Genomic DNA, 144179 nt, shown 5'->3' on the forward strand with positions numbered 1-144179 from the left:
CTTTATTTACAGCTACAGACAGGCCTTTACACTGGAGGAGAGACCATCCCAGGAGCACAATAAAGTACTACACATCACAGAAAAGTCACACAGTTCAAAAATAATATGGCCCAATGCTTTCATCCCTCTTCACCTCTACTGTTTTGCAGGCTCAGCCTTTGGTACCTTCTTCCTGTTTTTTTTTTTTTTTACTCTGGTCAGCTTGACTGCACTACATACCTGACCCAGAAGGATGCAAGGAGGATTCTAGAAGTAACATGGTGGCTGTGACTCCCCATGTAGGCAGTTTAAAATTTCCTGCTCCCAGGGCTGACTCGTTCTTTGGAACGTTGAAGAGGACCCACACATTTGGAATTATCTTTCTCCATAAATGAGGTTCCTGATGCCTTTTGGCCACCATGCACTGGGAATACATATACAGTACTCGGAGCATATACATACGAAGAGGTCATTGTATGAGGTCTGTCCAAAAAGAAACCAAAATTTTCAAGTAGCACATCAACTAGCCGGTGTAGTGCGATCACAATGGGAGCCCTATATACAGTATGGTCCCAGGTTACGTCAGAGTTCCATTCCTGAGACGTAGTGTAAGTCGATTTTGTGTGTAACTCGAGTTTCTGACTGTACATCGTACATTTATACCTTTCATCAACTCATAGGTTACGTCAATGCATAGGTGGACTTTTCAACCATACATCGTATACGTGACAACAGGTAAGTACAGTATATGAAACGCAAACTTTTGAACTTATGATTTCTCTGAATAAAAAATGTGTTGTACTCATGGTCCGCCATGTCACCCCCCAAGAGCCTCTCATGCGTTACAGTCGTGGTGGTACCAGCATGTGTTGCCGGTGTCGTGGAAACAGTGGTGGCAAATGAACTAGGCTGCCGCTTCCTCACTCTTCCATCGTCTTCACACTTGAGCACACTGCTAATACACATTTCATTCCTTGACACTAATGTACCCATGCAATTTTATTACTCTATCATACAATAAACATTACTGTAGGTTTCTGTAGATTATTACGTAACATGATGGTCTTTCATTTCTTGGAATCATTATTGTCACTAAGAAGCTTTCCCTTAGGCATCACTGAACAGGGATTGCGAAAAACATGTTAATCACGGTAACAGTGTATCAGACCGTAGTAGCGGTGAGACTGAGACCAATTGGTGGCAGTCAAGCATGAGGCAGGAAAATACTACAGACATCTTGTGGCAGACCGCAACACTTTAAAACCAGCACTTTTTGTTTTTCTCTTCATCATCTTATTTTATTAATAAAATTTCCTTGTAGCAGACTGTCGTAATCTCAAGACTGACATAAGTCGAGAGTGACGTAGCCCAGGGCCTTACTGTACTGACGGCTTTGAGGTTTAGTCTAACACCAGCTGCATCATGCCATGTCACTAGTTACTGAGGTACACACACTTGAGTGAATGTGTGTTTTGTGCACCTGGTGAACTTTTCTTCACCTCTTCGATCGTCTGGAACTGACGACCTTTCAGGGTGAATTCAACTTTGGATGGGGGGGGGGGGGGAGGAGGAGGAGGAGGAGGAGTCCACACGGGTCAAATTCCAGAGAATAAGGTCACTGGGGGATGATAGTCATCTTCTGCTTCACCAAAAAGTCACAGGGATAAGAAGTGACGCATGAGCAGGTGCACTCCCATGGTGCAGCATGTAGGTTTTGTTTTATCCACAAATTAGGCCTCTTCCTTCACACTGTCTCTCTCAAATGCTTCAGGGCATCCAAGTAAAACTTTATTGACCGTATGATCACATGGAACAAACTCGTGATGAATGATGCCCTTCCAATAAATAAACACAATTACCATCACCTTCACATTTGAGCAATTCTGACATGTCTCTTTTGGTTGCGGCGATGATGTTCCAACCCACTGTGATGACTGCCTTTTTGTTTTGACATCAAAGCTGTACACCCATGTTTCATCACCTGTTATGATATTTTTCAGAAAGCTATCAGCATTCGAACAAACAGCTCCTGAATGACTGTGCCACAGTTCTCTTTATGCTAATTTGTCAGCAGAAACGGCACAAATTTTGAGGCAACACAAAGCATCTTCAGTGTTTTGGTTAAAATTGTGTGGCAAAAACTTTTACAGATGCCTACTTCTTCAGAAACTTCACAGACAGTCAGGTGACAATTTTCATGGATCACAGCACAGACTTTCTCAATGTGATTGTTGTCTTGATGTGGAAAGCTGTCCATATTTTGGGATCATCTTCAGTGGATGTTCTTCCCAATCTGAACTGCTGAAACCAATTGTGACACTGCCTACAGCTCAAACAACCTTCCTCATAAACCTGTTGCAACATATGAAAAGCCTCTAAAGGTTTATCCTAATTTGAAACAGAAGTTCATGCATACACACTCCCCTTCAAGATCCTTCATTGTTCAACCTGCAACAAATCATCATGTGCACTAAACACACATTCAATAAAGCACGTGTACCTTGCTGACTAAGTGATGTGGTATGATGCAACTTGTGTTTAAAACTACACAGCATTCCTGCCACGATCACACTACACCGACTAGCTGGTGTGCTTTTTAAAAAGTCTGTTTCTTTTTGGACAGACTTAGTATATGTGAAAGGAACAGTCAAGCATGAGAAAATGAAAACAGTATGCATAAGTGCATTAATGGAATCAAAATGTAACACAGGAAGACTGAAATTGCTTGCATGTAAATGATAAAGATTTGCTGGAGCAAAACAAGAGGTATTTGCAGGTGGCAAAGTGACATGGATCCAAATAAATGCAAACTAACATCGTCTAAAACAAATGTATATGAGAGTATACTTTAGTATGCAGCATAAGATAGGAAAAACTGGATGAATAGCAAAGTACATACGAAAGACAAGGTGCTTGTGGAAGCTGACAGATTTAATGGCTCTCAGCATTATCAGGTCAAAGTGACAAAATGGAGTTTGAGGGTAAAGAGAACACTTTGGGGAAGAAAAGTGACTGGAGAACAAGCATGTGTTTTGCAGGGTAGAAAGGTCAACCTGGAGGTGAAGAGAAGGTGTCCAAGACTGTCATACTGTGAGGATAAGGGCACTGTTAAGAGTGGTTTGGAAGAAAAGTGGAAATGTACACCGGGGAGAAAGGTGAAAGAGGTGTGACTTGGTGAGTGAGAAAAATAAATGAAGACAAAGTCACCAGGAGTTGAGGGATCCCTTAAACGATGCTTCTCCTCAAAATTATAGCTAAAATTAAAGAAAGAGACATGATAATTGAAGGACTTTATTTACCACAAACAATACAAGGTAATGAAAACTATTACAAAGAATGCACTCTAGGCATGTTTCACAAAAATGTTAGTTCAATTCACTAAGAAACTCAACTGAGTTTCTGCATTTAGTGAACCCTTATGTTTTATGTTAAAAGATGGTAATCAGACCTTCTGATATCCCTTCATACTACTGTGTTTGGAATAAGAGGAATACAGGGCTGATAAAACTATGATAAGTGGAAACAAAAAGGAGAACAAACACTGGATGTGTGAAGATAAGGTAGACAGGGAAGATGCAATGAAACCGGGAATGCAGATGTATTAGTTGAAGTGAATGAACATGAGGAAAGATGAGAGAAGGCAATTAACTCTCATGACTAGGGCAATTCCAATAACTATTCTATTCCAGATGAAGTTTAATGAAGAGGTGCTAGAGAACCTCTTTGGCTGATGAGATTATGGTAACATTTTTTACAAGGTCAGCTCCACTGGCTATCTTTTATGTGACAGGAGGTGGGTGGTTACCATTATCTCAGGGAGGTCCCACCATGGGAGTGGTAATGAGCCAAAAGCCTGGTAGCTGGCCATGGACAACACTCCCAGATGGGGAACTTGGCCACATTTAGAGAGTCAAGTCCATTCTGATGTGATGACCATCATCCACTCACTAGTTGAAGTGCTGCCTACTTCTTCCTTCACCTTATCATTCTGTGTCTGCCTTTCTCTCTTTTTATTTCTCCCTTACCTTCCTACCACTTTTTATTATTCTTCCTTTCACATACAGGTGGCTCTACGCTGAGTGACAAGCCTAATGGTTTCCTGTAATCCCCAAAACCATTAACAATGCTGGGTGGTAACCACGTAACCAGATAACATGGTGAATTGGAGCCAGCTATGGTGCCCCTGTTAAATAGGTGGAATGATGCAAGTCTGTCGTCCACCCAGGAACCAAACCTTCACACTTTTAACCTATGCCTCGCTATCACAAGGTGCTGTCAACCACTAGGATACGAGTACATCAGCTCACTGCACGGGATGGCCCGGCAAGGGCACCTGCTTGCCAGTGGTTCATGGGTCTGCCAGGTCAGAAAGACTGAGATTGATCAATTGCACCAACAACAACAACACATACATTTCTCCTCTATACACCCACAACCAATCTCTGGGGTGAAGGAAAAATTAAAGTGTCACAAAAATCTCTGCTGACTTGTAGGCAAAAATGTAGAGGGTGGCAAAGAGCAGGGTTTCCTCACCTATTCTTATTCCTTGACAATGGCTGAAAAAGTCTTATTACACTCATCTCATCCTTATTTGGGAAAAAGAGGTCAGGATGATGATGATAAATATGATGGCGATGAATGTTGGGTAATTTCCTGCCTCAGTGTTAATATTCTTGCCATGAAATCTCATAATTGGTACAATTCTTGGTTTTTACTTCAGCTGACGTCAGACAACTATATTCAGCAGTGAGTGATTATATGAGGCTGACAGTGTTAATCAAGAAATCAGAATGTACACATGTGATGTGAAGGATGAGGACTCAAAGGTAAATGGCAACAAGAAAGTAAAGGGATGAATGTGACGGCAAGAGAAAAATTGTTTGTGTGACATGTACAGTACCTACTAAATTTGCGAATGATTGTAGAATTCTCCTTAGCTTGTTAATCCTGAAACAGAAACAAAGAATCGCAACTGTATTATTTCTAAATAATGTAAAAAAAAAAGTTCTTATAATCTGAAGTATTAATCTATAACTCAGGGGCTGGCAACAGTGCTTTAAACTATAGTTTGTTATTTTCAAGATCTGTCATATATAGTTACAGTGATCTCTTGGTTATCGTGCATAATTGTACCACAGCTAGTGCATGATTATACCTGTATACAGTAACTGCGCAATAAATAATGCATAGAACCTATGGGATCTATCCTAACTGGTACTGGGCACCCCACTTGTAAACCTAAATTTTCCCGTTTACAATTTAGATCCACTAAATATATATATACAAGCAGTCCCCATTTCACAAGCAGTCGTCTTACGATTGTTTGACTTTACAATAGTAGAAACAGTACTTTGAAATTTTTATTATGATCTTTTCCCAGGCTAGCGATATGCAGTATGACACTTTCTCGTGATACTGGGCAACAGCAGCAGTAGCAAGCTGAGTCCCAGTCTGCCCGGGCCATCCCTTGTGTAAACAACCTATGCTGTACAGTGTACTGTGTTGCCAGCACTTTATTTGATATCCATTTGTATCTATGTTGTGTTTTGTGCATCTATCACATCTATAAAATGCCTATCTTTCTCTCCTGCTACTGGTGAGAAGAGGAAGGCTATTACTTTTGAGATGAAACTCAAGATACTGCCCAACATGAAGGCAAGCCCATGGGATCCTGGTCGTTTCGGTTGTAACGTCCACACTGGCAAACGTCTGAGTTGCCTATTGGCATAAATGACATGACATAACCTAACCTAACCTAAACTATTTGTACGTTACTGCCTCAATGACTTACGGCCGAAATGACCAGGACCAAGCCCTGAATGGGCATCGAACGTGAACTTGGACTTCTGCAATCGACGAGCTCAGTACAGTAATGTAATCAATAAATTACATGAGATATTCAACACTACTATAAAACAAGTTTTGTGTTTATGATTTTGCCCATATGTAGGCTAATGTAGATGTTCTAAGCACATTTAAGGTAGGATGTGGGGGAGGCGGTGGCTCAATCGGTAGAGAGGTGGCCTGCAGTCCTACTGGACCCAGGTTCAAATCCCAGCTGGAGCAGGGAACAGTTTATGGATTTGAATTTCATGAAATCTGACTTTACTGATCTACCAAAAGACCCACCGACATGTCGTAAAAATACCCCTGCTAATACCAATACACCAGTCCTGTATGAGACAGCCCTAGCATGTATTCAGTATGGACGGTAGGTGTTAGTGCCAAAGTGGTGACATGTAGAGAGGTGTATGGTATGTAGGAGGACTACTGGGCCTTGACAGCAGGCTGTGAAGCCTATGCCCAGAGTCAGACACACACACACACAAAAGGGGGGGGGAGCTTGGTTAGGCTATGATGTTTGGCTAGTCTGGTGTATTAAGTGCATTTTCAAATTACGATAAATCCCACTTACGATCAGTTTATCAGAACCTAACCCGATGGTAAGTCGGGGACCACCTGTACTATTATACTAAGTACCAGAAACACACATAGGCATGGTTTGTTAATAGAAAATGATGAAAAGAGCACAACAAGGAAGAAGCACATGCCACATAGACTCGAGGTGGGCTTGAGGCTAGGGGTGGAGAGTTATTGGTTTCCACCACCTGGGACTAACTCTTCAAGTTAGGCCTCATCTTTGAATCCCTCAAAGCCATCAGAAACCACAGATCTGCACCAACACTGTCAGCAGAAATCAGCTCAGGTGTGTGATAACATTACTCCCCTCCCCCCCCTGTAAAATGTGTGGTAACGGAAGGAGTGCCGATCTTCAACTTGCAGTGATCACTAAAACTGTTATAAACCAAGTGTGTGATAACCCAAAGATCACTATATATCATACTTTAAATTACTGTACAGGTATCAGAAATGCATACAACAATCCTTCATTATAGCACATCACATACAGACTAATGAACGCAAACTAGAGTATTATTCATAACAAAATGAAACTTCTTACTCACCCAAGTAGTCATCCATCAGAGTTCCAATGGCAAACTGCAAAGTGATGAAACATTTTACTGAGCCATTGTAACTAAAATTAAGGTGCTTAAATAAGTGCACAGGTATATTTCTAGGATAATAAAGTATACCCACAAAGACCCACCATCGCAATGTAAAAAAAAAATATTAACACCCTTCCCTGCTTATTGATGCCAGTCCCCGGTTATCCTATGGGTTTTTATAAGATGGTTTCTTTTTTAACTGATTTGGATGATATTTTAGACTTAAATTTTGTGTTTAGGCTGATTTATAAACTAAGTCTAAAATATCATCCAAATCAGTTAAAAAAGAAACCATCTTATAAAAACCCATAGGATAACCGGGGACTGATTTATAAACTGTTTGTAAACTTAATGTGTTTTAGTCACAGGTGGGGAGAACAGTCATTTTGGGTACAGTTTGCTAATTTTGATTTTTTCCAGACATATTTTTTATGATTTTCAAATTTTATTTTTGGGTTTAGGTGAGTTATAGACTGCTTATAGGCTTAGTCTGGCTTGTTTTAAAGTTATTTGGGGGTTTAAGTGAGCTAGAAACTTGTTTTTGAACTCACTGGGTGGGTTTTGGACTTGGTTGGGATGGGATCCCAAGGCTCTCCAACGCATCCCTATACAGTACTTTCTATGTTATAACGTCCCCATTTAACGATACCCTGGCTCAACGATGGGTTTTCCCAAACATATCTCATCGTTGTAACGAGGACAGGGTGTACATAAAAAGTAAAGCAATTCTATGGATATCAAAAGCCAAATGAACTGGTTTCCAGCCACTAAATATTCAAGACATTCATACCTAATGGTTAGGAAAATCAGGAAATTTAAAAGCATCAGAGTCATTTCCAAAATCTGAAACTAATCAGGGGTACAGAGATAACCACAATGTACAGTTTTATCATACTGGACAGTGGACAGCACTTCTGTATGCATCTCTTCACAGAAGGTAATACATTCAAACCATGATGAATATAACTTGCATTTGTTCATAAATCCTTGCTGAAAGGCTTTGTACTTGTATATGCTGGCATTTCTCAGACTTCTTCACCTGACAGTTCTTCATGCTGCACAATCCCTGGCAGCACATTTGTGCACACAGCCAACCCTAAAGTCATTTTGTAGGATTTAATTCCAAGTGTTTTTCAGTTTACTTTCTCTTGGTGCTCTACAATTCACATTCACAATTAAGAGATCTGTTCACCTAGTTTTCATCCTCCAGTCTCTCTACATGTAAAAATCACTTTAATCTACTCCACTGCACCATGATCTTAACCTAATTTTAATATTTCATTCTCTCCAAATGTCCAAGCCACTTCAATCTAACCCAATGAATTGCATTATCAATGCCTTCACTTCCTAGCCAACCTCTCAACTGTTCATTTGTAGTTCTGGCAGTTGCATCTTTGTCATCCATGGAAACTCTACTCATCTGTCAAGCCATCTCATTTTTATATCTGTAAATCCACAGATGTCATCCTCCTTTACTGTCCATGGTTTACCATCATAAAGCATTGCTCGTCTCACACAGTATACAATTTTTCCTCCATGTGAGGAGAAAGACAAAAATTTTTCATCCACTTCTAACCCCAGTAATAGAGTTAGCTTCAGTTTCCCATCCATTATAGATCATAACATGCAGTTAGCTCTTTTCAGAAACACATTCACCATATTTATCCTAATGACTAGCCCTTTCCCACACAATTAATTGTGCAGGCATAAATCCAAGTACTGTACTATAAATTCTTGTTATATGCAGGATATGTTCTGTATATCACAACTTTTTCATAAAATCAGTACTGTTAACTGGGGGAAATTGGTAATCAGGTTAACAGGTGGTAATGGAAGTTTATAGGCAGTCTGTTTGTAATTGACTGTGGACTTAAATCATTAAGTTTGGAAGGAATGAGAGAGTGTTTCTGATCGGTGATATGAATGGTAAAGTAGGGAATGTGAAGGTGGATGGAATAGTTGGTGAGTGGGGTGTGCCTGCTGAGACAGATGAGAATGGGAGTGCGTTAGTGGACATTTGTGCTGGGAGGGGGCTGGTGATAGCCAATACCCTCTTCAGGCATAAAATGATCCACAGGTATACATGGCGAGTGATGAGAAGGGTGGGTGGTGAACTGAATGAAAGAAAGGCAATGATTGATTATGTGTGTGTGGATGAAAGGATGCAAAGATGTGTAATGGATGCAAGACCTTATAGAGGTTGGGGGAGTGGACTTTCTGACCACTACTTGGTGGTGGCCAGAATTAAGATTCACGTAAGATGGAGGAATAGAAGAAGGGAAAGACGAGAGGAAGGAGTAGTTGCAAGGAGAGTGGAAAGGTTACAAGAGGATGAGAAAAAGGCAGAGTATAAGAGAGAAGTGGAGGAACGATTGGGTAATTATGAATTGGAGCAGATGGGAGACGTGGAAGGCTTGTGTAGGATATTTACAGAAGAAATATGTGCAGCATGTGATGTGGTGTGTGGAAGGAAGAGAAGACGGAGGGGGGTGCAAGGAACAGCGTGGTGGACTGAAGAGGTGAGACAGGCTGTAACACAAAAGAAGAAAGCATACAATGAATGGATGAGAAATAGGGGCGTGGAAGAAGCTGAGAGGCGGAAGAGAGAGTTATATGTAGAAAGAAAGAGATAGGTGAAAAGATTAGTAAGAGAGAGTAAGAAGAGAGTGGATGAAGAATTTGGAAGGAATTTGAGTGTAAAGTGGAGGGACTGTAAGAAAATGTTCTGGAAAGAGGTGAAAAGAGTAAGACAGGGTGGAAGTGAAGTTAGCAGGGGAGTGAAAGATAAAAATGGTAGATTACTAGTGGAGAAGGGAGAAAAAGTGAGCAGATGGAGAGAACACTTTAAGGAATTGTTGAACATAAAGGATGGAAGTAATGCGAGTATAAGTGGCTGGGGAATGGCTGGGAGAAGGAGGGAGGTGAGAAGACAGGAAGAAATCAGTAGGATGGAAGTTGTGGAAGCAATGAAGAAAGTTAAATCGGGGAAAGCCCCAGGAATTGATGGAATGTGCGGTGAAATGCTGAAGCATGGGGGAGAGATAGTAGTAGAATGGATGTGGAAGATGTGCAGATTGGCCTGGGAGGAAGGTAGAGTCCCAGAGGATTGGAAGTCAGGTATAATTATTCCCTTGTACAAAGGAAAAGGGGAAAAAGAGGTGTGTGGTAATCATAGGGGCATCTGTCTTCTTAGTATAATAGGAAAAGTGTATGGTAGGATACTTATTGACAGAGTTAGAGAAAGAACAGAGAAATTAGTTGGAGAAGAACAGGGAGGCTTTAGGAAGGGAAGAGGTTGTGTAGATCAGATATTCATTCTTAGATCTTTAGTGGAAAAGTTTCTAGAGAAGGGAAAGAAGTTGTATGCGGCTTTCATGGATTTGGAGAAAGCATATGACAGGGTGGATAGACAAGGATTGTGGAAAGTGTTAAGAATATATGGAGTAGATAGGAAGTTGCTGAATGCTGTGAAGAGTATGTACGATGGTGCGAAGGCTGCAGTGCGTGTGGATGGTGAACTAAGTGAATTTTTCTCTTTGAAAGTTGGGTTGAAACAGGGATGTGTCATGTCTCCCTGGTTGTTCAATCTGTACATGGATGGGGTAATAAAAGAGGTACAAGGTAGGGTAGTGGATGTTGGAGTGGCCCTGGTGAACGAGGATAGTGTTTGGAAACTCCCTGTACTGTTGTTTGCAGATGATACTGTGTTGTTGAGTGAAGACGAAGGGGAGATGCAAGGCTTGGTGGATGCGTTTGGGAGAGTGTGTAAGAAACGGAATCTAAAGGTGAATGTAGGGAAGAGTAAAGTGATGGTCTTTGAGAGAGGTGAAGTCAATGAATGTACAGTGAGCTTGGATGGTGAGGAATTGGAAAACGTGAGTACATTTAAGTACCTGGGTAGTGTGATGAGTAAGGATGGAGGTGATAAGAAACAGGGAAGTGAGCATGGAAGTGAAAAAGTTACTACATGACAGTATTGTGATACCAACTCTAACGTATGGAAGTGAAGCTTGGGCGTTGTTGGAAGGACACAAGTCAAGAGTGAGAGCAGTGGAAATGAATTATTTAAGAGGAGCCTGTGGAGTCACATGGAGAGACAGGCTGACGAATGAGGATACAAAGGAGCGTTGTGGTGTGGATGTGGATGTGATAGGAAGCGTTATGAGGAACACACTGAGGTGGTTTGGCCATGTGGAGAGGATGGAGGGTGAAAGACTGATGAAGAGAGTGTATGTGAGTGAGGTGGAGGGAGGAAGAGGGAGGGGGAGGCTGAGGATGAGATGGAGAAGTATATGAGAGAGGGGGGTGTGAGTTGGGAGCAGGGCAGTGAAATGGCGGGGGACAGGGCAACTTGGAGGCGATTTGTTTGTGGCCACCCCAAACGGGATTGAGGCGTCTGGCAATAGATGGATAGATAGATAAAATGGACTTACTGTGTTCCATACCCAGTCAGCTTTAGGACTACTTGCCATATCACTGACATTTGGGTTTACACTGCACTGTCTAGGTTTATGTATTATATACAGTAGATGCCTACACTTGGAAACCAGTCTATCATCAAGGTACATGAGACTTTTAAACAAATGTACTGGATTTTCAATGAGGGATGAATACAGCAACGGAAAAAAATGTCACTCACTATATCGGTGGCATCCACTCGTGTGCCTACAATCTTCACCCTGATCTCGTCATCTTGCTGAATTACCACTTCCTGTAAGAATATACAATAAATTAACCAATATCTATACACCATATAAGTACAAAAACAACAGTTCTAAGCAACCAAGTTTTGTGCTGCCGAAAAGAGATTCCAATCTACTCCGTCTTCATAGCTCAGTACTACCTAAATGAATTTTACCTATCAGGAGAAAAATACAAAGAAATTATAATACATCACTGACTTTCATTTTTATTACTGCAGCAAATTCATGACTCTGCTCAATCTGATGACAAATTTTTCATTTTAATCAGCCCACATCCAAACTACCCTACTTTACATATCTATGAGTTTTGGGTGGGGGTTGAAATGCATCTTCTCTATTTCTTAAGACTCTCATGGGGAAAACTGCTTAGAAATCCAACAAACTTGATACCTGACAACTGCAATGGGTATGCATACCCATAAAATATCGGAGTGTGCCTGTATTGCATTACCATTGTCGGTAGGAGTCGGCTGATGTGTGTGATAATAATTTTTCTTTTTTAACCCAAAAAATGCACGATAATGGCAGGAGTGAAGATTTTCAGCTTGCACTGATAACAAAAATCGACATACCTAAGTATGTAATAACCATGGGATAACTGTATAAAGGAAATGCACTGTCAATCATTAAAATCACGTTAACAAATCATGAGTGATTGTGCAAAAATTATCCATCCATTCATCACCAAGTCCTACGTTGCTCCATACGGAGCGTAGGAACCCGGGGCTAGGCAAGTTGGTCCTGATGTTTAGGATAAGAGTGACCAGTCTCTCTCATTGCTGATTGGCATTAAATGAGCAATAAACCCCAACCACTCCTTGGATATAGACCTACACAGGCTCAATCCGACAGGAGCACCTTCATTACCCACTAAACCACCAGGCACCATAATTTGGTTATATGGTTATCACCCAGTGTAGTAAATAGTTTCTTGGTGTACTGGAAACAAAAATTTTATAATGAATATATAAAGGTGCCCAGCAAAAAATTGGTATTGATAGGTTTTAAATATCAATGGCCATTTTAGGAATGTAACTCCAATCAATAACTGGGGAGCCATGTACACAGTTTTATAAGGGCTATACCCCCTACAGAGAGGTTGGGGGTAGTATGGCATTATCAAAAAAATAATGCATTATCTGACGGGGCCTTGGCTGAATAATGATGGATAAATCAAAACATAAGGTAACATGGTTGTGCAACGACGGTGCAGAAGATGCAGTGAAGGAGAAAAAGGTATCAGGACTACTGCCCTTGGGACAAGTGCTCCCTGGACAATTGCCTTCTGCTACAGATTAGATCAGGTTAGGTTAGGTTAAGTTAGGTTAGACACTTGCAATCATTTGTACAGTGAATCGGGTGATATTTAGCGGAGGCAAGTGTCCGGGGGAAGTTGTCCTATAGGAAAAATTGTCCAGTGAGCAGTTGTCTGGGGGCAGTTGTCCAGGGGGCACTTGTCCTAGAACCAGAGAAAAGGAAATCTTTCCAGGAAATGGAAAAGGGGTGGTAACAGAGAGGAATACTTGGCTGCCAAGTGTTGAGCCAGAAAAAGAGGCATACAGGACAAAATCTGAGTCTCAGATTTTTACTGGATAGCCTTAACAGTGCCAAAAAGAAGAATGTGGCATTTAAGGTTCCAAAACAGATGAAGACAGAAAACAAGGATATCACAGTTGAGCAGTGCGAAGAATGATGACAGAAAGGTAATGGTGGACAGTAAGGATATTAAAGATGCCTAGAGAGCGCACTGCAACAGGTTGCTGAATGAGAAGTCTGACTGAAACATGGAAGGCTTGGTGTCATCAATCCAGCGTTTGGTTCTTGGCCTTTGACTGATGCTGCTGCTATAAGCAAGACAATTTATATAATGGGGTTAAGGAAGGCAATGGGTGTGTCTGGGGTGACTGCTGAAACGTTGAAGGCCTCATGAAATACATCTATCTATCTATCTATTGCCAGACACCATAATCCCATAAGGGGTGGCCATTTGGCTGAGTTATTTGTTTTACGGGGAGGGGCACTAACCCTCCACCAACTCATTTGTTGACACGTAGGGAGCACGTATGGTTTGGTTATATGGTTACCACCCAGCGTTGTAAATGGTTTCTTGGCTTACAGGAAACCATTTGGCTTGTCACTCAATGTAAAGCCACCTGTAAAGGAAAGAAAAACAATAAGTAGTGACAGGAAAGATGGGAGAAATAGGAAGAGAGGAGGGCAGGCACAGAAAAAGAATGATAAAGGCTAAGGAAGAAGTAGGCAGCACTACATGAAGTGAGTGGATGATGGTCGCCACCACCTACTACTACCATAATGGAGGGTTTTGTTACTGATCTGATAAATTCCATTATATAAGAATATGCTCTCCAGATGACTGGCTGAAGAGTGTGACTGCAAGCGTGTATAAAGGGAAGGGCGATGACCTGGAAAGAGGAATTTATAGAGGCATACAACTTTTGGACCAGATGGTAAATGTAATGGAGAGAATCCTGAGGGTATGATAAGGGCAAGAAAAATGTTGATGTGATGCAGTTTGGTTTAGGTCAAGCAAAGGGACCACTGATGTAATATTCACTGTTCAACAGGTTCATACAAAATATATAGGAAAGAAGAGGGAGTTGTACTGTACTTTGTTTTTGCCGATTTGGAAAAGGCCTTTGACAGAGTTCCTAAAGGGACGGTGAAGTGGGGAATGAGAAAGCTTGGGATCAAGAAGTGGGTGGTTAGAGAGCTTAAGGCAATGTATGAGGGTGCTTGCACCCAGGTGAGAAAGAATGGAGATTTGAATGATGAGTTTTCTCCAATTGCTGGCATGCATCAGGGGTTCAGTCTTGAATGCATTATTGTTTATCATGGTGACTTAAGCTACCTCATGCGACTTCAGATATGGTCTTCCAAGGGAGGTGTTATACACTGATGACATGGTGTTGATTTTGGAGAATGAAAGGAAGGCAGAGGAGAGATTAAGGAAGTGGAGAGATGGAATGGGGTACATGGGTTTGAGAGTAAACATGGATAAAACAAAAGTGATGATATCTAGGACTGGAGGCAGTACTGTCAAAGTAGAAGGAGTGTGGCCATGTGAAGTTTGCTGCAAGGGTGTAGGAAGTAACTCAATCTCATGCAGTGTTTGCAATGCATGGGTGCACAGATGTAGCTGATGGTACCAAAGGTCGGCTGCAAAATAATGCTGATTTTGTGTGCACAGTGTATCAGGGAGAGTATGTAAGGTTTGACAGGAGTGAACATTTTTTTCTTGCTGGAGTTTCTTTTGTGTGGGGGGGAGTTTTGCTATCTGGATGACACGTTATGTGCTGGCAGTGGGACTGAAACTACCTCTACGGCTAGGGTAAGGAGTGGTTAGATGTTCAGGGAGCTGTTGCCTCTCCTGACAATGAGAGGGTTTTCCCTCCATGCTAAGAGTTCTTGTATGCAGCATGTGTTGAAATGTAATGGTGTGCTGTAGTAAGACATGGAAAGTAAAGGAAGAGGATATTCACAGGCTAAAATGTACACAAATGATAATGCTTTGATGTGAGTGTAGTGTGTCCTTGAATGAGAGGCCCGGGGATGTTAGGAGTGCAACTGAAGAGTTAAGAGGAAGAATGGGACTTGAATGTATCAGTGCTATAATGAGGAGCGGGAGATTGGGATGGTTAGAGTATGCTAAGACACTAGAAGATGACAAATGTGTGCGGAGGTGAGAGGTGTGAATGTCATGTGTAGGATTGTGAGAGGCAGACCAAAAAAAGACCAGGTCAAGGCCACAGAGCGTGACCTCAGAGATAAAGTACTAAATTGGGAGGCTGCCTGAGATCGAGCAACATAGACAACCAACATTAGATGAGCACGGCCAATGCATGCAAGCATTTTGGAGTCTATATAAACAAATCAAAATGGGGAATTACTCTTACTGAAACCACATATAAGTTGGGTAAACTAAGATGGGTGTAAGGAGGTTGAAAGCTTAGGTCAAATCCATGCTGGAAATTATTCAGGAACATGGAAGTGTTCCTTAGTACAGTACTAGTCTTTCCCAAATTCATTCAGGATGGTGTTCCATTTTACAACCTTCTAGTGGAATATGTCATGAATGTTATGAGAGTAAGTGATATGATAATAGTAGTGAAAATTTTGTTCAGTGGGTTTGTGGTAGGTGGGGGCACTCACCATCCACTCACTTGAGGTAGTGCTGCTCTCGGGTGTCTGCCCTTTCCTCTCCTTCATCTTTCTTTCCTTCCATCCTCTTCTGTCTTTCTTTCCTTCATTCTTTCCTTGTCCTTCTGCCTACGGGTGACTTTACACTCCCTCTTCTTTCTTTCATTCCTTCATTCTTTCCTCTTCCTTCTGCCTGTGGGTGACTCTACACTGAGTGACAAGCCAAATGGTTTCCTGTACACCAGGAAACCATTTACTAAGCTGGGTGGTAACCATATAACCAAATTATGGCACCTGGTGGTTTAGTGGGTAATCAAGGTGCTCCAATCGGATTGAGCCGGTGAAGGTTTATATCCAAGGGATGGTTGGGGTTTATTGTTCACGTAATGCCACTCAAGGATGAGTGAGGCTGGTCACTCTCATCCTAAATGTCAGTACCAACTTGCCTTGCCCCGGGCTCCTACGCTCCTCATGGGGCAATGTAGGACTGGATGATGGATGGAGGGATGGATGGGAAAACAGTTGCATTTATATCAGCATATGCTCCACAGGCAGGCTTGGATGAGCTAGAGAAGGATAGATTTTGAGATGACTTAATACATGTAGTAAGTCAACTCTGGAACTGTCTCTCTCTGTCTGTTTTTCTTACTGCCTACGATCTCCAGTCTTTCAAATGCAGCATGTCCTGACATTTCAAAATGAATGGATCTTGAATCTGGCTCTCTGTTATCTTGTTTTTGTTTTTCTTCTTGGAGGGAGCAATTTGTAGGTCCCTGGCCTTTGGGTCCTTCTTTCTTGCATTAAAAAAAAAAAAAAGTGGTATGGGGGATGATGTAATTGTAGTTTTGGGAGGGGACTTTAACCCCTTAAACGCGGATTATCTCATTTGCGACGCTCAGCAAAAAGGACATAACGGCGGATCGTCGCATTTGCGATTCTAGTAAATTTTGAATAACCACGGGCAAGCAGGCTCCAGCTGGTATTGTCTATCAGTACCACCACCCTTTAGCTACAATTAGCATACTTTACCTTTGTACTACTGACCTCAGTTGTTGCCAAGTATCGCATTTTTCCCCCGTCCCCCCCCCCCACCACCACCACGGCCCGGCCAGCCTGGCTGTGATACATGGCAGCGCTCTGAGTGCTCAGAACTGTAAATCTGCGCTCTCCTCTCACAAGCAGTTTATGCTAATAGGAAACACTTGTTTCCCCAGTTGTAACACTAGCTTTTTTTCTCACGGTTTGCCCTTGTTTAGCGTCAGTTTACCGCAGGCTTTTAAAGTGACATTATGGCGAGTTCTAGCTCTTCCGAGTCAGTGCAAGCGGCCGACAGGAACGAGAATAAAGTGGCAGGCGTAAGGCAGAATAAAAAGCGCACCGTGGTGATCTTTTGGGAAGTAATATGATTGAAAATAATGTAGTATACATGTTTTTAGCTGTGAAAATGGAAATGTTTGTTGAGTGACGGGAAGACCGCCGCCGCAGTGCATGTCGGCCGTACGCTCCGTTGATTTTAGCCTTATTTTCAGTGCTTATTGTACAAATACGGATTCCAAACTACCTTTAGGTTGTAGTATAAAGTTTACTGTGACAGAATGAGGCTGTGGTAGAGGGGAAACCGGGTTGCTGGAGGTGTCAAAGTGAAGATTTGGTTACCCAACTTTGCAAGTCTCCACAAGTCCTTGGGTAGTCCACGAAGGCTCAACACCTGTCTCTGGAGAAAGCTGAATGTAAGTACTATCTGCCATACCAAGTATAATGTTCTAGGGTTAATCTCTGATTTTTGGCTAATATTTTCCTACAGGCACTCAGACCGCGATACAACCCCGCCACTCGGGGGGGGTCGACTGTTCACGGCCACGTTTAAGGGGTTAATGGTCATGTACGTGAAGCAGCTCAAGGATGTGAAGGAATACATGGGGGATGTGAATATGGTACAAGAAATGAGGAAGGGGAAAGGATATTTGAGTTTGGACAGGCATTAAACATGATTGTGTGCAACACACATTTCAGGATAAGGGAGAGAGCAGGTTGATTACATACGAGTCTTGGGGAAATAGAAGCCAGATAGACTACTTCAGGGTCAGAAGGGCAGACAGGGGGTTAGTGAGGGATGGATGTTAAAGTTATAGGGAGTGACGCGTGTGTGCAGCAACACAAGTTATTGATATGTGACATGGTGCTTAAGGAGCGGGTGATGAAAAAAGGACCTATGGACCTAGGAGGAAAATAAGGAAGCTAAAAAACCAAGCAATAAGATATGCCTTCTATAGTCTGATGAGGAGAGTAGTGGCTGAACAGAGAGACATTGATAGAAGTGTTAATGAACAGTACAGGGCCCTCATAAGCAACCTTTTGAGAGTTACTGATTCAGTATGTGGATGGACAAGAGGCCCACCAAGACATAAAGTATCTTGGTGGTGGGATCAAGGTGTAGAAGCTGCAGTTAAGGTGAAAGAAGGCTTTTCCAGGGATGGAAGAAGGGTGGTTACAGAGATGAATACTTGGCTGCCAAGCGTAGGGGTATTACAGTAAGCTCGCCCCGACCACGTTCTCACCGAACGTGCTCACAATTATACACAGTAAATGCTGGGATACGTATAAGACAACGTTAGATTAAAGAACCATTATGAAAACTATAAATTTACAAAAGAGAGGCCTTTGAAAGGCCAAACCCTCGAACATCAGTGTAGCACGCATGGTTTGTTTTGATCATGTGATCACATAATTTGATGTACTGCTTTTCCACAGTACTGTATTTGTAAGTACTGTAATATATTTACATTACTGTTCTGGTAAGTTTAAGTGGAAGTTAAAGTACTATTAAATAACGTTAAAGCAAGAAATAAAGTCTTATAACCAGTTTACCTGATAGGCGTTGGAATACAGTAATCCCCGTACTATCCAGACGCCCACTTTCCGGACATCCCCACTTACCGGACATTATCGTCCCAGGATCCAATATTCCCAAAATGGTCCGAAAACCGCAAAAAATTTTTTTAAAATCCGACTTTTTCCCGCCTGTAATTTGAACTTGGCGCGCGCAGCGCGGGACAGCTTTGTTTTGGTGCGTCATTCCTCTGACGTCCGCTATAGCGCCCCTGCATCCTCCCCACTTACCGCCTGTCTCTTGTCATGAGTGCACGATCGTCGTCATGGCTGCCCTGCTCGCTTTTGTGGTGGTGCCTTACCTGCTGCAGGCTCTCCTTCTGCTCTCGTGCCTCTCCTTCATGTGTGTGATGATGGCCCCGCCACCTGAGAAGAGGAAGAGAGTGGTTTTGACTCTGGAGAAGAAGAGGGAGATATTGGAGAAAGTGGATGCGGGATGGTCTTCGTCACGCATCCTTCGTGACTTCAACCTAGCCCGATCTACTTTGTTTGATATTAAGAGATCCCGAGACAAACTCATACAGTACATGGCTGACTTCTCGTCGAAAAGCAAACGCAACGTGGAGAGGAAGATGATGTTTACTCCCAAGTATGCTGAAGCCGACCGCTCCACGTTGATTTGGTATCAACAGTAACGTGCTGCTGGTGTGACGGTGCGTGGGACGGAGCTGAAGGTTGCTGCTGAGAAGTTCGCAAGGCTTCACAACGCCCTAGACTTCAAGGCATCCGAGGGTTGGCTCTTCGCGTTCAAGTTATGGCATGGCCTTACCAACCGTAAGTCTCATGCCGAAGCTTTGGACGCTAACGAGGATGGAGTAAAGGAGTTTCGGCACAAGGTGAAGGGCTTGATCGATAGGGAAGGCCTCACTCTCGGTCAAGTCTACAACGCTGACAAAACTGGTTTATTCTATTGCTCTTTGCCTATGAACACTCTAGCCGAGGAGACAGAGAAGCGTGTACCTGGCCGCAAGCTCTCCAAGCAAAGAATATCTGCTTTGTGTTGTGCCAATGCTAACGGCATGCCCCGGCTTAAGCCCACTGCTGTTGGCCGTGCAAAGCAGCCTCGGTGTCTTCGTGAGGTGATGGATGTCCTTCCTGTCGTTTGGTACCATTCCTTGAAGGTTTGGTTCACAGGCCACATCTTCAAAGACTGGTTCCACCGTCATTTTGTCAAGGAGGTCATACATTACCAGACAGAAAAACTGGGAATCCCACGCGACCAGGTAAAGGCCCTCCTTCTCCTCGACAGTGCATCTGCCCAACCGTGCGACAAGGACTTAGTTATTGAGAATGGCCGCATTAGGTGCATGTTTCTGCCACCTAATACTACTGCTCTCATCCAACCAATGGACCAAGGAGTGATTGTGGCAATGAAGCGGCTATACCGACAGAAGTTCCCGGACGAGGTGATGGTTGTTCTCGAGGACAAGGACATGCGGAGGGAGGGACGGGACACGCGACGCCAGCGGACTTTGGAAAACCTTCGCCGCTACAACATCAAGTCTGCCATTTACAACTGGGCCAGTGCATGGAAGGTAGTCCCTGTCAAGACTCTAGAAAATGGTTGGTCTCGTCTGCTTCTCAGAACGGATGTGGAGCACGATTTCCTAGGTTTCGACGTGGATGACTTCCATGCACGTCTACATGCGCATGGGGACGATGTTGATGTGGACTAAGTGCATGAGTGGTTGGATGATGACGAGGGCAATCCTGGGTATCAGACCCTGTCTGATATCGAGATCGCATCTTCAGTTGCAGGTGTCAGTACCCAGCTTGAAGATTCCGACGAGGACGGCGACGATGATGCGGACTCCTCTCAGCATGACACTACTCCAGCCATCCCCAAGCTGAGCGCACTCCGGGAACACCTAGAGTTCGTTCTGGACTACCTGGAACACCCGGACTGCGACAGGGAGATGGGGCCCTTGGGACTTGTGGAGGAAGTGCGTGCTTGCAGGCAGCGCATCATTAATCGTCAGAATCGTCGTTCCTTGCGTCAATCAACGATTGACAGCTTTTTCAGACCCGTGACCCCCGCTGTGCCCAGCCCTGGCTCCACTCCGTTGCCTCCCCAAGACAGGCCCTCATGCTCCGAGCCACAGCCCAGCACATCAGCCACGGTGGAGTCACCGCTCGACGTGAGTTTGCGCCTATCTTCAGAGTCGTCTGCAGTGGGTACGCCATCACCACGACCCAGCGACGCACCCCTAGGTCACCTGCATGTTCTACTCTCAGACTCTGACAGTGATTAGACGCCAAGTACTTCTCCACTAGACCACACGGGAATTTACAGTGTTGTGCAGTGAAAAAAACAGTGCATAGTGTTAAGGAATTTGAGTTCTGAGTGAAAAGACAAAGACTTAATGGACTGTAAATTTAACGTAAATTAACTTCAGTGTGTTTTGTTTAGAAAATGGTTTCAAGAGTGGAAAGACTTAAAGTGCAGAGTGCAACACTAATTTCATTAAGGTACAACTGAGCGCAAGTAAGACAAGAGTGTGCAGTGTTAAGAGAATGGAATTCTGAGTGCAAATGACTGTTTTGTGCAAGACTTCATGAACAGTGTACTGCAAGTGCTTCAGGAAATCCTTCTTACTGTCAGAGTCTGAGAGGAGGCGGTTATTCATCGAGATGGCCAGGGACTTGCTGTAAGTACCCAGAATGTTTCATATTATACTGTACTGTATTTTCCATCCTGTACTTACCTCTAACACCTCATTTCATTCTTTTATGTCCCTTATTGGTGTGAATAGGGTATTAGGTGCTATGCATGTGCAGTAGGGAGGTATTTCTCTGAGTCAGGGTCCATAAGTACCAGTCCTGGAGCCAGGGACTTGTTCTAAGTACCCACAATGTTTAATATTGTATGCAGCATGTGTTAGGAGTGTAATGCTGTATGGTAGTGAGACCTGGGCAGTGAAGGAGGAAGATATTCGCCGGCTCAGACATACAGAAATGACAATGATTAGGTGGATGTGCAGTGCGTCCCTGCGTCCAAGGCCTGGAGGGGCTGGGTTTACAATGGAAGAGTTGAGAGGTAGGATGGGACTGGAGTGTATTGGTGTTGTGATGAGGAGAGGTAGATTGAGATGGTTTGGACATGTGGAGAGGATGGGGAATGATAATTGGGTGAGGAAGGTGAGAAGTGTTAATACTGGGGGTGGGGTTATGAGAGGTAGACCAAGAAAGACATGGGACAAGGTCATTAAGTGTGACCTGAGGGTTAAGGGACTGAACAGGGAGGCTGCAATGGGTCATGCAGCGTGGAGAGCCGCCATTAGGTGACCAAGGCAGACGCATGCAAACATGTTGGAGCCTTTACAAACGAAACAAAACGAAACTCACCTCTAAACCCTAATTTTATGGTTCTTTTGCATTTATTTCAGTCTTTTATGTCCCTTATTGGTGTGATTTGGGTCTTAAATAGGTGCTATGCATGTCCAAAGGGAGTTGTATAGGTGTTTTTCTGAGTTAGGGTCCATAAGTACAAGTCCAGGAGGCTGGTCCCCACTATCCGGACAGGACCACTTTCCGGACATGCCTTTGGCTCTATTACGTAGGATAGTGGAGGGATTACTGCCTTTTTTTATTTCTTCGTTAGGTTTGCTGTACTGCTTCTCCACAGTACTGTATTTGAGAGTTAAATATTTACTGTTCTGATATGTACTTGTAAGTTAAAGCACTTAAATAAAGTTAAAGCATTAAATAAAACCTTGTAACCAGATAACCTGATTTATATAATTACCCATGATTGGCGGGTTCAGAGACAATTCGCCGTGAAACAATTCCCCGGAAAACATGGCCGATTCCCCGTCAGGACGATTCACACCTTTAGTCAATAATTAACTTGTTTCATCCTCGTTGTAGTCGCCTTTGAATATTATTCTGGTGTCACCCATACCTGTCTTCATTAATGATGACAAAGTATCTTGTTACTGCTGTGGTGGCAAAATGACTTGACGGCAAATTGTCCCGAAACCGATCGGCATCAGAATGTTGCCTTGTGTTTACGTATTTGTAAGTTTTAAGTTTTGCTGTGCAGTACTGTACTTGTAAGTTATAACATTAAAGAAACCTTCTAACCACTTCAAGAGCTTCATATTGATTACCAACAGCAGATAATAGCAAAACACCACATTTAGGGGGTTTAAGGAGCAAAATAAGGAGTACAGTAGTGCACCAACTTTCGCTACAGCAGGATTCGCGGAATCCACTTTCGCGGCATGCACCAAATATTCCCTAACTTCCACTTTTGCTTGAAAAAAATCGATTTTTGCGCACAAATTTTGGGTTTGGGACAATATTTTGAACTTTGAATTTCCTGCACCGCCCGCCCGCAACCCACCGCCATCTTGAATGACGTCATGTCAACACTCTGTCCACCCATTCCCGCCATTGTGTACGAGCGTGCTAGCTCCATTGTGTTGGATTCTCACGGTTCAATGGCCTCTACTATACCTGGTAGTGTGGGAAAAGGGCCTGGTGGTGTGGGGGGAGAGCCTGGTGGTGTGGGGGGAGGGCCGGGAGGCAGTGGTGGTGATAAAAAGTGGCCGGGACATTCAAAGTCGGGAGGAAAGGCCAAGGCTAAAAGAGAGTATCATGTTGGAGTGAAGAAACGGCATTTGTTCAAGAGAACCTAGCACAAAGGGAAATTCAGCACAGAGTGGAAGTGTTGCATCAAGCTGCATCTGAGGAGGCAGAGAGAGAGAGTGGTAGCGAGGCAGCAAGAGGTGGCGCCAATACGTCTGGCGTGGCTAAATAAGCCCGCCAAGCGCCTCGGATACTTACCCCCAACATCCATTAAACACCTCAACCTGGTCTCTGTGGTATGTTTCTCCTCATATAATGTGTACTGTACAGTTTTTATTGTTTGTATCTCACAATGCAATGTACAATAGTGATTTGATGTACTGTATTGCAAGTGAAAATGAAAATCTGATGTTACTTTAGGATAACCGGGAACCAATTAGCCTTTTTGCCATAAAGATAATGCCCCAACTTTCGCTAATTCCACTTTCGCGCATTATTTTTGGACCCAATTAGGCGCGAAAATTGGTGCCCCACTGTAGTTAAAACTTAAGCAGTTTTGCGCCGAACGCGCCACGGTTGGAACGAAACCCACGCGTTTGGGGCGAGCTTGCTGTAAAGAGATTTACAGGACGAAGTCTGAGTTACAAAGACTTTTACTTGATAACCTAAATTGTCTGAAAAGGAAGAATATGATATTTAAGGTGGCAAATCAGATGAAGTGGGAGAACAAGGATATCATAGGTGAGCAGTGTGTGAAGAATGATGAAGGAAGGGCAGTGCTGAACAGTGCGGATATTAAAGATGCATGGAGAGAGCATTATGGCCGGTTGTTGAATGAGGAGTTTGACTGGGACAAGGAAGGTTTGGAGCCAGCAGATCCAGTGTTTGGCCCTTGGCCTTTGATTGATGTTGCTCCTGTGGGTGGGGCAATAGGCAAGATGCAGGTGGGGAATGCAGCTGGTGTGTCTGGGTTGACTGCTGAAATGCTGAAAGCCTCAGAAGATATAGGAGCGAGGTTAGTCACTGACCTGATAAATATGACTATATATGAGTGTGTGGTAGGTGGGGGTGCCCATCATCCACTCACTCAACGTAGAGTGATGCCATATGAGCTCTACACTGAGTGACAAGCCAAATGATTTCCTGTACCCAGGAAACCATTTACTAAGCTGGATGGTAACCATATAACTGGGATTTCTAGCAGGGTTAAGTGTCCCCCAGATTCCCCTATCCAAAATCACTTAATCATGGCAGTCATTTCAGAGAGCCTCAGAGGGCCCAATACCTGCCCAGGGCCCCAACCAAATGGGCAGACTCATGTGGCCATGTGGAAAGTGAGAAGTGTGAATGAGGAAAGCAAGAGCGTGGAAGTGGTGAATGTGTTCAAGAGTGCGAGATATGCTGTGATAGCATTGTGTGAAACAAAGATGAAAGGGTGCGAAGTGGAGGAGTGGGAGGGTGTGAAATGTGTAAGATCGGGAATGAATGGGAGAGGAAGATGTAAGGAAGGTGTTGCCTTGTTGATGAATGAGGTGTGGCAGAATGGAATGAGAGACTATAAATGTGTCAGCTCGAGGTGTATGTATGTCAAGTTCAAGTTTAAGAAGGTGAAAGTGGCAGTGAGGTGGGAGCGCTCACCATCCACTCACTCGATGTAGCGCTGCTCTCGGGTGTCTGCCCTTTCCTCTCCTCCATCCTTCTTTCCTTCCATCCTCTGCTGTCTTCTTTTCCTTCATTCTTTCCTTGTCCTTCTGCCTATGGGTAACTTTACACTCCCTCTTCTGTCTTTCTTTCCTTCATTCTTTCCTCTTCCTTCTGCCTGTGGGTGACTCTACACTGAGTGACAAGCCAAATGGTTTCCTGTACACCAGGAAACCATTTACTGTGCTGGGTGGTAACCATATAACCAAATTTTGGCACCTGGTGGTTTAGTGAGTAATTATTGCGCTCCAATCAGATTGAGCCGGTGAAGGTTTATATCCAAGGGGTGGTTGGGGTTGATTGCTCATGTAATGCCACTCAGGGATGAGTGAGGCTGGTCACTCTCATCTTAAATGTCGGGACCAACTGCTTAGCCCCGGGCTCCTACGCTCCTCATGGGGCAATGTAGGATTGGATGATGATGATGGATGGAAAAAGCATATGACAAAGTAGACAGAGAGGGATTGTGGAAAGTTTTGCGCATGTATGGTGTAGATGGTAAGCTGCTAGGTGCTGTCAAGAGTTTTTTTGATGGCAGCGAAGCATGTGTTAGGGTTAATGGGCATCTAAGTGATTGGTTCACAATCAGTGTGGGCGTGCGACAAGGTTGTGTGATGTCCCCATGGTTGTTCAATATATATATGGATGGGGTGATGAGAAAAGTGAAAACACGAGTACTGGAGAGAGGGATGACGTTGGCAATGAATGGTGATGGGTGGAATATCGTAAATTTGTTGTATGCTGATGATGCAGTACTGCTTGCAAGTACCGGACAAGAACTTGGTAGGCTGGTGCAGAGTTTTGCTGATGTCTGTGAGCGTTGTGCCTTAAGAGTAAATGCAGAGAAGAGTAAAGTGATGGTTACTGAGAGAGAAGGTGACTCCCAGTGTGATGTCAGTGAATGGAGAGAGACAAATTGGTGAGAGAGTTCAAATACTTGAGTACAGTGATAGGAAAGAGAAGAAAATGTGCAAAAGAAGCTGAAAGTAGAGTGACACAAGGAAGAAAAGTAGCTGATGCAATGAAGGCCTTGATAAGAAACAGAAGCTTCAGTGTTGCAGCTGCACGAGGCTTACCTGGGGTAGTGTTAGTGCCAACTCTAACATATTGGGTGTGAGACTATGGTGTGGCATGAAAATGAAAAGTCAAGAATAAGAGCAGTGGAGATGGGACTGTTGAGGAATGTATGTGGAGTACAGAGGGTGGATAGGATACGAAATAGTGTGATTCGTGAAAAGTGTGGAGTGAGGAAGTCAATGGACACCAGAATCAAAGAGAGTGTACTGAGATGGTATGGTCATGTGGAAAGAATGGATAACAATAGAGTGGTGAAAAAGGTTTACCTGAGCGAATCTGAAGGAGGGAGGAGGTGAGGTAGGCCAAAGAGAAGGTGGAGAGATATCGTGGATGAGTGTTTGAGGAAGAGAGGTTTGGAAGTCAGTGAGGCTAAGGAACTGACAAGAGATCGAGCTGGCTGCATGAATGTTGTGAGGAGAATTGCATGATCAGGGACTTTGGCACCCCATGTGAGCATGGCAGCGTCCGGATGGACACAACCGGATACATTTGTGTGAAGCTGCAGAATATGGTGAATGTTTTTTGGCGTATTCGGTAGAGCCAGGATTCCGGGGGCTTGAATGATGAGTGAATGGAAGTGTGGCCTATTTGGATTGGGCAAGTTTGTGCTGTTTGGACATTGCTACTCCTCACCCTGCCCTTGGGTGGGAAAGGAGGTCCGGATGATGATGATGATGATGATGATGATGATGATGATGAGGATGAAGATGATGATGATGATGATGATGAGTGTAATTGTAAATGTGTACAAGAGGAAGAGTGATGCCCTGGAAAGAGGAAATTATAGAGGCATAAAGCTTTCACACCAGATAATGAAGGTAATGGAGAAGGTTCTAGAAGGTATGATTAGAGAGAGACTGAATACTGATGAGATGCAGTTTGGGTTTATGCCATGCAAAGGGACCACTAATGCCATATTCATTGTCAGACAGCTTCAGGAAAAATATATGGGAAAGAAAAGGTACCTGTACTTTGTTTTTGTTGATTTGGAGACTCCTTGACAGACTCCTTAGCGTGGTGGTGAAGTGGGCAATGAGAAAGCTTGGGATCAAGGAGTGGCTGGTTAAGGTGGTTATGGCCATGTATGTGGGTGCTCACACCCAGGTAATAATGAATGGGGATTTGAGTGATGAGTTTTCTGTGAATGCTGGTGAGCACCGGGGGTCAGTTTTGAGCCCCTTTGTTATCATGGTACTTGAAGCCCTCTCACGTGACTTCAGAAATGGACTCACATGGGAGATGTTGTATGCTGATGATTTGGTGTTGACTGCAGAGAATGAAAGAGAGGCAAAGGAAAGATCTAGAATGTGGAGAGATGGTATGGGGAACAAGGGCTTAAGAGTAAATGCAGATAAAACAAAAGTAATAGTATCTAGGGCTGGTGGTGGTACTGTCAATGAAGAGGGAGAGGGACCATATGCGATTTGCCATAAGGGTGTGGGAAGTAATTCCATCTTGTGCAGTGTCTGTGATATGTGGGTGTATCATAAGAGATGTAGTAGTATTAGAGGTAGACTGTGAGATAATGCTGATGTCATGTGTGCAGTGTGTTGGGGAGAGCAGGTGGAGATTTTCAAGCGTCAAAGGACTGAACTTGCTGGTGAGTCTCTTGAGTGTGTGGAGGAGTTTTGCTATTTGGGAGACATGTTATATGCTGGAGGTGGAGCTGTAGCTAGCTCTGTGGCTAGAGTGAGGAGTGGCTGGAAGAAGTTCAGGGAGCTGTTGCCTCTCCTGACTCTAAAAGGGCTCTCCCTCTGTGCTAAAGGATCTTTGTATGCAGCCTGTGTTAGGAGTGTAACCCTGTATGGTAGTGAGACATGGGCAGTAATGGAAGGATATCTGCAGGCTTAAAAGTAAAGAAATGACAATGATAAGGTGGACATGCAATGAGTCCCTGAGTGTGTGGCCTAGGTGAGCTCGATTTATGATGGAAGAGTTGAGGGGTAGGATGGTACTATGGTGTATTGGTGATGTGATGAGGAGAGGTAGATTGAGATGGTCTTGGCATGTGGAGAGGATGGGGAATGATAACTGGGTGCAGAAAGTGATAAGTGTTAATGTTAGGGGTAAGGTTGTGAGAGGCAGACCGAAAAAGACATTGGACATGGTCACTGAATGTGACCTCAGGGATAAGGGACTGAATAGGGAAGCTGCCCAAGATCAAGCAGCATGGAGAGCCGCCATTAGGTGACCAATACCAACGCATGCATGAATGTTCGAGCCTTCAAAAACAAGCAAACAAACACCTCATGGAATATAAACCAAGCATAACAATCTATTTCTCTTATCCCATATTCCAGCATCTACTATTCCACCATCCACTCCTACTGCCTGTCAATCTGCAGAAGTTCTGACTTACAACTATATTAATGTCTTACCAAAGAATAACTTAATCACTGTAAATATACTCAGCTTACCTCATCTCTGCTCTTGTAACATGGAGGATTGGAATTAGGATCAAACTCTAGGTCCTGGGGGATGGACTGTAAAACAAAAAATACAAGATTCAGATGAAGATGCACACCATCAATAACAATGAGAATTGGTAACTAATGAATATCAAATTAATGTACTTCAGTTAAGATAATAACTTTATATGCTTGAAAGGATATGATGTTCAGTATAGCTAAAACTAAAATACTGCAAGGGTCTAACTCAAGGATCAGCTTTCATACTCGAAGCAGAAAGTCTATTCTGTCCACTCCCTTATAGCTAGAAGCAGGGCAGTGAAGTGGCAGAGGACATGGCGACATGAAGGCAATTTGTTTGTGGCCACCCCTTATGGTACTGAGGTATTTGGCAAGAGACTGATAGGAAAACAGATGCACAAGAGGACATCCATCAGTTTAACGTTTGACGCTGTAGGGTGAGAGTTCATCCTCATCTGCAGTCGTATCATCATCATCATCATCATCCTGTCTCTTTTTCCCATATGCATGTGGGGTGAAGTACTGTCCATACACCAAGAAAAAAGGAAAGAATATGATAGTGGGAGAACTAATCAATGGAACATCCAATGAAATCGGCCACACACCCATCCAGTCACCATTCAGGCCCCCATAATCTTGGTACCACCTCTTAGGTACACCCTTCCACATGTAGCTTCATAATTACCTATCAGAGAGAGACAATCCAATGACACCTATAGGCACAACCCCTTATCATACACTCTTCTGTAAAAAATTCATCCAATGAGCTCACTCACTTGCTAGCTCCCTACCCTCGTCAGCTTCCAAACCTCTCTTTCTCATACACTCATTTACCATGTCATTCCAATTTTTTAGCTTAACACACCTCCCACCTTCAAATTCACTTTCACCACCCTATTTCTAAGCACTCTCCATATTACTATACCATCTAAATATGCTCTCTTCAACTTCACAAGCTTCCTTATTATACTGTATGTCTTGCATGAATCATTTATCCTATCCACTCTCTGCACCCCTCACATTTCTCAAGAACCCCACCTTCATCACTCTAACTCTTGACTTTGTTTTTATGCCAGACCTGTGTCAAACCCATATATTGTAAAATATTAATGTGGGTACTAATACTCCTTCAGGCAATTCTCTTGCAGTTATCATATTCAAACCTCCTCTGTTCTGTACAACAACCTTCCTAGTAACACCCACTTTCCTTCTCTGTGCCACTCTACTCTCCAGTTCTTTTGCATATATACTTCTTGTCTCTATAACTGCACTCAAAAACTTAAAACTCTTACCCTCTGTAAGCTGTACATACATATATAAATACAAATTACATGTTCTGTACATATGAGTATATATATATATATATACAGTACCCTCGCGTCCAACACGGTAATATTTCCATGCATGGGTCCTGTGTTGGACCAAAAACGTGTTGGACAAACAACAGAGCTTATGGGGAAAAATGAATTATGTCAGCAACCCTAGGAAAAGTCACCCTAAATACCTACCATATACCTATACATATACTGGTACTACTGTAATTATAATAAATGATACTGTACTATGAATGATAACTAACCTTTTAGGATAATGTTGGTGGGCTTCCTGGGAATGGAATGTGATATCCGAGACTAGGTAGTCCTACTGGGTCCCTGGAGGATGGCCTGGCGTCACTACCGGGTAATGGCTGCTGCTCCTCCTCAACCTCCCTCATAAATCCTTTGAAATTCCTCTCCCCTTTCTTCTGCCTCTCAATGAATTCTAGCTTGGTGGCCTGAGAGAGATGCCACCACTTCTTGGGGTTCTCAGAAGGCTTCCTAGACATCGTGAGCTGGGTAAAATGCAGTAGCAAGGGCAGAAAATGCAGCGAGAAAAAAGCACCGTCCAATGCGAATTATGCAACTGAGTGGCGCTGTGGCGGGAGAAATTTAAATAAAACATCACGTGACAGCAAGGGAAGAAAGGTTGCTGGTTCTTTGAAAGCAGTGATAAGAAACAGGGAAGTGAGCATGGAAGTGAAAAAGTTACTACATGACAGTATTGTGATACCAACTCTAACGTACGGAAGTGAAGCTTGGGCGTTGTTGGAAGGACACAAGTCAAGAGTGAGAGCAGTGGAAATGAGTTATTTAAGAGGAGCCTGTGGAGTCACGTGGAGAGACAGGCTGACGAATGAGGATATAAAGGAGCGTTGTGGTGTGGATGTGGATGTGATAGGAAGCGTTATGAGGAACACACTGAGGTGGTTTGGCCATGTGGAGAGGATGGAGGGTGAAAGACTGACGAAGAGAGTGTATGTGAGTGAGGTGGAGGGGGGAAGAGGGAGGGGGAGGCCGAGGATGAGATGGAGGGATGGGGTGGAGAGGTATATGAGAGAGGGGGGTGTGAGTTGGGAGCAGGGCAGTGAAATGGCGGGGGACAGGGCGACTTGGAGGCGATTTGTTTGTGGCCACCCCAAACGGGATTGAGGCGTCTGGCAATAGATAGATAGATAGACATCACGATCTCGTCACGATAGCGGGCGGGGGAGGCTACTTGATAGGAAGTTTTGATTGGCTGTCGGCGTCACGGGAACGTCCAGTATGACAGTGTTGGACCAGGGGTGATCGTGTTAGAGGCGGACTCTGCGGATTTCGCCCACTTCTCGGAGCACCATCAGTGTTATGCTTATGCACCCGTTTTACAGTACTTAAATCATATTAAATTGTACTAATTTTTTGCTCTCCGTGCTGGACGCGAATCGTGCTGGACAAACGCGTGTTGGACACGAGGGTACTGTATATATATAGATATGTATATATATATACAGTAAAAGTCCTCTCATCCGGCCACCAATAATCCAAAAATCCCAATACTCCGAATTTGTCAAAGTGAAATTTTTCTAAATTTCCTGGGCTTTATTCAAATTTTTCTGGGCTTTTTTTGAAATTTTCTTGGCTTTGTCTAAGGATTTATCAGAATTGGACTTGCCCTTGGACTTGGACTTGGATGTACCCCTGGGGAAAGTTCTGCCTTATACACCAGCCAGCCAGTTCATATCCTTATGCGTGAGACAACGACTAGTGAAGCAGTGGCCAGACACTCAAATATCTGGTACCACTGTGTGGGAGGGGAGAGGTTAAGCAAGGAGGAAGACATGGGGGAGCTGATGTTTCCTACCCCTCCCTCATCCATCCCCATCCTTCTCACACAGTTACCAGATATATGAATATTGGCTACTGCTTCACTTAACACTTGTCTCACATTTACTATTTCGAAGTGGTGAGCGAGTGTATAACACGCGACTTTCCCAGGCTGTACCTGCCTGCAACTATTCATCTACAATTCTATGCATTTCCAAGGAGTAAAGCAATAATCCATATCATTTTAAGTGTTTATTTCATAATCATGGAAATATTTCTAATGTTTTCAAAGGGCCCTCCCAATAGTCTGAAAAAATAAATAGTTCGAAAGACCCTCAGTCTCCTGCGATTCACATTACTGGACTTGCACTGTGTGTGTGTGTGTGTGTGTGTGTGTGTGTGTGTGTGTGTGTGTGTGTGTGTGTGTGTGTGTGTGTGTGTGTGTGTGTGTGTGTGTGTATATACCGTACGATGGGGGAATTGTGATAGTGTGAGATAATTGTGATATTTTTTGACAAATGCTAAAAAATATTCATAATAAATTTATTTTCGTTTTTTGGCCAAAATGTGTGGTATTCATTTTTCTTTCTTACCAAATTTTGCATGTTTTCAGGTATTTAAAATTCTTCCCCATTCAGAGTAGAGTGCTCATAGGAAGATAGTGTTGAAATAAAAATTTTAGCCGCTGGCAGTAGGGTTTTTTTTTTCATGAATACTCCCCAAGTATCCCTGCTTGTCGTAAAAGGCAACTAAAAGGGTTGGCGGAGGGTTAGTGCCCCTCCCCGGAAAACAACTAACTAAAAAGACAAACAATAGGCTTCTGACAAGGACTGACCAAAAGATGATGACCAAGGACCAGATAAAGAACATGGTAATTGGACATTGGAATGTAAGGGGAGCGAATGATGAGGTGAAAGAGAGAGAGATTGTCCAGGTGCTTGAGGGTGCGAAAGTTGATGTATGCGGAATAACTGAAACGAAATGGAGAGGTGAGAGTGTGAGAGAATGGGAGTATGGATGGGGTATATGTGCAGGAGTAGGTGAGAATGAGAGGGCAAAAGAAGGAGTATGTATAGTTGTGAGTAAAAGATGGAAGAAGAGCATAAGAGAGTATGGATCAGTTGGGTCAAGGATTGTGTGGGTAAGATTGAAAGTTGGAATACAAATGTGGGCGATTGTGTGTGTGTATGCGCCAACGCAAGATCGTGCAAGCAGAGTGAGAGAAGAGTTCTGGACAAATGTGGAAGTGTACAAGGAAAAGTTTGGAAGGAATGAGAGAGTGGTTTTGATCGGTGATATGAATGGTAAAGTAGGGAATGTGAAGGTGGATGGAATAGTTGGTGAGTGGGGTGTGCCTGCTGAGATAGACGAGAATGGCAGTGCGTTAGTGGACATTTGTGCTGGGAGGGGGTTGGTGATAGCCAATACCCTCTTCAGGCACAAAATGATCCACAGGTATACATGGCAAGTGATGAGAAGGGTGGGTGGTGAACTGAATGAAAGGAAGGCAATGCTTGATTATGTGTGTGTGGATGAAAGGATGCGAAAATGTGTAATGGATGCAAGAGCTTATTGAGACTGGGGGAGTGGACTTTCTGACCACTACTTGGTGGTGGCCAGAATCAAGGTTCAATTAAAGTGGAGAAATAGAAGAAGGGAAGGACTGGAAGAAGGAGTATTTGTAAGGAGAGTGGAAAGGTTACAAGAGGATGAGAAAAAGGCAGAGTATAAGAGAGAAGTGGAGGAACGATTGGGCAAATATGAATTGGAGCAGATGGGGGACGTGGAAGGTGTGTGCAGGATATTTACAGAAGAAATATGTGCAGCATGTGATGTGGTGTGTGGGATGAAGAGAAGACGGAGGGGTGTGCAAGGAACAGCGTGGTGGAATGAAGAGGTGAGACGGGCTGTGGCACAAAAGAAAGCATACAATGAATGGATGAGAAATAGGGGCGTGGAAGAAGTTGAGAGGCGGAAGAGAGAGTTATATGTAGAAAGAAAAAGAGAGGTGAAAAGATTAGTAAAAGAGAGTAAGAAGAGAGCGGAAGAGGAACTTGGAAGGAACTTGAGTGTAAAGTGGAGGGACTGTAAGAAATGTTCTGGAAAGAGGTGAAAAGAGTAAGACAGGGTGGAAGTGAAGTTAGCAGGGGAGTGAAAGATAAAAATGGTAGATTACTAGTGGAGAAGGGAGAAAAAGTGAGCAGAAAGAGAGAACACTTTAAGGAATTGCTGAACATAGAGGATGGTAAGTAATGCGAGTATAAGTGGTTGGGGAATGGCTGGGAGAAGGAGGGAGGCGAGAAGACAGGAAGAAATCAGTAGGGTAGAAGCTGTGGAAGCAATGAAGAAAGTTAAATTGGGGAAAGCCCCAGGAATTGATGGAGTGTGTGGTGAAATGCTGAAGTATGGGGGAGAGATAGTAGTAGAATGGATGTGGAAGATGTGCAGATTGGCCTGGGTGGAAGGTAGAGTCACGGAGATTTGGAAGTCAGGTATAATTATTCCCTTGTATAAAGGAAAAGGGCAAAAAGAAGTGTGTGGTAATCACAGGGGCATTTGTCTGCTTAGTATAATAGGAAAAGTGTATGGTAGGATACTTAGTGACAGAGTAAGAGAAAGAACAGAGGAATTAGTTGGAGAAGAACAGGGAGTCTTCAGGAAGGGAAGAGGTTGTGTAGATCAGATATTCATTCTTAGATCTTTAGTGCAAAAGTTTCTAGAGAAGGGAAAGAAGTTGTATGTAGCTTTCATGGATTTGGAGAAAGCATATGACAGGGTGGATAGACAAGGATTGTAGAAAATATTAAGAATATATGGAGTAGATGGGAAGTTGTTGAATGCTCTGAAGAGTATGTATGATGGTGCTAAGGCTGCATTGCGTGTGGATGGTGAACTGAGTGAATTTTTCTCGTTGAAGGTTGGGTTGAAACGGGGATGTGTCATGTCTCCATGGTTGTTCAATCTGTACATGGATGGGGTAATAAAAGAGGTACAAAGTAGGGTAGTGGATGTTGGAGTGGCCCTGGTGAGAGAGGGTAGTGTTTGGAAACTCCCTGTACTGTTGTTTGCAGATGATATTGTGTTGTTGAGTGAAGACGAAGGAGAGCTGCAAGGCTTGGTGGATGAGTTTGGGAGAGTGTGTAAGAAACGGAATCTAAAGGTGAATGTAGGGAAGAGTAAAGTGATGGTCTTTGAGAGAGGTGAAGTCAGTGAATGTACAGCGAGATTGGATGGTGAGGAATTGGAAAATGCGAGTACGTTTAAGTACTTGGGGAGTGATGAGTAAGGATGGAAATTTGGAGGGTGAAGTGCTTGAAAGGGTACAGCAGGGAAGAAAGGTTGCTGGTTCCTTGAAAGCAGTGATAAGAAGCAGCAAAGTGAGCATGGAAGTGAAAAAGTTACTACATGACAGTATTGTGATACCAACTCTAACGTATGGTAGTGAAGCTTGGACGTTGCTGGAAGGACACAAGTCAAGAGTGAGAGCAGTGGAAATGAGTTATTTGAGAGGAGCCTGTGGAGTCACATGGAGAGACAGGCTGACAAATGAGGATATAAAGGAGTGTTGTGGTGTGGATGTGGATGTGATAGGAAGTGTTAGGAGGAATACACTGAGGTGGTTTGGCCATGTGGAGAGGATGGAGGGTGAAAGACTGACGAAGAGAGTGTAAGTGAGTGAGATGGAGGGGGGGAAGAGGGAGGGGGAGGCCAAGGATGAGATGGAGGGATGGGGTGGAGAGGTATATGAGAGAGGGGGGTGTGAGTTGGAAGTGGGGCAGTGAAATGGCAGGGGACAGAGCGACGTGGAGGCGATTTGTTAGTGGCCACCCCGAACGGGATTGAGGCGTCTGGCAATAGATAGATAGATAGATAGATAGATAGACGGGTAGTGGAAACAAGATTAGGTACCGGTCAGAGTCCACTTGGGGGATCATCTTTATTTTCTCACCAGGAACTGCAAATATCACAAGGTAAATATGTGTTGAATTTCAATGTAATCCGTTAGCAACTTTTTTTTTAAATAATATAAGTTGACAGTTGGGGTAACTGTGACATCATGGCTATTTTACATGTAAACTTGTTATTGGAGCAATGTTAGTAATGATATGCAGACACTTTCTTCATAACTAATGAGTACTGTATAAATCTTTGACAGAACCATGCCCAGAACCTATACTTCAGTAAAGGGACCCCAGAGGCTGCTATACACAGAGGAGACAGTGGCCACGGCATCGCACGGAATGCCTATAAGTGAGCCGCAACAAAATACAAGTTACCATACAGTTCTTTGCATGTTAGAATCAGTGGGTGTTCATTGGAGCATGGCAAAGCTGGCAGGAAAACAGACAAATTTTTCTGAGGAACTTGTCACTGCGCAGAACATTGTAGCTTTGGTTGACTATGGATATGCGTTCAATTTGCTAGAGCTACGTCATTTTGTCAAGGCCTACATCAAGAAAAGTGGAACTGAAGTGCCACAGTTTGTCAATGGTATGCCACTAATTATCAAGGCCAAACTTATTTTCAAAACCCAATTTGCTGGCCAGTTGATGCGTTAAAACAGTGGTTCTTAACCTTTTTTCTTGGTGACCCAAAATCCATAAGATGGTCTATATGGCGACCCAAACCCTCGTAAACTTACTCTGCACCAGAACTGAAACAAACATATGTGTCATATCATGTGACTAAAACCAAAGTAATATTTCAATATTTTATTGATGTCATAATAAATAAATTTCATTTTTATTATATGTACTTCCTAAGAACTAAAATATCAACACATTTTGGCAGGAAAAAAATAAATCGAAGATCAGAAAATCAAAATAATTCATTCATGTTCATGATACACCTATTTACTCTGACCATTAAGGAGAGAGTCACTATTTTGGATGTTGTCTGAGACATAAAGTACTATATTCAGTGAGATCCCTGGCACTGAAAAGTTTCAATAAGCTTCTCAAACCGGGGTGATTTAGATGACAGATTGCATCTTAGGTCATGCTCTGGTTGTAGACGGTTTCTGTACTTTATTCATTCATTCATCATTCATTCATTGCCAGATGCCATGTATCCCAGACGGGGTGGCCAAGGGCTTAGAGTTAACTGTTTTACAGGGAGGGGCACTAATCCTCCACCAACCCCACTTGACACGTAGGGATGCCAACAGCATCTGGCGTTCCCAGGCAGTCACCCATCCAAGTACTAACCAGACCCAACGTTGCTTAACTTCGCTGATCGCATGGGAAGCGGTGTACTCAACGTGGCATGGCCGTTGAGTGCAGAAAATCCTGCCTAACACAAATGAGTTGTAGCAAAGGGAAGGAGTGCTTTCAGGGCTTCACCTCCAAGAATTTTCTTTTTTCTTTTAACTCTGATCCAGAATGAGCTCAATGATTCGTTTTGTTTCCTGAAATCATAATGAAGTGTTTCATCATTCTGAATCTCGATGAGCTGCTCCTGGAGGTAGCTGATGTTCGAAATCTCGTCAGGTCATTTCTTCAGCTTCAATGCTGAAGGGATTTCTTACCCAGGCATATTTCATCACATTCTCAGGAATCTAGTGAAAACCTCTTCGATTAGTCTGGAGATATGTTGCACAATGATGCTTTGGACCTGGGTGAGAGAAAATTTTTCGTCTCCCAGAAATTCACTCAAAGATGGAACGAAACAGTCTTCCCAGTCTCAGTTTTACTCTTCCACAGCTTCAGTTTCCCCTTGAATGCAGTACCTTCTCTGACAGCCCAACTAATGTCTGATCGTGACCTTGCATTGAAATGTTCAAGGCCTTAACCCTTACACCGCGGGCATGTTTCCCAATGTTTTGCGTCTCCAGCAGGGTTATTCGGGCTCCGACAGACTCTCAAAAAATATTTGCCAAAAATCAGTTATTATTTCTAGAATATTAAAATTACATATGCATATGGCACATACCTTCAGCTTTCTCCTGGGATGTTTGTTGAGCCTTCGTCGATTACCGTAGGACTTGTGGAGACCTCTGAAGTTGGATAACGAAGTCTCCACTTTACACTTCCCGACAACCCGTAATATGATTACCACAGCCAGATATTAACACTATAAACACTACTCTATGATTATCAAGTAGATTGGGATCCATACTCCAAATAAAAACCACTGTGAAAGCAATGAAAATTACGAGCACGTATGACCTCCCCAATTGCGCTAGTTCGCTGTTGGTATTCTGTCATTTATTATTCATAAAACCCCTCACACTTTATATTTCTATTACTATATAACACTTATATATAACTACAGTCTTTATCCAGAAGTTTCCTTCAGTAGTATTAGTTTATTGTCACTGTAGGGATTCAATTTCTTTCAGTAAAATACATAGCATACACTTTCTCGTCCTGTATACTAGCATTGAGAGTGAATGTCACTTTCACCTTCACTCTAACTCATAGTATTCAGACATGCTAGAGTGAAACTTTCACTTTCATTACTCCTAGGGTATATACTCGTATTCTTATAATACTACTCATTTACATTTCTATTTACGTTCTCTATTTTATTTACGTTATTTACATTTCTATTTTATTTACACTGTGTTATGCACTGTCACTTGAAGTAACTTATAAAACTATTTTCCACTGTTCACGTATATTTACATTCATTACTTTCACTTGCTGTTTACACATTATTTACAATTCCACTTGCACTGTTTTACTCAATAGAAAGATCGTAGTCACTCTTTTATCAACTGTCAGCCCTTTACCTCTTTCCACACGAGGTTTAGTAGGGGGTAAAGGTCACAGGGCCCTTTGCATGGGGGTGAAAAGTCCCTGAAGTTAGCAAGAGCAAACAGACGTACCTCCACATTGGAAGATGAGAGTGAACTTATAAGGGTGGGCCGGGGTGGTGGCCTACCTAGGGAAATGCATTACTGCCAACGTTAGCCTCTTGACAGCAGTTAATATATAGCAGTGAAATGATTGGCAGGAAATCTAGACAATACATTATAAATTAGGTAGTTCCAGGTGAATGTAAATATCACTTAGGCTTCTCCCTTCCCTCCTTATATGTATATTTATTACAAAAATAGATTATACGGCATATTTCAAGGAGAAATAAACAGCGAAAATTAGCGAACGAGTGCACGTGAGGTGTTGTCAGGTGATAATTAGCCAATTCCAGGTGTATGGCACTCTCACTTACCTTATTTCCTTCTTGTATATATTATTTGGTATAAGTATATGGAAAGAGATTGTCCAGGTGCCTGAGGGTGCGAAAGTGGATGTATGTGGAATAACTGAAACAAAATGGGGAGGAGAAAGTGTGAGAGAATGGGAGTATGGATGGGGTATATGTGCAGGAGTAGGTGAGAATGAGAGGGCAAAGGAAGGAGTATGTATAGTTGTGAGTAAAAGATGGAAGAGGAGCATAAGACAGTATGGATCAATTGGGTCAAGGATTGTGTGGGTAAAGTTGAATGTTGGAATACAAATATGGGTGACTGTGTGTGTGTATGCGCCAACGCAAGATCGTGCAAGCAGAGTGAGAGAAGAGTTCTGGACAAATGTAGAAGTGTGCATGGAAAAGTTTGGAAGGAATGAGAGAGTGTTTTTGATTGGTGATATGAATGGTAAAGTTGGGAATGTGAAGGCGGATGGAATAGTTGGTGAGTCGGGTGTGCCTGCTGAGATAGATGAGAATGGCAGTGCCTTAGTGGACATTTGTGCTGGGAGGGGGTTGGTGATAGCCAATACCCTATTCAGGCATAAAATGATCCACAGGTATACATGGCGAGTGATGAGAAGGGTGGGTGGTGAACTGAATGAAAGGAAGGCAATGATTGATTATGTGTGTGTGGATGAAAGGATGCGAAGATGTGTAATGGATGCAAGAGTTTATAGAGGTTGGGGGAGTGGACTTTCTGACCACTACTTGGTGGTGGCCAGAATTAAAATTCAAGTAAGATGGAGGTATAGAATAAGGGAAAGACGAGAGGAAGGAGTAGTTGCATGGAGAGTGGAAAGGTTACAAGAGGATGAGAAAAAGGCAGAGTATAAGAGAGAAGTGGAGGAACGACTGGGCAAATATGAATTGGAGCAGATGGGAGATGTGGAAGGTGTGTGTAGGATATTTACAGAAGAAATATGTGCAGCATGTGATGTGGTGTGTGGAAGGAAGAGAAGACGGAGGGGTGTGCAAGGAACAGAGTGGTGGACTGAAGAGGTGAAACAGGCTGTGGCACAAAAGAAGAAAGCATACAATGAATGGATGAGAAATAGGGGCGTGGAAGAAGTTGAGAGGCGGAAGAGAGAGTTATATGTAGAAAGAAAGAGAGTTGAAAAGATTAGTAAGAGAGAGTAAGAAGAGAGTGGATGAGGAATTTGGAAGGAATTTGAGTGTAAAGTGGAGGGACTGTAAGAAAATGTTCTGGAGAGAGGTGAAAAGAGTAAGACAGGGTGGAAGTGAAGTTAGCAGGGGAGTGAAAGATAAAAATGGTAGATTACTAGTGGAGAAGGGAGAAAAAGTGAGCAGATGGAGAGAACACTTTAAGGAATTGTTGAACGTAGAGGATGGAAGTAATGCGAGTATAAGTGGCTGGGGAATGGCTGGGACAAGGAGGGAGGTGAGAAGACAGGAAGAAATCAGTAGGATAGAAGTTGTGGAAGCAATGAAGAAAGTTAAATCGGGGAAAGCCCCAGGAATTGATGGAATGTGCGGTGAAATGCTGAAGCATGGGGGAGAGAAAGTAGTAGAATGGATGTGGAAGATGTGCAGATTGGACTGGGAGGAAGGTAGAGTCACGGAGATTTGGAAGTCAGGTATAATTATTCCCTTGTACAAAGGAAAAGGGCAAAAAGAAGTGTGTGGTAATCATAGGGGCATCTGTCTTCTTAGTATAATAGGAAAAGTGTATGGTAGGATACTTATTGACAGAGTTAGAGAAAGAACAGAGAAATTAGTTGGAGAAGAACAGGGAGGCTTTAGGAAGGGAAGAGGTTGTGTAGATCAGATATTCATTCTTAGATCTTTAGTGCAAAAGTTTCTAAAGAAGGGAAAGAAGTTGTATGCGGCTTTCATGGATTTGGAGAAAGCATATGACAGGGTGGACAGACAAGGATTGTGGAAAGTGTTAAGAATATATGGAGTAGATGGGAAGTTGTTGAATGCTGTGAAGAGTATGTACGATGGTGCAAAGGCTGCAGTGCGTGTGGATAGTGAACTAAGTGAATTTTTCTCTTTGAAAGTTGGTTTGAAACGGGGATGTGTCATGTCTCCAAGGTTGTTCAATCTGTACATGGATGGGGTAATAAAAGAGGTACAAGGTAGGGTAGTGGATGTTGGAGTGGCCTTGGTCAGAGAGGATAGTGTTTGGAAACTCCCTGTACTGTTGTTTGCAGATGATACTGTGTTGTTGAGTGAAGACGAAGGGGAGCTGCAAGGCTTGGTGGATGAGTTTGAGAGAGTGTGTAAGAAACGGAATCTAAAGATGAATGTAGGGAAGAGTAAAGTGATGGTCTTTGAGAGAGGTGAAGTCAGTGAATGTACAGCGAGGTTGGATGGTGAGGAATTGGAAAATGTGAGTACGTTTAAGTACTTGGGTAGTGTGATGAGTAAGGATGGAGGTTTGGAGGGCGAAGTGCTTGAAAGGGTACAGAAGGGAAGAAAGGTTGCTGGTTCTTTGAAAGCAGTGATAAGAAACAGGGAAGTGAGCATGGAAGTGAAAAAGTTACTACATGACAGTATTGTGATACCAACTCTAACGTACGGAAGTGAAGCTTGGACGTTGTTGGAATGACACAAGTCAAGAGTGAGAGCAGTGGAAATGAGTTATTTAAGAGGAGCCTGTGGAGTCACATGAAGAGACAGGCTGACGAATGAGGATATAAAGGAGCGTTGTGGTGTTGATGTGGATGTGATAGGAAGCGTTATGAGGAACACACTGAGGTGGTTTGGCCATGTGGAGAGGATGGAGGGTGAAAGACTGATGAAGAGAGTGTATGTGAGTGAGGTGGAGGGGGGAAGAGGGAGGGGGAGGCCGAGGATGAGATGGAGGGGTGGGGTGGAGAGGTATATGAGAGAGGGGGGTGTGAGTTGGGAGCAGGGCAGTGAAATGGCGGGGGACAGGGCGACTTGGAGGCGATTTGTTTGTGGCCATCCCAAACGGGATTGAGGCGTCTGGCATTAGATAGATACAATAGGACATAGGGCTTATTTCAAAGGATGAAATCAGTGATAAATTCCAGGGAAGATTTACTTAGCATAGCACGGCCGGGCAGGCGAGAGGATAGGGTAATGGAGGGGGGGGTAGGAAGGGGAGTCAAGAACGGGGAGAAATGGCTAAACTGTCAACAATGGATGGGAGTACAGATGAGATTAGGAGTCTGACTAGTGTTGGACATTGGCAATACTGATAGATGATACAAGCCACCACTTGGAAGCCCGGGTGAATTCAAAATAACACAGAATCACAAAAGCGACGCCCCGCGGTATGATCCCTTGCTCCCAAGCGTCACGAAAGTGATGCCCCGCGGTTAAGGGGTTAATCTCAGCAAAGATATCTGCAAGATAAGCCATTTGCATCACCTACTTTGAATCAAAGAATCTTTGGAGCCAGTGAATGATTCTTTTTTGCTAGAAATATCTCAGTCTCGTTCCGCATTTCAGGCAACCGTTGGAGCACCCTACCTCGTGACAGCCACCTAACCTCAGAGTGGTACAAAATGTGTACCTGTTTTGAACCAAAATCAAAACACATCCGACTGATGATCCTGGAGGGCATGGCCCTAGATTAATGAAACTGACTACAGTACCTGAATGACTTCCTGCATCACTTTCTGTAACTCAGGTGACAACCCCTGAGAAGCAAGATTCTCACAGTGAAGGAGACAGTGAACAATCAGCACGAATGGATTTTCTTCTTTAACTCTAGCAATGAAGCCATGACGTACTCTCAGCATTACTGGTGCACAATCACAACAGACATAAAACACTGATTCCACTGAAGCCCTTCTTCCTTGAAGAATGAGTCCACAGTACTGAAAATATCTTCTCTGGTTGTGGTTGTGTGTAATGGTAGACAAAACAGAAATTCCTCTTCCATGTCTTCTGGACCTCGGTACCGTACGTAAGCCATGAGCTGGGCATCATTACTCCGAAATGAAAACGATTAAGTTTTAAAATATAAAATGTACAGTACCGGTACTCTACTCCCATTTGTGTGCATGGTGATAATCTTTTTTTTAAGCCAAATGCAATCGCCTACTGTAGGAGAGAGAGAGAGAGAGAGAGAGAGAGAGAATGTAAAGTGTGAAGTATCGACAAGTACGGTAATATGTTAAAAAGTAATAGTATACAACATTAATAATATCAGTAATATATTTGTCTCTTGACAACCCACTCCAAATGGCTTGGCGACCCAAATTTGGGTCGCGACCCATAGGTTAAGAACCACTGCGTTAAAAGCTCAGGAATCAGTAAAGGTACTTTTTATTTACAACTGCCATTTTGATTTAAGTATAAATGTGGGTTTTCTCACTGGATTCAGCTTGAATCTACCCAATTTACCTCTAAATCAGTTAAGGTTAAGTTTTATTAACACATGCCAATTCTTCATAGCGAAAAATAAGAGATTTTTGATAAGTATCACATAAACCCCAAAGCCTGAGGTAATTGTAGTAGCATTATCCACTTGAGTTGTGCAAACTAATTCTACTTTATATAGATTTTACGGCATACACCAGGAAGGCTGATTGTTACTCTCCATTTTGAACCAATAAAAGGTTTGAAAACAAACAACATCTTGGTATAAGGCACCTTCAGTTTTGTTAAAAAATGTGTCCTTATATCCCCATTGTACGGTATATATATATATATATATATATATATATATGTATATATACAGTAATCACTCCAATATCCGGAGTAATAGAGCCATCGGTAGGTTCGGTTATTGGATTCGTCCGGATATTGGGCCCCAGCTTATGGACTTGTACTTATGGACCCTAACTCAGAGAAACACCTATACAACTCCCCCTGGACATGCATAGCACCTATTTAACACCCAAATCACACCAATAAGGCACATAAATGACTGAAATAAATGCAAAAGAAACATAAAATGAGGGTTTAGAAGTATGTTCATACATTAATAACAATTCTGGTACTTATGGACCCTAACCTAGCCTAACTCTGAAAAACACATTCCTACTGCACATGCATGAGGTAAGTATAGTATGGAAAAAAGTACAGTATGAAACATTCTGGTAAGTATAGTATGGAAAAAAGTACAGTATGAAACATTCTGGCTACTTACACCAAGTCCCTGGCCACCTCGATGAATAACCGCCTCCTCTCGGACTCTGACAGTAAGCACGATTTCCTGAAGCACTTGCAGTACACTCTTCCTGAAGTCTTGCACTGAACTTAGTCAATAACACACAGAAGTCCGTTCTCTTCACAGTGTTCACTTTAGTCCAAATAATGTTCCAGTTTAATTTAGTGTTGCACATTAACTTTTCCCAAGTTTTTTTTATTTTCCAAAGCCAAAACAAAGAAGGTTAATTACGTTAAATTTTGTTTCCACTGAGTCTTTTCTCTCATTTCGAAAACCTTAACACAACACACCGTTTTTTTCACTGCACAACACTCAAAATTCCCGTGTGGTCTAGTGGAGAAGTTCTTGCTGTTTATTCACTGTCAGAGTCCGAGAGTATCACTGGCAGGCGACCAAGGGGTGCATCGCTGGGTCGTGGTGATGGCGTACCGACTGCAGAAGACTCTGGCGAAAGCCACAAACTCACGTCGAGCGGTGACTCCACTGTAGCTGATGTGCAGGGCTGTGGCTCGGAGCATGAGGGCCTGTCTTGGGGAGGCAACAGAGTGGAGCCAGGGCTTGGCACAGCGGGGGTCACGGGCCTGAAAAAACTGTCAATCGTTGACTGACGCAAGGACCGACGATTCTGGCGATTGATGATGCGCTGCCTGAAAGCACGCACTTCCTCCACGAGTCCCAAGGGCCCCATCTCCCTGTCGCAGTCCGGGTGTTCCAGGTAGTCTAGGACGAACTCTAGATGTTCCCGGAGTGCGCTCAGCTTGGGGATGGCTGGAGTAGTGTCCTGCTGAGAGGAGTCCGCATCATCGTCGCCTTCGTCGTCGGAATCTTCAAGTTCGGGACTGACACCAGCAACCGAAGACGCGATCTCGATATCAGACAACGTCTGATACCCAGGATCACCCTCGTCGTCGTCCAACCACTCACGTACATCGTCCACATCAACAACGTCGCCGTGCGTACGTAGCCGTGCATGGAAGTCATCCACGTCAAAGCCCAGAAAATCGTACTCCACATCTGTTCCGAGAAGCAGACGAGACCAACCATTTTCAAGAGTTTTCACAGGGACTTCCTTCCATGTACTAGCCCAGTTGTACAGCGCAGACTTGATGTTGTAGCGGCGAAAACCCGGCGAAGGTTTTCCAAAGTCCGCTTGCCTCGTGTGTCACGTCCTTCCCTGCGCTCGTCCTCGTCCTCGAGAACAACCATCACCTCGTCCAGGAACTTCCGATGGTACAGGCGCTTTGTTGCCATGATCACTCCTTGGTCCATGGGTTGAATGAGAGCAGTCGTATTAGGTGGCAGAAACATGCACCTAATACGGCCATTCTCAGCAACCAAGTCCTTGTCGCACGGGTGGGCAGGTGCTTTGTCGAGCAGAAGGAGAGCCTTTACCTGGTCGCGAGGGATTCCCAGTGTCTTCGTCTGCTACTGGATGACCTCCTTGACGAAGTGACGGTGAAACCAGTCTTTGAAAATCACAGCTGTGAACCATGCTTTCAAAGAATGGTACCATACGACAGGAAGGACATCCATCACCCCACGAAGGCACCGAGGCTGCTTTGCACAGCCAACAACAACGGGCTTAAGCCGGTGCATGCCGTTAGCACTGGCACAACACAAAGCAGATATCCGTTCCTTAGAAAGCTTGCGGCCAGGTACACGCTTCTCCGTCTCCTCGGCTAGAGTGTTCGTTGGCAGCGAGCGATAGAATAGGCCAGTTTCGTCTGCGTTATAGACTTGACCGAGAGTGAGGCCCTCCCTGTCGATCAAGTCTTTCACCTTGTGCCGAAACTCGTCAACTCCATCCTCGTTAGCGTCCAATGCTTCGCCATGTGCTTTCTGGTTAGTAAGGCCATGTCGCAACTTGAAAGCGAAGAGCCAACCCTCGGATGCCTTGAAGTCTAGGGCGTTGTGAAGCCTTGCAAACTTCTCAGCAGCAGCCTTCAGCTCCGTTCCACGTACCATCACACCAGCTGCACGTTGCTGTCGGTACCAAATCAACGTGGATCGGTCGATTTCTGCAAACTTGGGGGTAAACATAACCTTCCTTTCCACGTTGCGTTTGCTTCTCGACGAGAAGTCAGCCGTGTACTGCATGAGTTTGTCTCGGGAACGTTTGATATCGAACAAAGTCGACCGGGCCAGGTTATACTCACGGAGAATGCGGGAAGAAGACCAACCCGCATCAACTTTCTCCAATATCTCCCTCTTCTTTTCCAGAGTCAACACCACTCTCTTCCTTTTCTCAGGTGGCGGGGCCATCATCACACACACTAAGAGGAGGGCCGAGAACAGCTGGAGGCCTTGCAGCAAGTACGGCACCACCACAAAAGCGAGAACGTGGGCAGCCATTGCGAAGAGCGTAGGTCCAGTCGCGGTGAGAGACAGGCGGGAAGTGGGGAGGATGCAGCGGCGCTCTATCGGACGTCGGAGGAATGACGAACCAAAACAATGCTCTCCCGCGGCGAGCGTGGCAAGTTCAAATTACGGACGGCAAAAAATCGATTTTTTAAATAATTTTTTGGGGTTTTCGGACCATTTTGGGAAGGTTGGATCCCAGGACGATAAGGTCCGGGTAGTGGGGATGTTCGGTTATTGGGCGTCCGGATATTAGAGTGATTACTGTATATATATATATTGCCAGACGCCTCAATCCCGTACAGGGTGGCCACAAACAAATCGCCTCCACGTCGCCCTGTCCCCCGCCATTTCACTGCCCTGCTCCCAAATGACACCCCCCTCTCTCATATACCTCTCCACTCCATCCCTCCATCTCATCCTCGGCCTCCCCCTCCCTCTCTCCCTCTCCACCTCACTCACACACTCTCTCCTCGTCAGTCTCTCACCCTCCATCCTCTCCACATGGCCAAATCACCTCAGTGTGTTCCTCCTAACGCTTCCTATCACATCCACATCCACACCACAATGCTCCTTTATATCCTCATCTGTCAGCCTGTCTCTCTATGTGACTCCACAGGCTCCTCTTAAATAACTCATTTCCACTGCTCTCACTCTTGACTTGTGTCCTTCCAACAACGTTCAAGCTTCACTTCCATACGTTCGAGTTGGTATCACAATGCTGTCATGTAGTAACTTTTTCACTTTCATGCTCACTTCCCTGTTTCTTATCATAAATATATATATATATATATATATATATATATATATATATATATATATATATATATATATATATATATATATATATATATACAGTAACCTCTCAAATAATGCGAGGGTTAGGTTCCTGGAGAGGTCGAGTTAGTTAAAAACGCGTTTTTTAAACAATTTTCCCATAAGAAACGATGGTAATATTGGGGGTTAGGTTCCTGGACTCTGGGAATGTCTACCCATTTGGGGAGTTGTGCTACTCTAAACTTAAAAGCAACTATATTAATTTGAAGGAAAATCCATGTAAAAAAACAAAAACAGTATATCTGGGGAGAAATAAACATTTGAGCCCTAGATGGGCCGAAGCGTTGTTTACTTCTCCCCAAATACATACTGTTTTCGTTTTTTACGTGGATTCTCTTTCAATTCTGCTTCATTCACGGCACTGTGAAAGTTCCTCAACATTATTAATACATTAGTAGGTCATAAAAACACTACAGTAAAAGCAACATTTTCATTACAGTAAGTAGGTCACAAACAATAACACACACACAGCCTCACTTCATCTATGCATCACTCGTCATCTGCTGCTGTCCCTCCTTACTCCACTACCCCACCTGTCGTCGCTCCCCACCCTAAATTTATTGTCCCTCCTCGCTCTGCTGTCCTTCCTCTTCCTCTTCCTCTGACTCCCGTGCTACTGAAGATAACTCCCTTAAGTTTTCTGTCTTCTTCATAAAGAACTGCTCTATCTTGGTCTGAGTGGTTTTCTTCTTTCTGTTCTGCAGCATCAAGTTGTAACAATTTAGATCTACCATCACTTTCCTGGCCAAATTTTTTCCGAAAATGAGCCACATTGCTCAGAATGGGGCCAAACTTCATTTTCGAACATTATAGTTCGAGTAAAACCAGTTTAAGCAACAGACAAATAAAAAATTGTATTTATGCATAAACTGCCACACACAGTCTATCAGCTCGGGACTGTCCAAGGCGCGCGTGGCTAATTTGAAACCATCACATACCTGTAGAGTCGCATTAAATCGAGAAACCCTTGTTAGTTAAACATATCTCCTTAACCCTTAGCCGCCGGGGTGTAAACCACCGCGGCTCACTCCTCCCTACAGGGGATTTCCAAGATTTTGGGAAAAACACGCTTACTTCAAACCCTCATATCTGACAAACTATAATACCTAGAGATTCAAATAAAAGTTCATAAGAATCACCAACTCTTCCTCTTTCCAATGATGGTATCCCGAGGTCTCCAGGTGGTCCTGTCGATGAGTAAGGATGAGTTGAAGACGAGTGGTTTTTCATGTCTTGGCACACAACTCCGAGCGCGCGCCACTGGCTGCGGCCTCGGCCCAGACGGCTAGCGTTGGCAGCACTGCATGGAGTGGTGATTGGAACACTGCCCGTGCATCTTTGGAAGGAATGCGGAAGATTCCACTCGTTTTTTCCACTGCTCCTTACTCACTGCCGTGAGAGTGAGTTCTCACCCGGTTCATGTGGCTCACCCAAGGATATACCGCCCGCTCCATAATGCCTCTATGCCCCGTAGGTGTATGGGAAAGGAAATATATCGTCGTGTTTCTGTACTATTCCTCCTTTACCTCGTTTTTCTGTTCTCACTTCTTCTGTAAATAATCATATTTCTCCTTTACTATGACACTTTGAACTGAACTGTACATCACCATTACGCGTCATTACACTTTGACAAGTAAATGTTGTTGCTCTTTCACGCATTATCGTAGAGTATGAGGTAATTATTTGTACTGTAAATCATACAGCTTTGTACTATTCAGGGTTTTAGTGAAAATCATATACTGGTAACTGTTTCACACAACAAACATTATTTGTACGTCACATCACAGATACACTGATGCTAATATTTGGCACAATCTCCCTGAGTATTGATTGAAATAATTTAGGTATAGCCAAGCAGGTATTTTTCTTTGTGGCACGCTCACAAGTGGTATTCTTTCAGGTAACATGTAGGCAAAATTAAAGTATTTCCAATAATTTTCAAACCAATATCCAATACACAGTATCAATTTCTGTATTTCACTTACTATAAATCAATTACTTGCACTTGTTGAACTTATTATAAATAACTTACATCTTAGCACTTACTATACTTCACTTATACTATCACAGTTTTCACTCATTTATGGGGAAAAAAAAAAAAAAAAAAAAAATGTGCATCACTGTACATTATTTACACTTCCCCACACACCTGCTCAGTACTCACGCTCGGAGTGATACTCTGAGAAGCATTTGGGGCATAGGGTGACCTTGCATTCTGCACATTGGTATAAGGTCTCTTTTCGTGCTGGGGGACGGCGTTTGGTTGTGCGGCAGACGTGGCACCGCCTGTATGCCAGACGACCTGCTGCTGTTCTCCCTATCTCCACAATCTTGTGCCGACTGAAATTCTCAGCACAGCTGAGCCTGTCAGCTGGAGCCGCTGTCCCCTGCCTAGCACCTGTCACCTGACCAGTTGCATATTGCTCAAGGAGTTCGCGTGCCAGCTCTTTCTCAACCTCTCGTAAAGAGAGAGGTTTCCTTACAAGCTCCTTGAACAGTATGAAACTGTTCAGGATGGCAATATCAAGAAGGTGTAAGAATGCCTTCTTGTACCACCTGCAGGACTTACGTAGGCAATCTACCTCACCAATTTGCATGTCCGATTTATCAACCAGCCGCATGTTGATTTTGTAATCATTGATGCATCTGGCTTTACCACGGGTTCCCTGGTCCTGTAGTTTGTTTTACCAGTTTCCTCCATCACACCCTTATGAACTGTAGACAACATGTTAACCCGTCTCTTATCATGCCAGAGAAGGGCTAACATGTTCCCACATTTCTTTGTCAGAAGGGCTCCTTTCTCAGTATTTGCAGGAAATACAGGGAAATTCTTTCTGTTGGGCCTAACAGTTCTACAGGACCCAGTACCATGGTCAAGCAAATACTTTGTCAATGCCGGGGCTGTGTAATAATTATCGGTGTACAGAATGTGGTGCCTGTTGAAATACCTTTCCATCAGCACTTTCACTACTGATGCCTAGAATCCATGAGGATCATCGCTAGATATATCAACATCTGTCGCCGAGTAAACTATTACATCCAGCACAAATCCAGTTTTACAGTCACAAAGCACAAAGAATTTCAGGCCAAATCTGTGACGCTTTGATGGCACATACTGAATAAATGCAAGCCTGCCCATGAATAACACCAGCGACTCGTCAATAACCACTTTCTGGAACGGACGGAAAACCCTGGAGAACGACTCTTTCAGCATTGGCAGGATTGGTCTTATTTTCCATAACCTGTCGTTCTGTGCAGGCCCGTAATTTCTATTGAAATGTAGAAACCTTAGGATTGCCAGGTACCTATCATGGGCCATGTACTTTCCGAAGACAGGCGTGCCAACGAGTTCATCCACCGACCAATAATCGTGAAGCACATGTTTTTTTACATGCGCCATCAGCATGGTCAGGGCGAGCCACACAAACATCTCCCCCACCTCCACAGGTATCCATTCACGCATGTGCGTGCTCTCGCTAGCAGGTACGTCCAGCCAACGAACGCACATGGCCTGGTGGAAATTTATTTCATCCACCAGGTACTGCTTAATTGCAGTCGTGAAAATTGCCTTGAATAGACTACTATAGTCCAAGGCCTGGGGGGAAGTGCATCTTCCTGCACACCTGCACCGTCCTCATCAAATGCTGGCACAGACGGCTCAAAGCCGGCACCATCCTCCCACACAAAAGTATCCACTCTACCCACACGAGGTAGAGCAGGCCGTCTGGCAGTTGCACTGCCTTTTGCAATCACTCGTGCACGACCATGTGCACGGCCACGGGCAGGGGGGAGGGGAGGAGAGGGAGGGGGAGGGGAGGGGAGGGAGGGGGAGGGAGAGAGGGGGAGGGAGGGGGAGAGGGAGAGGGAGAGGTGGGGGAGGTGGAGGAGTATGCGGGTGATGACTCACCTGACACGGAACTTTCCTTTGAAGACGCTCGGCGCTGCGTATCACCACGTGGCTCCCGTCTAGGTAACACAACTCCTGAAGGGCCGGGTTGAGGTGATTCTGCCCTTGAAGTGGTAGGCTGAGGTGTGGAGGAGCGATGGAGGAAGATACGTCGGGGAGCAGGCGGGGAGAGCGTGGAGGAAATGGCTCTGTGGCGTTTTTTCTGCAGATGTCCGCCAGGTCCATGGCCACCTTCCTGATATCCTGGGTCATCTACCGCCTCCTCATCAGCAAAAGCATCACTGTCGTAGGGTCTCCCTTCCTCCTGTAGGAGTCGGAGAGCCCTCTCTGGCGTCGGAGAGCGAGTAGCGGATGGAGGGCGAGAGAGCTCGCTCTCCACGTGGTAGCTCTCTTTACCCTCAGACGACGTCTATCTATCTATCTATCTATAGCCCGACGCCCTAATCCCGCAAAGGGTGGCCGCAGACAAAACGCCTCCAAGTCACTGTCACCCACCATTTGACTCCCCTCACCCCAACTCACCCCCCCCTCCCTCATACTTTCACTAAATGTCCTAGAGGACACAGTTTCATCTAGGGCACGTCCTATGGCACTATCACTAAGCCCTTTTCCTGGCAGAGAGGGCATGACTTTAGCGGAGATCGATGAGGTGATTGGCCCTTCACGCGGTGGAACGGAAACGGACGATGTAGAGGAAGATGACATGGCTCCTCACACTACCAATGCCGAGTACAGACTGGATCGCACAGCCGCGGGGTACCTGTGGGTCCTACCTACCCCGTAGGTATCACAGAAAATGGTAGTGTACTCAATCAGCGGCGGGAAGGTGAGTGCGGTATAGCAAGGCAACCGGAGGCCCTCCGCACACTCAATCCTGTCGTGCATACACGTCAACCGGCGGATAAGGGTTAAATATTTGCTCGTGTTAAAATGACAACGCATTTTTAAAACTAGTGTTAGTTGAAAGGTAACTGTATATATATGGAGCCTCTGCAGTACAGCGGTAAAGTGTGCATTTCGTACACGGGTGAACCAGGGTTCGCGCCCCACCAGGGTAATAAACTTTGGGAGTGTTCACCCAGCCACATACTACTTTGGCGGACACAAGGGGTGCTGTGGTTGAACCAGTGTCGCTTACTATAAAGTATGCTTGCACCCAGTCGGCTTGCATGGACCGACTACACTTGGTTCACAGACTACACACACATCCAAAGCCACTACAACACTACCAGTACACTTACAAGCACTTCTCACCCTACATACAATCTCTACCAGACAGCCTAAGCCATTTGGTAGAGATACATTGGCTGTATCGTCCCGACTTCGGTCGGGATAGGCCGGTCCTGCAGTAGATACTCAAATGGCTGATGATGACGATGATGATACATATATACAGTAATCCCTCTACTTTCCGGACGCCCACTTTCCGGACATCCCCACTTACCGGACATAATCGTCCCGGGATCCAATATTCCCAAAATGGTCCGAAAACCGCAAAAAAAAAAAAATACCCGCCTGTAATTTGAACTTGGCACGCGCAGCGCAGGACAGCTTTGTTGTGGCACGTCATTCCACCGACGTCCGCTAGAGCACCCCTGCATCCTCCCCACTTTCCGCCTGTCTCTTGTCGTGAGTGAACGCTCGTCGTCATGGCTGCCCATGTGCTCGCTTTTCTGGTGGTGCCTTACCTGCTGCAGGCACTCCTGTTGCTCTCGTGCCTCTCCTTCGTGTGTGTGATGATGGCCCTGCTGCCTGAGAAGAGGAAGAGAGTGGGACTGACTCTGGAGAAGAAGCGGGAGATATTGGAGAAAGTAGATGCGGGATGGTCTTCTTCACACATCTTCCGTGAGTTCAACCTGGCCCGATCTACTTTGTTTGATATTAAGAGTTCCTGAGACAAACTCATGCAGTACACGGCTGACATCTCGTCGAAAAGCAAACGCAACGTGGAGAGGAAGATGATGTTTACTCCCAAGTTTGCTGAAGTCGACCACTCCATGTTGCCATGGTATCAACAGCAACGTGCTGCTGGTGTGATGGTACATGGTACGGAGCTGAAGGCTGCTGCTGAGAAGTTCGCAAGGCTTCACGACGCCCTAGACTTCAAGGCATCCAAGGGTTGGCTCTTCGTGTTTAAGTTACGGCATGGCCTTACCAACCGTAAGTCTCATGCCAAAGCTTTGGACACTAACAAGGATGAAGTAAAGGAGTTTCGTCACAAGGTGAAGGGCTTGATCGACAGGGAGGGCCTCACTCTCGGTCAAGTCTACAATGCTGATGAAACTGGCTTATTCTATTGCTATTTGCCTACGAACACTCTAGCTGAGGAGACGGAGAAGCATGTACTTGGCCGCAAGCTCTCCAAGCAACGGCTATCTGCTTTGTGTTGTGCCAATGCTAACGGCATTCACCAGCTTAAGCCCGTTATTGTTGGCCGTGCCAAGCAGCCTCGGTGTCTTCGTGGGGTGATGGATGTCCTTCCTGTCGTCTGGTACCATTCCTTGAAGGCATGGTTCACAGGCCACATCTTCAAGGAGGTCATACACAGGGTTGCCAAGTCGCACCCTGCTCTGCCCGCGGAAACCCAACTGAAAACCAGCCCAAAAGTAGCCCAACACCAATAATTATTTTAAAAATCCTCTTATTATGCGAAATTAGTGTTTTATATTAATAATTCATATATAGGTCCCTATTAATGCCTGAAATGATCACTTGATACACTTAAACCTTCCCCATTTGCCATAAATACAATATTGCCCATAAAACAACAATGATTCTGTTGAAATATACTTATCATTACACTAGGTAATACAACATGCAAGTGAAGGTATTTTCTCTCCCTCTGAGTCAACTTTCCATCACACTTATATTATTCAAAAATCTATATGATCATCATCACTGTGTTTCGTTGCTGTGTACGTCATATGTGAAATTTGCTAACATAATTTTGTTTGTGAAATCATTACAACAGATTTTATGTCCGCATATTGCTCTAACATGAAGAGTGTTTTCAACTGTTTCATGTTGCTGTCTGTTTCTTCATTTACTTTTCACTAAATTATACTGAGAGAAAATCCTCTCTACTGCAGCAGTGCTTGCTGGCAACGATAATTGGGATAAAACAAAACTCTCTCCGGAGTCTCCGCACTGGCTGCATCCACTGGTCCCTGTGGGAGTATTAGGGGGTCTCTCTCCGCCATATGTTTAAACTCTCTCTCTCTCTCAGTATATTGTTGTGATGTGGTTTAATTCCATACTAGCCCAAAAAACCGCGACAGTTTTCAAACCAGCCCAAAAAACCGCAACCCGCGACCGGTAAAATTTGCCCGCGGAAGAGATTCAAAACGAGCCCAATTTGGCGGGAAAACCGCGACCTTGGCAACCCTGGTCATACATTACCAGACGGAGAAACTGGGAATCCCACGCGACCAGGTAAAGGCCCTCCTTCTCCTCGACAATGCACCTGCCCACCCGTGCGACAAGGACTTGGTGGCTGAGAATGGCCACATTCGGTGCATGTTTCTGCCACCTAATACTACTGCTCTCATCCAACCAATGGACCAAGGAGTGATCGTGGCAACGAAGCGCCTATACCGACGGAAGTTCCTGAACGAGGTGATGGTTGTTCTCGAGGACAAGGACGAGAGCAAGGAGGGACGGGACACGCGAAGCCAGTGGACTTTGGAAAACCTTCGCCGCTACAACATCAAGTCCGCCATTTACAACTGGGCCAGTGCATGGAAGGAAATCCCTGTCAAGACTCTAGAAAATGGTTGGTCTCGTCTGCTTCTCGGAACAGATGCTGAGTATGATTTCCTAGGTTTCAACGTGGATGACTTCCATGCGCGTCTACTTGCGCACGGCAACGATTTTGATGTGGACAAAGTGCGTGAGAGGTTGGATGACAACGAGGGCGATCCTGGGTATCAGACCCTGTCTGATATCGAGATCGCATCTTCAGTTGCAGGTGTCAGTACCCAGCTTGAAGATTCCGACAAGGACGGCGACGATGATGCGGACAGACTCCTCTCAGCATGACACAACTCCAGCCATCCCCAAGCTAAGCGCACTCTGAGAACACCTAGAGTTCATTCTGGACTACCTGGAACACCCGGACTGCAACAGGGAGATGGGACCCTTGGGACTTGTGGAGGAAGTGCATGCTTTCAGGCAGTGCATCATAAATCGTCAGAATCGTCGTTCCTTGCGTCAATCAACGATTGACAGCTTTTTCAGGCCCGTGACCCCCGCTGTGCCCAGCCCTGGCTCCACTCTGTTGCCTCCCCAAGACAGGCCCTCATGCTCCGAGCCACAGCCCAGCACATCAGCCACGGTGGAGTCACGCTCGACGTGAGTTTGTGTCTATCTTCCGAGTTGTCTGCAGTGGGTACGCCATCACCACGACCCAGCGACGCACCCCTAGGTCACCTTCATGTTCTACTCTCAGACTCTAACAGTGATTAAATGAAAAGAACTTCTCCACTAGACCACACGGGAATTTAGTGTTGTGCAGTGAAAGAAAAACAGTGCATACAGTATTGTAAAGAAAGTAGAAATTTGAGTGAAAAGACAAAATTTTTGGACTAAACTTAACATAAATAAACTTGTGATTTGTTTTGAATTTGGTTTTATAAGTGGAAAGACTTAAAGTGCAGAGTGCAACACTTATTAAGTTACAATGGAGCATAAGTAAGACGAGTGCGCAGTGTGAAGAGAATGGACTTCTGAGTGCGAATGACTAAGTTAAGTGCAAGACTTCATGAACAGTGTACTGCAAGTGCTTCAGGAAATTCTTCTTACTGTCAGAGTCTGAGAGGAGGCGGTTATTCATCGAGATGGCCATGGACTTGCTGTAAGTAGGCAGAATGTTTCATACTGTACTGTACTGTATTTTCCATACTATACTTACCTCAAACACCTCATTTCACTCTTTTATGTCGCTTATTGGTGTGAATATGTAGTGTCTTAGGTGCTATGCATGTGCAGTAGGGAGGTGCTTTTCTGAGTTAGGCTAGGTTAGGGTCCATAACTACCAGTCCAGGAGCCAGGGACTTGTAAGTGCCCAGAATGTTTAATATTGTATGAAACTACCTCAAAAACCTCATTTTATGCTTCTTTTGCATTTATTTCAGTCTTTTATGTCCCTTATTGGTGTGATTTGGGTCTTAACCCTTTAACCGCGGGCATTGTTTTGCCCCGACTGGCCTCTCCCGCAGGGGTTCCAGCCAAAATGTAAACAAACTTTAAACCTTTATAACTCTGCACAGAATAAATCTAGAGCGAAAAATAAGGTACCATTAGAAAGTACTAACCTTCGGCTTTGCAATGATGTAGGTTTCATGATTTCGTTGACTATCACTGGATGGGCAGTGCCATTAGAAGTGAGCAATCTAAAATCACTATTTTTCGCTCACACACCATTACCTTCGCTCACACACCATTACCAAATGCCAACCTCATTCTGATAATAATACTATAAACATATATGAACACTGCACATACGATAAACACCCACTCTGTGTTCACTGAGGCAGGTAAAAGGCACTGTAATTGCCCGCACTTCACTGCCACATCAGCGGTGTTGTAATCACTATTTTCGCTCACACACCATTACCAAATGCCAACCTCATTCTGATAATAATACTATAAACATATATGAACACTGCACATACGATAAACACCCACTCTGTGTTCACTGAGGCAGGTAAAAGGCACTGTAATTGCCCGCACTTCACTGCCATATCAGCGGTGTTGTAATCACTATTTTTTGCTCACACACCATTACCAAATGCCAACCTCATTCTGATAATAATGCTATAAACATATATGAACACTGCACATACGATAAACACCCACTCTGTGTTCACTGAGGCAGGTAAAAGGCACTGTAATTGCCTGCACTTCACTGCCACATCAGCAGTGTTGTCACTCACACAGCTGGACAGATACTGATGCGTTTTTGGTCCGGGGTGGGGTGGGGGGCCCAGGGGGTGGGAGGTGGGGGCCCGGGGGGGGGAGGTGGGGGTTGGCTGGAGTGAAAGAACTTAATAGTTACTCTCCTTTGAAACAATTGGCCCACGGAAAAAACGTGCGGTATTCAAAATATTCACAAACATTCGAGAATGACACCCGCGGTTTGGTCCAGTTTTTGCAATGTCATTCTGGGATGACACCCACGGTTAAAGGGTTAAATAGGTGCTATACATGTCCAGAGGGAGTTGTATAGGTGTTTTTCTGAGTTAGGGTCCATAAGTAGGAGTAGACTGTAGCACCAGTCGAGCAGGGCAGTACTCCCGAGGTGGATGGAAAGCTGATGACAGGGAGTGCTGGAGCTCCCGTTTCATCAGCCCTCAGGACTAGTTCCTGACCATCCCCCTTTGCTGAACTTTTTGTGTCTCAGTTACACAGAGAGTAGGCCAGCATGCTCTCCAGTACAAATTTCTCTAACTATCTACACCAAACTACATGCACAGTACACACTACACTTCCTATTCAAAATTTAACAAATGGCGTCTCTTTACCAAGCCTCGGAGTCCCCAGGGGGGGGACCATAAATGCCCCCACCATCAGCCCCTCTCCCGGTGACGACTCGAGGTGCCTGGAACCACTGTCTGACTCACTTCTTCTTCATTTCTGCAACATTCGCGGCCTTTCCTCTAACTTTCGCTCTGTTGAGCACCACCTCTCCTCCTCTAAACCTCACCTTCTTTTTCTAACGGAGACTCAGCTGTCTGAGGCAACTGACAGCAAACCCTTTTCTGTATCCTCCTACTTTCTCTATACTCATTTCAAAGCCAAAGGTGGCTGTTGTGTATTTATTTATTTTTCTTTTTTAAATAACAGAACGGAGGAAGGAAAAACAAATGGGGAAAAAAAAAATAATCCATACACCAGATTACTGGTGTCCTCTGTTCATAAAATATCTGTAACAGTTAGACTTGAACAGCTGTAGGTTGAAATTTGGAGGAAAACAACTCTGGGGAAGCGAGTTCCAGAGAGATGCAGTTCGAGGAATGAAAGAATTCTGATAGGCAGAAGTTCTGCAATATGGTTGAGTGACATTCCAGTCATGAGCGCTACCAGATGCCCGTGTAGCAAGAGGGAAGGCATGGAGAGGTGGCACCATGGACGCAACTTCGTCTGAGCATTTGCCAAAAAAAATATCTGTAAAATAATGCAAGGGAGGCAACATTCCTTCTTACTTGCAGGGGAGGTAGTTTATATGTAATGGCAGGGTTGTTAATGATTCTAACAGCTTTATTCTGAATTTTGTCTAGTTGTCTTAATGCAACCTCTCCACAACCATTCCACAAGGGTGAGCAATATTCAAGCTGAGAGCACACATGACTCATAAATTATAGCAAACTGCTCGTCGGTGAAGAAGTTACGGACTCTGTACAATAATCCAAGTTTCTTTGAGGCGGTTTTAGCAAGTGATCTGACATGGGAGGTCCAGCTGAGGGCACTGTTAAGTGAGACACCAAGAATTTCAATACTTTTGGAGATGGGAATATTAGTAGCACTGAAGGTAATGTACGAATCTGGTAATATCTGTCTATTAGTAAACTGTATATATTTAGTTTTACTAGCATTAAAAGAGACAAGGTTGTTTTGTCCCCATTCACTGATTGTAGATAGATCTTGATTTATGGAGATGGCTGTACTGAGTTGAGAGGTAGAGATATTAGACTTTGTAAATGGATGTCTGAGTGTGAATGAACTATGTAGTGTTGAGTCATCTGCATATGAGTGAATGGGATTGTGAGTGACAGATAAGAGATCATTAATATGAACCAGAAATAGGGTTGGCGCCAGAACTGATCCTTGCGGCACGCCGGCGTTAATTGAGTGGAAATTCGAATATACATCATCTACTTTTACTCTTATTTTCCTGTCACTAAGATAAGAAGAAATCAAAGGAACAAAAGACGTTAGTCCATAGCAAGGGAGTTTGGACAGCAGGGAACGGTGCCATACTCTGTCGATAGCTTTAGAGATATCAAGAGCTACTGCATGAGTTTCTCCAAAATGATTAATTGATTGATGGATGGTATGAGTTAAGAGATTGAGTATGTCAATGGTGGATCTTTCGTGGCAACAACCATATTGTCTATCACTAATTAAGTTGTTGGATTTAAGATGTTTAACAATATGCTTATTAATTAAAGTTTCAAATACCTTACCAAGAGAAGATGTGACAGCTATTGGTCTGTAATTGGAGAGGTCAGACGAACTTCCTTTCTTCGGAACTGGGTGGATATTGGCTTCTTTCCATGAATTTGGGAATAAAGAAGTACGTATGCATAGTCTGAATAATTTGGCTAGGACAGAGGCAAGTTCAGGGGAACACTTTTTCAAAACAATTGGCGGAATTCCATCTGGGCCTGGAGCTTTGTTGGTAGGTAAATTGTCTAGGATGGATTTTACGAATCTTGTCTGTATTTTAAGTGGGGCAATTTCGGGAGAATCAAGTTCCAGTTGGGACATTCTGGCTGGTATCATCTATGGTAGAGTTTCTTGCAAAGGTACTAGCAAAGATATCTGCTTTCCCACATGGGTCATTTGTAATATTGCCATCTGAAGATTTTAGTGGGGGAATGGAAGATGACTTGTTAAAGTTATTATTGAAAGAATTAAGAGTTGACCAGAATATTCTATTGTCACTAGGGTTGTTAAGTAGTTTTGATGCATGCTTTTGAAGAAAGTTTGATTTACATAGATTTAATACAGCTTTTGCATGATTTCTAGCAATTTTAAATTGGGAGAGTGATTCAGATGTTTTTGATTTTAAGTAAGAGTTATATGCTAATGACTTTTGGGCTGTTGCTCTGGCACAATTACCATCAAACCATTTTGGAGAGTTTGATCTTTTAGTGAATTGTTGACTTGGTATGAATAAATCCATACCAGCTAGTATTAAGTCGCAAATGTGGGACTGGGTAGAATTGGGATCACTAGAGAAGAGAGACTGCCATGGAACATCAGCAAGATAATTTCTAAATCCATCCCAGTCTGCCCTGTCAAAGTGCCATCGGGTCACCCTGACAGGTTCGGAATGGGGAGGTGTAGGAGGGTTAACTAATGAGGCTTTGATGAGATTGTGGTCAGAGGATCCAAGTGGTGACAGTACCTCTATCCTGTATTGATCTGGATTATTTGTCAAGAATAAATCCAAGAGATGGGCATTATGGTCAGGATTATCAGGTATTCTGGTTGGTTGCTTTACCAACTGGGTGAGATTAAACGATTCCGCGAACAGCTCGCATTCTAGACCAGCGTCGTCAGTCCGGGCAGAATGCAATAACCATTCAACATTGTGTATGTTAAAATCACCCAAAATGGTAATTTCATTGCCAAGGGCAAGGTTACTCAACTGAGTGGATATGGAATCAAATACACTGGGTTCCGAAGAAGCATTGGGGGAACGATAAACTACACAGATATATTTGGTAATGTTTTGGTAATTTAATTTATATAATGAGTAATCAAAACTGGATGAAGTGAAATTTAAAATAGTATCAACTGCATATTGGGATTTGATATAACAACAGGTGCCACCCTTGTTTCAAAAGTTTGTAAGGAGATGGTAACCGGGAAAACAAAATGGAGATATATCGGTAGAGGGTGAGATTTGTGGTTGAGGAAAAGGGCCAAAGGGGATATGGACTGAAGGAAAAAATGAACTGAGTTTAAATTTGTGATAAGGCCGCGGATGTTGGTAAAGAATAAGGCCGCACCGTCACCTCTTCGCCGACGAGCATTCCCGGAAATAGCAACAGTCGCTGCCGGCACAGTCGCTTGATGGCACAACGACTTATCTTGCTCTCGTGTTCCTGAACTCGATTCTTCTGAATTCTCTACACTCTGGCTTCGGCTTTCCTGTCATTCTCTGACTAAATATATCTGTGCTGTTTACTTATCCCCTAATGCTACTGACTATCAAAAATTCTTCGACTATCTTACTTCTACGATGGAACACATTCTATCCATTTCTCCTTTCTCTGAAATCTCCATTCTAGGAGATTTCAATGTTCACCACCACCTTTGGCTCTCCTCTCCTTTCACTGATCCACCTGGTGAACAAGCCTACATCTTTTCTATCCTTAATGACCTAGAGCAGCTTGTACAGCACCCTACCCGTATCCCTGACCGCCTCGGAGAGAGCTCCAACATACTTGACCTCTTCCTCACAACTAATCCTTCTGCTTACTCTGTTAATCTTTTCTCTCCGTTGGGCTCCTCCGATCACAACCTTATTACCTTAACCTGTCCTATCACTCCGGTACGGCCTGCGGACCCTCCAGGGAAACGTCGTCTGTGGCATCTAGGAGCCGCGGACTAGGAGGCCCTCAGGCAGTACTTCTTTGATTTTCCCTGGAATGATTATTGCTTCCATGGCCGGGAGCCATCTGAGTGTGCCTTGCGCATTACGGAGGTTATTCTCTTGGGCATGGAAGCATACATTCCTTTCTCATATCCTTTGACTAACCCCTAAAACGCGGGTGTTTACAGTCGATCCCCCCCGAGTGGCGGGGTTGTATCGCGGTCTGAGTACCTGTAGGAAAATATTCGCCAAAAATCAGAGATTAACCCTAGAACATTATACTTGGTATGGCAGATAGTACTTACATTCAGCTTTCTCCAGAGACAGGTGTTGAGCCTTCATGGACTACTCAAGGACTTGTGGAGACTTGCAAAGTTGGGTAACCAAATTTTCACTTTCACACCTCCAGCAACCCGGTTTCCCCTCTACCACAGCCTCATTCTGTCACAGTAAACTTTATACTACAACGTAAAGGTAGTTAGGAATCCGTATTTGTACAATAAGCACTGAAAATAAGGCTAAAATCAACGGAGCGTACGGCCGACATGCACTGTGGCGGCGGTCTTCCCGTCACTCAACAAACATTTCCATTTTCACAGCTAAAAACATGTATACTACATTATTTTCAATCATATTACTTCCCAAAAGATCACCACGGCACGCTTTTTATTCTGCCTTACGTCCGCCACTTTATTCTCGCTCCTGTCGGCCGCTTGCACTGACTGGGAAGAGCTAGAACTCGCCATAATCTCACTTTGAAAGCCTGCAGTAAACTGACGCTAAACAGAGGCAAAAGCTAGTGTTACAACTGGGGAAACAAGCGTTTCCTAGTAGCATAAACTGCTTGTGAGAGGAGATCGCAGATTTACAGTTCTGAGCGCTCAGAGCGCTGCCATGTATCACAGCCAGGCTGGCCGGGCCGTGGTGGGGGCGGTACGGGGGGAAAACGCGATATTTGACAACAACTGAGGTCAGTAGTACAAAGGTAAAGTATGCTAGTTGTAGCTAGAGGGTGGTGGTACTGATAGACAATACCAGCTGGAGCCTGCTTGCCCGCGGTTATTCAAAATTTACTAAAATCGCAAACGCGACGACCCGCCGTCCTGCCCTTATGGCCGAGCGTCGCAAACACGACGATCCGCGTTTTAGGGGCTAACACAAGAAAGCCATGGTTTAATCACGCTTGTTCTAATGCTGTCCGCAACAAGGAGAGGGCCTACAAAAGGTACCGGAGCCAACCCACCCCTGAATCACATCATCTTTACGTTTCTGCCCGGAATCGTGCTAAGTCTGTTTTTCGCTCTACTAAAAATAATTTCATCCATACTAAATGCTCTCAACTCTCCAACTCGATTTCTTCCCGCTCCTTCTGGCACCTTGCCAAAAATCTTTCTAACAACTTTACCTCATCATCCTTCCCTCCTCTTTTCTACTCTGATGGTTCTGTAGGTATTTCTTCTACTGATAAAGCAGATCTCTTCGCACAGACTTTCTCCTCCAGTTCCACCTTAGACGATTCCGGTGCTGTTCCTCCATCACTTCCCCCCTCCGACTTCCTCATGGCTGACATTAAAATTTCTTCAGTTGATGTATTTTCTACTATCACTGGCCTCAGTACTAACAAGGCATATGGGCCTGATGGGGTCCCTCCTGTTGTTCTCAAGAACTGTGCTTCTGTGCTTACACCCTGCCTAGGCAAACTCTTTCGCCTTTGTCTGTCAACTTGTACCTTTCCTTCTTGCTGGAAGTTTGCTCTCATTCAGCCAGTCCCAAAGAAGGGTGACCACTCCCAACCCTCCAACTATCGTCCAATTGCTTTAACGTCCTGTATTTCAAAAGTTTTCGAGTCAATTCTCAATAGAAAAATTTTAAGGCATCTTTCCTATCATAACCTTCTTTCCGATCGTCAGTACGGGTTCCGTCAGGGACGCTCCACTGGCGATCTTCTCACCTACCTTTCAGACTCCTGGTCATCCTCCTTTCAGGACTTTGGCGAAAGCTTTGCCATTGCACTTGACATCTCAAAGGCTTTCGATCGAGTCTGGCATAAATCTTTAATTTCCAAACTGCCCTCCTACGGTTTCTATCCTTCTATCTGTGCCTTCATCGCTAGCTTGCTTTCTGGTCATTCTGTAGCCGATGTTGTAGACGGCCATCGTTCTTCTCCTAGATCTATCAACAGTGGTGTTCCTCAGGGCTCTGTCCTATCACCAACTCTCTTCCTTTTATTCATCAATGATCTTCTAAGCTGTACATCTAACCCTATCCACTCATACGCTGATGACTCCACCCTTCACCTTTCCATTCAGTTCCTGCAACGCCCATCTCAACAGTTACTTCAACAAACAAGGGATGAGGCTATGGCATGCCTAATGTCTGACTTGGCTCGTATCTCTGACTGGGGTAAAAATAATATGGTTGTTTTTAATGCATCTAAGACTCAGTTCTTACACCTATCAACCCGACAAAATCTTCCACAGGTATACCCACTAATGTTTAATAATATTCAGCTTAATCCTGCATCATCCTTGAACATGCTTGGGGTTTCATTTACTCGGGACTTATCTTGGAAAGATCATATTACATCTCTTGTAAAATCTGCTTCCAAGAGATTGGGTGTGCTAAGGCAACTCCGCTCTTTCTTTACCCCTGCACAATTGTTGACTCTATACAAGGGCTTTATCCGCCCCTGTGTGGAGTACAACTCTCATGTGTGGGGAGGCTCCCCACATACAGCTCTTCTCAATTGGGTGGAGTCAAAGGCTTTTTGTCTCATCAACTCTCCTCCTCTTACTGACTCCCTTCAACCTTTGTCTCTTCGCCGCACTGTTGCATCTTTATCTCTTTTCTATCGCTACTTTAATGGTCACTGCTCCTCTGAACTGTCTGCTTGCATTCCTCCACCTCTACGACGGGCGTGTAGCACCCGTCTGGCAGAAAACTCTCATCCCTTTTCTGTCCAACTCTCTAATGCAAGAGTTAACCGTTACTCCCAGTCTTTCATTTATGCAACAGGTCAGCTCTGGAACTGTCTCCCTCTGTCTGCATTTCCTGCTGCCTATGATCTCCAGTCTTTCAAACGCAGTGTGTCCAGGCATCTCAAAATGATCGGATCTTGAATTTGGCTCTCTATTGTATTATGTTTTTCTCTCGGAGGGAACTGTTACTGCGGGCTCATGGCCTTTGGTTCCTTCTTCCTCGCAAAAAAAAAAAAAAGTACAAGTCCAGGAGGCTGGTGCCCACTATCCGGACAAGACCACTTTCCGGACATGCCTATGGCTCTATTACATCGGATAGTGGAGGGATTACTTATATATATATATATACACACACACTATATATATATATATATATATATATATATATATATATATATATATATATATACACAGTATATATATATATATATATATATATATATATATTATATAAACTGTATATATATATATATATATATATGGTGTTGATGTGGATGTGATAGGAAGCGTTATGAGGAACACACTGAGGTGGTTTGGCCATGTGGAGAGGATGGAGGGTCAAAGACTGACGAAGAGAGTGTATGTGAGTGAGGTGGAGGGGGAAAGAGGGAGGGGGAGGCCGAGGATGAGATGGAGAGATGGGGTGGAGAGGTATATGAGAGAGGGGGGTGTGAGTTGGGAGCAGGGGAGTGAAATGGCGGGGGACAGGGCGACTTGGAGGCGATTTGTTTGTGGTCACCCCAAACGGGATTGAGGCGTCTGGCAATAGATAGATAGATATAAACTGCTTAGTACAACCACCATGCAGTTATGTGCAGGAGGATAAATTTCATTTAGAAGCTGTAAAGGCAAATGGTGCAGAGTACTTCTCCATCAACACCATCATCTACACCATGTTGGGAACACTGAGAGATGGTCATAACAGAACTGGCTACTTCATCCTTTCATATATGGTATAAATCTCTCACTCTCAACACTTCTTCACTCTCACAAATATGCTGCACATTCTTCTTCTAAACCAACACTGTTTTCAATCTCATTTTGACAAACTGTCTTTGGTAACCCATGTCAAATTTTTTGTATATGTCCATACTGTCTCAATGAATTCCTTCTCATCCACTCAGTAATCCAACATCTCACACCTAATTCCCTTCTTCCATTACAAAATACACATAAATTTCCTTTTCACTTACACTATCCATTCTACTGCTGCTCTGAGAAATGTTATTTTTACATTCTGTAACCTAGAGAGCTCCTTACCACTTAACACCTAAGTTTCATTCTCCTATGAATGTGTATGAAGTAAAACACTTTGATGCAACATTCTTTTAACCTCTTTACCAACCACTCTACCTTTCATAATGCATTCAAGTTCAGCAATTACTCTTCTCTCTAGAAGTGATCCCTCCCAAACTTATCATTTCATTTTGTCAAATTTACATGATACAGTATAGCTCCCAGATTTTAAATTCACTAAATGCTGAGTAGGTGGGGGGCCCTCACCATCCACTTACTTCATACAATCATACAGCACAACCTTTGAGTGATTCTACACTGAGTTACAAACCAAATGACTTTCTTGTAGTCCAGGCCACCATTTACTAATGCCAGGGTGGCATCAGTAAGGGTAACATAATCCCATAAATGCCACCATGATAATGCTAGGTGATGCTGCTTACTGCCACCAAATGAATAGGTCTACACACACTAGCATGATCAATGTTCTCTAAACATAAAAAACAAAAAACAACTTCCTCAACCATATCACCTCCCCACATATCTCTTTCTACCCTAAACACCAAAATCTACTGGGTCATATTCTTTATTTTCACATAACATCATTTTGCTTTTCTTCACATTAATTTTCAATTTTCTTTTTGTACAAACGCTATCACACTAATTTACTACCCCTTCCAAATCACACACTTTCTATCAACAGCAAAGAAAGGACTGATAGAGTTTTAGAAGATTCTGAATGCTACAATATCTCTAGTTTGACTAAATCTTCTTATTCTAACTTGACTAAAATACCCAAATGCACCAAATGCCATGAAAGGATTAAATACTGTCAACTATGTTAGCCAACCATTGGATCAATATACACCTACTAATGAGTAATATGGGATTGGTAGTTTCCGTTATCATAACTGAGTAATTGGTAACAATGCTACAATTATTAAAAAAAAATATATATATAGATGTAGAAAACTCACATGTCTTGAAATGAAGCACTCCATTGGGCCGATCTCACAAAAGAGTCCAATCTTGTTAATCTGGGTGACCACCGCATCCAGCACCTCCCCCTTGAATGGACGGAATACTATCGCCTTGTACTGCACAGGGATAGTACAATGGATGAGTCAATGTGTGCAGAGTTCAGTGAATGATTAGGACATGTTCATAAAGATAAAAAGTTGATACAAAACTGAGCATATAATTTTTATGAATTACTGACACGGTAACAAAATGGAGAATGAGAGACTGACTACACAAGTGTGCGTGCATGGAGATGGAGAAGGTTGGGAGAAATTAAGGATGAGGTGGAGAGGACAAGGGAAATGAGGAGAGTGGAAATGAGGTGGAAAGATGGAGCAGAGAGTATATAAATGCAGGTGTCATGGGTTGGGGGAAGAGCAGTCTGATGGAAGTGGAGAAGGTGACATAGAAACAATCTGTTTAGGGGCACCCCATCCAGCTATACTGAGAGAGAGAGAGAGAGAGAGAGAGAGAGAGAGAGAGAGAAGGGGGAGAGGAATGTAAAATACTTGATCACTTACTCCTGACCAATCTTTACAGCTTTTCCATTGATGTCTTGATGAGAATGCTGGAAATTCTAAGGGGGAAAAACAACAATTTCAGAGTTCCCAGACACTGCTACATGTGTCAAAACACATTTGTCGGAGACTGTACATAAAACTATCAACACACAAACAATACCTAACTCTCTTCAATAACATCCCACCTCCAGACATTCCTGCACTAACAAAGAAGAAACACCTACAGCTACCGCAACTTGACTTAGGACCTCCCCCCACAAGGTATTAAAAAACACAGAAGTCACAGTACAGTATATCACAATGTTTGTTCATGAAATGCCATTCATTAATATGAAATCATGTTTCCCTTGTTTTTCAGAACCAGTTGGATGCATTTTGGCATGGAATCACTTAGATCTCTAAAGTAATCTAAGGACATTTCTTTGGACCATACATTTGTCAGTTCAGTCTTGAGGTTGTTCAGATTGTGTATCTTCTTCTCTGCCATGATTTTTTTCATTTTTGCCCAATAGATTTCTCAATCGGAATTAAATCTGGACTGTTGCCATGCCAGTTGAGGACCTCAATCCAATTATCCTGAAGCTATTTTGTCACCTTTCTTGACTTGTGACATGAAGCTGAATCGTGCATGAAAAAGTCGGATCCATGAATAGCAAAAAAGTTTAACAATGATCTTTCAGAACTTGAATGTACTGGCCACCATTCATCATCAAGTTCTTAGGAGGAAAACAGAGGCCTCCCCTTCCCATTTCACCTGAGAAACACCCCCATACCATTACTGACTGTGGATGCTTAACAGTCGGCACCATGTAAGCAGGGTCATATTGACTACAGAAGGCAGGGCGATGAACACTGGCAGAACGCACCTGGAACACTTGAAATGTGCTTTCATCAGAAAATATAACTTTCCTCCGCTCATCCAATGTCTAGTACGCATACTTCTTGGCAAACTGAATGCACTTCTTCATGCAGTCTGTGAGAAGCGGTTTCTTGGCTGCGGTGCGGCTTGGCTAACCAAGCTCCTTCTGCAAGTGGTGCTGGGTATGTCGAATTGAGACATCTTGTAACAGCGGGGATGCATTCTCTTCAATTCTGCTGCTGTCAGTCAAGGATTCTTGATTACTTCCCTCTTCAGAAGTGTATCTGTACCTCCAGATGTCATCCTCTTCTTTCCACCACCTTGCTTGTGCTCTGGTATGACATCAGGCAGCAGGCCGCGTGCTGCAGTAAGAATCTTCATGACGGTCGATTTTGTGCATCCAGTACATTCATAGATCATGTTGATAGGGACATTATACTGCCTCCTTGCAATGATACGGACCCTCTCATCCCTTCATCAGTACAGTACTTTCCAGGCATGACAACTCGACTCTAGGAAAATAACAAGGCAAACAGTAATGCATATGAAAAAAGAGGGAGGTGCAAGCTCAGAACGACGGGAACATATACTCCCACTCTCGTTCTGGGCAAGCACCGACATGCTGAGTGTTTCACCACCTCTTGCCAACACCAGAAGAGTTGCCAGTTACTACTTGCCCAAAAAATTCACTTGGTAGAGGTGAAAACACAAAACAAAGACAGACAACTCTCCCATAGCAATTCTGTTTGTAGGTCCTAAGTCAATTTGTGGTGGGTGTATATACTCACTTCATGAGCAGAACATAACACATCATTAACAACACTATACCGTACAAACTCCCCATTATGACACCCAGCCATCTGAGGTAGCTATTTAGCAAGGTTTACGGTATATCAGGACATCACCAAGCCCTCCTAAGTTACCAGCTTAGATTTGGATTAGGTAGAACTACAGATGAGACACGCCCCACTTGTAAAACAGGGCCACACAACATACCACACATAATGGCGTACTGCACACCATATGCAACACTAAGGTGCAAACCTAACACCAATGGTGTAGAGAACCTATGGGACAAACCCACAGGGGTAGTTGCTTACCTACAGTCAATGGGTCTGCTTGGTCAGATGGTCCCAGGTTAAGCAACAACAATTAAATGAATGAGTAACATCTGTAAGAACCATTGCATACAGAGCAATAAACTACGAAATGTATCTTCAATAAGTGATAAACTTCTAACCTTTATGGGGTAGAGGACGAAACCACGCCCAACTTGAATCATGCCAGAGCCGATGTGATCAATAGTTGTTACAGCGATGACAAAGCCATATCTGAAAGATGTTACTGTCTCAAAATTATTTAATCCCTGGAGCCAAAGGACATCTCACCTAAGCTGAATGAAACTGTCTGGTGTCAGCCAGAATAAAATATAGGGGTTCATGGGCTGAAGCAATTATTGAAAATGGTTCCAACTCCTGCAGCCTGGTAACATCTTACCTAAGGTAAATAAAACTGACTGGCATTAGGCAGAATAAAATGAGAGTCATCTCTACTTAGTTGTCTATCTTAATGATGCTCTACCTCCTCCCAGGAACTTTCCACAAGCAATGGCAATGACAGAGGAGTCTCCAGTCATCATATCTGACATCCTGCTCTCTCCTGGAATCTCCCATCCCCACCCCGACAAATGAAAACTATGGCAGAACAACCTCCTGATTACTTTGTCTTTGCATAACTCTCTTATTCTCTCTCACTTCTCTTCCTCTTCCTCTTATGAATGTAATGCATCATTCTTCTTGCACACCATACTTGATCTTCCATCTGCAATATTACCTCAGTCTCACTTTTATAGACTTTCTTTAGCATGCTATCCATGTCCATTCTTTGAATATGTCCACACCATCTCAGTATACAGGTATTCTTTTTATCAGCATTTTATCTTAATCCATAACTCAACCTCCTTTACCTTTCTTCTGTCCCTAAATACTGCAGCTACTGTATTCATTTCTCTATTACAGTACACATCCCATCAATCTTAGTTATGCCTGTAGCTGGTTTGAAAAATGTAATTTCTACAGCCTGTGATCTTTAAAGTTCTCTGTCAGTACTGCTCATGTTTCATTCCTCCATGAGAGTGTGGTAGCAGCACACTTTCACACAGTTTTCATTTCCAAACTTGCCATTATACCTTTCAAATATGACCAATTTCTCCAATCATTCTGTTCCCTTAAAATGATACCTCTTTAACTACATCCTCAATTTGGGTTGTTTGCACAACACAGCCCCCAAATATTTTAAAATTATCTATCTTTTCATGCACATCACCTCCCATTTGTACTTTGAGATTCACCCTGCTTTCTCTCTCTCTACTCCATGCCAAACTGTACTGTCATATTCTTTCCTTTCAAATACAATATGTCTACCTGTAAGGCTCTGCATTTACAGATCTCTTGTTCTTTCAACCATTTTATTTGCCACTTTGACCTCTCACATAAATTATATTCTTTGCAGCTGAAGGTCTTACCCTGACATACCATCATTTGCTTACTTTCAAAGTCCTTGTCATTTCATTTTTCCATCTTCTGTTCAATACCACACATCCATACAATCTCACTGTGTTGTTCTTTATTTGCTCCAAATCATTGCACTACTCTACATCCTTACTGTATCAAGTGTCTTGACTACTGCTCTTAACCCCTTCTGACTAAGAATACAATGTTATATTTTGGTAGGTAATTCTATTCATCTTGGAAGAGATTTCTGCACAGGTGGGGTTAGATATACGAATAAATACCCCCTTCATGGTAATGTCTTCTCAACTTTATAAATCCGTGCATCCATCCATCATCCAATCCTACATTGCCCCATGAGGAGTATAGGAGCCCAGGGCTAGGCAGTTGGTCCCGACATTTAAGATGAGAGTGACCAGCCTCACTCATCCCTGAGTGGCAATACATGAGCACTCAACCCCAACCACCCCATGGATATAAACCTTCACTGGCTCAATCCGACTGGAGAGCAAAAATTACCCATTAAACCACCAGGTGCCAAAATTTGGTTATATGGTTACCACCCAGCATAGTAAATGGTTTCCTGGTGTACAGGAAACCATTTGGCTTGTCACTCAGTGTAGAGTCACCCATTGGCAGAAGGAAGAGGAGAGAATGAAGGAAAGAAAGAAAGAAGAGGGAGTGTAAAGTCACCCATAGGCAGAAGGACAAGGAAAGAATGAATGAAAGAACGACTGAAAGAGGATGGAAGGAAAGAAGAACGGAGGAGAGGAAAAGGCAGACACCCGACAGCAGCACTACATCGAGTGAGTGAATGGTGAGCGCCCCCACCTACCACACAACTTTATAACTAAATAAATAAATACAAAAATAAATGAATAAAAATAATTTGTAAGCAGTATGAATAAAATGAAACATGTTACTGGAATAAATGAGGCAAGAAGTTTATCTCAACAATTCAAACTGTTGACATTTCTCCCCCACTCACTGTCCACATTTCACACATATATGTGGAACTTGGAGGTGGAGATCATCACTCACTTACCTGATGTATAGTGTTGCCTACTTTCTTCACCTTTATCATTCTTTTTCTGTCTCCCTTCCCCTCTTCCTATTACCCCCATCCTTCCTATCCCCCATCCTTTTTTTTACTCCACTTTCCCTTTCAGGTGGCTTTACACTGAGTGACATGCCATATGGTTTCCTGTAAGCCTGAAAACCATTTACGATGCTGGGTGGTAATCATATAACCAACTCACACGTGTTCTATACGTGTCAACAAGTGGGATGACGGAAGGTTAGTGCCCCAATCTGTGAAGCAACTAACTAAAAGTCAAACAGCCACCCTTTACAGGATTATGGCGTCTGGCTACATATAGATAGACACAGTTTCTCATTGCCTTCTCCACTTTCATGTCAACCTACAGTACAGTGGGGCACCAATTTTCGCGCCTAATTGGGTCCAAAAATAATGCGCGAAAGTGGAATTAGCGAAAGTTGGGGCATTGTCTTTATGGCAAAAAGACTAATTGGTTCCCGGTTATCCTAAAGTAACATCAGATTTTCATTTTCACTTGCAATACAGTACATCAAATCACTATTGTACATTGCATTGTGAGATACAAACAATAAAAACTGTACAGTACACATTATATGAGGAGAAACATACCACAGAGACCAGGTTGAGGTGTTTAAAGGATGTTGGGGGTAAGTATCCTTTCCTCCCGACTCTGAATGTCCCGGCCACTTTTTATCACCACCACTGCCTCCCGGCCCTCCCCCCACACCACCAGGTTCTCCCCCCACACCACCAGGCCCTTTCCCCACACTACCAGGTATAGTAGAGGCCATTGAACCGTGAGAATCCAACACAATGGAGCTAGCACGCTCGTACACAATGGCGGGAATGGGTGGACAGAGTGTTGACATGACGTCATTCAAGATGGCGGTGGGTTGCAGGCGGGCGGTGCAGGAAATTCAAAGTTCAAAATATTGTCCCAAACCCAAAATTTGTGCTCGAAAATCGATTTTTTTTCAAGCGAAAGTGGAAGTTAGGGAATATTTGGTGCATGCCGCGAAAGTGGATTCCGCGAATCCTGCTGTAGCGAAAGTTGGTGCACTACTGTATCTCTCTTCTGAAATACCAGTCAGTTCCCCAGTCAGTCTTCTTCTTTAAAGTGTTCTCTCACTTATTTCTCCATCCATAATGATCATCGAGTGAGGAGCTCCCAAAAGAGTGCAAGGCATAGGAGATGATGATGATGATGTCCAAATTTTGACAGCTCCAATGTACTTAACTCTTCACTTTCTCCAACACCTCATTACAAATTTCAATTTTACAGTTCAAATAATTCTTTTTGCCACTCTAAACCATAATTTTCCAAGCAACTACCTTAACTTTCCTCCTTCTACAGATACCTGTACTGCATTATCAAAATCATTCATCATTTTCTGAAGCTGCTTCTCACTCTCTGCCAATAGTAGTTACCTTCTGCTGAAAGAGGTGAAACTCAGATCTGCTTAAAACATTTACAACCAAGTGCATTACTGTACAATGCTTTACGTACACTGCAGAAGTTCAATGAAATTCCTTCAGTTACTAATTACTACAGCATAGCAAATTTTGTAAGGTAGCAGTAGGCCTACCAGTGTTGACTCAGATATCGGTAGTTTTTCTTTTCATCAGCTACTGTTGCAACCTTATCTGTTTTAAATTCTTAGAGAAGGGGGGCATAGGTTACTAATTGTTTTTATTTTCAAGTCTATGCAGTATTCCTTAAACCTTTAACTGCTTACAAGACAAATCCTGTACTCAGAGTTGAAGTGCTGTACTGTTCTCAAATTTTATGCATCATTATACAGGGAGAAAGAAAAAAAAAAAGTTAAATTAAATTTGGGCAACCAGGAAGTTAACATTAAAGGCTAACAGTGAAGCTTTATCAGTCAATTTCTCTTTACTGAGCTCTTACAAAGAAATAAATTTGGGCAACTGGGAAGTCAGCATTGAATGGTAACAGTAAAACTTTATCAGTTAATTTTTCTTTACTGAGCTCTTTTTAAAAAAAGGGGGGGGGGGGGCAACTGGGAAGTTAGTATTAATGGGTAAGTGAAAATTTATCAGTCAATTTTTCTTTACCAAGCTCTTAAGAAAAAAAAGGGGGGGGGGGGCCACAGGTATGTCAGCATTAATGGGTAACAGTGAAACTTGATCAGCCACTTTCCTTTTAATGAGCTCTTTAACGAAAAAAAAGGGAAAATAAAAAAGAAACATCATATGGATGACATAGTGAGGACTTACTGTACTCCTGTTCTCTGAATGAATTTTTTATACTTCATGTCTCCTGGCTCTCTCTCCACTAGCATAAATATCTTATTATAATACTGTACATTTTTAATCACAAAACAATCCAGGTCAATGTTTTAAGTACAAACTGTCATGGCAATTTACAATTACTATAGTATAACAACCACCACCATGAAACAAAGTTATTTAAACTGAAATGAAAACCATTACTTTCCAGTGCAAGTTCCTTCCACTTCTGTGAAGAGCATCTGCCTCACAGTGTCCATTAGCTGAGGACCAAAATATCGTGGGTGCAGTAAGATTTCATGTTCCAGGGAAATCTGAAAGTAAACATTGATGCACTATGAACTGTTACTTGCTGAATATTTTCTTCATCAGAACAACTGTTGATCACTGCCAGGAAGGAGTGCAGGTATATGCTATTTTGGCAGGGAAGTGTACACGGATAAGGTGGTGTGGGTGTGCTGGTTGGGGGAAAATGGGTGGAATGTGTCATGAATGTAGTAAGTGTGAATGAAAGGATTATAGCAGTGAAAATATTGCTTGGTTAACTCAGTCTCAGTTACACTAGCATGCATTCCACAGGTTGGCTTGGATGATGGAGAAAAGATAGATTCTGGGATGGCTTGATACACGTGGTTGGTGGTATGGGAGATGATGAAATTGTAGTCTTAGGTGGGGATTTAAATGGTCATGTGGGTGAAGCTGCTCATGAATATGAAGGGGTACATGACGGAAATGGAAAATGTGAGTACGTTTAAGTACTTGGGTAGTGTGATGAGTAAGGATGGAGGTTTGGAGGGTGAATTGCTTAAAAGGGTACAGCAGGGAAGAAAGGTTGCTGGTTCCCTGAAAGCAGTGATAAGAAACAGGGAAGTGAGCATGGAAGTGAAAAAGTTACTACATGACAGTATTGTCAAACCAATTCTTAACGTATGGAAGTGAAGCTTGGACGCTGTTGGAAGGACACAAGGCAAGAGTGACAGCAATGGAAATGAGTTATTTGAGAGGAGCCTGTGGAGTCACATGGAGAGACAGGCTGACCAATGAGGATATAAAGGAGCGTTGTGGTGTGGATGTGGATGTGATAGGAAGCGTTAGGAGGAACACACGGAGGTGGTTTGGCCATGTGGAGAGGATGGAGAGTGAAAGACTGACGAAGAGAGTGTATGTGAGTAAGGTGGAGGGCGGGAGAGGGAGGGGGAGGCCAAGGATGAGATGGAGAGATGGGGTGGAGAGGTACATGAGAGAGGGGGGTGTGAGTTGGGAGCAGGGCAGTGAAATGGCGGGGGACAGGGCGACGTGGAGGCGATTTGTTTGTGGCCACCCCAAATGGGATTGAGGCGTCTGGCAATAGACAGATAGATAGACAGACATGACGGATGGGCATGTGGTATGAGGAAAGTGGAAGGGGAAAGGATATTTGAATTTGGAGAGGCAATGAACACCATTACATGCATCATGCATTTTAGGAGAAGCGAGAGCAGGCTGATTACAAGAGTCTGGGGAAAATAATAGCCAGACTGACCATTTCCTGGTCGGGAGTGCTGACAGTGGCGTCACCAGGGGGGGGCTAGGGGGGGCTTAGACCCCCCAAATCAAGGACTCAGCCCTCCCAAAATTGCAGCCCCCCAAAATAATAATAATAAAAAATCACCAGCTTACATAGTATGCTTGCAGCTCAGCACTGACCCACGTAACTTTCCCCCAACCCCCTACCGCCAATCCACTTTTATTCGTGCATCCATATTAGTTTAATACAATATTATTTATAGCTACATAATGTGATTAGTTATTCACAATTTACGTAAACCTATGACTCAAATCATAATAGTTAGTTTCCCATATACTTTTTCCAAGCTTGGTTTTCTTTGAAATATATTTATTGCACAAAGAATGCAAGATTGTATTACATTTATCAGACTTATTATATATTTACAATATATAATATGGTATATATTAATCACGGAGCTTTAAAATTGGATTATGCAGTCTAAAATATCTGATCCATGCAATTTTTCACAAATTCGAATGTTCAGAGTATCGGAACTCGGAATGTTTGTTTACATTGAGAAGTGTCTGTGAACTGTGGCTAAATCCTGTGTTGTTTTCGGTTTTATTTGAATGTATTGGTTTCAGTGGCTGTTTAGACGTTACTACGTTCCGGTATATTGCTAGCCACCTCACTTTATCTGTTCATTTTTGTTTTTACAGATATGAGATCTAGCCTATACTCTATACAAAGAGTCAGCAGTACTTGGTTCAGTCGACACTCGACTGTCAGAACTGAATGTCATTTCCCTTTTATAGGCTATTCTACATTAATACATTTGCGGATATCAGCCAGCAGCCACTCAAGTGATGAAAAGGTCATTTAAAAATCCTCAGGGACAGGGTGACATAAGGAAATTCTCACCCGCACCTCCAAAGATGACTCAGATGAATGCCAAGAAAAAGTGGCTGTTATTGGGAATGAGGTGCCAGAAGCAACCCCAGATAACCCCAAAGCTGAACCCATTCAGACATGTGTAAGTAGCCCTATATCAAACTATTTCAGTAGTCATTTTATGAAGCTTAGGCCAGGATTTTTTTTATTGATTTATTTTTAAATTGACTAGGCCTAGGCTATTTCTCATTGTTGCAAATATATTGTCCTAAACGTACAGAGTGGGAAAGTAGGCTAAAACTCTCTCTCTCTCTCTCTCTCTATAATATATACTATATTTTCTCATTATTTTTTTAGCCACCGCCCAGCACAAGTGATAACCTTGATATATCTGCTGAAGAACGGGCTCAAGATCTATTTTATAATTTTTGTTTTTTTGTGAATGGCTTTGTTTTCCTATCACAGTACCGGTAATGGAAGATAAATCTTGGCAATTATATCTATATACATTGAATAAAGAGCTTCTTTGAATTATCAAATTTAATATGGTAAGACTAAGAAACCGTTATGATACCACATAATACTAGCAATTGAAGAAAAACTATTATCTGCAAAAAAGCTTTATACAATTACCTTGTACACATTATATCATAAGGCTTACTGATACCTGGTATTAGGCCCGTCAATATTCATGTGTCCTATAAGTTTCTTATTAATAGGCTATGAGACCTTATTTTACTTTTTCTTCATCTATAGGCCTCAAAAATGCCCCTAAAGCTGCTCAATTTCTGAAAAATTTTCCAGGGGGGGGCTTACAGCGCCCCCCCGTACCCCCCAGCTGCATAGGCTCGCTTCGCTCGTCCCCTCCCCCCTTCTACCTACATCAGGGCTACAGCCCCCAAAAAATCTGACCTCTGGTGATGCCACTGAGTGCTGATAGGACGTTGGTGAAGGATGTTAAAGTTATAGGCAGCGCAAAGTGTGTGTGCAGCAACACACACTTTGATACGTGACATGGTGCTCAAGGAGCAGGAGGTGAAGCTCTCGACCTACGCACCCACGAGGAAAATATGGAAGTTCAAAAACCAAACAGTAAGGTACCGGTATCCCTTTTCTAGTGAGATGAGTAGAGTGGTGGGTGGACAGGGAGCTGTTAACAATGGTGTTAACCCCTTCACTGCAGCAAAGGTGGTGAAAGTGAAGCCCCTGTTGCAGCAATCCACCCAAAAGTTTCCCATTTTCTATTCTATAATTTCCATTAAAAAAAAAAAAAAAAGCACAAGAAAGCTAAACCCTTCTATTAACCTCTTTCAGTGAATGTCTAGTTGTTCCTATGTTGTCATAATGATAAGTGGAAGAAAGGTCATTTTTGGTGGTTTTTTGCATCGCTGTAGTTGTCCATCATCATCAGTGACCCCCACTGTCCCCACCACCCTTCACTTCACTACCACGTACCACTATGTACGTCACTTAGGTTTGCACTATGCTGTATGTGTCACTTAGAACTTCAATATCATTATTTTACAGACATTATAATATGAAACAGTGTTATACTGAACAGTGAAAAACTGGTCAGTAATAGTAAATAATGCTAAACTTAACGAAATATATTTAAATACAGTGAAATCTCGAATTTCGATGGATATGTGTACCGAACAATCGCACTGAAATGCAAATCATCAAAATCTAAATTGAACTCCTTATGCACAAAATTAGATCAGATATTCATTCTTAGATCTTTAGTGGAAAAGTTTCTAGAGAAGGGAAAGAAGTTGTATTTTTTTTTTTTTTTTTTTTTTTTTAAATAAATAACAGAACGGAGGAAGGAAAAACAAATGGGTAAAAAAAAATAATCCATACACCAGATTACTAGTGTCCTCTGTTCATAAAATATCTATAACAGTTAGACTTGAACAGTTGTGGGTTGAAATTTGGAGGAAAACAACTCTGGGGAAGCGAGTTCGAGAGAGATGCAGTTCGGGGAATGAAAGAATTCTGATAGGCAGAAGTTCTGCAATATGGTTGAGTGACATTCCAGTCATGAGCGCTACCAGATGCCCGTGTAGCACGAAGGAAGGCATGGAGAGGTGGCACCATGGACGCAACTTCGTCTGAGCATTTACCAAAAAAATATCTGTAAAATAATGCAAGGGAGGCAACATTCCTTCTTACTTGCAGGGGAGGTAGTTTATATGTAATGGCAGGGTTGTTAATGATTCTAATAGCTTTATTCTGAATTTTGTCTAGCTGTCTTAATGCAACCTATCCACAACCATTCCACAAGGGTGAGCAATATTCAAGCTGAGAGCGCACATGACTCTTATAAATTATAGCTAACTTCTCATCGGCGAAGAAGTTACGGACTCTGTACAATAATCCAAGTTTCTTTGAGGCGGTTTTAGCAAGTGATCTGACATGGGAGGTCCAGCTGAGGGCACTGTTAAGTGAGACACCAAGAATTTCAATACTTTTGGAGATGGGAATATTAGTAGCACTGAAGTTAATGTACGAATCTGGCAATATCTGTCTATTAGTAAACTGTCTATATTTAGTTTTACTAGCATTAAAAGAGACAAGGTTGTTTTGTCCCCATTCGCTGATTGTAGATAGATCTTGATTTATGGAGATGGCTGTACTGAGTTGAGAGGTAGAGATATTAGACTTTGTGAATGGATGTCTGAGTTTGAATGAACTATGTAGTGTTGAGTCATCTGCATATGAGTGAATGGGATTGTGAGTGACAGATAAGAGATCATTAATATGAACCAGAAATAGGGTTGGCGCCAGAACTGATCCCTGCGGCACGCCGGCGTTAATTGAGTGGAAATTCGAATATACATCATCTACTTTTACTCTTATTTTCCTGTCACTAAGATAAGAAGAAATCAAAGGAACAAAAGACATTAGTCCATAGCAAGGGAGTTTGGACAGCAGGGAACGGTGCCATACTCTGTTGAAAGCTTTAGAGATATCAAGAGCTACTGCATGAGTTTCTCCAAAAAGATCAATTGATTGATGGTTGGTATGAGTTAAGAGATTGAGTATGTCAATGGTGGATCTTTAGTGGCGAAAACCGTATTGTCTATCACTAATTAAGTTGTTGGATTCAAGATGTTTAACAATATGCTTATTAATTAAAGTTTCAAATACCTTACCAAGAGAAGTTGTGACAGCTACTGGTCTGTAATTGGAGGGGTCAGACGAACTTCCTTTCTTTGGAACTGGGTGGATATTGGCTTCTTTCCATGAATTTGGGAATAAAGAAGTACGTATGCATAGTTTGAATAATTTAGCTAGGACAGAGGCAAGTTCAGAGGCAAGTTCAGGCTTTCATGGATTTGGAGAAAGCATATGACAGGGCGGATAGACAAGGATTGTGGAAAGTGTTAAGAATATATGGAGTAGATGGGAAGTTGTTGAATGCTGTGAAGAGTATGTACGATGGTGCAAAGGCTGCAGTGCGTGTGGATGGTGAACTAAGTGAATTTTTCTCTTTGAAAGTTGGTTTGAAACAGGGATGTGTCATGTCTCCATGGTTGTTGAATCTGTACATGGATGGGGTAATAAAAGAGGTACAAGGTAGGGCAGTGGATGTTGGAGTGGCCCTGGTGAGAAAGGATAGTGTTTGGAAACTCCCTGTACTGTTGTTTGCAGATGATACTGTGTTGTTGAGTGAAGACAAAGGGGAGCTGCAAGGCTTGGTGGATGAGTTTGAGAGAGTGTGTAAGAAACGGAATCTAAAGGTGAATGTAGGGAAGAGTAAAGTGATGGTCTTTGAGAGAGGTGAAGTTAGTGAATGTATAGCGAGGTTGGATGGTGAGGGATTGGAAAATGTGAGTACGTTTAAGTACTTGGGTAGTGTGATGAGTAAGGATGGAGGTTTGGAGGGTGAAGTGCTTGAAAGGGTACAGCAGGGAAGAAAGGTTGCTGGTTCTTTGAAAGCAGTGATAAGAAACAGGGAAGTGAGCATGGAAGTGAAAAAGTTACTACATGACAGTATTGTGATACCAACTCTAACGTACGGAAGTGAAGCTTGGACGTTGTTGGAAGGACACAAGTCAAGAGTGACAGCAGTGGAAATGAGTTATTTGAGAGGAGCCTGTGGAGTCACATGGAGAGACAGGCTGACGAATGCGGATATAAAGGAGCATTGTGGTGTTGATGTAGATGTGATAGGAAGCGTTATGAGGAACACACTGAGGTGGTTTGGCCATGTGGATAGGATGGAGGGTGAAAGACTGACAAAGAGAGTGTATGTGAGTGAGGTGGAGGGGGGAAGAGGGAGGGGGAGGCCAAGGATGAGATGGAGGGATGAGGTGGAGAGGTATATGAGAGAGGGGGGTGTGAGTTGGAAGCAGGGCAGTGAAATGGCGGGGAACAAGGCGACTTGGAGGCGATTTGTTTGTGACCACCCCAAACGGGATTGAGGCATCTGGCAATAGATAGATAGATAGACCCCCTGTAAACTTTACGAACTATAACTGTGGTTAAGTAACTGTAGTTTTGCATTGTATTGCCATACTGTAGTGTTGAATACGGATTTTTGCCTTGTCAGCATGGGTATACTTGGTGTATTTCTGCCCCTTCTTGTATTCCCTTTTTTCCTTTGGCTGTGAAGATTTAGAGGTGCCAGGATGCTCTCGTCCACTACCACTGCTACGCAAAGAACCACTCCTGCTTGCCATCTTGAAACAGGTAAGTTGCAACAAAAATACATACAACAAAATTGCAGTGAAATGCACATCTACACATGGAAGGTACAGCCTGAAACTGCGGCGCTTGGCTGTAAAGGGTAGGACAGTCGCAAGATCGCCGCCGACAATAGAACATTGGCTTGTGCATGGCTTGTTTTTGGTTAGAGTCAGGCCCTGAGAGCATCAAAAAACATGATTTTGGCATCAAAAAGTGAGATAGGCGGACCACTCGAAAATGCATCGAAATTTGAATCATCAAAATCTATACCACCGAAATTCGAGATTTCATTGTGGCTTACACCTGACACTTACATTTTCCAAATATTTTATTCATTTGCACTTACATTTAGAGTCTTTCACTTAATTGCATTTTATGAGTCACTTCCCTAGAAGTTGACAAGTGTGTGAATGTCACGGTGGCAGTCTCCCAGACATAAGCCAATCTGACACTCTGGGTACCATGCTTTCACTTTCCTTCATACTTGTTCATGCCTGCTAGTGTTCATGAAGAGAGCAGGAAGCTAAAATGATGAACTAGCAACCCCACGCGTGAGTGGATGAATACACAAAGTTCTCCAGGCAGAATACAGGGCACAACTTTTGAAACAGAATTGTGGATTTTAAAAGGAATGCCACAGTCTGTCGATAGGTCCATTCAGAAGGAACGTGGCAGTTAAGGGGTTAATGAACTATACAGAGCTCTCAAGAACAATCTCTTGAGAGTTATTGATTCAGTGTGTAGATGGACAAGGGAATCTCCAAGACATAAAGCAAAATGGTGGTGAAACTAGGATGTAGAAGCTGTAGTTAAGGAGAAAAGAAGACTTTTCTGGAAATGGAAAACGAGCGGTAACAGAGAAGAACACCCGGCCCCCAAGCATAAGTGAGAAAGGAAGGACGATGTCTGTTCAGAAAGTATCTGCCCTTAGGCTCCAAAAAAATAAATAGCAAACCTGTTGAGCTAGGGTACTCATTCCCCTCCAAGTAGGCCTCTTCTGACTTGACACACATAGCCCAGCAATCTTTCCACCGCCTGAAACATTTTTCAAAGTCAGTTTTAGGTATCTCCTGCAGGTGCTTCGTCGCATTCGTCATGATCTCTTCTCTCGGATCAACGTCATTCAAGACATGTTGGAGTGTGCAAATCATGATCCAGGCTTTCTGAGGCTGTTACCACTGGAGATGAGACTTGAGTGTACTGGTATGACCCAGAAACCAAAGCATAGTTGTCCCAGTGGAAGCATGCAGGGTTGTCTTGGTCAAAAACAGCACGACAGGTCCGCAGCAAGGTGAAATAAACTTGCATGCTAAAAGTGTTTTTGACTACCATGGTGTTGTGCATCATAAATACGCACCAGAAGGTCAGACTCTCAACAAACATAACAGTACCACCTCGATGGTATCCACCATCTTTGTGACGCAATTCTGCGGACAAGACCAAACGTTTGGATTGCGGTAAGTTTGAAGCTGCACCATGACAACATCCCTGCCCATTTAGGCTTCCTATGGCTCTGTGAGGCTTTTGGTTATTCCTTAAGCTCAAAACTCCGCTGAAGGGTTCCCGATTTGAGACGAGAGAAGAGATCACGACAGATGCAACGAAGCACCCGCAGAAGATGCTGAAAACTGGCTTTGAAAAAGTTTCAGGCAGTGGAAAGAACACTGGGCTTCATGTGCCAAGTCACAAGAGGCCTACTTGGAGGAGGATTAATGTCCTAGCTCAACAGGTTAGCTATTTGTTTTTTTAGAAACTAAGGTCGGACACTTTCTGAACAGACCTCATATACATGGCAAAATCTGAGTCTCTGAGACTCTTACTGCAAAACCCATGAAGTGCTGAAAGGAAGAATAAGGTATTTAACATGGCAAATCAGACGATGAAGGAAAACAGTGATATCATAGTGGAACAGTGTGTGAAGAACAACTGACGAAAGGTAACTAATGGTGGACAGCGAGGATATTAAAATGGCCTAGAGAAAGCATTATAACCAGTTGCTGAATGGAATTTGAAAGGTACATGCGAATGTTTGGGGTCAGCAGATTCAGTGTTTAGCCTTTGATTGATGATGCTACTGTGAGATGTCAATAAAAACAAATAAAAATACATCATTTCATTCATTCACTGCCAGAGGCCATGTATCCCAAACGGGGTGGCCAAGGGCTTTGAGTTAATTGTTTTACAGGGAGGGGCACTAACCCTCCACCAACCCCACTTGACACATAGGGAGAACGAGCCAACAGCATCTGGTGTTCCCAGGCGGTCACCCATCCAAGTACTAACCAGACCCAACGTTGCTCTACTTCGCTGATTGGACGGGAAGCGGTGTACTCAATGTGGTATGGCCATAAATCTTGTTTAAACAATGCAAAAAAAAAATAAGTTACCTTTATCATGATATATATATATATATATATATATATAGTTTATTGCAATTTATGCATGTTACTGTGCAATAAAGCAAATGAAAAATGCACAATTTTGTATGATTCTTGGCCACCATTTGCTTAGCAACCTTTTTCTTTGTTTGGTCTGTGCAAATACAGTTTTCATGATAGAACGCTAGTTTTGGTGTCATCCTTAAGCTGGATAGTTGTAATTTATCATAATATGATCAAAAAAGGTAAACAGAGAAAACAAGAAGTCCAAATGACGAATTATGTTAGACAAAAACCAAAAATTTTATACCTTGCTGTAGAAAAATATTTGCCAAGAATAAAGTAAAAAAGTAACAAAGCCATGAGTCAGACCAACTGTGCAGTATCCGCCACACATAGAGCAACCATTCCGTGACATCACGCTCGAGTCTCTTTGTTATGACGCATAAATGCAATTTATGGTGAATATTTTACAAAGGTATCTTAAAATAATGCATAAACGTGTCATTGGAATCTATGAGGCTGGATTTGAAATGATGTAAAAACGTGTCATCGGAATCTCAAAGGGCTAAGTGAAATACTCCAAAACAGTCACTAGAATGCATGAAACGACAAGTGGTCCGTCAGCATTCATCACATATTATTAGAAGTCTCGTTGCATGTTTAATTTGAGATGCTTATTATTTAGTTATCAAAGGGATTAATGTTTTATCTAGCAAATGCTAAAGAGAATGTACTGACAATATGTTAAAAAAAAAGGCACAATTTATGAAGGCAAAATCATATGAAGCCAAAGCCAATGACCAAATTCGCAAGTACCGATGTTTCCAGGAAAACAACACCAAACTTGGTGTGGGTGTGCTTACAGTCTTCATCTGATTACCATAAATATTTTGCAGGAAAATGACTTGATGTTAGTATTACATATATACATAAGTTATATGTCTGAAAATTATATCTGATTAAAACTATATTAAGACATGACTGGGAAAGTAAGAAAGCGGTTTTGATCTACGAAGAATATTTGTCCTGACGTTTAAACAATTAGTTGAATTAGTTTAGTCACCCCTTTTAACTTCATCATACTGAAGCTTCTATTCCTCATTTTACTGAGAAAATATGTTCATAAAATTATACTTATGAACAAATTGATAAGAAAAACACTTACAAAATAGTTTTGTCGATCTGTCCCCTGCCATTTCACTGCCCTGCTTCCAGCACACACGCCCCTCTCTCTTATACCTCTCCACTCCAACCCACCATCTCATCCTCGGCCTCCCCCTCCCTCTCTCCCCCTCCACCTCACTCACATACACTCTCCTTGTTAGTCTCTCACTCTCCATCCTCTTCACATGGCCAACCCACCTCAATGTGTTTCTCCTAATGCTTCCTATCACATCCACACCACAATGCTCTTTCACATCCTCATTTGTCAGTCTGTCTCTCCATGTGATTCCACACGCTCCTCTCAATTAACTCATTTCCACTGCTCTCACTCATGACTTGTGTCCCTCCAACAAGGTCCAAGCTTCACTTTCATAATTATGTTAGAGTTGGTATCACAATACTGTCATGTACTAACTTTTTCACTTCCCTGTTTCTTATCACTGCTTTCAAGGAACCAGCAACCTTTCTTTCTTGCTGTACCCTTTCAAGCACTTCACCCTCTAAACTTCCATCCTTACTCATCACACTACCCAAGTACTTAAACGTACTCCTCATCCAACCTCACTGTACATTCACTGACTTCACCCCTCTCAAAGACCATAACTTTACTCTTCCCTACATTTACCTTTAGATTCCGTTTCTTACAGACTCTCCCAAACTCATCCACCAAGTCTTGCAGCTCCCCTTCGTCTTCGCTTAACAACACAGTAGCATCTACAAACAACAGTACAAGGAGTTTCCAAACACTGCCCTCTCTCATTAGGGCCACTCCAACATCCACTGCCCTACCTTGTAACTCTTTTATAATCCCATCCATGTACAGACTGTGCAACCAGGGAGACATGACACATCCCTGTATCAACCCAACCTTCAAATATAAAAAGTTCACTCAGTTCACTATCCACACACACTGCAGCCTTAGCACCCTCATACATACTCTTCACAGCATTCAACAACTTCCCATCTACTCCATATATTCTTAATACTTTCCACAATTCTTGTCTATCCACCCTTTTTACTTTTAAAATCATCAGGTGAAGATTGGCAACTTTTGGGAGTTTGTGAACACTCCGACTGGGTGAGGAAGGTGAGAGATGTGAAAGTCAGAGGCATGGCTGCGAGAAGCAGACCAAAAAAGACCTGCCACAAGGTCATAGAGTGTGACCTCACAAGTAAGGGAATGAATAGGAAGACAGCCAGAGACTGAGCGGCATAGAGAGCCGCCATTAGGTGGTCATACCTAAAACATGCAAGCACTGGAGCCTGTATAAATGATTTGAACAAATATCATCCCAGATGACTGGCTGAAGAGTGTCAATGTAAATAAGTATAAGTGGAAGGGTGATGCTCAAGATGGAGGAAATTATAAAAGCATACAACTTTTGGACCAGATACCAAAGATAATGGGGAGAAACCTTGATGGCATGATATGGGAAAGACTGAATACTGATGACATGCATTTTGGGTTTTGGCCAGGCAAAGGGATCACTAATGTCATATTCATTGCTTGACATCTTCAAAAATAATACAGGTATATAGGAAAGAAAAGGGATTTGTACTTTGTTTTTATTCATCTGAAGAAGACCTCTGATAGGGCGGAGGTCAAATGAGCCATGATAAAGCTTTGGATCAAGGAATGACTTGTTAGAGTGGTTATGGCCATGTATGTGGGTGCTTGCATCCATGTGAGAGTAAATGGAGATTTGAGAGATGAGTTTTCCATGAATGTTGGCATGCATCAAGAGTCAGTCTTGGGCCCCTTATAGTTTGCCATGATGCTCATGTGACTTCAAAAATGGACTTCCAAGGGAGATGTTGTATGCTGATTGCACAGAATGAATTGAAAGTTAAGGAAAGATTTAGGAAATGGAGAGACGGAATGGGGCATATGGGTTTGAGCGTATGATCGCCCAAATAAATGAAGACTTGCTTTCTTTAAGTTTTGGACAAAACTCCCTGGGTCTGGTAACATTCACTTGATTAGGAGTTAGGAGATGGAAAAAGTCTTTGCCTGCCCTGCGAACAATATTTATGGTGTAAAAAACTAATCCTGCGAAAATATTGATTAAGTTTAGCGTCCTTTTTTTTTTTTAGGTCAACAACAATTAAATAAAATGCGACATCTGGCATGTCTCCACACGTCATCACAATTCATGTCAGCAGTGTTACCATTGAAGCAATTTTCCTGAAAAATTTAGAGGTTTTAAAAGCAATCTATCTATCTATTGCCATATGCCTTAATCCTGTAAGAGGTGGCCACAAACAAATCACCTCCAAGTCGCCCTGTCCCTCGCCGTTTCACTGCCCTGCTCCCAGCTCACACCCCCCTTCTCATGTACCTCTCCACTCCATCCCTCCATCTCATCCTTGGCCTCCCCCTCCCTCCCCCCCCTCCACCTCACTCACATACACTTTCCTCACCAGTCTCTCACTCTCCATCCTGTTCACATGGCCAAACCACCTCAGTGTGTTTCTCCTAATGCTTCTTATCACATCCACATCCACACCATAATACTCCTTCATTTCCTCATTTGTCAGTCAGTCTCTCCACATGACTCCACATGCTCCTCTCAAATAACTCATTTCTGCTGCTCTCACTCTTGACTTGTGTCCCCCCAACAATGTCCAAGCTTCACTTTCATACGTTTGAGATGGTATCACAATATTGTCATGTAGTAACTTTTTCATTTCCATGCTCACTTCCCTGTTTCTTATCACTGCTTTCAAGGAACCAGCAACCTTTCTTCCATATTGTACCCTTTCAAGCACTTCACCCTCTAAACTTCCATCCTTACTCATCAGACTATCCAAGTACTTAAACACACTCACATTTTCCATTTCCTCCTCAACCAACCTCACTGAACATTCACTGACTTCACTTCTCTCAATGACCATAACTTTACTCTTCCCTACATTCACCTTTAGATGCCGTCTCTTACATACTCTCCCAAACTCATCCACCAAGCATTGCAGCTCCCCTTCATCTTCATTTAACAACACAGTATCATCTACAAACAACAGTACAGGGAGTTTCCAAACGCTGCCCTCAAAGTAATCTAGTTGGTAAAAATTTAAAAATTTTCTGCATGGTGGTGTGGGTCTGTTGGTTAGGGAGAAATGAGTGGAATATGTCATGAATGTTATGAAAGTAAGTGACAAGATAACAGTAGAGAAAATTATGTTCAGTGGGGTAACGTTTGCAATTACAGTATATCGTCAAATGGCCACCCTTTACAGGATTATGGTGTCTGGCAATAGATAGATAGATAGGTATATGCTCCACTGGATGAGGTAGAGAAGGATAGATTTTGGGATGACTTAATACATGCAGTAAGTGGTATGGGGGATGATATTATGGGTGGAATGGTCATGCAGGTGAAGCAGCTCAAGGATGTGATAGAATACATGGGGGATGTGCACATGATACAGGAAATGAGGAAGGGGAAAAGATACTCGAGTTTGGGGAGGCAATAAACATGATTGTGTGCAACATACATTTTAGGAAGAGAAAGTTGATTACATAGGAGTCTGGGGGAAACAGCAACCAAATAGACTATTTCATGGTCAGGAGGGCCGATAGAAGGTTAGTGCGGGATGTTAAAGTTATACAGAGCAAGGAGTGTGCGTGCAGCAACACAAGTTATTGATATGTGACATGGCACTTAAGGAGCAGGTGATTAAAATGAGGACCTATGCACCTCGAAGGAAAATATGGACGCTGAAAAACCAAACAATTAGGGATGCCTTCTATAGCCAGATAAGGAGAGTGGTCGCTGAACAAAGCTAGGCTATGGAGATGCAGGGTAGGACAGTAGATGCTGAAGCAGCCCTAATGAGAGGGAAGCTTTTGCAAACTTCCTCTTCTGCTGTTTGTAGATGATAAGGTACGGTATAGGTAAGCGAAGATGAAGGGGAACTGTAAGGTTTGGTGGATGAGTTTGGGAGAGTATGCAAGAAACAGAATCTACAGGTGAATGTACGGAAGAGCAAAGTTGTGGTCTTCAAGAGAGAAGAAGTCACTGAATGCACAATGAGGCTGGATGGTGAGAAAATGGAAAATGCGAGTGCATTTATGTACTGGAACTTGGGTAGTTTGATGAGTATGGATGGGAGTTTAGCAGGTGAAGTGCTTGAAAGGGTACAACAGGGATGAAAGGTTGTTAGTTAAATAAAAGCAATGATAAGAAATAGGGAAGCGAGCATGGAAGTTAAAAAGTCGCTGCATGATAGTATTGCGATACTCACTCTAACGCATGGAAGCGAAGCTTGGACCCTGCTGGAAGGACACAAGTCAAGAGTGAGAGCAATGGAAATGAGTTATTTAAGAGAAGCATGCGGTGGGGGAAGGGAAATGTTCCCCCAAGCTAGACCTTATCATATAAACCCTACTAGGTGGCAGGAGGGTGATACCCCTCCCAGCACAGCAGCTACCAAGCATGGCTTGTACTCATGACTCCCATCCAGAATCTGACCCTCTACGGTACCACAGTCACCCTGCCCCATAGCAGCATGTGGAGTTACATGGAGAGACAGACTAACAAATGAGGAAGTGAAGAAATGTTGTGGTGTGGATGTGGATGTGACAGAGTGTTAGAAGAAATATACTAAGATGGTTTGGCCATGTGGAGAGGATGAAGAGTGAGGGAGATTAAGAAGGAGAGTATATGTGAATGAGGTGGATGGGGGTGAGGGAGGGGGAGACTGAGGATGAGATGAAGTGGAGAGGTATTTGAGAGAGGGGGGTATAAGCTGGGGAAAGGGCACTCAAATGGCAGGAGACCAGGTGGCATGGAGGTGATTTGTTTGAGGCCATCCCTCACGGGATTTGGACGTCTTGCTATAGACAGATACTGTAAATGGGCGTTTCTGACAAATGTGGGTAAATGTATCTTTTACCAATTCAACTGCTATTACTCCAGTTTGTTTTCAGGATATATTCTGACTATTTTCATGGTGGTAAACAACTGTTCTCTGCTGACTTTTTTTTCCTTTGTTATCATGTTCCTTACGCCTCGCCAGTGTATGTAATGGCAGACTTGTTAAAACTTTTTTGAATCTCGGTTAAGTTAGGTTACATTGTTAGGGTTAGGTTCAGTTAGGTCTGCTTAAAATGTAAAGTCAGGAAGAGGTACAGAACAGTGACTGAGATATACATTGGAGTAAGGGTTTGCCATTATCCTTGAGAAACAGATGATAACAGGGGAAGGAACAAGGCTAAAAATAGCATGGAAAGCAATTTAACGTGAAACATTCTTTTTTTTCATTCATTCATTGCCAGACACCATGTATCCCAAACGGGGAGGCCAAGGGCTTAGAGTTAATTGTTTTACAGGGAGGGGCACTAATCCTCCACCAACCCCAATTGACACATACAGATGCCAACAGCATCTAGTGTTCCCAGGCGGTCACCCATCCAAGTACTAACCAGACCCAACATTCTTTTACCACCCCAAAAATAGCCAGAAAAATAAAAAAGCCTGTCAGAAAGAAGTGATTTGGGAAGGTGCTTCTGCAGCTGAAAGTAAAGCATATGTTTACCAAAAATGTGTATAAAGGGCAATTGGCATAAAACTGCATAAACTAATTACTGGACATATTAATTTCAGTGTCTGTTAGTTGGGTACAGGCCTAATTTGAAAATACTGATAAAAGTGCCTTAAGGAGAAAAGCGGCATTAGCATATAGCTACAACCTGAAATATTCTGTCTCATACTGTAGATCTACATACGGTCATGAACTGAAAAATAAAGTATAATACTCAGGCATTAAAAGGGCAGTCAAGTACTGAACTTATTAATAGTAGGGGTCTGTCCAAAGACTGCACTGAACTATAACACAAAAGAAAATCGTGATTCTGAAGACCTGTGTACATACGTGGTAAAACATTTATAACGGCTGTATGGTTGACACTGCAACCAATATGACAGAAAAAAACAATATCAAGCAATGCTCGGCTGATTCCCGGCACACCTCGCAGGAGCCGCAGCAAAACGTAAACAAACAGAAGACAACGGAACAAGAACAAGCGCATAAAAATAATAATAATAATAATAATAATAATAATACGCTACTTTTCTGAGGTATATGTTATTTATTTATTCATTCATGTTGCACTTTGTACTCTACCCATTTCTACCACATGTCGATTTATTATGATCCCTTTTATTTCTCGCCTCCGAATAAAGAACTTCAATATCTTATAATCAGGACTATTTAGATTGTCATTGTAAGAGAAGTGTGATATAGTCAAAATGGCAAATGAAAACTGGTATATATTTAAGAAATTTCTACTGAAGACAAACTGATGTCTGCCTAGGGTAAAAAAAGAAAAAGGTTAATTGCTCATGCGTTGAGATTAGTTCTTCCTTATAAGCTGTAGACGGGAAACGGGTGGACGCAGCTTGCACCAAGGTATATTGTAAAATATCACTAGCATCTGTCTAATAAGAGTACTTCAGTCCATGATAGTTTTTGTATGGTTATTAGCTTGTGGAGGAAAATTGGTTAAAAGTAACTGAATTGATATATTACTAGCTTTCGTTAAAGTGTTTACCTGTGGAGCAGTTGTTTACATAGTTTGGGATATAGAAATTCAGTAATCTTGAATGTGTGCGTAGGCTCAGTATTATTTAGGGAGGTTGATATCAGTTTGATGTTTATTTTCTTAAAATATTTATTTCATAGGTGTTACTGCCCTTGTCGGTTCTCATGTATGCATAAACTTACAACCAGAACTTACCCTTTACGATTGCCAGTTAAGAAATTTCTTATAAGGTAGGCAATTAATTTCAGAGAAACCTCAAAAGGGTGTTTTTTCATGGCTGAATTCATATATGACACTCAGACTCTGCTCATACATCATTTACGCTTCAAAAGGTTGTTTAGTTCATTCATGACACCGGAATTCTGTGAAAACTAATTTTACACAAGACCACATTCGTTGATGTTGGCAGTGGTGTCCTGCAGAAGACAACGGGTCGACTCGTACCTGAAACTTATTCGTTCCCAAATCATTCAGGTCAGTTAGGTAAGGTTAAATTAAATTAGGCTTGGTTGGTATAGGTTAGGCTGCATATTAGGTTAGTAGAGTCAGACGACAGTGACAGGTTGACTTTGGAGTCAATTAAACCTAAAAGTCTGACATAGTGGTTGGCAGCTTGCCATGGTTTGCTTGTAAACCTGGTGGCTTTATAATTGACATGTTCAAAATTATGCCTTTCCACAACTTTTTAAAGCTATCACATTGTTAAAATTGCTATAGTGTATTGAGAAAAATCTATCTATCTATCTATAGCCCGACGCCCTAATCCCGCAGAGGGTGGCCGCAGACAAAACGCCTCCAAGTCGCTCTGTCACCCACCATTTGACTACCCTCCCCCCAACTCACCCCCCCCTCCCTCATATACCCCTCAACTCCATCCCTCCACCTCATCCTCGATCTACCTCTCCCTCTCCCTCCCTCCACCTCAGCTGGAAATTTTATGCATGGGAGCTCTCCTGCATTTTCACCAAAACTGGATAACTGAACTATGATAATTTTTAAAAATATATAAAATTAAAGCTATAAATGTTCATTTTATCATGTTCCACATGTTTCTGTTGTGCATCTGGGTTTATTATTTTTAGTGTCCAAACAGTTCTTATACTGAACATGGAAAACTATGTTGAAGTCTAAGGACCTGCACATTGTGTTTTTCAAGCTTTGTGATTTTTTCCCCTTCAAACTGCAGGAGACCTCCTACAACAACTTATGAAAATTTTATGACAGGGATTATCTTTCATAGGTTTCTTATTTATGACACCCAGATTCTGCAGAAATAACATTTATGTTACTAAAGAACACCAAGGTTTATTGATGGCAGCGGTGGTATCCGACAGAGGGCAGTGGGTCTATTTGGACACGAACCTCATTCATCCCCTAAATGTTCTGTTTAGTTAGGCTGGATAGGTTATGTTGAATTAGGTTAGGGTAAAGAAGAGAGAAACCTGTACAGATACTTTACACAGGAAGAATCATCCAATATTTTACCGTTATACTGGGAATCGAACCCGGGACTCTCAGACAGTATGCTGCCTGGCTCTCTCATGAGAGTTTCGGAGGTGATTCCTAGCATAATGGTAATACTGTATACTGGATAAGTTAGGGTAAGTTGTGTTAGGTTAGTAGGGACAAATGATTAGTGATGAACTGACTTTGGAACTGAATCACCCTAATAGTCTGATATGGCATGTGGTTGTTTGCCTTGGTTTGCATTTAAAACTGGTGAGCAAGGTGGCAGCCCATCAAAATCAAGTTTTAGGACTAGTACCTGTTGTTGGTTTGATTGGCATATGTGGGGAAGGGGGGTCTGCACAGCAAGGTGATCACAGATGAAATATTGATTTTAGTATGCCTAGGCATAAACGGGTATATACCATATTGCTAGGCAGTAACAGGTATATACCATATCACTTTCTAATAAGCAGCAAAAACAGGTATAGAAAATGTTCGCAGCTCTTGTCTGGTCCATAACCAATAGGCCGGCCAATATCCTGATCAGCTCACTAGGTCATTGGAACACAGATGCAATAGATGGCAGGATATGAACCTGGTGCTACTACACTGATTCAGGAAGTACTGTAGACACTAAGTCGAGCAAAAAATAAATAAATAAACATGCATTATTCCATTCTGTATGTACAGTGGGCAACCTATGAAATAAGTACAGTACCTGTGATGCAAAAAATAAACACACAACTGCAAAAAAATATATTTATGATAAATGTAAGATTGGATACTTATGTACAAAGGGCAACATATGAACCTGGTGCAGGTACCGGTACTGTACTAGGCTTATACTGTGGTTGAATTAGAAGACTGCATTGCATTCGTTTACTAAGACTATGCGTTTATAATTTCACAAACACCGGTACAGTAAAACCTCACTATAACAAACCAATTGGGGCCCAAGCCATTCAGAGAAAAGCAAAATTCTGATAAAAGAGACATCTGGACTTCCCCCTGCCAACCCCAGTTTTTTCCGATATATCAGTCATTAGTCTGCATCGCACCAATGGTTTTTTAACTATTTTCACTACCATTGCAGTATTGTACTGTATTATACATTCACTACAGTAATCAAATGGTATAATATATAGAATAATACTGTACTGTACAATGATAAACATGTCTTTTATTTACCTTACTGTGGTGAACATTGCTGAAGTGGTCAGGCAGTCCTGATTGCTTCTAGCTTTATCGGACTTTTTCCGATATATAAGAATTTAGTCCGTTAGCTCCTCGATTCCAGTAAAAGCGAATTCCGGTCTATTGAAGTCCATTATATCGAGGTTTTACTGTACAGTACATTAATTTAGCTCCTGATATCATTGCATTCATCTTTTAATATTATTGCACATTGGCAGTTTGGCACAGCTTACCACCTACGGTACCATAATTAAGTGGAGCACAAATTACATCTGTGGCTTCATTCTTACAAGTGTCCAAAGCTATACACTTTACTAGCACTGGTGCACTAGATACAGAACATTTGCCTATGCCTGGTGAATAGTAAGCATAATCAGTATTACCTGGAAAAAATGCATGAAAGTATTGCCTGATTAAGTCTTGTCCATTTGTGTAAGTATTGGTCAAATTCCACTTTTTTATATAAACAGAGTTTTTCCTGTCTGTTTTGTGAAGCACCCAGAAGTTTCTGTTTTAAAATAATGCAAACACATCCATATCCAAACCACAACCATAATCAGCTTGCCACTGATATTTACAGTTCCAGTACAACATTTTTTCCTTATACAGTCTTCTCTTACAAAGTGGAAAATCCATAGATATAGCCTTATCAGCAATACAACTAGTGTAACATGAAAATTAACAACCGTATACACAAAATGTGCTTCTACAGTAGGTTACAATCCATCATCACTTAAAAAAAAAAAAAAAAAAAAAAAAAAAAATCCCTCTTCCTCATTTATCAGGACTTACAGTACCCGGAAGTGTTCCTTATCCGGATACTGGACCATGGCTCTATTACACCATTATCCGAATTTGCTTGCCATTACCCGAACATGAAAATCCCCGAGAACTTCGACCAGCCAGCTGACATGTTCAAACAGTTAGTATCGTGGCCGCTGGGCTCTAGCCATGCGCGGGAAATAGACCGTAACCCACAACCTAAGCTAAAATGTCCATCCACCCGTGTACTGAATGGTCAAAGTCACACGCTGGCCTGATCACAACATACGAACCTCCAACACCTGAGCAATACCGACCGTAAGCCACAAGCGGTGTCCAAACGCCAGTACGCATCCCCACCAAATGTCCAAAGTCGTGCAGCCACTGGGACATGCATGTAATGCAGACTGCAAGCCACGAGTACATGTACAGTGACAGTGCCCATTCGCCTCTACACTGAGCGTCCAAAGTTGTCCAGTCACTGGGAGTTGTGTTTCCCAACGGCCAATGCCCTTGTAAGACAGACCAAAAGCCATGAGTAAGTGTATGGTCAAAGCATTCATCCAACTCTACACCAAATGGTGGGAGTCCCCCGGCCTCCAGGATTAGTGCAAAACCCCCCACCATGCGCACCTGTCCACTTGCCTGCCTAATGGTCAGTCACCTGGCAGGTCGCATTAGTCATACACAGCCTGAGGCAGTGATGTACTGGTCGTACATTGTTGTGTTGACGTGATAACCCTTGCCTGGGCAAACGGAAATGAACCTTGTATGCAGATGTCAGTTTGCTGCGTTTTGCTTCCTCTGTGCTCAGAGGCAAGCGTGGTGTGCGATATAGCAGCTCTGTACTACTTACCAACCTCCAAGCCCACACGTCAGTTCCCATATTTGTCTCCCTCGTGTGTGGTCACATTTTAGCTAGCATGGCTGTGAATGCAGTTGCTTTTGTGGTGGTCTCTTACCTTCTTCAGGTTGTGGCCCTCCTGCTGCATTCTAATGTGTGATGGTGGCCCCACCACCACCTGAGAAATGGAAGAGGAAGGTTTTGACTCTGGAGAAGAAGCGTGAGATATTGAACAAGGCTGACACAGGCTGGGCCACAGGATGCATACTGTGGGAATATGATCTAGTCCATTCAACGCTTTTTGATATCAAGAAGCTGCTGGACAAGCACACGCAGTATGGACAGGACTTCGTCAAAAGCACATGTACGGGTAACAGGAAGGTCATGGCCCAGGCCCGGCACACCATTATCGACCAGTCGACATGGTTGTGGTTTTGCCAGCAACATGCTGCTGGTGTGCTTGTGCTTGAGACCAAGTTGAAGGCTGCAGCTGAGAAGTTTGCACGCTTGCACAATGTACACAACTTTAAGGCTTCCAAAGGTTGGCTCTTTTGCTTCAAGCTTTGCCATGGACTTGCAGGCTGTAAGGCACATGGTGAGGCCTTGGGCGTGGCAGTGGAGGATTTAGACCTGTTTTGCTGGAAAGTTCAGTGCCTGATCAAGGACAATGGCCTTGCCCTTGATCAAGTCTATAATGCAGACAAAACTGGTCAATTCTACCACTCATTGCCCACCAATACCTTGCAAAGGTGAAGGAGAAGACTGTGCCTGGTCGCAAGTTGTCCAAATGACGTGTCTCTGTTTTGTGGTGTGCTAATGCTGATAGGATGCACTGCCCCAAACCCGTTATTGTTGGGTGTGCAAAGCAACTCGTCTCTGTCGGTTAATAGATAGCTTGCCTGTTGTGTGGTACCTGTGAAAGCCTGGTTTACCGCCTGGGTCTTCAGAGACGGTTCCACAGACCCTTCATCAAGGAGGTTATCCTTTATCAAATGTAGGTCCTTGGTCTCGCTCGCAACAAGGTGAAGGCACTCCTGCTCCTGGACAGTGCCCTTGCACATCCGTCTAAGAAGGATTTGGTTGCTGATAATGGGTGCATTAGGTGCATGTTTCTGCCACCTTATACGACTGCTCTGATTCAACCAATGGACCAGGTTGTTATCGTGGCTGCCAAGAGACTGTACCAGCAGAAATTCCTCAACAAGGTGATGTTGGTGCTGGAGGACGAGGACGGGGCCAAGGACAAACATGGGAAGCAGACCTTGCAGAATTTTCAGCTGAACACTGCAGACCTGAAGTCTGCAGTGTTCAGCTGGGCAAACAAGTGGAAGGAAGTCTCCATGAAAACCCTCAAATGCAGTTGGTCTCGTCTTTGCACAGCAGGAGAGCAGGCGAACATCGACAACACAAGGGATTGGCTGGACGATGATGGCAGCAATCCTGGTTATCAGATGATGTCTAATGAAGAGATTGCCATTGCTGCCTCTGCAGGCACGAAAGGGACAGCGACACCAATAAGGATGAGGACTCTGACTCACAACTCCATCACTCCCTCGTCTCCATGCCCTACGTGCCAGTCTTGAGGAGGTGCTGGAGTACACCGAGCACCCGCACTTTGACAGGGAGTTGGTGCCACTCAGCCTGACGATGGAGCTGCGGCCTGTCAGGGACGCTGTTATCCTTTGGCAGAATCGCTGGTCCTATCATCAGACCAGGATCGACTTGTTCAAGCCTGCCAGCCCATTCTCACCACCACCACCTTGTTTCCCACTTTCACCATTGGACCTGTAACTGAGCACATCGATAGCCATTTAGTCTCCATTCAACGTAAGGTTGCAGCTATTTTCAGAGTCCCCTGAGGCAAGTAGGCCACCATCACCACGCCGCATGTCCCCACTCATTGCTCAGCTCCAACAGGTAGAGGAGGAGGAGAAGTTCTCTGACCTTTGCTAAATGTGAAGGTTAGCCACTAGACCACATGGGACCACTGTACACCTGCTGGAGGTGTGCTGCTTACGAAGCCTGTCTGCCATGCTCTGGGTGGTAAGTATCCCAGTTGAATGCAGCATGTGATGTGGTGTGTGGAAGGAAGAGAAGACGGAGGGGGGTGCAAGGAACAGCGTGGTGGACTGAAGAGGTGAAACGGGCTGTGGCACAAAAGAAGAAAGCATACATTGAATGGATGAGAAATAGGGGCGTGGAAGAAGTTGAGAGGCGGAAGAGAGAGTTATATGTAGAAAGAAAGAGAGAGGTGAAAAGATTAGTAAGAGAGAGTAAGAAGAGAGTGGATGAGGAATCTGGAAGGAATTTGAGTGTAAAGTGGAGGGACTGTAAGAAAATGTTCTGGAAAGAGGTGAAAAGAGTAAGACAGGGTGGAAGTGAAGTTAGCAGGGGAGTGAACGATAAAAATGGTAGATTACTAGTGGAGAAGGGAGAAAAAGTGAGCAGATGGAGAGAACACTTTAAGGAATTGTTGAACGTGGAGGATGGAAGTAATGCGAGTATAAGTGGCTGGGGAATGGCTGGAAGGAGGGAGGTGAGAAGACAGGAAGAAATCAGTAGGATAGAAGTTGTGGAAGCAATGAAGAAAGTTAAATCAGGGAAAGCCCCAGGAATTGATGGAGTGTGTGGTGAAATGCTGAAGCATGGGGGAGAGATAGTAGTAGAATGGATGTGGAAGATGTGCAGATTGGCCTGGGAGGAAGGTAGAGTCCCGGAGGATTGGAAGTCAGGTATAATTATTCCCTTGTACAAAGGAAAAGGGGAAAAAGAAGTGTGTGGTAATCATAGGGGCATTTGTCTTCTTAGTATAATAGAAAAAGTATATGGTAGGATACTTATTGACAGAGTTAGAGAAAGAACAGAGAAATTAGTTGGAGAAGAACAGGGAGGCTTTAGGAAGGGAAGGGGTTGTGTAGATCAGATATTCATTCTCAGATCTTTAGTGGAAAAGTTTCTAGAGAAGGGAAAGAAGTTGTATGCGGCTTTCATGGATTTGGAGAAAGCATATGACAGGGTGGATAGACTAGGATTGTGGAAAGTGTTAAGAATATATGGAATAGATGGGAAGTTGTTGAATGCTGTGAAGAGTATGTACGATGGTGCGAAGGCTGCAGTGCGTGTGGATGGTGAACTAAGTGAATTTTTCTCTTTGAAAGTTGGGTTGAAACAGGGATGTGTCATGTCTCCATGGTTGTTCAATCTGTACATGGATGGGGTAATAAAAGAGGTACAAGGTAGGGTAGTGGATGTTGGAGTGGCCCTGGTGAGAGAGGATAGTGTTTGGAAACTCCCTGTACTGTTGTTTGCAGATGATACCGTGTTGTTGAGTGAAGACGAAGGGGAGCTGCAAGGCTTGGTGGATGAGTTTGGGAGAGTGTGTAAGAAACGGAATCTAAAGGTGAATGTAGGGAAGAGTAAAGTGATGGTCTTTGAGAGAGGTGAAGTCAGTGAATGTACAGCGAGGTTGGATGGTGAGGAATTGGAAAAGGTGAGTACGTTTAAGTACTTGGGTAGTGTGATGAGTAAGGATGGAGGTTTGGAGGGTGAAGTGCTTGAAAGGGTACAGCAGGGAAGAAAGGTTGCTGGTTCCTTGAAAGCAGTGATAAGAAACAGTGAAGTGAGCATGGAAGTGAAAAAGTTACTACGTGACAGTATTGTGATACCAACTCTAACGTACGGAAGTGAAGCTTGGACGTTGTTGGAAGGACACAAGTCAAGAGTGAGAGCCGTGGAAATGAGTTATTTAAGAGGAGCCTGTGGAGTCACATGGAGAGACAGGCTGACGAATGAGGATATAAAGGAGCGTTGTGGTGTTGATGTGGATGTGATAGGAAGCGTTATGAGGAACACACTGAGGTGGTTTGGCCATGTGGAGAGGATGGAGGGTGAAAGACTGACGAAGAGAGTGTATGTGAGTGAGGTGGAGGGGGAAAGAGGGAGGGGGAGGCCGAGGATGAGATGGAGAGATGGGGTGGAGAGGTATATGAGAGAGGGGGGTGTGAGTTGGGAGCAGGGGAGTGAAATGGCGGGGGACAGGGCGACTTGGAGGTGATTTGTTTGTGGCCACCCCAAACGGGATTGAGGCGTCTGGCAATAGATAGATAGATAGATAGAACTATAAGTTTTTCTATAGTTTTCTTGTTTAAAATTATTTTGGAGATTCCCATGTGCATTTGGATGTCAATATATGGCAGACTGATGTGAAAACAGTGCCAGAATTAGGAGGCATACCGTACATACAGTATAGGAGTGTATAGGCAGTTTTTTTTTTTTTTTTTTTTTTTTTTTTTTTTTTTTTTTATGGTTATCTTGGCATTTGAAATTATTTTGGATATTCCCATGTGTGTTCTGATGTCAAAATATGGCAGATTGACCTGAAAACAGTGCCAAACTTAGGAGGGTTACTGTACACACAGTCGTGTATTGGTAGGGTGTTTTTTTTTTTTATATAATTTATTTACTTTTTTCATGGTTTTCTTGGTGTTTAAAATTATGTAGGATTTTCCTATGTGTGTTTTGATGTCTAAATATGGCAGAATGACCTGAAAACTGTGCCAAAATCAGGAGGGGTGCTGTACATGCAGTAGTGTATAGTTTTTTTTTTTTTTTTTTTTTTTTTTTTTTTTTTTTCCAAGTATGTTTTGATATCTACATATGCCTGAATGACCGGAAAACACTGTGAAATATGAGGTGCTCTGAGCCAGAGGGGCGACCGTGCATTTTGCTTATTTTCGGTAATTAGTTGTGGATGTGATAGGAAGTGTTATGAGGAACACACTGAGGTGGTTTGGCCATGTGGAGAGGATGGAGGGTGAAAGACTGACAAAGAGAGTGTATGTGAGTGAGGTGGAGCGGGGAAGAGGGAGGGGGAGGCCGAGGATGTGATGGAGGGATGGGGTGGAGAGGTATATGAGAGAGGGGGGTGTGAGTTGGGAGCAGGGCAGTGAGATGGCGGGGGACAGGGCGACTTGGAGGCGATTTGTTTGTGGCCACCCCAAACGGGATTGAGGCGTCTGGCAATAGATAGATAGATAGATAGATAGTTGTTAAACTTTGACATGGCTAATTATACAGTGGTAAAATTATACTTATATGCTTTTTATTGTTTAGCTTGAATTTGCTAGCCAAGACAATTAAAATGGTGGTAAACATGACATGTTCAAAGTACATATATTACAGTTTGGTAATTAGATGTCAAAGCAAATAAGCAAAATGCACGGTCACCCCTCTGGCTCGGAGCACCTCATATTGTACAAACAGGTTAGGAGGTAGGGTCTGGGTATAGTAGGGGGGATATTGTTCATTATCCAGACACTGCCACTACCTGGACATGCCTTTGGCTTTATTACGTCGGACAATTGAGGGATTCTGCACAGTGTGTGTCTTGCTTGTGCATGTAACATAAGATTTGCAAAGTTCTGCACAGAAAAATATCTAAGCATAATCTACAGCTATTTACGGCAGGCCAAATAAACAAGGCCCAAAATTCATCATTTGGAGCTCTGAAATGAGAAAATGTCATCTACACAAGTGAGTAATCCCATTAGTGGCCAGCAGTGGTTGCACAAGTGTCTCCTAGGCTAACCTATAATGCACATAAAAAGTATCTGGAACTGTGGCAGTTGTTACACAGTGTCTGTTTCCTTACTCATTTTTAGCAAGAACTAGTCTAGAGCACAAAATTATACTATGATGACTAACCAGCATACTGTGTATTTCACATGGTCAGGCTAATCCTAAGGTTGTTGGTTAACAAACTGCATATTAATACTGAAAGTGTTAATCTTAGCTGGACTGTTTAATCACTACTTACCCTTCAGTGAAGATTGATGTACTGGAATGTAGTGACTGCAAAAAATTCTTATTTAAGAGGAACATGGATCACACCATCTTTCACAGGAGTTGGAAAAAGTCAACTTCAGCTTTGGTTTTTATAAGTATTATAAGAAAAATACAAACAATAGCATCTGAAAGATAAATTTATTTATATGAGTCTTTCAGTATGAGATTTTATTTCAGTTGGCTTTGCAGGATTCAATCTTATTGAAATACCAATAACAGAATTTACTTATTGTGCTTGAGGGATTGTGCTGATTGACATGCTGAAACACTTTAGCTATAAGCATCATGTATGTTCTTAAAAACAAGGATGATTTTTCATGCCTGTTTTCACTTTTTTTTAAAATTTAATAAAGGTGAGTCCTTCAAAAAGTTCCCACCCTCATCTAGAAGCATGGTGAGTAACCACAACTTTGGGGTATAACTGTACTGTACAGTATAAAGCCTCATACAACTGTACACAAGAACTCAAATCTTTGTCTTTATTTGTTTGTAGGTAAGGCCTTTTGAGCTTGATAGAGCACTTGGTGAGGACTCTCTGTTGTCCCACCAGTAAGAATTGGGCTGCTTCAGCGGGACAGGAAGAGCACTGCAGGTGACCCACCATTAGGATGCTCAAATCATCAATAGAGCTAGCTCCTGCCCCACTTCCAGGAAATTAAATGTCTCCCAAATAACAACTCTTTCACACACTCGAGACTCACCAGCAAGTTCAATCTTTAACGTCTGAATATTTCCACCTGCCCTCCCCGACACACCACATACATGAATCATCATTATCTCACAGTTTACCTCTAATACCACTGCACCTCCGATGCACCGACTTATCACAGACACTGCACAAGATGAAATTACTTCCCACACCCTTGTGGCAAATCACACATGGCCCCTCTCCCTCTTCTTTGACAGTACCACCACGAGCCCTAGATACCTTCACTTTTGTTTTATCTGCATTTACTCTTAAGCCCTTGTTCCCCATACCATCTCTCCACATCCTAATTCATTCCTCCACCTCGCTCTCATTCTCTGCATTCAGCACCAAATCATCATCATACAGCACCTCTCACCGGAGTCCATTTCTGGAGTCACGTGAGAGGACTTCAAGTACCATGATAACAAGGGGCTCAAACCTGACCCCTGATGCACACCAGCATTCACGGAAAACTCAAATCTCCATTCACCCTTACCTGGGTGCGAGCACTCACATACGTGGCCATAACCACCCTAACTATCCACTCCTTGATCCCAAGCTTTCTCATTGCCCACTTCACAACCTCTCTAGGGAGTCTGTCAAAGGCCTTCTCCAAATCAACAGAAACAAAGTACAATTCTCTTTTCTTTCCTATACTGTACAGTACTGTATATTTTTCCTGAAGCTGTTGAACAATCAGTGGTCTATGTGGCTGGGATAAACCCAAACTGCAGCTCATCAGTATTCACTCTTTCTCTAATAATGCCTTCTTGAACTCTCTCCATTACCTTCATTATCTGGTCTAAAAGCTCTATGCCTCTATAATTAACTCTTTCCAGGGCATCACCCTTCCCCGTGCACACATTTACACTTACATTCTTCAGCCAGTCATCAGGGACAACACACTCATATGTGTTGTGAACTAATACAAGAATTGTTGAGAATTAATACTAGAAGGGCCTTTCTCCTGTGAAGTTTTTTGGGGGAGGCCAAGAACTCTCTGAAGGACCCACATAACCTACCAAAGGGCCTCACCTGGAAACAAAGATTTGAGTCCTTTTGTATAGTCATATGAGGCTTGATAGTGTACATTCATACTCAGAAGTTGCGGTTGCTTCCCTTGTTTCTGTGTAAGGCTGAGAACTTCTTGAAGGACCCACATATATGGGGATGACTGAATAAAGCCACTTGTAATTTACAGAGCTGTGTAGAGAACCTCTGAGTATCCCAGCCATTTCCATTGTTTGCAGTAACTATGTATTAGAATGGTGGTGATGTATAGGATAGACATGCATTTTTAAATAAACAATTTCAAAAATTCTGTTCTTTTTCAGGCAGAGATGGCAAAGTCAAAGAACCATACCAATCACAATCAGAACCGTAAGGCTCATAGGTAAGTTATATTGTACTTAGCACTTTTTTTTTAGTCTTGTTTATTGTACTGAACCTGTGAGGTAAACATCACCATTACTCTCTCCACACTGGGATTATTTTGGCATACAGTAATCCCATCATATGCTGAACTACATGGGGCTCTAGGGTAGTCCAACTTACCGAATTGTCTGACTAACCGAAAATAATGGGGGGGGGGGGAGTTGCAAATTATGTGTGATTACTTGTTTATTAACACTAAACTAAAGAGGCATTTATAAAGCAATAAAAATAATTAAAACAATTCACTGCATGTCATGGGCTAGGATAGGATAGGTTGCATAGGTGGAGGGTGCAACAGTCACTTACTTAGCTACGTAAAGTTCTGCACTTATTAACTTCACTTTACAATCAGTTAAACTAAAATGTAATAATTGGAATATAATAAACTAAAGTGTAGCTCTTGGAATATAGGAAACTAAAATGTAATCCATCGAATAAACACTACGTCTCACCTCGGTCATAGTTCGACCAACCGGAAACTCTGCCTTCTGCAGGGTCGACTTACCAAGGTTTTACTGTATATAAATGTCAAGCAGCAGTTTCAAGTTCAAAAGAAAATAAAAAAAATCATGTAGACTAGGAGCAGTGAAAGTATATATATGTTATTGAGTAATGGTGCAATGAGTGCAGTGGTGTGATTGAGTAGACCAGAAATTTGCTTGTCTAAATATACTGTACTTTAAGCATGGAAGAGACAGAAATGGTATTAACTAATCTTGTCTTTCAGAATATTCATTTTAATCACTTAAAATTATTCCATGCTTCCTCTTACAGTTGATGTTTTTCATATGGTACTGTATTGGAATGTAAATAAAATACCAAAACCAGCCACATTACTTCTCAACAGCTGCTGGAAACTTTGGGGGGGGAGGGGATCTCAGATATGTACCATAATTTGTAACTATGTGAAAGTCTTAGCATGGATTTCATGTATTTGTAACAGTTTCCTGCTTAAGAGTTGTGATTATGTGGCTAGTTAACAGGCTTGTAGCCTCATTTCAACCAACCATCTGCTACTCACTGTCAGACTTTATTCACACAGTAGGAAGTTAATGTAAGAGGGAACTGACAAATATGCTTATTACTGTTGGTAGCATTACTTTTTTTTTTTTTTTTTTTTTTTTTTGAGGGGGGATACCTGTACACTGGCAAATGTGTTTAAAAAAGATATCGGCATCTTTGAAGCAAAATTATTCATTGAATCAAACATTCCCTCAGGTAACAATTGAGGGAATGTTTGAATCATACTGTTGTCCATTTTATTGTTTTTAAACAAGTTTTAGTACAGTTTTGTAGAATACTGTTGTTCAAGATGTAAGACACTTTTATTATTAAAAAAAAAAAAAAAGGCTTTACTTATGTAGCTATAGTGTCACAGATTAAGAAAAATTGGAATGTTTCTCATATGTTCAACTGGATCAATTTTCTAGGAACCCCATCAGACGCCCGAAGATGCCAAGGCATCCATCAATGAGAGGGGTAAGTAAATGAAAGTGTTTGTTGACTGTTGATTGCAGTAATATGCCAACATAGAGTTGTCTTCTGTTTAATTTGGTTTTACTATCACCATAACAGTATTAGGTAACACATTAAATACTCAGTTGTAATGGTTATAGTGTGGTGCCTACCCTTATATGTATTTTTTGTTACGTGATGTTCAAGTTTGGTGTTATGAATTTGTTATGCAGTGTTTTGTATATTTTGGTACCCTCAAAACTTGAGTTTCATGGAGGAATTGGGTTTGGTGACTGACATACAGAAGTTGTTAAGTAACCGTGGTCTGTCTGGCTGAGCAGACCCATTAATCCTGATATATACTCCATCCACTATAACTTGGCCTATACTGTACTTGCTCCCTCTTTATAATGACTGCTGAGCTGTAAAGAAATTAACACTGGAATATGGTACTAGTCATCATAAGCTGCAATATGATGAAAATCGCCCACGCTAAGGTGGATGAACTAAGCTTTCATATATAGGGCAGGAGAGAGTTACAAGAAAAAGTTAGTATCTCAAGTCTTGCATTCCAGACCGAGGAGATACCTCATATTTGCTTCTGTATGCATGTGCAGTTCGCAGTCATTCTAGTGTGAGTAAAATTCTATCAAGGCTTCTTTTTAACTGCACTACTGCAGTGCCATTAGTACTACCCATAGGGAGTCTGTTCCAGGTGGAGCAGGTGTTGTATATGAAAAAGTTCTCACATATACTGTAAGTGTGCTGCTCCAGCTTCCTACCATGGTTGTGTGTTGAGTTCATGTTGAGACTAAACAACTTTCTATGGTCAAAATTATCAAACCCTTTAAGTATTTTAAACACTTCAGTAAGCTGACCTTGCAGTTCACGGGTTGCTAATGAATACAGTCCCATAGCTCTCAGGTGATCCTGATAACTCAGTCTCCTGATGGGTGGAATAAATTTTTTAGATCTAGCTTGATCTTTTTCAAGTCAATCTGTGTCTTTCCCAGGTGTAGGTGACCAGAACTGCACAGCGTTTTCCAGAAGGGGCCATATTAACCCACTAAAGATGGGTGTAGAGTACGACATATTCTTGGTCACAATGCTGGACAAAGACTGAGTGCGTCGCTGGTTTTGTGGGTCCAATATGGTGGTGGTGGTGGTGGGGGGGGTGTTGGAGAGGGTTTGTTATTGTCATCCTACTCCTCCATGGATCATGGGAATCTGCCTCAATGCCCGCACTACTTTGAAAAATGGTGGGACTGCATATGCGGACACCCGTCTCTGCCACTAGTACTCTTGGACTGCATATGCGGACACCCGTCTCTGCCACTAGTACTCTTGGACTGCATATGCGGACACCCGTCTCTGCCACTAGTACTCTTGGACTACATATGCGGACACCCGTCTCTGCCACTAGTACTCTTGGACTGCATATGCAGACATCCGTCTCTGCCACTAGTACTCTCGGACCGCATATGCGGACACCTGTCTTTTAAGCGTTAAGGAGTTTTGGAGTGTAAGAACAACCTTTATTTCTAAAGTTGCCTCTGGATGTAGCCTAGCAATTTCTGGGCCTTTTTCTCTACACCGATGCACTGTTTGGAAAACTTTAGGTCACTACTGATCAATACACCTAGGTACTTTTCTGAATCAACAATCCTCAAAGCTCTTCCCCAGAGTTAATAGTCTGACCCAGGGAGTTGCATGACCAATATGCATCACTTTGCATTTCTCCAAGTTAAGTGGCATTTGCCATATCTTAGACCATTTCCCAAGTCTCCATAAGTCTGCTTGGAGTCTCAGTCCCTTCAAGACTGCACACATTTGCTCCAGTTTTATGTCATCTGTAAACTTTGAGATAACACTCAGTAGGCCACCATCTGTGTCACTGATAGAAATGATGAACAGGAGTGGACCAATGATTGACCCGTATGGAACACCAGAAGTGACCCAAGCTCAGTCAGAAGAAATTCCATTTATCACTGCTTGCCATTTCCTATCCATTAGCCAGTTCAGTCCCTGTTAATACAGAATGTGCACACTTTTGATGTTCGTTTGAGTTAAGGCACTTTATTGAAAGTCTTTTGAAAGGTTAAATAAAGGCTGTCTGCTGCTTTATTTCTGTCATACTCAACCTTTTGTGGAAACAATCATGGCAAATTAGTTAGGTGTGATCTGTCATCTGAACCCATGCTGGGAGTCCATAAACAGGTTGTTATTTTTCAGGTGTTCAACTCTATACCTTCTGTTTTACTATGGTAGAGGTCAGGCTAATCAAATAATAATTCTCAGAACATTCCTGATCCCCTCACTTACAAGATTGGGATCACATATACTAGTTTCCAGTCTTCTGGCACTTCCCTTGTTTTCAGCAACTAGTTGAAAGTGTCTGTAATTACAGTGAAGGAGCTGCCAGGTCTTGCATCCCATTAAGAATTCTTGGAAAGATTTTATCTGGATAAGGTAACTTGTAAATATTTGTCATTTCCTCTTGCCACCTCCTCAGGTGTACACCTGAGGATGCTGGAATCTTTTGTCTCAAGAGCCAGTACTGGTCTTGCCATGACGTGAGTATCTTCTGATGCAAAGATTGAAGCAAAGTAGTTGTTTGGAGTGTCGGCCATATCCAAGTTTGAGATTTGCATTACACCTGATCGATCCTTAAGCGGTCCAGTATTACCTTGGAAAGGTTTCCTACTGTTTACATGACTGAAGAACTCTTTAGAGTTCTCTTTGCCTTGTGATGCTGCCCTAGTTTCTTAATTTCTTTCAGCCAACTTTATCAAAGATGTCACTGTCCTAGATACAGTCTTTAAGAAGCCTAAATTGTTCTGGTCCTGGCTACTTTTGATCCTCTTGTATGGAGCCTTTCTCACTTTGCAGTAGCTGTTTAAGTACTAAACCATTTTGGTGGAACTGATCTTGGCTTTGTGGACTAAAGAGGGTGTGAATGCAGCCTGCCATTCTGAAAATTGCTCTGTAAATGAGTGTTGCCTTATGGTCTCTACACTGAGTGACAAGCCAAATGGTTTCCTGTACCCAGGAACCCATTTACTACACTGGGTGGTAACTATATAACCAAGGTTTTTGGCCGGGTTAAGTGTCCTCCAGATTCCCCTACCTAAAATCACTAAATCATGGCAGACGTTTCGGAGGGCCCAATACCTGCTGGGGCCCCAGTCAAATGAGCAGATTTGCAGGGTTGTGTGGAATGTGAAAGATGTGAATGAGGAGAGCAAGAGGGTGGATGTAGAGAATGTGTTCGAGACGAGATATGCCGTGACGGTATTGTGTGAAACAATGATGAAAGGGTGTGAAATAGGGGAGTGGGAGGATGTAAAATGTGTAAGGTCGGGCATGAATGGACGAGGAAGATGCAAGTTGCTCTGTTGATGAATGAGGTGTGTCATAGTGGAATGAGAGACTACAAATTTATCAACCCAAGATGTATCTGTCTCATGTTCGAGAAGATGAAAGTGTCCTCCAGATTCCCCTACCTAAAATCACTAAATCATGGCAGACGTTTCGGAGGGCCCAATACCTGCTAGGGCCCCAGTCGAATGGGCAGATTTGCAGGGTCGTGTGGAATGTGAAAGATGTGAATGAGGAGAGCAAGAGGGTGGATGTAGAGAATGTGTTCGAGACGAGATATGCCGTGACAGTATTGTGTGAAACAATGATGAAAGGGTGTGAAGTGGAGGAGTGGGAGGATGTAAAATGTGTAAGGTCGGGCATGAATGGACGAGGAAGATGCAAGTTGCTCTGTTGATGAATGAGGTGTGGCATAGTGGAATGAGAGACTACAAATTTATCAGCCCAAGATGTATCTGTCTCAAGTTCGAGAAGATGAAAGTGGCAGTGATTGTAGCGTATGCACTGTGTGATGACAGGAGTGACACAGAGAAAGGCAGGTTTTAGGATAGCTGGATGAAGTAGTAGGAGAAATGCCCAGGAGTTATACCGGTAAAGTGTTTGTAGTGGGTGACATGAATGGGAAAGTTGGCACTGGTCCTGTCAATGATATAATGAGTAATAATGGAGTACCAGGAGAGAATGATAATGGGAAGCGACTGAAGGACATATGTCAGGAAAGGAGGTTGTGCATTTGTAATTCTTATTTCAGACACAAAGTTGCACATAAATATGGTACTGTATAGGGGGAATGGAGATCGTGTTGAAAGGAGCTTGATGGATTACATGCACACAGAGAAATTGATGTTGGGAAGCGTTGCTGATACGAGGGCAGCGAGAGGAATGATGTGGAGGTTTTTCAGATCATATGATTGTGATATGCATGATCAAGCTGGGAGGAGTGAGGTGGACCAAGAAAGAAAGGAGCAGTCAGGGAGAGAGACTGAAGCTGAGGATCAAAGAAATGACAGATGGATACAGGGCTAATGTAGGGAAGGAGTTGGAATCAGTGAGTTGGAATGAAATGAATCTGGACAGGTTATGGAATGCATATAGGGATTGCTTAGTTAGTAATGCTGAAGCGGTGTGTGGTGTGGCAAGAATAACAACAAAGAAGAAAGGTACAGCTTGGTGGGATGAAGAGGTTAAGAGAGCAGTGGAGGAAATGAAGAAGTGGCCAGTGTGGATACAGGACAGGGGTTCAGTTGAAATAAGAACTGAATGTACCGAAAGCAAGAAGCACATAAAAAGACTAATGATGAGGAAAAAGGAATTAAACGATGATCTAGAAAGAAAAACGAATTCAAATCACTCTGAAAATAGGAAGTTATTCTGGAAAGAGGTGCCGAAATGTAGAAGTGACAGTGGAAAGAAATGTGAAAGTGTGAATGATGTAAGAGGTAGATTTTTTACCCCTGGGGATGAAGGACCAGATGGAAAGATTATTTTGAAAGTCTGATGAATGGTAATAGAGAGCAGAGCCACTGTTAACATGATTTGTTTTGGGGGTCTTTGTATGCAGCATGTGTTAGGAGTGTAATGCTGTATGGTAGTGAGACCTGGGCAGTGAAGGAGGAAGATAGCCTGCGTCCAAGGCCTGGAGGGGCTGGGTTTACAATGGAAGAGTTGAGAGGTGGGATGGGACTGGAGTGTATTGGTGTTGTGATGAGGAGAGGTAGATTGAGGTGGTGTGGACATGTGGAGAGGATGGTGGATGATAATTGGGTGAGGAAGGTGAGAATTGTTAATATTGGGGGTGGGGTTATGAGGGGTAGATCCGAAAGACCCTGGGACGAGGTCCCTTAAGCGACCTTGGGGTTACAGGACTTTTACTGTTAAGTTTTCATCAGTCGTTATATAGCACATTGAGTGACAAGCCGACACATGCAAGCATGTTGGAGCCTTTAAAAACGAACGAATGAAGGACCAGATGGAAAGAATATTTTGAAAGTCTGATGAATGGTAATAGAGAGCAGAGCCACTGTCAACAAGTGGGTTGGTGGAGGGTTGGTGCCCCTCCCTGTAAAACAACTAACTCAGTGTCAAATGGCCACCCTTTGCAGGATTATGGTGTCTGGCAATAGATAGATAGATAGATAGATACCTGGGGTTGATGTGTATGCAGAGATGATGAAGTGTAGTGGAGAGAGTGGAATAAAGTGCTTGTTTAACATATGTAAGAAGGCATGGATGAGTGAAACTGTGCCAGTAGAGTGGGAAAAAGCAGTGATTGTACCCCTGTACAAAAATAGAGGAGTACGAAGTGAATGCAAGAATTATTGTGTCACAAGTCTGTTGAGTGTTGTATGGAAGGTATATGGAAGGATTATTATAGAGAATGTAAGAGAGATATCAGAGGTCCTAGTGAGTGACAAACAGGGTGGCTTTAGTTGTGGCAGACAATGTGTGCATCAAATATTTTTCTGTGAGACAAATGGTGGAGAAGGCTTGTGAGAAGGACCATAATATGTTTATGGCATTTATGGATCTGGAAAAAGCATATGACAAAGTAGATAGTGAGGAATTGTGAAAGGTTCTGCCCATGTATGATGTAGATGGTAAGCTGCTAGGTGCCAGCATGCATTTTTATGATGGTAGTGAGGAATGTGTAAAGGTAAATAGGCATATAAGTGAGTGGTTTACAATTGATGTGGGTGTTTAACAGGGTTGTGTGATGTCCCCATGGTTGTTCAATATACTGTATATATATATATGGATGGGGTGGTGAGAAAAGTAAAAACACGAGTGAGGGATGGCGTTGGTAATGGATGGAATATCTCAGATTTGTTGTATGGTTATGATGCAGTGCTACTTGCAAATACCAGACAAGAGCTTGGTAGACTAGTGCAGAGTTTTGTAGATGTGTGAGAGTGTCATGCCTTGAGAGAAAATGTAGAATAAAGCGATGGATATTGAGAGAGAAGGTGACTCCCAGTGTGATATTACAGTGAATGGAGGGCGACTGGAGCTAGTGAGAGTTCAAATACCTGGGTACACTGATAGAAATGAGAGGAAAATGTGCAGAAGAAGTGGGAATTAGAGTGACACAAAGAAGAAAAGTAGCTGGTACTATGAAGGCCATGATAAGAAACAGAGGTTTGAGTGTCGCAGGTGCACGAGGCTTCCATAAAGGAGTGTTAGTGCCAGCTTTAACATACAAATGTGAGACTCTGGTGTGGCATGAAAATGAAAAGTCAGGAGTAAGAGCAGTGGAGATGGGACTGCTGAGGAATGTGTGTGGAGTACAGAGAGTGGATAGGATACAGAGTAATGTGATTCGTGAAAGATGCGGAGTGCGGAAGTATGGGAACACCAGAATCGAAGAGTGTGTGTTGAGGTGTTATGGTCATGTGGAGAGAATGAATGACAATTAGAGTGGTGAAAAATGTATATCTGAGTGAATTTGAAGGAGGGAGGAGGTGAGATAGGCTTAGGAGTAGGTGGAGGCCTAGGAGAAGGTGGAGGGATACGAGGGATGAGTGTGTGAGGAAGAGAGTACGGAAGTTGGTGAGGCTAAGAAACTGACAAGAGATCGAGCTGGCTGGATGAATTTTATGCGAAGTGCATGACCAGGGATTTGACACCCCTTTTTAGCATGACGGCGTTCAGATTGGCACTATCAGACAAGTATATATGAAGCTACAGAACATGGTGTTTATTGGTGTATCTGACTGAGCCAGGATTTTGAGGGCTTGGATGATGAGTGAATGGAAGCGTGGCCCTTTGAATTGGGCAAACTTTGGCTGTCTGGATGTTGCTACTCCTCACCCTGCTTTAGGATGGGAAAGGTGGTCTGGATGTTATTTTTCTCCAGTTTACAAGTCTACTCATCTTCCACACATCACCTTGAACACTGAGATACCACATTCATCCTCTTTCATGGTGTCATGCTTTCTCCAACCATTAAACTTACTGTTGCCATTCTTCCCATATGACTATACCAACTAAGCACTCTCTTCATTCCTGTTATCAGGAATTTATTACTTCACAGCTTTCACTAATTACGTTACCTCTTACCTTGTCCACTTTATGCGTTTCAAATGTTTTCGGTAGTTTTTTTTTTTTTTTTTCCCCACCCATAATCTTGGACTTTTCACTCATGCCATACCAAAATCTGTTACTCATGAGCATTAATACCTTTATGCAATCCCTTGCAGCATCTTAGATCAGTTTAGCATCAGGCCTTCGTAGCAACAGCCACCTTACCCTCCAGTCTTGACTTATTGCACATTACCCCCCCCCCACCCACCCACCCTGTTTTTTTTCTTCTTCATCTTTTTCTTCTACTACTGTGAGGCACTCTTGCCAATTTAAATGCCTCTGTCACCGGTTTAGATGGCTCTCCATTTGCCAGCATCGCACAGTTGCCTTCACATGCAACAGTCATCATTTAACTCTTATCTGAATGGAGGGTGAAAGACTGACGAAGAGAGTGTATGTGAGTGAGGTGGAGGGGGAAAGAGGGAGGGGGAGGCCGAGGATGAGATGGAGAGATGGGGTGGAGAGGTATATGAGAGAGGGGGGTGTGAGTTGGGAGCAGGGGAGTGAAATGGCGGGGGACAGGGCGACTTGGAGGCGATTTGTTTGTGGCCACCCCAAATGGGATTGAGGCGTCTGGCAATAGATAGATAGATAGCTTTAAGGCATGATGCTCACAGACACAGAACTCTGTACTGAACTAGTCTGCATGTCTGTTCATTGTTAGCAAGCAACACTGCATCATCTGTTTACAAGCAGTGCACCCAAAATATGCATTTCCATAACACTGTACAGTGTGGCACAGCTGTTGATCAGGTTTTAAACTCTTCCAAGAAGCATATCAGATCATGTGGTATGGTCCAGTACTGTACTACTGTAATTACCTGGCAAATTTTTCTAGCCAAGACAGTTTTTAAAAAAACAAGTCAAGGTTACCAGTAATTATCAGTGTTTACACCTAAAATATGAGGAGTACTCTACGTTGTGCACCCTCCCACAAACGTAAACAAACACCAACTGGTTAAGGGCAATTCGAGACAGTGAATCTGACATGCTATTACCATGGGCTCTCCGTAGATAGAGACTATATACATTTCAAACAGTTTTGCCATGGTGATCAGTCGCACACAATATTTGTAACAATCATGTGATGAAAACTCTCACCAAATACTGGCGCTCCTCATTTTACGAATGGTTGACTTAAGAATTTTCAGCTTTACGATCTTGTACTTTTAGTACAATATTCAATAAATTACATGAGATATTCAACACTTTATTGTGAAATAGGCTTTGTGTTAATGACTTTGCCCAACTGTAGGCTAATGTAAGTGTTCTAAACACATTTAAAAGGCTTGGTAGGTTTGGCTAGGCTGTGATGTTCAGTTGGTTTGGTGTACAGTATTAAGTGAATTTTTTACTTAAAAAAAAAAAAAAAAAAAAAAAATGCCACTTATGATCTCAGAATGCAACCCGATCACAAGTCGGGGACATTGTAAAGTTTAAAAATCATGAGTTGATCATTTGGAGAATGGGGACTGCCTGTATACAGTATATTATCTCTCTCTCTCTCTCTCTCTCTCTCTCTCTCTCTCTCTCTCTCTCTCTCTCTCAAGTGATCTGTAATCCAGAGATTATGAAGCATATTTCAGTGTTGAAAATTTAGCTTGAGATGTAGAGGTTTTCAAGTCTTGAATGATGAGTTATTGGATGTATGTTCTGTTGTACTGGGCACTTATTGATAGTCCCACAGCTTTTATGTTTTTGTTCCTATTTTTGGATCCCTCACACTTCATGTATCTGGTAGGAAAGAGGGTAAGAATGATGGTGATGACTCCATAAATGTGAATGCTATAATGTTGAAGGTAGAAATGGCCTTACATTTATTGTGGAAATCAACATTGATTAATTACTTGAACTGGAGTACATGTAACATGTTGTGTATTTCAGAGTTTGTATTTTAAATGTACAAAATATTTTTCTGTTTACAAAGAAACCTTCTGTAAAGTGATTTTTTTTTTTTTCCCCTCAGGTTGATCCAAAGTTCCTGCGCAACATGAAATTTGCCCGTAAGCACAATCTTCCTGGCCCGAAGCAGAGGCTAGTGGCTGCTAAGCGTGCAAAGAAGCTTGCGGCAGCCATTGCCAAGAAGGCTGCTGCCCCGAGCCTAAAACCAGAGTAAACAAAAAATGAACATATTCGTCAAATAAATATGCCTGCTACAGTACCAGTTAGTATGATTTTTTACACTCCAAGGTGTTGGTAGAAACTGTTTCAATGCTGTGGATGATGCCCCGAAAAAAGTGTAATTGTAGCTTAAAAAAAAAAAAAGAAAAAAGAAAAAAAAGCAGTCATTTTTAGTCTATTATAGAAATGCACTTATCCATCATGGAGGATTAGTCAGGAAGTCTTCCCTTGTTGGTTTAGGTTGAGCTGGGAAAGGGTGTGTAGGGAGGAGGTGGGGTTTGTGTGAGGAAGTTGTCATACATTCTTGTGCAATACAAGTTGGATTTTTTTCTTCTAAAATATAACCCAGTGAGTCAATTTACATCCAGGTCCTTATTTTAGTTTTAGGTACAAACAGACTGGTACTAAGGTGATCCAGTCTTAGGGTCCATGAATGGCATGGGAATCAAACCTGAGACCTTTTGCATGTGTCGAGTATATTCCGTTTGCACCACCGTCACCACCAATGTAAAACCTTGAATGAAGAACAGAAGACTAATGTTAAAAGAATATAACTTTCACTAGTAGGGACTGAGTTTTCTCTGGCTCAGTAACATAGGAAGTGGTTTAGTCAGAATCTAGGCTGAAACTGTTACACATTAATATATCCTGTATGCAGCTACAGTTTATTCCTTAGAATACGAGAAAAGAATACCGATAATATTCTGTGCATACTGTGGAAATGGCATGAGGGTTTGCAGGGGATTAGTTGCCCACCTTCTTTTAAAAATTAGTACGGGCAATAACTATTAATTGGAATGAATGATCTCTGACATTGACAGACCAACAGTTAACAATCACGAACTGAACAAAGTGTTGTGCGGATGACATAACCTGGGAAGGAAGAGCAACAAATTCAAAGGAAAGCAAACTAACAACAGACCTGTTGGTTCTTTTAAGGAGGTTTGTTAAAGGGAAGGTTATAATAACCCAAACAATTCTATCAGCTAAAGAAATGATGGAAAAGCAGGAAGACTCCATAATAATAAGCAATATTGTGCAGGTACATGAAATTGGAAAGATGCATACTACATCCAGGTTGGCTTGGATCAATAGAAAGGTATGTGTAGGAAAGAATGCATGTAAGGGCTGAGTATGTGGGTGGATGAGAAAGAAGACAAGGGTGGGTGATTCATTACTCATCTGAAATGGAAGATGGATCAGTTATGGTCAGGAAATTGGTAAGGCTGAAAGTAGAACGATTATATGCTCCTATGCACTAACACTTATGCAGTTCTCCGTTCTGTGTTAGGATTTGTGAGCCCATTATTCACGAGGAGCATGTGTCACCTGACTCATCGCATGTGGAACCTAAGCTGATAACAGGTGGGCTGGCTACTGTCCTGATCTTAGCCTAGCTAGATATACTCAAGTCAGTCGTATTTAAGGATAGTTCTAATGGGTGAATATAGGAAGAGGGAACCTGCTGTAATAGTGTTCTGATGAAAGTGTTGTAACCATGCATGAAGTGAATATGTAGGTATTTCTTCATTGCTAGAATGTCGAGGTGGAATGTTGTTGAGGAGGATCTGGTAGTGTTTGTACGGTACTGTACTTGTTTTATGTGCCTAATGTTGCTGTATCATACAAGGACGAGTGTTGTGTGGCAGCACAACTTTTCATATCAAGGTATTCTCTAACAGGGAGAACTTTAGCTCGAAAGTGTTGGTGAGCTATGGGAGTAGTAGTGATGATGGGTAGGGCTTTGTTCTTGATAGTCTGTAAGGTATTGTAGATGGTGCTATAATGGCAGGATGTGTGTCATGCTGGGGAGGCACAGAACATAACAGATCTAATATATTGTTTGTAAAGTGGTCAGAGTAATTCCTTTTGTTGCCCAAAGTCTGTCCCTGCAAGTGCCTTGAATGTGCTGAGTCTTGGGGTGCATTGCCTCGATGTCTTTTTATGTGGTCCTTGAAAGTAAGTCCATTGTCACGTGTCACTCCCAAGATCTAAGTGGAGGGGGTGTGGCACAAGTACAGTACATTGTTAATTGTGATGTTAGGGGAGTACCCGTGTTCACTCTTGCTGCTGGTGAAGTGTTTGGTGGTGAATTACCTGTAAAGATTGTCATCTGGTTCTTGACCCATGTCTGAAGTGTGACAGATAGTCTTGCAGCGTGCAGGCTGTGTCTGTGATGTGGTGTGAGGCTGTCATGGTAATGACATCAGTGTATCACCCAAAGGGATCTGAGTGACATCTTGGAATGTGGGTAGTTTGAAGGTTACAGCACGCTAAGTGGTCCAAGCATTGAGTAGGAGGTGGGTGGATGTTTGGTGTGTAAAGGAGGTTAGATATAGAGGAGGATCAGCCAGAATGATTGCCGGGAAGGACTGTCAGTTTAATATACTGGCAGGGAAGGGCAGATGCATATGGTGAAGTGGGTGTGCTGGTTAAGAGAAAATGGATGGGGTATGTCATGAATGTAATGAGTGAACGAAAGGATCATAGTAGTGGAAATATTGTTCGACAGGGAGACAATTTCATTTATATCAGCGTATGCTCCACTTGCTGGCTTGGATGATGTAGAAAGAGAGAGATTATGGGATGACTTAATAATGCGAAGATGTATATTGGATGCAAGAGTTTATAGAGGTTGGGGGAGTGGACTTTCTGACCACTACTTGGTGGTGGCCAGAATTAAAGTTCAAGTAAGATGGAGGAATAGAAGAAGGGAAAGACGAGAGGAAGGAGTAGTTGCAAGGAGAGTGGAGAGGTTACAAGAGGATGAGAAAAAGACAGAGTATAAGAGAGAAGTGGAGGAACGATTGGGCAAATATGAGTTGGAGCAGATGGGGGACGTGGAAGGTGTGTATAGAATATTTACAGAAGAAATATGTGCAGCATGTGATGTGGTGTGTGGAAGGAAGAGAAGACGGAGGGGGGTGCAAGGAACAGCGTGGTGGACTGAAGAGGTGAAACGGGCTGTGGCACAAAAGAAGAAAGCATACAATGAATGGATGAGAAATAGGGGCGTGGAAGAAGTTGAGAGGTGGAAGAGAGTTATATGTAGAAAGAAAGAGAGAGGTGAAAAGATTAGTAAGAGAGAGTAAGAAGAGAGTGGATGAGGAATTTGGAAGGAATTTGAGTGTAAAGTGGAGGGACTGTAAGAAAATGTTCTGGAAAGAGGTGAAAAGAGTAAGACAGGGTGGAAGTGAAGTTAGCAGGGGAGTGAAAGATAAAAATGGTAGATTACTAGTGGAGAAGGAAGAAAAAGTGAGCAGATGGAGAGAACACTTTAAGGAATTGTTAAACGTGGAGGATGGAAGTAATGCGAGTATAAGTGGCTGGGGAATGGCTGGGAGAAGGAGGGAGGTGAGAAGACAGGAAGAAATCAGTAGGATAGAAGTTGTGGAAGCAATGAAGAAAGTTAAATCAGGGAAAGCCCCAGGAATTGATGGAGTGTGTGGTGAAATGCTGAAGCATGGGGGAGAGATAGTAGTAGAATGGATGTGGAAGATGTGCAGATTGGCCTGGGAGGGAGGTAGAGTCCCGGAGGATTGGAAGTCAGGTATAATTATTCCCTTGTACAAAGGAAAAGGGGAAAAAGAAGTGTGTGGTAATCATAGGGGCATTTGTCTTCTTAGTATAATAGGAAAAGTGTATGGTTGGATACTTATTGACAGAGTTAGAGAAAGAACAGAGAAATTAGTTGGAGAAGAACAGGGAGGCTTTAGGAAGGGAAGAGGTTGTGTAGATCAGATATTCATTCTCAGATCTTTAGTGGAAAAGTTTCTAGAGAAGGGAAAGAAGTTGTATGCGGCTTTCATGGATTTGGAGAAAGCATATGACAGGGTGGATAGACTAGGATTGTGGAAAGTGTTAAGAATATATGGAGTAGATGGGAAGTTGTTGAATGCTGTGAAGAGTATGTACGGTGGTGCGAAGGCTGCAGTGCGTGTGGATGGTGAACTAAGTGAACTTTTCTCTTTGAAAGTTGGGTTGAAACAGGGATGTGTCATGTCTCCATGGTTGTTCAATCTGTACATGGATGGGGTAATAAAAGAGATACAAGGTAGGGTAGTGGATGTTAGAGTGGCCCTGGTGAGAGAGGATAGTGTTTGGAAACTCCCTGTACTGTTGTTTGCAGATGATACTGTGTTGTTGAGTGAAGCCGAAGGGGAGCTGCAAGGCTTGGTGGATGAGTTTGAGAGAGTGTGTAAGAAACGGAATCTAAAGGTGAATGTAGGGAAGAGTAAAGTGATGGTCTTTGAGAGAGGTGAAGTCAGTGAATGTACAGCGAGGCTGGATGGTGAGGAATTGGAAAATATGAGTACGTTTAAGTACTTGGGTAGTGTGATGAGTAAGGATGGAGGTTTGGAGGGTGAAGTGCTTGAAAGGGTACAGCAGGGTAGAAAGGTTGCTGGTTCTTTGAAAGCAGTTACTTCATGACAGTATTGTGATACCAACTCTAACGTACGGAAGTGAAGCTTGGACGTTGTTGGAAGGACACAAGTCAAGAGTGAGAGCCGTGGAAATGAGTTATTTAAGAGAAGCCTGTGGAGTCACATGGAGAGACAGGCTGACGAATGAGGATATAAAGGAGCGTTGCGGTGTTGATGTGGATGTGATAGGAAGTGTTATGAGGAACACACTGAGGTGGTTTGGCCATGTGGAGAGGATGGAGGGTGAAAGACTGACGAAGAGAGTGTATGTGAGTGAGGTGGAGGGGGAAAGAGGGAGGGGGAGGCCGAGGATGAGATGGAGAGATGGGGTGGAGAGGTATATGAGAGAGGGGGGTGTGAGTTGGGAGCAGGGGAGTGAAATGGCGGGGGACAGGGCGACTTGGAGGCGATTTGTTTGTGGCCACCCCAAATGGGATTGAGGCGTCTGGCAATAGATAGATAGATTAATATGTGTGGTAAGTGGTATGAGGAATGATGAGATTGTAGTTTTGAGAGGGGACTTAAATGGTCATGTAGGCTCAAGATATAAAGGAGCACTGTACTGTACATGAAGGATACGCATATGGTACTAGAAATGAGGAAGCGGCAAGGATACTAGAGTTTTTGGGGAGGCAATGAACATGATTGTGTGCTACACGCATTTTAGGAAAAGAGAGAAGGTTGATTACATACAAGCCTGGGGGGAACAGATTTCCTGGTCAGGAAGGCTTATAAGAGGTTGGTGAAGGATAATCATGTACGGACGAAGGGTGTGTGTGGCAACAAATTATTTATATGTGACATGGTGCTTACGGAGCGAGTGGTGAAGAGGAGGACCTATACATCTTGGAGGAATATGGCAGCTGGAAAACCAAGCAGTAAGGGATGCCTCCTATAGCAAGATAAGTAGAGTGGTGGCTGAACAGGCAGCTGTTGACAAAGTGTTAATGAACAGAACAGAGCTCTCAAGAACAATCTCCTGAGAGTTACTGATTTCAGTATGTGGATGGACAAGGCCCCCCTTCCCCAACTCATAAAGTGACATAGTGGTGGGATAAGTGTGTAGACGACGCAGTTAAGGAGAAAAGATGCCTTTTCCGGGAATGGAAAAGGGGTGGTAAAGAGGAATACTTAGCTGCCAAGCGTAGAGCTAGTAGAGGTATACAGTGCAAAATGTGAGTCTCAAAAACTTTTACTGGATACCCTAGACAGTGTTGGAAGAAAGAATATGATATTTAAAGTGGCAAATCATGAAGAGGGAAAACTGGGATATCATAGGTAAGCAGTGTGTGAAGAATGATTAAGGCAGTGGTGAAAGTGAGGACATTAAAGACGCCTGGAGATAGCGTTTTAACCGGTTGCTGAATGAAGAGTTTGACTGGAACAGTGAAGGTCTGGAGTCAGTAGATCCAGTATTTCGCCCTTGGCCTTTGATCGATGCTGCTACTATAAGCAGGGCAATAAGCAGAATGCAGGTGAGGAAGGCTGCAGGTGTGTCAAGGCTGACTGCTGATAGGCTATGCTGAAGGCTTCAGGAGATATAGGAGTGGGATTAGTTACTGGTTTCATAAATACGATTATATATGATTGTTGTCCCAGATGACTGGCTGCAAAGTGTGATTGTAAATGTGTACAAAGGGAAGGGTGATGCCCTGGAGAAAGGTAATTAGGCTATGCTGAAGGCTTCAGGAGATATAGGAGTGGGATTAGTTACTGGTTTGATAAATACGATTATATATGATTGTTGTCCCAGATGACTGGCTGAAAAGTGTGATTGTAAATGTGTACAAAGGGAAGGGTGATGCCCTGGAGAAAGGTAATTACAGAGGCATAAGACTTTTTTACCAGCTAGTGAAGGTAGTGGGGAGAGTTGTATAAGGTACAATCAGAGAAAGAGTGAATACTGATGAGATGCACTTTAGGTTTATGCCAGGCAAAGGGATCGCTGATGTCATATTCACTGTTCGAAAGCTTCAGGAAAAATGTATGGAAAGAAAAGGGATCTGAACTTTGTTTTTGTTGATTTGGAGAAGCCTTTGGCAGTCCCTAGGGAGGTGGGCAGTGAGAAAGCTTGGGATCGAGGAGTGGCTGGTAAGAGTGATTATGGCTATGTATGTCGGTGCTCGCACCCAGGTAAGAGTGAATGGAGATTTGAGTGACGAGTTATGATCAGGGGTCAGTCTTGAGCTCCTTATTGTGTATCATGGTGCTTGAAGCCCTCTCACTGACTTCAAAAATGGACTCCCGTGGGAGATGTACGTGGATGATCCGGTGTTGATTGGAGAGAAAGAATGGTAGGCGGAGAAAAGATTTACTAAGTGGAGAGATGGTATGGGGAACAAGGGCTTGAGCGCAAATGCAGATTAAGTGAAAGAAAAGTATTCGGGAGCCGAATGCTAATCGCACGCCAAAATATGCTATTGGCCAAGTTCAAGATTTTGGCTATATCTTGATACCCTGAAGGTTTCATGTTGATAGCTCAAGCCGTTCATGAGATACAATGGACACACACACACACACACACACACACACACACACACACACACACACACACACAGCTCCCTTCCGGGAGGGTAAAAAGCTGACGATCACGACCATCAGGTGATCCTGACCGACCCGGTAAATTACACACACACCGCTCGTTGGCTCAGTGGTAGCGTTCTCGCTTGCCATCTGGTAGACGGGAGTTCGCGCCACGCTCAGGTTGCGAAAAGTTTCACTGACGAAGTGGGTGGTTACTGTTCCCCTTGAGCAAGGGGACGGGTGTGTGCATGTGTGAAGGTCACAGCCTTGCCCTTAGATCGGACTGTATGAGCTCTCAGCTCCCTTCCGGGAGGGTAAAGGCTGACGATCACGACCATCAAGTGATCCTGACCGACCCGGTGAATTACACACACACACACACACACGCACACACACATAACACACACACACAGAGGCAGGCAAAAACATTAGCGCTCCGCCTCGTACGGCGGACGATAACAAAGGTGATGGTATCTACAGGGTTGGTGGTGGTACTGTCAAAGAAGAGGGAGATTTGCCAAGTGCGATTTGCCACAAGGGGGTGGGAAGCACAGTAATTCCATCTTGCGCAGTGTCTGTGATGTGGGTGCATGAGAGATGTAATGGTATTACAGGCAGACAGCGAGATAGCCTAATTCTTCTTTGCTGTCCTTGTCTCCTTCTTGAAGTTCAGTTACTCTTCTAGGATAGCATGGGCCAACCGGCCTACTGCAGTTATCCTCTCTTCTTATGTTCTTTTGCTGATTTCATGTGTGCGGTGTCGGGGAGGGCATATGGAGATTGTCTGGCATGAAAGTATTGCTCTTGTTGGTGAGTCTCTCAAGTGTATGGAAGAGTTTTGTTACCTGGAAAGCATGTTATGTGCTGGAGGTAGGGCTGGAGCTAGTTCTGAGGCTAGAGTGAGGAGTTGTTGGAAGCAAAGTATATACTTTGGTTGGAAGAAGTTCAGGGAGCTGTTGCCTCTTCTGACATTAAGGCTCTCCCTCCGTGCTAAGGGCTCTTTGTATGCGGCATGTGTTAGGAGTGTAATGCTGTATGGCAGTGAGACCTGGACAGTAAAGGAAGAGGATATTCGCAGGTTCAAACGTACAGAAATGACAATGATTAGATAGATGTGCAGTGCATCCTTGAATGCAAGGCATGGGGGGTGGGGGCTAGGTTTACAATGGAAGAGTTAAGAGGAAGGATGGGCTTGGAGTGTATTGGTGTCGTGATAAGGAGGGGTAGGTTAACCCGCCCCGTCCCGGCCACTTTTCGACCACTGGTACCCCCCAATCCCGGGCAATTTTCGACCTTTTTTTTTTTTTGCTAAAACTTTCGCTTTTGGTGAGAAACATCGAAAATTCATAGAGAAATCGCTCACCTGAGGTTTAAAATACTCATTACAGGTAGGAGAGCCTCCTTACTTTACTGGGTTTTCTATCAGGCTGGCACCAAAGAAAACGAGTTCTATGGGAGGATAACTATTTCCCACCACTCATAAACGGTATTTGTTTATTTACTGTTACGAATTTATATGTAGTACAAAAGTATATTGGTTTTCAAGCAGTAATATAGGCATTATAAGCATTGTTTCACTCACTAATACCTGACCTTTTTTTGCCACATTACCTGATCATCATTTCTAACTGTTTCTTCCTCTAATGCTATGTAAAGTTTGTCCTCCACATTGTCATTGATTGGGGAATCACTCTGGCCCTGAATTTCGTACCGTGGCATGACATGGCTATACTGGCCAGGTCACTGATAACAGGTGAATTGCTGAGAAAAGGGCATGCAGGGGGGGGAGGAGGTCATGCTGGGTAAGGCATTGTCTCTGCCTGGCATCTTGTTGAGGCAGGTGTCCCGTGTATACGAACCAAAAATGACTCGCGAAAATTGAAAATTGTGGAAATTATGAACCTTGCAATTGCAGGACGTTGAAGTACGTCCTCGGGATTAGCTGTGACAAAACGTGAGGACGTGGAAGTACGTCCTCGGGACGGCGCGGGTTAAGGTGGTTTGGGCATGTGGCAAGGATGGGGGATGACAGCTGGGTGCAGAAAGTAAGAAGCGTTAATGTTGGGGGGTAGGGTTCCGAGAGGCAGATCGAAAAAGATTTGGGTTAAGGGACTGAATAGGGAGACTGCCAGAGATAGTGCAGCATGGAAGGCCGCCATGAGGTGACCATGGCCGACGCATGCAAGCATGTTGGAGTCTTTACAAACGAAACGTATGAAGTAATGTTTGTGGGTAGTTGATGTGTGAGAACATTATGCATGCAGAGTATGGGTTGGAGAGTGTTTATGAAAGAACGGAGACCTGCGTAACTTCGTTTGGAAAGCTTCATTTTTTTGATGATGTCTTGGAGTGTAGTGCTTGTTTGCCAGATAAGTAATTGGCAAGCCGGTGTTTTGTGTTACTCTCCATGTTTGTGTTTTAGATTTTGTTGAATCGTTTGCACTGGGAGATGGTATCAGAGGCTTTTTACAAATGTGTTGTATGAAGTATACAGTACATTGTGTGGGTTGTGCAGTTGATGTTATCACTTGTGTGTTGTGTGAGGTTAGTTAGTACAATAAGGTGTTTGTGGAATGCAGTACTCTAAAGCTGTGTTGTGAGCAAGCATGGGGGATATGAGGTGTGACTTTAAGAATTTGTCTTTTGCTTATCTTGGATGGCTTGCTGAATAGTGTTATGGGTCTCCACGAAGTAGGATGTATTGGGTCCTTGTTTGGCTTGTGGCGATGATAGTTCCACGTTTGTAGAAGGTGAGAATGTGGTGATGATGGTTCCATATTTGCAGTCGTTGGGAATTTTATAATGTGCGTATGAGTTGTTGCTGATGTCTGTGAGGTCCTGGATGCCGTGTGACCTGGAATGTTTCATGTGTAACATGCTGATGCCATGCAGCCATGTGACTGTCGAGTTCTCTGTTTTCTTGATACCGTGTGTGTTTTCTGGAATGAAGGGTGTTATCGGTATGTTGTAGCTGAGTAGAAAGAACTGCCTATTCAGTGGGCGATGGTGGACGGTGACTTATATTTGCATAGTGGTTCACGACTATATCTACTTATTCTTTGTAAGAAGAAATATGCTTGGTGTTGCAGTGATGTCAGCATAGATTTTGGAAGGTGGCCATGGCCACCCCTGAAATATGCTTGGCCACCTCAGTAGCCAACCCAAATTTCTGGGAGAATACCTCCTGTTATCCCCGAAGAGTTTCTTTGAGCCACCCTGAGAGTGAGATTCGCCACCCCTTGGCCATCCCATTTTAAAAGTCCTAACTTCTCCACTGACAGATAGACTGCCTGGAGTGGTACGCTATATTTGATTAAATAAAAGCGCTCAGCAGCTTTTTTTTTTTTTTTTTTCCCCACAGCTTATTGTTTTGGGGGTAGGCTGTTAGAATCGTATAATACGTCACTTATGTCCTTCCACTTATATATTTTTTCATACCATAATGGTGTGATGTGGACTCTGCTATGGTGCCTCTGCTAACTGGGTGGAGACCCAAGAGCGGCATCCACCCAGGAACCAAACCTCCACACTTTCCCCTGCCCCCCGCTGTTGTGGGGAGCTGTCAACCACAAGGGAACATCAATTCACTGCACGGGACGACCCTGCAGGGGCAGTTGCTTGCCTGCAGTTGATGGGTCTGCTCGGCCAGACAGACCAGGGTTGATCAACAACAATATGGATTTCCCACTAAAACGGAAGGAAACTGTGAGGTGAAAACACGCCAAACAGTGACTTATTTGGCGTTTATGATTTTTTTATGTTAAATACAATAAAACAGGGGCATACTGGCAGTGTTAAATTCAAAATTTTCAGGTTGTGTAACTAGCGTCACTGACTTTCCACCCTTTACTCGGATCCATTCCAACGACTTGATCGACCCTAGTAGAGACAAACGAGTATAGGTGCACTGGTTCCTGTTACTCTTATTCTGTGCTGAACTATTTTGTATCAGTGGATATGTTTTTATGACTGTGCTTTGGCTGTCTACATAAAGGCTTAGTTTAGTACCAAATGTGCATTTTGAGCGTGTTGAAGAATGTCTTACTATGCTGGTTGTGCTCTTACTGTGAAGTACCTCTTCTGGTGGGGAACAATAATAATTTCAACAAATTTCTGTGGGCTCAGACTGATCAACTAAGAATACTAAATGTAAACTATTACCTTCTGGCAGAAACGTGAAACCCATTACAAAGCGCCCATATGTCTGCGGCACAGCATTAAAAAAAAAAAAAAAAAAAAAAAAAAAAATCTTTCCCTGAGTTATGGTTTGCAGGCTGTCCGATGCAAAAGACGTATATTTTCTAACAAAGCTACAGACCCATAATTTAAGAATTTTTCATGTTGCTACTGAAACTGAACAGCGGAGGTGTTTGCAAATATCACTTATAAAGGTTCCGAGTTGTAAAGATATTTTGTGGAAAGCGTGTATTTTGCATCAGTAATATACAAGCGGATATGAGGTGTAATGTGCAGAATAAACTGCTGAGTAGGATGTGTTATGACAGTCTCCAGAGCCCTTTGGAACAGGGCCATGATTCTTCACAAGAGTATATTTGTTATCGCCTCGAACATCGCCTCCGTGAATGTTGCCAGCGCCGTATAGAGGACCTCGCACACATGGTCCTATTATTTAGCCCCTTCAGTCTGAGTGGCGTTCTTTTTAGGTCAATCTCGTTGACCTGAAGAACAAACCGTTGGCACAGTAGTGTACAACACATCCACACTCAAGCAGGAGTACACAGAGACGTGGGGGGTGGAATGATAAAGCAAATGTCCGAGTGACGTTTAAGTCAAGGACTAAGGAACTGGGGGGGGGGGGAGACGGTTGAATCCACCCACCCCTCCCCCTGACACCAGGTTGAATTATGAAATACTAACATAAACTAGCAAATAATTAACGTAGCGGTACAAAATAAGCGTAAAGTGGACAAGTTATACTATGATGGGAGGGCGGGTGGGGTGAGCAAGGAGTTCGGAAATTGAGTAGCTTCTCCTACGAAATGTCACAGAAAATGGCTTTAACTTGAAACACAAGAAAATTTGCCTCGGCGTTAGAAGGAAGCCTCAGCAGTGACTCATAAACAGGGTAGTTGTGCACCAAATTTCCCTTTCCCCCCCTCCTCCCTCCCCCCCGTCTCTCTCTCTCTCTCTCTCTCTCTCTCTCTCTACCTCGAACAGAGAACTGTACAATGAAATGAGAGAGAGAGAGAGAGAGAGAGAGAGAGAGAGAATTGTAATGATGTAACAGCTAAAAACTAAAATTAGTTAAATTCGAGAGAGAGAAAAAAAAAGTCTTATTTTCCACAGTGTATGGCGAAAATACACGATTAACACAAGACTCCCGTTCCTGACAAACAATACTCTTTGCACTGATCTGACAGTATCGCGAACTAGCTATTAAGATAATGGAAATCTGCGCACATACTAAAGTGTGTACTGTGAAGGTACAAATAGCAATGAAACCGTTCCATTCATCTGTCATCCACTTCAGTACTTCCACATGAGGAGCGTAGGGGGTCGGGGCTTGGCTACTCATTCCGGACTTTTAAGGCAAAAGTGACCAGTTGCCCAACCTTGAGCGGCATTACATGAGCAACAAATCCAACCAATCATAGGAAGTATTCTCGCATTTTAATTGGAATGGGAGACTTCATTGCACCTCATCCTTGGCAATTTATTCTGCACAATGTTGATGGCAAAATTAAATACCATATAAGGGAATGTTAAGCGTCAGAAGAAATACATTGCGGTGGTTTGGCTATGTGGAAAGGATGGAAAGCGAGAGACTATCGGAGAGTGTGAGTAAGGTGGAACGTGGAAGAGGGAGGGGGAGGCCGAGGATGAGATTACACAGGATTACACAGGAAAGCAAACAGCAACAGACCTTATGGTCCTTTCGAGGCTGCTTGTTAGAGAAAACTATGACTACAAGATCTAACTCTACATGCTGAAAGATAAGGATAGTAAAGCAAGAAGGCTCCCCCCACCACCAAACCCTCCAGGAAAAAGTGAGAAAAACCACCATGCAGCATGGAAAAACTGACATGGAAATTTTATAGGAAACAATGGAAAGGAAAAGTCACATTCTATAATACTTTATCTATAAGCTACCCGATAGAGTAACCTGAAAGAGAAAGTAAACAAATAAAATAATAGTTACGGCATGACATTATAAACCGGTACATTGAGTTAATGGGAAGTCTGTGGACATAACGTGGAAGCTACACACTGCACAGTGTGGATGTTTAGGGGTGGTGCGGCAGCCTTGCCTGGCGCTTTTAAGGTAGGCAGCAGTCAATCAGGCCCTAGCTCCGTTTGCTCCACTGAGACAAGGAACTCTCCCATGTGGGACAAGTACACAAGTTTCATCCTGAAGCAGTGACCCATGGTACATTAAAAAAATCCCGATGGTGGTCACTTGACTAACAGGGACCCTCAGTGATCCACAGCCCATCACAGGTCGAAAGTGAGAGTAGTGACCGTTAACTCAGGGTTATCTGTGCAGATCCTAATCTGTGCTTATATTGCTTTCTTTGCATTGGGGAGATTGAAAAGTATATAAGAAGGGTGTCTTAGATAAAAGGGGACTGCACAGTGCACAGTGTGGATGTGCAATGCACAGAGTGGATGTTTAGGGGTGGTGCGGCAACCTTCCCTGGCGCTTTTTAGGTAGGCAGCAGTCAATCAGGCAATAGCTCCGTTCACTCCACTGAGACAAGGAACTCTCCCATGTGGGATAGTACACAAGTTTCATCCTGAAGCAGTGACCCCTGGTACATTAAAAAAATCCTGATGGTGGTCACTTGACTAACAGGGACCCTCAGTGACCCACATCCCATCACAGGTCGAAAGTAAAAGTAGTGACCGTTAACTCAAGGTTATTTGTGCAGTATCCTAATCTGTGCTTACTGTATATTACCTCATTTGCTTTGGGTAAATCGAAAAACGTATAATGACGTGACGTGACACTATGTTAAGTTTACGGGGTGTTCTGTAGACACGAGGGGACTGCACAGTGTGGATGTTTAGGGGTGGTGCGGCAGCCTTGCCTGGCGCTTTTAAGGTAGGCAGCAGTCAATCAGGCAATAGCTCCGTTCACTCCACTGAGACAGGGAACTCTCCCATATGGGACAAGTACACAAGTTTCATCCTGAAGCAGTGACCCCTGGTTCATTAAAAAAAAATCCCGATGGTGGTCACTTGACTAACATGGACCCTCAGTGATCCACAGCCCATCACAGGTCGAAAGTAAGAGTAGTGACCGTTAACTCAGGGTTATCTGTGCAGATCCTAATCTGTGCTTATATTGCTTTGTTTGCACTGAATAAATTGAAAATGTATAATATCGTGACGCAACACTATGTACGGGTACATTGTTTACGGGGTGTCTTGTAGACTAAAGGGGCATGAACTTACATGTACAGTAGCTATAAAAGCAAGTTATTTGGACAGAAAAAGAGTCAGCTGAGGATTTTCGTGCAAATACTTGTCTAATTTGTTTTTGAATGTCTCAATTGAGATACTGTTCACGGTATCTGAGGGTAATCTGTTCCAGATATTTACAACTCTGTTAAAGAAGAAGTATTTTGCTTCGTGGGATTGGAATCGCTTTCCCATGATTTTGCAGCCATTACTTCTGGTTTGACTCGACCGGTCTATATCAAAATATTTATTCATGTCTAAGTTGTCATATCCCTTCATGATCTTGAAAACTTCAATAAGGTCCCCTCTTAACCTGCGCTTCGTTAGGCTAAATAATTTAAGTTCTTCAAGGCGTTCCTCATATGGTTTGTTTCTAAGTCGTGGTATCATTTTTGTGATTCTTCGCTGAATTTTCTCTAATTTTTCAATGTCCTTTCTGTAGTACGGAGACCAGAATTGCACACAATACTCAAGATGGGGGCGCACTAGCGAGTTGTACAAGGCAAGTATGACCTTTTCCGATTTAAACTCGAAAGTTCTTCCAATAAAACCCACTAGCTTGTTTGCAATTTAACTGCATCGGTACACTGCTTGCTTGGTTTTAGGTCATTTGATATTATCACACCAAGATCCTTTTCACTGTCTGTACTTGATAACTGAATATTGTTCATTTTGTAATTTGCATGGACATTGTTACTTCAAATATGAAGTACTTTACATTTTTCTGTGTTGAATTTCATTTGCCATTTTTCTGCCCAGCTTGCTAAAGTATTAAGGTCATTTTGTAACTGCTGCCACTGTAATTTTGAAGTGACTTTACTGGTTATTTTAGTATCATCTGCAAATTTGGATACTTTACAATTTAGACCCTCATCAATGTCATTTATAATAAAAAGTATCGGTCCAAGTACTGAGCCTTGGGGAACGCCGCTGATCACATTACGCCATTTGGATTCCTTTCCGTTTATCACAACTCGCTGTTTTCGGTCTGACAGCCAGTCTTGTAACCATTTTTGCGTCTTTCCTTTTATTCCATGGGCTTCTATTTTTCTCATGAGATGCTTGTGATGGACAGTGTCAAATGCTTTCTGAAAGTCGAGGTAAATTATATCTACTGCTCTTGAGTCATCGTATGATTTGTAAACATCATGGAAGAAGTCCAGTAAGTTAGTTAAGCATGAACGACGATGTCTGAATCCATGCTGCGAGTCTTTAATTATGTTATTTTCTTCTAGATAATTAACTATTTTATCTCTTATGATTTTTTCCATTAACCTGCACACTACTGATGTTAAGCTGATTGGTCTGTAATTTCCTGGGTGCGACTCATTTCCTTTTTTGAAAATTGGTGTTACATTTGCTAGTTTCCATTCGCGTGGAACTTTCCCAGTACTTAATGATTTATTGAATAAGACAGAGAGTGGCAGCAGTAACTCGTGTTTTGCTTCTTTGAGAATTCTCGGTGATATTTTATCGGGGCCAGGGGTTTTGTTTATGTTCGTACTATTTATGGCTGAAAAGATATCGTTACTATGGATAGCATAGTTACTAAGGACTGTGCTATTTGCTTGGTTTGTGGGTAACAGTAGGTTTCTGGTGGTGTTTTCTACTGTAAAAACAGACGCAAAGTAATCGTTAAGAATGTTTGCCATTTCGACCTCATTTTCAGTGTGTTTGCCATTGTTTGTTTCTAGAGGACCTATTGATGTAGTCATAACCTTTTTCTTTCTAATGTAACTGTAAAATTCTTTAGGATTTGATTTGCACGTATTAGCAATGTGGATCTCCAGTGCTCTTTTGCTTTGTTTAATAAGTCTTTTCGATATGCGGCGTAGATTATCGTACTGTAATTTATCATCATTATTTTGTGTAGCTTTATATTTATGGTATGCCTGTTTTTTGGCTATTAAATTACTTTTTATTTCACTGGACCACCACTTTGGTTTACTATTTCCAGCTGGACGTCTGTTACGTAGTGGCACACATGACTTTACCACTTCATTAAATTTTTTGGTGAATATTTCCCATGCTTGGTTTATGTCATCGGTTTCAGACATTTGATTCCAATCTGCAGTTGCAAATAGCGCTCTGAGCCTGCTGAAATTAGCTCTATGATAATCTGGGACCTTTTCTTTGCTCTCCGTTTCTTTTACTTTTTCAGTAGTAATATTAAACTGTATAGTTCGATGATCACTGGAACTAAACTCAGGTCCTATTTCAACGTTGTTGACTAGGTTATCATTTGTAGTCAAGATGATGTCTAGGATATTGTTTCCTCTCGTTGGGTATTCTACGTGTTGGGAAAGGGCGCTTTCTTGAAGATTCGTATAAAGCTCTTGTCCTGAGTGTGCCGTCAGTGGTTCACCCCACTTTGTTACCGGTAGATTAAAGTCTCCAAAAATTACGCTATCCTCTTGACAACAAATTTCCGCAATTTGATCATAAAGTTTTTCATCTGTCTCAGTTGATGAGACATATATTTATTTTGTGTGAATTAATACTTAGCTGAACATAACTGGCATCTATATTGGTAATACTGGGTTTGGATAGCACAAAGGGATGGAGACTAGTTTTCACATATAGTAAAACACCGCCACCAGCTCGATGTGGTCGCTCACAGCTGAAAATATTGTACCCTGTTAATGAGTATTCCGCTAGAAAGTCACGGTCAGATGTGTTAATCCACGACTCTGTGATGCCTATGATGTCATAATTTTCTAGGTAAATTAGAGATTCTAAATCCTCAAACTTGTTACGTACACTACGTGCGTTAACATAGCAGACTCTAATTCCGTTCCAAACAGTTGGTGATCTGACTTTGTGGGTATTTACGTTAAGGTTACTGTTCCTGGACGTGCCGCGTTTTTTGATCTGAAGTGGGCGACTTTATCGTGTAAAAGTCTACCTAGCCGTGCCGCTCCTACTGAGTTCAAATGGAGACCATCTTTCTGGAATAGAGTATGTTGCTCATAAAACTGGTCCCACAGATTGACAAAGTCGACTCCCTCTTGCGTGCAGAGAGATTTGAGCCGGTTATTTGTGCTGAAGGCCTTATCATAGATGGAGGGATGGAGTGGAGAGATACAGTATATGAAAGAGGGGTGTGTGACCTGGGGGAAAGGGAGTGAAATCGCGGGGGACAGGGCGACATGGAGGCAATTTGTTTGTGGCCACCCCTTACGGGATTGAGGCGTCTGGCAATAGACAGAGAGACAGAAGAGTTAAGTTATAATAAGTAAAATCAATCGGTAAGGAAGGCGCGTTACAAGGCCTCCTATGCCACTTAAAATGCGGCTCTGAAACCCATATGGACATCCAATTGAAGCGGCTAAACTCACTAATCCGACAGGCGTGTAAATAACTGTATGAAGGCAACGGGGCAAATGCACTACACACACACACACAAAAAAAAAAAAAAAAAAAAAAAAAAAATCGCACACCTTACCGCACGTATCATTCTGAAACATGGACGACGCATTATGATACATGGAGCACCCTGTGATTATAAGTGTAAATATTATCCTTGGTAACTATTAGGATTCGAAGTCGCACAAAGCTTCAAATTCTGGGCGCTGTGTTTTTAAAGGCACTAGGTCAACAGATTCAAGCGTGTCCTACAAAACTCGCCCATTTTCACATCCATCGTACAGTACCCCACGTGTGCGATACATGTAATTATTTTGTTGACTACACACCCATAATCAACCTGCATGATTCAGACAAAACTGTCCCATAAAAGGAAAAGTATTTATGTGTGACAGGGGGATGAAAACGTTTATCTTCACAGTAAACACAATTTGAACACCCAGGCTCGTAGTGCTTTCTCTCATTTGAATTTAACTGCATGTCGGTAGCTGGAATAAAATGCTGAAGTTGTCTTGACGATGAGAATTATGACAGCAGTATTAACGAGCGCTTTTAAACTCCTATGATTCACTCTTAGCTGAAGAAAAACAGTCTGGAGTTAACTGGAATAAATACCGTAAATAAAATAAATATCGTACTACAGTTATTTCGACCATAACCGGATTTATACTACCAGTTTTAAAACCCAGGCTCCTATTACTCACTCACTTCAATAAATTCGTCTGACGGTAGTTGGAAGAGAGTTGTCCCGATGCTTAGCGGGTTAATGATACACAGTATTAACACTCAGACTTTTATTACTCGCTCTCACATAAACAAAAATAGCATGTCATTAGCTGGAGTAATATACTAACTTTGTCTCGACCGTGAGTGTTAGCCCCTTCACTCCAATGACGTATTTTTCATTTTGTTTCTGCTACTGCCAAACGTATTTACTCGTATTTAACGCTGCCAGTGAAGGGGAAACTGCAGGTTGTGAATAAACCCTCTCGAAGAATCCATGTTGAGTAAACTTTTAAAGAAATATTAAGAATAAAAACGAAGTATACGTCCTCGGGTGAAAGGAATAATTTGAGACTATAATTTCTTGCAATAACTATTTGTTTCTCCTCTGGGAACCGATTGCAGGTGAAGGAGTATTAATTTCCTGAGTCACGTCCACCCTTAACCCCTTCAGTCAGATGATGCATTATCCCCTTCACTCCGATGATCTATTGTATCTTGCTGCTACCACAACGATTTCATGAGTAGATTTTTTTTTTTTTTCCCCCGAATCGGAGAAGTTAGATTTATCCTTCAGTGATACCTTCTGTGCTAGAGGTCTGTTCTTGAGCTGAATTAAATCGTCTGAGGATATCAAGAAACAAACGGACAAACAGGCGAAATGTATGTAAACGGTTTCAATGGGTTAATTATTATGTTTTCTTTCTCCAGACGAGTGTTTTTTTTTCTTTTTTTTTTGCGAACCGATGATGTTAGACGCTGCCTTCAGCATATTTAGGACTTCATTTTTGCTTTCTCTAGACGACTCAATTCAGCTTCAGAATACACTTTTCGAATTAGTGAGGTTAGATACAACGTTCTTTAACCCCGTCACTACGCGAGGCCTTTGTTGAACTGATTAAACTCGTCCCCCCCAAAAAAAAAAAAAAAAAAAAAAAATACAATAAAGAAAAAAAAAGACACTAGTAGATTCAAAGGGTTAACTGATTCTGCCTTGGTTTTGTAGTCTTTCTTTTTTTCTTTTTTCTTTTTGAAACAGCTGCCTGGAACACTACTTTCAGCTATTCTTGCATGAATGTATTGTTGCGGTCACTTGTTTCCACACCATACAAAATGGATATGTACAGTTGCAGCCAGTAGTTCATTAACACCGACTAGATATGTACTGCTGTGGTCAATGGTTACTTTACATCGTTTGGAAATGTAAGCTTACGGTCAGTAGTTTCTTTACATTGTCTGGATATGTACACTTGCTGTCAGTAGGTCCTTTACATCGTTGGAAATGTACAATAGCTGTCAATAGTTCCTATACATCGTTTGGATATGTACACAGGCAGTCAGCAGTTCCTTTACATTGACTGGAAATGTACAGTTGTGGTCAGTAGGTCCCTCACACCATCTGGAATTGTACACTCACAGTCAATAGTTCATTTACGCCCATCTGTAAATTGTACAATCGCAGTCACTAAGTCCTTTACACCAGTCTGGAATTGTACAATCGCAGTCAGTAGTTCCTTTACACCGTCTAGAAATGTACAGTTGTGGTCAGCAGGTCTTGAGAATGTGTTAGGAATCAACCGTCTCATGGCCGGGACTGCACCAACATTTTATTCCAACAAGCGCCAGATGACTTTCTTTAGCCGAGGGTTATTCACAAGAGCCTGAGAGTGTTAATGTGACCTTACTAAACGCGTCAGATGGCTTACAATATCGCTTTGCATAATTTAGTACCTTCGAAGTGTGAGGGAATTACTGTCACCACTGTGCAGTAATGTATGGCGTGGGTGTAACATTCAGGCCTCTCTTTATTGGATTGTAATGCGTGGTGCTTTCCTGTGCCCAGAGAATAGTGAATACGAGTGTAGTGAGTACATGGTAATTAAAAGGTCGTTCTCCCCCCTTACACCTCTCTCTCTCTACCATACTGCCCCAACGCCCTTCCTTATCCTCTCCTACACTTTCACATTCGTGTCCTCTCACACAATCTCTCATCCTCTCACTCTCGAAACCTTCCCTGGGCCTCTCACACTCTCCCTTTCCCTAGCCAATCTGTCTTCACTCTCTTATCCTCTCACACTCTCCCTTATGCTCTCATACTCTCCTGAGTCTCCCTCACTCTCTCATGTCCTGTCTAATCTGCCTATAATCTCACTAGTATTCTCCAACTCTCGCACGCACTCTCTCATTTTCTCATTCTCTCCCTAGACCCTCCCAATGTCCCTCACGCCCCATGGCTCTCTCAAACTCTGCCATACCCTTTCAAACCCTCCCACACCCTCCCTGGATTTCTCAAACTCTGCCACAGTCCACCGACTGTCAGGGGCAGTGCGGCTGTTGAAGTGAGGGAGGAAGTGAGGAATGAAGATGAAAGCAGGCTCGCCTTGCCGGTCAGACCTGTGCTATATGCGGTATGTCCTCGCTATATGCCAGGTTTGTATTCCAGAATATTATATGAGTTTTTATATAACTTGTACTGTACACTGGGGGCAATCAGCTTTATAGTTAGCAATGGAACTTTATTTCGCAATAATCTCATAATTTAATGTGGACTTGAATGCAGAATGGAACTTGGAAATGCAACATATACTGGATATTCTTTTCACCCTTTATTTTCTATTATATGTTTATTTATTTATTTATTTGTTTATTATTTAGCGCGTTAAAGGTGGTTTGTTCAGTAAGGTTAAGCAGGGACCGTGGTTGACTGGACAGATAAGCCAATTCAGACCTTTATTTATTTATTTATTTATTTTCACCCTTTCTCTGTAGGCCTATGCTCCTTCTCTGAGTCTGTTGGTGCTTCGTCTGTGAAGGCATTATCTGTCTGCTTTATGTAAAACCTTCATTTCTAGGCTCTTGGTCTGAAGCCTTTGTCTGTGGGATCGTTAAGGGATTTATCTGTTGACTTTCTGTGTACATGGCCTTGATCCGAGGGCGTTTTTATAGCCTTGTTTGTGGGGTGTGAATGACAATGAAAGCACGCAACAAACATTTCCCAAACTGACACTGAATTGTGTACTTTACACTCTAAGTCTCTTGTTTCAGTTCTAGGTGTGAACAGGCTGGGAATTATCCTTTGTAAGTAGCCTTTACAGCACGCGTGAGTGAAGGTGGGAGGAGCGGGCCTGGGGACGGCTGCACTCTAATTATAGTTGTGTCAGACTATAGAGTTATGCCGGGGGGTGGGCTAGCTGGGTGCACACCCTGACCACGTATACACTCATCCCCCTTTTTTCACGCGCTGTTTATCAGTGACCACTTTGACTGTAAGCCCTGTGTCTGATCTCTTTATCTGTGTCGTTTATTAGAGCAGTATTTGCGAGCTCTGCATCTGAGTTGTATATATTTGCGTCTCATATGTGAACTCTGATTTGTGAGTCCTGTATCTGTAAGCTCTGTAAATGATTCCTTTATCTATGGGTCCTTTATCTATAATCCTTTTATCTGTGAGCCCTTCATTTGTAATACCTATCTCTGAGCTCTTTATCTGTAACAGCTACTTAACCTATATTTTTTAGCCCTTTATCTGGGAGGCAAGTATTTCTACGTCCTAGCTATATCTGTGTAATATATCTGAGAGTCCTTTATGAGATCTTCATCTGTAAGCCCTTTTTCTGGGAACCCCGTACCCTCCCTTTATTTGTGAGACCCTTATTTGATCCCGTTCTCTGTGGGCTTTTTGTCTGAGAGCACGCTGGACTCTTTCTCTACGCCTTTCATAAGTCCTTTACTCGTGAACTCTTTATTTGTGAGCTTTTATGCCTACAGTGTCAGCCCTGTATTTTTGCCCTTTATCTGATTCCGTTATTTGTGAATCCTGTGTCCTGGTCCTTCATTCGTGAGCCACATATCTGCTATCACCCCTTATCTTTTACTTTATTTACGCCTTATAGTTTTGATACTGTTCCTAATATCTACCTCTCTATAAATTTGTCCGTTAATCCCTTCAGCCTGGGGTTATCTCATTTTTATTTCATTTTCTCTATCTCCAGACGATTTTATTCAGCTTAGGTTAGACTCTTTGACGTGGAGGGTTTCAATACAGCTTTCATTAACCTTTTACTACTACTGTACGGGTTTTTCTTCGTCTGCATAAAATCTTTCGGTGGTGGCCTGAGTGAAATAGTAAATTAGGCGAGCTTTTCCCTGCGATGATTTCTTATATACTTTTTTCTTGCTACCACCAAGTAATTTTATTCAGTGTGGGAAGGCTAGATATTTCTTTTATTTACTTCATCACAACAAGAGGTCTCCGCTGAATATCATCGTCTGGAGGTGTAAAGAATACATCTGTAAAAGTCGCCATCTTATTGAAAAGGCTGAACTTAGCACAAGCCCTTCGTTTTTATATACCGATTTTGTTCAATAAAAATTTAATACACTATTCAAGATTGCAAAACCTCTTTTGCAGCCGTTCGGCGCTACCTTCAGGTGTCTACAGTATACCAAGGGTTCTTAACATTTTCGCCTGAGTTCTTCCACTAAAGACATTTCCACCTCCCAGCCGGAATACGATTAATATAGAGTATTACTGGCCTTCTTCAAGAACCAGTGACAACATTTGTTTAAGGGTAACTCACTGACAAACAGCATCTTTATCTCTTTTCTATCGCTACTTTAATGGTCACTGCTCCTCTGAACTGTCTGTTTGCATTCCTCCACCTCTACGACGGGCGCGTAGCACCCGTCTGGCAGCAAACTCTCATCCCTTTTCTGTCCAACTCTCTAATGCAAGAGTTAACCGTTACTCCCAGTCTTTCATTTATGCAACAGGTCAACTCTGGAACTGTCTCCCTCTGTCTGTATTTCCTGCTGCCTATGATCTCCAATCTTTCAAACGCAGTGTCCAGGCATCTCAAAATGATCGGATATTGAATTTGGCTCTCTGTTATATTTTGTTTTGTTCTTGGAGGGAACTGTTACTGCGGGCTCATGGCCTTTGGTTCCTTCTTCCTCGCATAAAAAAATAATAATAATAATAATAATAATTTCATTTTTAGGTAATGACAAGTAATGTCTAAAATTATAGTTACAAAATCAGCTCAAAATTTATAAATTTCTTTCAGTGATATTTAGGAATTGCTTTTTATGTCTCCGCCCACCTACGGAGGAGGAGACATTAAGTGATTAGTCTGTCCGTCCGTCCGTGCGTGGGTCATTGTGTCCGTAACACTCGTGGGCGCGATATCTCCTGAACCCACAGAAGGATTTCCACCAAACTTTTGTCAGTGATGCAGTATGAGGAGATGATGAACTGATTAGGTCAGCTAGGTCAAGCAGTCAAAAGTCAAGGACATATGGAGTTGACTTAGTTTACCTTGTGGGTGCGATATCTCCTTAACCCCTCAACGGATTTTGACCAAACTTTTGGCAGTGATACAGTATGAAGGGACGATGAAATGATTAAGCTAGTAAGGTCAAGGTCAAGGTCGTTAGACTTCGTTTATCCTAGTGGTTGCGATATTTCCTGAACCCCCGGACGGATTTCGACCAAAATTCTGTCAGGGATACAGTATGAAGTGATGAGCTGATTACGTTGTTCTGGTGCCGGACATCGTTTCCATGATGAGTTGTAGTCTCACACTATTTTTACATATTACAAACAAAGGTGTTTATACATAATTAAAGAGTGTGTAATACAGTGTGAAGATAATCAACCAAACACCATCTTACTGTAAAGTGTGGCATGGGAAAGGATGAGCGTCCAGACTTGCAAAGCCAGTATTTTCTATCATAAACAACGAGGGTAAGGGAAGGCGATAGAAGAATATGAATTGTATATACGTTTAAGTCATGGGGAAACACATATACCCTGTTGGTATAATTTAATGTAATTAATACTACTTTATTGAGGTGTATAATGTGCATGGTAGAGTTGTAATTACTTCTACTCATGTATAAATCCCAAAGTATCTGAGGAACGGCACCTCTATATTATGCTGACCCAGGGCCACTCCCAGCGGGGAAGCCGGCCAGCTATAAGGAGAACACTCTTATCACTCATACGGGAGAGACGTACTACTCTGAATTCTCTCTGTGTGGCAGTTGTATCTTTCTGTGGCGAATAAATAGAGATAAAACACAATCTGCTCAAGTTTCTGTTCACCTGCACAAGCTACCTACCATTCCTTCAACAGGATCTACACCGATTCCCACCATCTCCTGTGTGTGAGTGAGACATTGGTGGAGAGTGTCAGTTCGAAGTGACTTCGACCAGGCGGAACATTGTATCAGTGATAATCTGCTTCAAAAGTGCAGTCACGCCTAAGCTGATACATAATATTGGTGATCAGCTGTGGGGTTCCAACCAGCTGATACAAGGTCAGCAAGGTCAAAGGGTCAAAAGTCCAGGTCATATGGGGTCGACTTAGTGTATATTTAGTTGCATTTCGATCCACAATGAACCCTGCCATGGTGACTGTATGGCTAGTCCGTGCACAAGGCTTAGCAGAGGCACACTGAGCGACGCATTACATCGACAGCTCGTGACCCAAGTTCCCAGCGTTTCATTCTATTTGCATTTTTATGTGTCTGACTCTGAGTATAAACCTGACAGCTCGTTCTCTAAGGCTCAGCATTTCCTCCCGTGTACCACTCCTGCACATAATGCCCACCGTCCATATTGAATAAAAGGTAGGGTTGTCTCATTCAGTACTGGTGTGATGACACTGGCAGAGGTGTTTTTATGATATGTTGATGAGTCTTGTGGATAACCAATAAAGTATGTTTTAACGCAATTCAAATCACCATTCCATTCCCTACCCCAGTCTGGGGTCGCACTTCCGACCTTTCCAACAGCAGATGGCTTCTCAGACCATTCAATCACCACCTCCAGAGCTGTCGATACCCAGGGTGGTTTCAGAAAAGCCTCATTTCGCCTGCCTCCACCTTTAACTTAAATTGCTCCTGACTTTTATTCTGCTATTCAAGAGAGCTGAAAAATCTGATTCACAAAGATATGTGGAGGTTTATGGAATCAAAGTCCATACTCTCGTTAGGTTTGCTGGCTTTCTAATACCTCTTCCTTAGCAGTATATTTTAGTTACTACGCCTTGCTCTTCTCGTTTGTTATTTATGTTATTTCAGTACCGGTACAGACTGCATAAGTAACATACAAGAGAATATTAATGTGAAATAGCCTTAGATAAACAAGGAAGGATGAAATGGTAGAAAGCCTCCTACTCGACGAAAATAACGCACCGGGAGTTGAAAAGCTGCAGGAACGATTCGACGGCGATGCAGTGGGCAGAAATCCAGATGTCGCAAAGGTAAGATGGAGCGGGGGGGGGGGTCCTGTAGATGGTACAGGAGGTTTCGTAGTATATCTTCCTTAGCGATTTATTTTGCCTCATACGCCTCAGCTACCTCTTGCACGTTAATTACTCGTATATCGTTTTAATACTGAAACAGTTTGGATTAGGAATATACAAAAGTATATCGATGTGTAATGTGGAAAATAAAACCCCAAAGCCACTAGGAAGAAGGTGAAAGAACGGCCACGTAATCTCATTGCTTATGGAAGCTCCCTAACACCTTTACCTTAGGGATTTATTTCTGGATATGGCTATTAAATATCCCTTTCTACGTGATTTCTGCAGGGTATGACGACATCAGAAGGGTTTATATTACGCAGAAGAGGACAGTACGGTGTAATAATCAAAATAAATCACCTACGAAGAGGTGTTATGGGCCTCCTGAACTGACGAGATGCTACTCGAGCATTAACTATGTTATTATAGTCGTTTCGTTTTCACCTAAGGGAACTTGGCCACTTCCACAACTTGAATACACTCGAATACAGAGTCGTGGTCGTATGAGTCGTCTTGGTAAACATTTACATTATTGACCCTCCGATCTGACTTAGCCATCAACCGAGCTGGAAGAGGATCGTGTCGCTAAAATCCTGGCAATACTTGCTGAGTTGTGGTGATTTTGCGCAGAGTTGGTTTTGCCTGCAGTATTCAGCCAGGAAAAAGCCTGTGTGACAGCGCCCATATGGATCTTTGTCAGATTAGAGTAAACGCACTACACCATACCATTAAGCAGAGTTACACACTCACAGGTGTTATAAATACTTAATGTTAAATGTTCTGATGCTGAACCATAATACAAGAAACAGGAAAGATTTTTCTCATTCTGGAAAAATAATCAGATGATGATTCTCCGTGATTAGATGATATGTTCACATGATTTTTTCCCCTTGATCATTTACGGTTACACCGGATAAAATTTCTCTCCAAGAATGCCGGAATTTCTCCTCGTTAAGAACCCCTGCTCTATAATGGTAGCCCAGTGATTTCCTGTAACCCAGGAAGTCATTTACTATCTCGGGTGGTAAACATCAACCAGCAGGTGCATGCTTGGTGGCCTAGTAAGTTAAAGCGCTCCAGATGGATGTTGCTATGATGGGTCTTAAGCCGAGGAAGTGTTGGGGTAAAGTGCTCACATAACACTACTCATAGAAGAGAGACTTATCAGCCTCCTCTTAAATGTCTAATATATCCTGTCTAGCCCAGGGTCCCTACCTCCCTACCCTCCTAATAAGAAGAGGAAATAAAAGAATTGGATGAATGAATCTAATTACGGCTAACGTGACGATTTTTACTAGCAATGTTCAAGATAGATATTCCCAACCATCCTTTGGTGGGAAAAGAGGTCTGGATGATGATGATGATGATGATGATGATGATGATGATGATGATTGATGATGATGATGATGATGATGATTGATGATGATGATGATGACGATTATGATGATGATGTCGATGATTATGATGATGGTAATGATGATGAGGATGATTATGATGAGGATGACGATGATGATGATGATGATGGTGATGATGATGATGATGATGATGATGGTAATGACGATGATGATGATGATGTGGATGATGATGATAATAATAATTATAGATTTAGAGCACCGAAACTGTAAAAACCATCACGATAACTATTTTGACGGGAAGTATAGAGCTCTTTGTATGATTCCAACTTACTCGTATGCAGAATGATCTTATTCGGCTCACAAAACTAACTGCAGAAAGGGTTAGGCAAATCCAAACAAACGGACGCCCCTGTTTGGCGGAAAAATTGGTGCTTTAATCCTTTTTCGTCGATGCTGACTTTAATTTTGCTATCTTCGGTATGAGAGGCCTTTCCTAAGTTGAATAAAATCGTGCGGAAGGAGACAGAATGAACCCAAACACTAGTCCATCGTGCTGACGGGGTTAATAATGCTGTCGTAAGCTAACCAGCACACCAGGAAGGGTCCCTGATCTGAGGAAAATCGTCTGGCGTTAGTAAGAATACGAGAAATGGGGCATCGTGGTGAAAGAGGGGTTAAAAGAGATTGTTCTTAAACCCTTCGTGAAGAGGGAATTTTGCTAATATGAATAAAATAGCCCGGCTAAAGAATGAACGAAAAAAAAAAGTCATCTTCCTCTTACTGTCTCTTACTGTCTCTCTCTCTCTCTCTCTCTCTCTCTCTCTCTCTCTCTCTCTCTCTCTGGTTTTGGGAGTGATAGCGATGACGGTGGTGGTGGTGGTGGTGGTGGTCATAGTAGTCGTGGTGGTGGTGGCGATGGTGGGGGTTGATGATGATGATAAAAGTGATGATGTTAGTGGTGATTGTAATGGTGGTGGTAATAGTAATAATAGTAGTGGTGGTGGTGGTGGTGGTGGTAATAATGATGATGATGGTGATGATGACAGTGGTGATGGTGGTAGTGGTGACCCTGACTCAGCAGCGCGGCGGTGGGTAGGGGGATGAGGCGGAGAGCGGTAGTTTAATGGATGTGTGATTATCAGGTGATCGGAATGTATGAGGGAGTATAAGCCCGGTGAGAGACGGCCTAATGAGGGCTGAGGAGAGCTGGGATAAGTAGGAAGGGACTGGCAAGAGTTGTGGGGGTTTGATGGGGCTAGAAAGGGCCTGGCGAAGGTTAAAAAGGGCCTCGTGAGGGTTAGGGAGGACCTGGTAAAGGCTAGGAAACTGATGAGAGATGGGGAGGGCTACAGAAGGCTTGATAAGGGCTGGGGAGGGTACGTGAGGGGTGAGATGAGATGGACAGAGTTAATTAGGCGTGGGGAAGGCTGTTAAGGAAGGTGTGAGGAGGCCTGTGTGAGAGGTGATGTAGGTTGGTGAGGGTTCCTGAGGACTACTGAGTGCTAGTGAGGGCTGGTTAGGACTGGTGAGGATTGGAGAAAACTATTTAGGGCTAGGGAGGTTTGATGATGGTGAGAGGGAGCTGGTGAGAGCTGGAGGACGCTATTAAGGGCTGATGAGGGCTGGAATGAGCTAATGAAGGCTAGGGAGGGCGTTGAGGGTAGTTGAGGGTTTGTGGGTGGTAGGGAGAGGGCCATTCAGGATTGGTGAGAACTAATAAGGACACTGGGAGCTAGGGAGGGCTGGAGAGGACTGGAAAGCGCTGGTATGGGCTGATGAGGGGTAGGTATGGTCGGTGAGCCCTGGAAAAAGGTAATGACGGCTGGTGAAGACTAGGAAGGGCTGAAGAAGCTTATTTGAGGCTTGTGAGGGCTGGGGGAGAAAACTGAGGAATTGTTATGGCTGGGGATGAGTACTGAGGGCTTGCAGGGGCTGGGGAAGGTCACTGAAAACTTATATGGGCTGGTAAAGGCAACAGAGGGTCTGGGAGGGCTTGGGATGAGTACCGAGGGCTTGTGAGGGCTGGGGAAGGCAAGTGAAGGCCGGTGAAGGCTGGGAAGTCAACTGAGGGCTGGAGATGAGTATTCATGACAAGGGGGGGATGGCGAGGTCTAGAGAGGGCTGATGAGGGCTAGAAAGAACTGGAGAAAACTACTGAGGGCCGGTGGGGGCTGGAGAAAGCTACTAAGGGCTAGAGAGGGCTGGTGATTGAAGGTAAGGGTTGGTGTGAGAGTGGATGGTGCAATTTCCTAGAAGCATTACTTAAACTGACACTGTGGGCTCATTCCTTCCCTTCTCCATCCCCTCTCCTCCTCTCCCTACCCACTTACCCACCCCATCCCTTTGCCCTCATCCCCACTCCACTCCATCCCTCCACACCCATACACCTACCCTCTCCACTCCCGTCATCCCCACCCCCGTGCCCTCTCCCTATCCCCACCCATTCTCCCTCCGCTCATTACATGTCTTATCGCCCATACCACTTCTACTCTCTCTCTCTCTCTCTCTCTCTCTCTCTCTCTCTCTCTCTCACGTGGTTTAGCATATCACCCAGCACTCGACCTGAAAAACAGCCCGGCGGCATTCTAAATCACGGAAGTAATTAAAGTTGGGGATGTGTGTTGCTGTGGGGGGATGATGTTAGTGATGAACCAGAAAGCGAGGGACAGTGAAGGTGTGAGAGAGAGTGAGTGAAAGTGAGTGAGTGAGTGTGGGAGGGAGGGAGTGTGTACTGTAGTGTTGGCTAGAGGATGGCTGTGAGTGAAAGAAAATGTGGAAACGAGTGAGTGAAGTGAGAAAGAAAATGTGTGTTGTTGGAGGGAGAATGATGTTAATAATAGGACTGTGAGTGAGAGAAAGTGAATGATTGCGAGAGAGAGAGAGAGAG

At 43.0% G+C, this 144179-nt stretch overlaps 2 protein-coding genes, 1 non-coding gene and 1 pseudogene across 3 annotated transcripts; 1 reads left to right on the forward strand and 3 right to left on the reverse strand.

Moving 5' to 3' along the window:
* Positions 1-3267: 3267 nt before the first annotated feature.
* On the reverse strand, positions 3268-90351 carry Polr2G (DNA-directed RNA polymerase II subunit Rpb7). Its single transcript, XM_080266014.1, has 8 exons — positions 90251-90351; positions 73964-74073; positions 69180-69270; positions 66517-66636; positions 28462-28527; positions 11626-11697; positions 6945-6978; positions 3268-4926 (listed from the first exon to the last, which is right to left on the reverse strand). Exons 1-8 carry the CDS (start codon positions 90260-90262, stop codon positions 4913-4915), a joined length of 519 nt encoding a protein of 172 aa, XP_080122140.1. The 5' UTR covers positions 90263-90351; the 3' UTR covers positions 3268-4912.
* LOC145391556 (5S ribosomal RNA) lies at positions 36754-36872 on the reverse strand. The gene has a single exon (XR_013895874.1). It is a non-coding gene; the product is annotated as a 5S ribosomal RNA (ribosomal RNA).
* Positions 83066-83184, reverse strand: LOC145391513 (5S ribosomal RNA; annotated as a pseudogene).
* A 384-nt stretch (positions 90352-90735) lies between the features above and the next one.
* Positions 90736-114206, forward strand: RpL29 (ribosomal protein L29). The gene is made up of 4 exons (XM_080266015.1): positions 90736-90787; positions 103036-103094; positions 104566-104614; positions 114015-114206. The coding sequence occupies exons 2-4, from the start codon at positions 103042-103044 to the stop codon at positions 114162-114164; spliced, it is 252 nt and encodes an 83-aa protein (XP_080122141.1). The 5' UTR covers positions 90736-90787; positions 103036-103041; the 3' UTR covers positions 114165-114206.
* Positions 114207-144179: the final 29973 nt, after the last annotated feature.

Source organism: Coenobita brevimanus, chromosome 18 (genome assembly GCF_032717465.1).
Source record: "Coenobita brevimanus isolate Jiangsu-jjx chromosome 18, ASM3271746v2, whole genome shotgun sequence".
Classification (NCBI taxonomy): domain Eukaryota; kingdom Metazoa; phylum Arthropoda; class Malacostraca; order Decapoda; family Coenobitidae; genus Coenobita; species Coenobita brevimanus.

Excerpts from the sequence above, each read along its gene's own strand:
- RpL29 (XM_080266015.1), top strand. The coding sequence starts at position 103,042 with ATGGCAAAGTCAAAGAACCATACCAATCACAATCAGAACCGTAAGGCT. Across the intron at positions 103,095-104,565 it reads CAGAACCGTAAGGCTCATAG|GAACCCCATCAGACGCCCGA; the intron begins GTAAGTTATATT and ends TCAATTTTCTAG. Across the intron at positions 104,615-114,014 it reads GGCATCCATCAATGAGAGGG|GTTGATCCAAAGTTCCTGCG; the intron begins GTAAGTAAATGA and ends TTTTCCCCTCAG.
- Polr2G (XM_080266014.1), bottom strand. Across the intron at positions 69,271-73,963 it reads GAAGGAACTTGCACTGGAAA|ATATGGCTTTGTCATCGCTG; the intron begins GTAATGGTTTTC and ends AACATCTTTCAG. Across the intron at positions 11,698-28,461 it reads GTTACAAGAGCAGAGATGAG|GAAGTGGTAATTCAGCAAGA; the intron begins GTAAGCTGAGTA and ends ATATTCTTACAG.